Raw genomic sequence first — 144179 nt, 5'->3', positions numbered from 1 at the left:
ACTGAAGGTAAACCACTTACCTTGGTCTAACTGTAAACATCCTGCAGAAAGGTAAGTGATCAGCTCTGCAGCCAAAGATATGCATTTCAGGAACACTGACATATTCCTAGCTGTACGCAGGACATTTTTAAGACTTCACTTGGAATTCTGCGCATAATTCTGAAGTCTACCCATATACAACGACCATAACTCTCAGTCGTCCTGAATTTTGAGGAATGTCCCTGGTTTTGCCTTATATTTTGGCCCTGTCCCACTTAACATTTTTGATTTTCTGATAAATCACCAAGGATTACAGCCAGTTAATTATGCCAGACAGAGTTTCATACTTCTTAGTGTTCAAAGAAAGCATATTGATGCAAATCTGTTGTTCTTTTACCTTTTTAAGTAATTAGAGAAGTATTTAAAAATGTCCCCTGATTTTGAGCCATTGTCCCTCCCGTTATTTTAAGTCTCATATGTACTTACTAGGCTATTTATCTGCAAGGATTTTAAAAATTCTAACCCTTACATTCCCATGGTAGTTTTTAGCCTTTATATTTTGCATACAAATAACCCAGAGGCAGGCAAAAAGGAAATCTTGGGACATTTATTTGGTTCTTCTATCCATGATGGTCAAGGGTGCTAAACCAGGAATGAATTTTGACTTTTCCCTCTGTTCAACCAAATTACGTTTGAATAGAGTAAGAGAAGTATGTTGCTTTATGTGGTTTGGAAGCCAGTACTACATACCTATCCCTCCAACATTTTCTATTTATTTTGCAAAAGAAATTGAGATCCCCTGATAGTTCATGCCATCATTAGACTTTCAAATCTGTAACAGGGCTGATAGGGACAGGGTCTACAGAGGTTCTATATGTGAGGCAGATTAGTAGCCTGTATGATAGCAAGAAGAGGGATAAGACTGAGATGGTCTGCTTAGTTTTTGTGATTCATGCTCTTGATTTTTTTAAGTGAGGAAGTCTTGTGCTCACTCCGGTTGTGACAAGTGTTTGGAAACAAACATATTGAATGGTGTATTTTCAGTGATCAGTCTGATGAGAGACATGTACAGAAGAATGATTTCATCCCTGATCCAGAACACCAAACCTTTAGATAAGCTGTGCCATGAAGGAGGAATTTCTTACAAAAGTGGACATTTTGACTTTGACTTCATGCAGAAATCATGAGGAAAGAAGATGAGAGGTATGACCAGTCTATTTGGCCACCTAAGGTTTTTCAAAAGGAAGGTAATATGGTAAATAACTGACTGATAACATTACAAAGGTAGTAAAGCTTTTCTCGGGAATTAAATTATGAAGGAGAAAGGGAGATTCAGGAAGGATGTGGCTTGAGCACTGTAATGGAAGTGGGAACAATACATGCAGGGGAAGAATGAGACTTAAAAGAAGACAGGACTTGAATGAACTACATGATGCTCGACTGACAACGCTCGGTTAGATTATAAGCGATATATAATGTCTGTAACTAGGAGTGTGTTAGTATGGTTTCTGATGGAATATGCTTGTAACTAGGACTGAGTTGGTGTGGTTTGTTTTCATTTATATAAATGTATGATTGTCTGTCTTAAGTGATGGTTTAATAATGATGTTTCTTGGTTAAAAAAAATTAGTGCAATGGAAATGATTTTAAGAATAGCAAGAAAAAATGTACAAAACAGACTACATGGGAATTCTTATACCCTGTACATTAAGCATAAAATTACATATAAAAAGCTTTACAGCCCTTGAAAAACATTTTTTTTGCAGTTATCAGCAGATGCTAATAACTAAGACGAAGTACTTCATTTTATATTAAAAATCAAGGGCTACTAACATAGGCTGCTCAATTGTTTCAGCTCGTTAGTTCTGCCATGCTACAAATTCAGTTTTGCAGGACAACATAAATGCCCATTGTCAGTGTCCTTGCATACTCTGTATACTCTCCATTTATACCCACAAAAAATATCTGTACTAGTGTCACAGCGGTTGCACTGAACAGTATATGAAATAACTTCTGTTATGTTACCTTAAAAGGCAGTACAAGATGTGCTGTACACCATACACTTTTGTAGTCATTAATTTATGTATGATAGTTACAAAATGTATTTATTTAGTGGGAAAGATAAACAGGAGATGGCTTGGTTTATTCTGCAAGCTGGATATCAAACAGAGAAACTAAATCTTAAAAGAAGACATGAGAAGCTGACACCATTTCGACAAGTGTCAGAAATACAGCTGATTCTGTAAAACACTGCAGTTAATGGCTTTGAAGTCTATTTTTTTATCTGTTTTGGCAGTCAGAACTCAATGTGTTACTGCAAAGAAAACAAATGGAGGTTGGCTTCTTGAATTTTAGTAATATCAAAACAGTAGAACTTAAGTGGCTGATGATATCTTTTAGTTAAAGTAACAAGAACAGCACACTGACATGATGGAATGAGATCGGTCTGTCATCACCAGTGTTAAGGGCTCAAATCTGAATTCTAGCAACTGGCTGTCCAGACTTTTCTGGGTATACCAGTTTCTTCCTCAGCTTCCAAAAGTTGCCGGTAACGATTATACTAAGCTGTCTATATATATCACATTTATCTTTGCCCTTGTAACCTGGGTCATAGCTGAAAAAGTTCTCTGAACTAGACCAATTACCAACAAATACTAAATAACCCTTGATAATTAAGTTACTTGTCTCAGAACAGTGTTTGTTTTTGCAGACTCTGTTAAGTAAACCACATCAAAACTTCAAGGTCATTCTTAAAAGTAGACAAATGTGCCTTATGGAACATGTCTAGTTAAACAGGACTATAAAAATTTAAATACTTGAAGATTAATTATAGGAGAGCTTCTTTCTTTCTTTATGCTGTTATTTTCAAATATAGGAACACAGGAACAATACAAGGCAAGGGTTGACAGGGAACCACAAGAGGCCTAGCCACATACACCTTCAAGTAGATACGTTTAAAAGTTCTTGCCATTCAATCATCAATACTAGCCTTAAGGCAGACAAAGTAGAAATTTGCTTGACCTCTGCTGGCAACTTATTCCACAGAAACCTATCCCTCCATTGAGTTTCATCTGTTTGTATAAATAGAAGGCCAAATAGGACTGGATATTTTATGGCTAGAAAAGCAAGATGCTGGTCAAGTCCGAGCTGCCAGTAATCTAGGAAGTATAGAGAGAGTTATGCCAATCTAGTTGAAGGATTTAAGGTCTTTCATTTTTTTGTTGAAAACTTTCTGGGCCTTTCCACTTGTGTGATATGCTTGGATTTACTCATACGAAAGGAGGCATTTTATTCAAGTGATGAGTCTGATAAGGGAAGAGTATAGTGAAGACTCGAACTCCACTGTCAGCAATGAATATCCACAGATAAAAGATTCATTTAAGCGCTTTCATTCTTTAATTTCATTAGAACATTAGAAGAGAGAATGGTGCCAATATGTCTTCTTTGGATCTTGAAGCTACTCCGTTGGAAATTAACCAGGACAGATACATTTCCTAACTATGTTGAAAACATGACAATCAACTGAGAGACAGTCATCAACATAAGTAGCCAGGTAAATTATGACAATATCTGTTTGAAGAATAGTACCACTTATAAGAAGTGGGAATAGCTTTTCACCAAATGCTGTTTTGCTGTACTTTTTTGCATTTTGCTCAAAACCGATATCAATATACCAGGTATGTGCATATTCCAGCCCTTTTTGCAGCAGCTTAGGATCAATGGTTGGGAGGATGAGTGTCCAGCTTGCAGACATCAGAAAATGTAATCACCCACACTTCTGTGGTATTTGGTTGAATGTCTGTAAAATAAATACCAAAGTGGGCCCAGAACGTTTCCCTGCATTATCCCACTAGGTTCAAGTTCAGCGAGAGTACCAGCATCTCTCTCAAGATTCAGAGAGGGTACTAGCAACTGTCACAACATGGCATTTGTTGGACAGGTAGTTTGAAGTCTAATATACTTCTTATGACCTGACATTTGGTCAGGCTGCAAGGAAACTCTGCTGCTCTTCTTTTGGGAAACGCCATGGGATTTTTTTTAACAGCCACATAAGCTACCAAACACCAAGTTTCCCAAAACCTTAGTTTGCCATGTTGATCTTTTGTGATGTTGCCCAACTTTAGAAGCCTTCCATCGATAAACATGACAGAAACATGCAACATTGCAATGCTAGTGAGTATTCTGCTGTTGTGTACTATGCATAGACCTTATTCATGTAATTACTTCACACCATGTTGTCCTGGGCCAGTTGTATATAAAATGTTATTGTCTACAGCTTGCAGCTTTCACCTAAAATGCAACAGCAGCAGTGCCCCTCTACTTACAATGGTACATCTTCCAGTACTTTCCTAGTAAGTAAACACTAGATAAGGAAAGACCCAAGTACCTATGGATACTTTTATTGCCTGAATCTAATCTGTCTGGCTGTCCTGCTATTAACAATTCTGATCATAAATATGTAGAACTTAAACCATACACATTTGCAGAGCCTGCTCATCTAGATGAAGGGATAGTGCAATAAACATGCATCTCATGGGAGAAATGGGGAAGGACTACATAGACCCAAGCAATCTTTTGATGTTTTAGCTGGGGATTGGGGGTTCTACTCTACGCATGCATATCATCTGATCATAAAAACTGGGGAGGTAGGGGTTCTTCTGTCCAAAATATAGGAGTGTCCGAAGTAATTCTGTTGCCTAGCCCCTGCCTAATGATCACCCAGTAAACAAGGTGCTGCTCTTTAGACAATAGTTTGACATGTTTGTCTGATTAAAACTACCTTATCTGGTAAGCTTGTGTGTAGAATGACTTGTAGGAAGAAAGCAAATGTAGAGAACAATTAAGCCCAGCCCATAATATACGCAACTAAATCTGGGAATGTGAGTGATTCTTCTGCTAGTGTACCTGCTGGCTCAAAGGTGACAAACACTGAGATGGCAACAGTAAAATTGGAAACTACTGGTGCCAAGTTCAAAATGATTATGGTGAGCTACAAAACTTAAGTTGAACTTTTGTACAACACATAATGAAAACTGAGCAGTAACTTCATGATGGTTAGGATGTCTTTAGCATACAAATAAAAATGGAAAGATGGTTCTCTTAACAAGCTTATATGCAGAGAAAGCCTTTAGCAGGGTGAATTGGTGTTATTTATTTTAGTGACATCTTACTTTGGTTTCCATGAGGAGTTAATTATATTAAACGGTTATAGAAGGGACCAAAGAAAATTTTTAAATATAACCTTTGCTTCCTATGGCAGTTCTGATAAACAGAGGAAGGTGGCAAAGGTGCCCCTCTTTCTCTCTTGTGTTTGTCTTCTATCTGGAACCTTAGCATCTTATTAGGAACCACCCCAGTATCAAATATCTACTGGGAAATTAGGTCATTATACTCTATATGTGTATGATTTGTTATCATTATACTTTATATGCTAATGATTTATCATTATACTTTATATGTGCATGATTTGTTATCATTATACTTTATATGTGTATGATTTATCATCATACTTTATATGTGCATGATTTATCATTATACTTTATATGTGTATGATTTATCATCATTATACTTTATATGTGTATGATTTGTTATCATTATACTTTATATGTGTATGATTTATCATCATTATACTTTATATGTGCATGATTTGTTATTATACTTTATATGTGTATGATTTATCATCATTATACTTTATATGTGTATGATTTGTTATCATTATACTTTATATGTGTATGATTTATCATCATTATACTTTATATGTGTATGATTTACCTTATATTAGCAATCATGAGGATATTTGAGTGGTTGACTCAGTTTAGAGAAATTGTTGGACAGAGACTGAACAATTAATACTGAATTATACTCCTTCTCAATGTAATATGTAAGACTGTTCATTTGTGGACTCCTAGAACCGATTATTCTTTTGGGGATTGTTTTATCTCCACCCCCTGAGGACTCTCTTGCTCTTACATGTAGTCATATTCTACCCAAGATTAAACATTTATACAGATCTGGAGGGGAACATCTTTGATTTCCATTAGATAATCTAATCCATTAAATGGTTTACTCTGCCTGTTATTCTCATTGCTGCATAAAGAGTTCCTTTACACCCTAGTAAATAGGTTCTCACTTCTATTAAAAGGCTTGTGTTGACATTTTTCTGGAATGGGCAAAACAGATTTTCAGGCAAACTAATTTCTTTACGAGAAGAACTGGGCAGGCTTGCGTTCCCAGGCTACGACTTTTATGCAAGTGTAAATGTTTTTTACCTTGGGATCATTCCCCTTAATATTCACCAGTTTGGAAGTCTGTGAGATGCAAGGGCTTTCCTCATTGTTCAAAGTTTTATAATCTAAAAACTCCACTTAAAGCTGAATATAGAATGGAATATTGCCTGATTTAATAACAATAAATTGGAGTTTCAAATTCATCAAGACTAAAAATCGGAAAGACATTTTAATCCCAGTAAGTGTTTATAGGGTTCTTTGTCTAACAGGTATATGGCAGTACATATGTTACAAAAATGTCCCTTGGTTACCTATTGGGTACTCCTCTTAAATAGAGATAATATATTAGACTGGGTTTAACTAAGGGATCATTATGATTTCCCCATGTCAAATTAAGCCATTGCACAGAAATTACAAAGCCTGGTATGGTGAATTAAGATTGGCACAATTCCTAAATTAGATTGGGCCTTGTAGATCACATGGTGGGTAAAAGGTTGGTAAGGAAAACTACCACTTAAAGGTGCAGTATCTGGAATATATACCATTGTTCAGATGGCTAAGTATAAATAGGTGTGGGAAAATAACTTGGAACAGGTTTTCCCATCAGAGATCTGTGCTAGAATAATGGAAATTCCTAGGTACACAACTAATTTCCACTGACTGAGGTTACTTGGTAGCAATGCATCTTGAAATATTTTTACACACCAGTTAGGCTCACACATCTGTTTCCAAAGGTTTCCTCATCCTGCTGGAGATGTGACCTAGGGACCCAGGGTGGGTGTTTTCACATCTTTGTGAAGTGTCTTGAATTGAATTCTTATAAAAACAATCATACAGGAGGTTTGCAATAACATATTGCAAGGAACATATGAGGTTACCCTGACCTTCTTGCTGGGATTATACTCGCACCAGGTGGCTAAAAGGATAATAGCTTATTAAATTTGATAATGAATGTTAGAAGGAAGGTTATAATGAGAGTGTGAAAGAAAAAATGTACACAAGATGCCTGGCTATTATTGAATGATATCAGGGAAATGGAATTGCATACCATCACAAATATTACCTCCAAAATGCTTCAAACATGGGCTTCTGGAACCGATTATACTCTGGACTGATTTGCATCCTCATTTAATACAATTAAACTATTAATATTGTTTCATTCTTGTGTTCTTTAAATGCTACACACACACAATATAATTTTCAAGTGACAAATCTTAGTTTTAGGGAGAATTCTGACAGGTTATAAATTTTCAAGGTACCAAAGAAAAATTACTCAAAATTTGTTTCATTCATTACATAATCCCTAAAGAATTGTATGTTTTGCATTGTCTTACCATTCCTGTGTGTTTCACAATGCTGTTGGCAATGTTTTACAGAATTTTCATTTTTGCACATGGGTTTTGACTTTTTTGAATACATTTCATTGAAAAGGTGAAGTAGGTAGGGTTTACACTCCACATACAATAACTCTATGCCCATTATAACTAGGTAGAGATGGGACCTGATTCCACACAACATACAGGCATTACTGGCACATTTCAGATAAGAATTGTGGGGTGGGGGGGTTCGACTCCAGATATGAACGTTTTTGAAACATGTTCATCCTTTGAATTTGAAGGCCCTTTCTTGACTTTCTTCTCTCACTCACCAGCTCTGTGCTTCCATATACAGGTAGCATGAAACAGCTTTCAAAGCCACTAGGCTTCCTATCCCAGAATTTACAGTTTTCAATAGGAAAGTATGTCTTTCTTCTTCTTTGTGTAGGTTTGCCTCTAATTCCCGATGTTTTCAGGTTTCTTTAAATATCTGTCATTTTTCTTGCTATGAAATGTGAATATCACTGTGTCCGTCTCCAAGGTTATATATATTCCTTTTATAAAGTGACACACCTTTATTCTTAAGCTCCTTTATTGTTGTTTCTATCTTACTAAGGTATTTCCTCCTGTGACTTTAAAGCAAGGGAAAAGATGATATAATGTCATGGGGCTTCTCTTTATTCTAATTTTTGGCTTCTTTTTCCCAACACAATGACCAACAAGCCCAGTTTCCCTAGAGACCCATTTATTCTCCTCATCCCTTAATTTGCTGGGGCATCAGAAGAGGGAGTCAGGCGCTGATAATTAAAGGCATCATTCAGTAGTTGTACAATGCCAGGTACGCTCCTGCCAGTACAGGTGCATGTTTCTATACAGCCATAATCCTTATCTAGAGTGCAGTACCATTCTCTTGCAGGTGCACACTCCCCGATTTCCAAGTGAAGAAGCTGCACTTCCAGGCCTCTTCCCAGATAGTGGTGGTCTTGCCGTCCTCCCTCAGCAATGGTTGAGTTGGTATTTGTCAATCTCTTTCACTCCATCTTGGATAGCTCCTATAACACCTACACCACTAATCAAACATGGGTTCTCTCTGGTGCAGTTAGGGCTGAACCTTCTGCTCATGGGGCTGCCAATCTATATTCATTCACAGATAAAAGCATTCTCTATCATGGCACTCACAGTGTAGAACTCATTTCCCAGCAAAGGAAAGGAACCAACATACCATCTTCTGAATGCATCTGTATCATATCCAGGATTCACAACAGCATCCTTACCTTAGGGATATAAATTAACTTTTCTAATGTAATATGTTTTCTGTACAATATTTAACATCAGAACTACAGCTTTCTGTTTACTGCTTTCTCAGTATGTTCAAAATATATTATGTGCCTCCTAGAAGAAAGACACTAAACAAATAATGCAATTTGGCTTTCCAAAAAGAGTAGACTGCTAATGCAGGATAGAAAAAAAGCATGGAATGAATGGCAAGAATATAAAACATCAATGTCTTGAAAACCTCAGAATGCTTCATAATCTTACTAAGACAAATTATAATATAACAACTTACAGAATAATACTAAACATACCCCTAAAATGTTTTGTATATCCATTAAAGAAATCTTATATGCTGGCCAGAAATTCATCCCAAACCCTTCTCTCGGTAACTCACCACTCAATACAGCAGTACAGTTCAACTCTTATTTTATAGATAGTATAGCATCTCTAACCAAGGATTCTTCAACATCTAATCACAACCCTGTCCAACAGCCACCTAAAACCACACCCTCTTTCACTTTCGAACCACTGCCCACATCCTATTTAAATAAACTTAAACCATGCTTTTCTTCTGCTGATGACCTTCCAAGTGAGTACCTAAAAATTGCAGCCAATAGCATTGCCTATCCTGTTTCAATCCTTATAAATAGGTCAAATTCAGGAATTCCACATTTGCTCTCTTTAGAAAAAGTCAAACATTATCCCTCTGTACAAAGGAGAAAATTCAACAAACATTAATAACTTTAGACCTATGGCAATCTTATTTTCCCCTCACCAAAATATTTGAAAAATGTATTCATAATGCCTGTCCAGCACTAAAAAACATTCTGCACAACTATGTTCCCAGTCAGTCATGGCAATCCAGTGACCAGAAACTTCTGTCTACCAATCTAGCAAATCTGTTGGACAGTGTCTGTACTTGTACAAGGTTGCTAAGGCCTAGAACTCCTTATCTGTATCCATCAGGTCAATACCATCCCTTTCATTTTTCAAAACCACTCTGAAAGACTTCCTATCTAAAATCTGGCTCTGTTCTTCCTCAAAACCAGGATAAACTACATCCCCAAATTTGAACAAGTACCTTTCCATTCCTTACACCTCTTTATTCTCCCTTCTTCACTTAATTCCTTATTTCTATCAATTTTTTCCCAGACTTTCTCTCTAAATATACCATAACCCTGTTTTCCCCTCATTTCATATTGCAGTTCTGCTTGTATTAGACTGCTTTATCTTTAATTTTTCTACAAACCGTTTAAAATTTCTCTAAGTATTAAATGATTGTCATAGAAAGTGTAGTGATTCTTAATCAATGTTTTACATTATTTCTAACTGGTATAATTATTTAAACTGCAAATGTTTTTGCTTTATTTTTGAAGATTGTAAAACCATTGTTATAAAAATGTTTTGCAATAATTTAGATCTTTTCTCCATGGACCTCTGCTGAAAATGGACTTCTACCCAGTGGGACTTTCCCAGTAATCAAATGTAAATAAATATATAAATATTTCACCCTTTCCTTTGTGCTCCGCCTTCTTAGTCCCATCACCTACATGTCCCATTCTAATTACCCTTGTGCTTCCTTTATTAGTTAAGCTCCTTGCACTATATTTTATGGTGAGGACTGTAAGGATTTACAGATTAGGAACACTCCCTCATTAACTATTGATTTGAAGGACAGATACTATCAGTGGGAACTTGTGTCGCAATGTACTAACAAAACCTCAATGTGCACCCTCAGCAAGTTGCTCTGACTTGATTGCTACGTAGAAGAAAGATTCTTCTTGAATCGATAACCAATGTCGTCATTATTCTAATGATTCTGAAACATTTTATGCATGTGTATATGTGTATATGTGGATCTACTTCTAAAGCTCGAAGTTCCAAAACTTCAAATGGCCAAAACCAGAAGATCAAAGTTTTTGAAACTTCGAAAACAAAATAAAAAAAAATAAAAATGAAAATTTGTACATGTTTCCATGCTGTGCCCCCACACCACCTTCTAAATAAATCCCCACACCACCTTCTAAATAAATATACAGACTCCAACATCACACTGCAGTGAGGAAAAATGGTAAATTTTAAAATGTTCGAAGTTTCAAAACTTCAACATTCTGGTCTTGGCCATTTGAAGTTCAACGTTTTGAAACATTGAGCTTCTGAAGGGGGTGCACAAATGTGAAGAATATTTATAAATGGTACCGCAGATGTCAGGTAAAATATTGTTCCACTCATACAAGCAATCAACATGAGGTAAGTAAGCCTGGACATAACAGACAACAAATACTTCAGATGTAAAGAATATCAGATTAGGGACAATTTTCCAAAGAAGTTATATCTGTGTGCCAGAAATGTGTCACTAAAACAAAAGGTTTGTGCATACTCTCAACCTTCCAGCATTAAAATTCATTGTACTGATGCCTAAAATTCTTAGCAGAAGGTTAGCAAGAGGAACACAGTATATTTTTTACAACAGAAATTATTTCTGTACTGGGCACTATATAGTAAGTGATTAGGATTCTTTGTAAAGGCTTAATGTGTTTATTTAATAAGGTATGCCCAAGATAACCAGGTATGACTTTATGAGGAAATAATCAAAATAGATAGAACAAGGCTAAATGTGAAGGGAAAAATCATAGTCCTGTGCATAATCATAGCAAAAGCAGTATGATTTGCAGTAGCTGAAATGGTGTGAATGTATATATGAGGTCTAATAAATAGCTGAAACAAACTGCAATGACACGAACTACTGCAAAATGAAATACCTAAACTGTACATCATGTTGATGAATATTGATATGAAGGTGATTTTTCCACGGGCAAGCCTCCTCCATCCCTACATCCCCCCTTACGTATGTACTAATTCCATGCTCGGACAACAGTTTGGGAAAGAGACAACTCATGTGCTGTGGTTTCTCCAAAAACCTGTTATACAGGATGACATGTAAAATGCTGGCAATTGGTATTTACTACACAGAATTACAGAATTACACATTTAAGTAGTTGTAATTCTGATTAGAATATGTATGTGTCTGTGGGTGTGTGCATTTATAAAATGTGTGCACCCTTCTGCACAGCTAACTGCACATGTAGATAAATGAGTGTGTATAAAGTATGTGCCCCTCTACACTACCTGCTATCTGTATACATCTATAAATATCTACATAGTAGAGAAAGAGTGTGGCAAGGGAGTCAATTAATCCATTGACTGGTACTAAATTATCACTTATTACACAGAAAAATTATACTGATCTTTCCTTTCATCTGAATGATGTATGGCATTACTGCAAGAACACTGGGAACAAGAACATTTCCTCATATTCCTGCTATGTGAAATCAGAGATGATGGAGCACAGGATTGCAGAGGAAAACACGTTTTGTGTTTTATCTTAAGCTTGATTGGGAGGAATATGATGGGTAGGATTCTCTGTCCTGACTCATGATGTAATAATACATCAAAGATTCAATGCAGACCCATCCGTATGTGTATACTAAGTTTCATTTCCTAGGTATTCATTGTTGCTTTTAAGTGACAAATTCCAATGCTAACATTTCACAACGTTTCCAATTCATACCCAGCTGTAGTAAAAACACCTCACAGAAAAAAACAAGCATGCAGACCTCTTGATTCACTTTTGCCATTAGACACTAGCTGCAAATGGTGAACATGTCTGGTGATGATTTCCATGTACACACATTCAGGCACCTAATATAATGAAGCTTACTGAATTTCCCCCTCCAGCAATGCTAAAACTAGCTTAAAATTCTGCTTTGACTTATAGTTATGTTTACAAAAATAATTGAGAAATTCTCATTTTGTTTCCACTACATAGTGTTTGAGTTGGTATCTATTACACTGTGAAGTATCATGCCTGCAACCATATTAATAAAGCTAAAACAGTAATGATTAATGAAGGCCTGCAATATTTCATTTACTTTTCTACAGTTAGGTGCTCTCTCTACTTTAAATTTGCTTTCGGCATCTTGACTTACACTTTAATAATTTCTTTATACTCAAGGAAATATGTTTGTCTGCAATGTACTGATTTACTTTTTTTATTCTTTTTTCAGACCAGTGATCAAAAACACACACATTAGGTTGTATGGTGTACGTTATATGGCTTCAATGCTTTTCTGTTTTACACCTGTAAGCATATTTTTTAGAATAAAATATTAACCGATCAATTATGACTCAATGGGATCAGTGCTCTACCCGGTTAATAAATTCAAAATAAAATAAATCAAATATGGCATGAATGAACAACTCTAATAAAGCTTTTGCTCATAATTTTAGCTGCTGCTCACTCATAAAATTTGCCACTTGTAAGGTCAGCAGACCAAGTAATCAATTGCTTTTTCCTGTAGCTTTATTTATGCAGCTTGAAAAGAAACTACCATTGATTAAAATACTGTCCCACTGCTTAATCTACAGAAATGTAAGGTTATTTTCAGCATGCACATTTTGGTGAAACAAGAAAACATTACACTTGTAGAGCAGCAACTACACCTGATTTGTTTTAAAGTTCTGTATAAATAGATGACAAAGGGAGTCCTGCTATATATCAAAATGTTAACATTCATAAACTAATACTTCCCATTTCCAGGGATGTAAGGGCCCTTAATATATTATTTTAATTAGTAAAGTGTGTAGGAGATGCAGTCCCTCTCTCTCTCATAGCAATCAAGCAAATTCATATTGGAAAAGAAAATAAACATTAGTCAAAGTGACTGTTTTGATTTAGCATGGTATATATTTTGCATTTCTCTCTTTATAAATAAAAGCATTACTATGTTATGGGCATGTAAGCATGCATAGAAATAGAACCAACTAAGTAAATTAGGCTGTGTTCAAGGATGGGGGTCGAGTTCACCGAATAACCCAATTTGCATTTTTTCTCTTATATGGCAAAGACAGTCATGTCATTTTTCTATTCTTTTTTCAGACCATTGATAAAAAACACACACATTAACATATTCACAAATGCAAAACAACTTAATGTGATTGAAAATGGGTATTCTGCCCTTTTGTTTACCTACATTAAAAAAAAGCACTCAATATGACACACAAGAAAGTCCACTAGCAGCAGCAGTATTGGCAGTTGCTGAAGTATAATAGCTCATATGTACTTACTAGGCTGTTGCTCCATGCCTAACCATGCATTCCCATGAAGTTTCTAGCCTTTATATTGCAAGTGCAAATGACCCAGAAATGAGCACTGCATTTACATGTTATCTCTAGCCATGATGAGCAAGGATGCTAAACCAGAGGTGAATTTGCAGTTACCTATCCATTCATACAGATTACATTTGAATAGTGTAAGAGAACTATTTTGCATTACCTGGACAGGAAGATGAATCCAAAGAAGTGGTGCACTGTGATACATACATATCCGTCCAATATGTTCTACTTATCTTGCAAAAGAATAGTTTCTTTGAGATCTCGAGAATGCCTGTCTTATCAAGCATACAAGTGGATGGACACCTCAGTCTGAAAATGTACTATTAGTATGAGTGAGGTTTAAGATAACACACTTTTCTATTAGTTTAATTCATCTACACTGCTCAAGAAAAAAAAAATAATTCAGACCTTTCTGTTTACTCTGCAAGTAAAGAGCAAACATAATTGGTTCAGGTCAAAATTCAGCAAACACTCCCTCCGTTCAGTGATGGGCTTTAACTGCTATGCCTAGGTATACAGAAGCAAATTTGTTTGCATGACAAAAAATGTTGGGCATTTTCATAGCCTTTCTACTCTTCATCCATGTGCCCCCCTATTATAGCCAATCAGCATAGTGCTACAACCATCCAATCAAAACCTAGGGTCAGAACCTGCCTTGTCCAGTTTGTGTTCTCACTGCACCTCTATCACTGTGCTTTTACTCCTCCCTTCCAGCAATCGTCTGCCCCCCTGTGGCATCACATACTCACATGCATCTGTAATAGTTCCTCGTCCTAGTTTTCTTGTCTTTTACAGTATTTCTTGCTTTCTCTTGCTTACCTGTTTCCAAGCAGCCAATGAGAAAAAGAATTAGAGCGAAGCTTGTCATGTTTTCTGCACTAACACTCTGTTACTTAACCACAGAGCTCCCAAAACATGTGCAATTTTGAACTGGCCACTTACTAGCATCCCTCAAACTGTTGCATCCTAAATTATACCATTAGGGGGTCTATGGGAAATACTTTCAGGCATATCTTGATAAACTTTTTTTTCTGCTCTGATTGTTGTGCTGATGCTTAACTGTGCACAAAGATGCAAATGCAACATTTCATTTGAGTTTGTTTTGCAGTATGTGCTGCAGTGTCTACTATTTTACTATAAAAAATTACCTAACTTACACAATTGTGACTCAAAAACTTTCTAAATATCCTTGTGTACTTTAACTGTATTATAAAGCTAGGATAGGTATTATCTGAGAAAGTCTTGCATGTGGGGCACATCTATTGCTTCAGGTCTGCAATGAACTCAAGAGCCAGGCTAGAGAATATTTCCAAAAATGTCTTCAGCCCAGATTCTAATGACTGGTACTGCACTACTTTATGGGTTTGCAAAATTTCTTTAACTATAGGCAGCAGAAGTACTTTTACATTTCAGTAAATTACTTGTTTTGATGTCTGTCTCATCATCAGCAATCCTTCTTCTTCTTTCAGCTTTTCCCGGTTAGGGGTCACCACAGCAGATCACCTTGTCCGCTCATGATTGGCAGTGGAGTTTTATGGTGTCGAGTTGCCAGCCTGGCGCCCAACCTTCCACAGAAGGCACACACATGCACACACTCACACCTAGGGCCAATTTAGAGTGTTCAATCCACCTGCAACATGTCTTTGGGATGTGGGAGGAAACCAGAGAACCCAGAGGAAACCCACGCAACCACAGGGAGGACATGTAGACTCCGCACAGAAGGCACCCCAGCCGAGGATCGAACCGGAGAACCTCTTGCTGTGAGGCAGCAATGCTAACCAATGCACCACCAATGTATTCTGAAAATAACCAGTAGAAAACATACATTGTGCTGAAAACAGAAGGACTCATCCCTACTGTGGCAAAGAAACTCCACCTACAACTCCCATATCCAGTAGCAACTACCACAGTTTCCAACGCTGTGTGGGTGGGATCTTAACTCCATTCCTCACTTCATCTGTGTACTGATTATACTTGGAATTGATCTGAACAGTCATCTTTTCTAGATCCGATCCTATTATCAGATTAGAACCACTCGGTCTCCCATTAACTAACAGGCTGGAAGTGTGATCCATGTCTTTATTCCAGCCTGTCCAGCCATTCTACGAAGAATATCAAAATGACATGTTGGTGGCTAGCCTCTATAACCTACTCCTAACTGCAAGACAGACAGCAGCTAACCCTACTTTTAATAGACATAACCATACCTCCCAAATGTACAGATTTTCACAGAATGTCCATATTTTTTGCTCATATTTTTGGTCCTTTTTATAAAGTTGTGGTTTTCTAGAAAACCACTGGCAAATTATTGAAGAAAATGACAAAGTGACATACATTTGAGTTTCAGACTGTATACCCTTAAGAAAATTCACAATACTGCATATCCTTAAGAAAATTCATAATATTTGCAAAACCTGTTGTTCTATCTACTTTCTAAGATTATAAAAACAATATGTAAAAAATGTCCCAATTTTTGAGCCTTTGCCCTCCCACTTTATTTACTGCTTTGTCCAGACTTTCTGGTCTAAGAGGTTGAGAGATATGGACATACTGGGTCCACTTTTCTACGATCCATGTATTTCTTAGTCTATGCCCTTGTCTTTCATGTGAAGTAAGATTTACACAGTGAACCAGCTACTCATTTCTGTCAAGTGGAAATGCCTAGAAGTTGCATAATGACACTTTAAAAGGGTCTCAACCTCAGCATTACTACAGCATCTGTTCAGGCCAGCAGATCACTCCAAGCATGTGCCACAATGCTGCACCATGGTAGACCTTGCCCCCGCCCACCCACCCCAGGTGGCTCACCATGACAACTGTGGTAACACCAAGCAGATGGTATTGAAGCAGTCATGCTGCAGGCTCTTACACAGTAGCATGTTCTAAATATCAGACAAGCTCTCTAAATTAGTATGAATGGGGTAGTGAAAAGGGCACAAAATAAACAAATAGATCGCATTAATGCCCCACCTGTTATTAACTATTCACACATAGAATATTCAAGAAAGCATAATAAAAACATTAAAGTTATGAAGCATTAAAGCAATATATTTTGACTGCAACAAGTTAAACTATGCATTTTAGATTAGACTAAACTAGACATTTCCCATTCTGAAAATCTGACAATATGCCAGGCTTAATCTTGCTAAAGACAACATTTAGCGTTAAATTAAGAGCCCATGTCAGGGGTACATTACAACACTTGGCATCTGTGCATTAGAGGCTTTTTTAGCAAAACCAAGAGGACAAGCTGCACAGCCTGTTGCCTTGTGCTTTGATTAGTTCTTTCTGCATCTTTTTGCTGACTTATTAATCAGTAGCCAATTACATAATGGCATTGTAAGCTCTGTTTGAGGATATGGTGAGTGTAACAGGTCATATAGAATATGCAAAACTTGTGTGGGTAATGCATTAGGTGTATAGTGTTGAGTATACTAACAACATTAAAAAGGAGGACCATATAATCAGTCATACAAACCAGATATAAATACACTCCAGAATTTTTCTTAATTAGAATTTTAAGAAACCTCTCCTCAACATAAAAGATCAGAACTTTAACATCTGACTCACCATCCATGCTTTCTGTATACAATCTACCCACACAGAGCACCAGCCCAAAATGATGTAAGTATATAAAGTATGCCATTATTATTTTCTCAGGTTTCTGGAGTTGGCAGCCTTTTTTTATTTATGTTTTTTTTTATATCCACAAGGGAAGAAGCTGAAGGTAGTGAAAGCTATATGAAAATATTGATGTGGGAACAAATGTAGAGGAGAAAGAAAGGATGTCAGTACATTCTTAAGACAGATTAAAGCACTGAGGCAGTGGAATGTGTCAGTTGTAGTCATGCTGAAGTGAGATGAAAATTAAACACTGCCAGTCTAATTTGAAAGGACAAGGGGCACAAAGTCTATCGAGCTGTGCCCCATGAGGAAGATGCAATACAGAAAGGTCCTAAACCAGTTTTTAGATATGAGTCACAGTTATCTGGGATTATGTTATAATAAAATAAAAGGTAGAGATCTGAAAGTTTAGGGTAGTTACAAAAGGACACTGAAAATGGTAGGCATTCTGGTTGGAGATGGAGATGTACCATGCATATTCGGCAATCAAATTTCTACAATATTAATTTTATTCATTGTCTGGGATTAACAGATTGCACTCAACTGTCCAGAATGTTGCAGAATGTCAAGATTTCTTGTTCATATTTTTCATCAATCCCTCATAAAATTTGTGGTTTTATGGCAAATCATTGAGGACTGCAGTTACTAAATAATGACACGTGATGCCAACCACTGCCACCAATATGTGTTGTCCTGATGCTGGGCCAGTAATCAAGGAGCTTGAATCCTTACTACTGACACTGGAGAGGGACATGCACTTGGAAAACAAATGGATACATATTTCCAGATGTAGACCTCTCTGCATCAAGTACTATTTCCCTTAATAGCACACTGGGAGCACATTGAGCTCAGGGTCTGGATAGCTCTTTAACTGTCTCCCTCCAGGTCCACAGTAAGGCTTCCACTAGTACAGCTGTAGGGTTAGGCCCTCAGCTGAGTGTCCAAGCCAAGTCTTCCAACACCCTCTCTGTAAACCCAGTGCTTTGTGTCCCTGCCTCAAGTAGCTAACACACACACACACACACACACCTGTGAAAGGCTGGCACAGATTACCTTCTCTACCAACTTTTCCCAGACTATAAGTTAGATTCATCGCCACCAGTCTGAACTACAAGTCTCTTACATAGAGTTTCCAATTATACAGTGCAATATTAATACTAATACAAATAGTAGTAGTAGTTGACCAAGACAGCCAGGCCTTCTGGAGTGGCACACACAGTGTCACCAAATAAAAGTACTTTCAAAGATTACTTTCTACAAGGACCTACCACAATAAAAGTTTTAAATATATTTAATAATAAATAAATAAAAGAACATGAAAATATTGAATATATATTTACAGTAAACCATAGAGTTTAAATAACAGAAAATACTGAAAAGAAACTGATGGACAGACTCATACAAATAAAGAAAAACATTCTCTAAATGGTTTACTATTAAAAGGGCAATCGGACTTCATTTGAATTCCATATATCCAATCGCCCAATTTAACAATCTGAAATGATGAAAAAACAAAATGTTGAAATGCACAACAGCGAACAGTGTGCATTCGCTGTTGTGCATTTCAACATTTTGAATGTAGATCTCACTACAGTGGGAATCAGAAATGCACCCTTTCCCTCACTGTATTGCGATCTCTGAGTTTGTGCACATTATATGCAAAAGCATTTTGTTATTGTTGACTAGAATTGTAGTATTTTTGGTAAAATCAACATTTCTGAGATGTTGACTTTACCAAAATGCTAGATTCTACATTTAGTGTGCTCGTTCTTGTGATTTCCGATATTTTGATTCATAAATGTAAAAACTCGCACAATGTCAATGCTACAATATGATAGTAAACCCTCTAAACTAAGCTTCACTATATTCCTGACTGACTCAAAGAATTTACTGCTCCATAGTTATGTTACTTACTACCGCAAGGCAAGATGCTGTGGGTGAGGGTATTTCTAGTCAGGCTTACCAAACAGAATACTAAAAACTCTGAGATTTCTCTGAAATATCTAAAATATAATTTCCAAGATGGCTGGCAGAATGACCTCATCTGGTCACCTGACTCTAGGTTCCTGCAGGATTCCCCTTTGAAGATGAAGCAGGAATTTAGCACAGACAACCACAATATACACCCAAATGTTTATGGCAGTACCTGGAGCCTCCCCCCCTCTTTTCACTGAGCTAATGAACAAAGCCTTCTCCCAGATGTAATGTCTCCAGTCCTATTCAGCACTGTGGGGTAATGTTTTAACAGTTCATTTACATTTCCCTCATTTTTCTTAAAATAAGTTAGCTGGTTAACCTTTTGCTGTCCCATTATCCTGTATTAAAACATATATTTAATTCAGTTACACTTATACCTACACATTTCTTTTCATTTCAGCAGGGTGCACAGTTGATGCATTTTAACACAAGCAAACCTCACAAATACATTTTCAGTACAAGCTTCTGTACAAATCAGTTTGATATACAAACAGCATACAGTTCTAATGCATTTATAACACAAGCATCGTGTATAACTCAGTTTGATATTTACAGGACATATTCTTTACAAAACTCCAGCTGGTTATGGTGGAACTTGCCCATATCATCACAATACACCTTTGAGTTTCAGACTTTATATCCTTCAGAAAATGCATTCTAGCAACATGTTAAGCTGAATAAGAGGAATTTAAAAAATTGATACCTAGTTTAGGGCCTTTGTTCCTCCTTTACTTTCGGCTTTTACCCATTTTTTGTGCTAAAAGGTTGAAAGGTATTGCTTTGCTGGCTGTTCACAGTTTAGTATTTTATTTTTTTTATTAATGTTATAATATGTTGATCTTGAAAAATAAACTGCCTACCTGGTCACTTAAGCTACATAAACAAGCAAAGAAATGCAATCAGTTTATGCAGGGACCTCTAAATGTCAATAAAAGGCAGTTACCTGTTTTTCTTGGACAGAATCCCACATTTATTTAAAAAGAAGTATTATTGGTATCAGGAGAAAGGCGTATTCTGATGAGTGTCTGTTAATCAAACTGCCTGACTGCAAATGTGTTGATTGTGAGTCGGCATTTTATCGAAGATACGATCTTTGCTCAGGAGATATATGAAAGGAGAGGAACAGAGATGGTGTTTACTTCCTTAACAGAAAAATCCCTTTTCTCTTACATTGTATTACCTCGAAGTTAATATATCTAAATTTGGTGCTAGGACCGTTATCCTTCTTTTCCTTATTCAAGTTTATTTTCAGTACATACACTTGGTAGAATTTAATTTTATACACAGAGTTTTTAGAATTATACTAAACTTTTAAATAACCAAGATAATCTAAAATGTGTTTGTACTGCAATAAAATTATCTTTATTTTGCCTGGACAGCAACCATTATTCTATGTGTATTCTGATTAGTTTAAGGAAGTAGGAACTTTATTCAGACTGTGTAATAAAATGATGCAATGTTTTCTTCATCGTTACAATTAATGCTGACGAAGCAAAAATAGTTTTGAAATCTGAAGGTACAAGAGGTTTGATTGCAGTGTCAAAGTTCACATCTGTATCATGCAAGGGTTAAGTATACTCAAAGACACAAGGGGATATGCAAGGCACAGACAGTACTTCAATCCCTGAGGTGGAATGAAGCATGAGCATAAACACAGAGTACTTTACAATCACTGGGTGTGCAGTAATATCTATACCATGCATGATATCAAGTGCCTTATTTCAATTATAAAATGGGCATCTGGAGTTGCTGAGTTTGAATTGTACTTTTAGTAGTTTATGCATAATAATTATGTATTATAGCTATTTAAAACTAAAATGGCTCCTTCACCCATTTTATCTCATTGATTGTTGTATTTGATTATTACTTTTTAACTATGCTTGATTTTGGTATGATATTTTCAGGATAGCCATTTAAGGGACCTTATAAAAATGTCCTAACACAATACTATACATCATCTGAGGTCTGGCAGTTGAAAAAGTGCAGATGAGGAGACTTGTATACCAGTAGTATAATGCTTTATAAACATGTACTGTTTTGCAGGTAACATTCTCACAAGTATTGACTAGACTAATCATTCTGGTGGCAATTTCCAAAAATTGAGTGCAATTATTTCATTTTCAAAGTTTGCCAATACTATGGTTGTTGCATCCTGAGAATATTCACAAAGCTAAATGATTTATTTGAAAATGCATATATGTAAGTAGTAATGTGTCCCACACACTGTTGTTTTCTTAAGTTGGTTTATAGTATGCTTGCTGCCGATTGCTGCCTTTATTTAATTCAGTTTCTACTGTAATTTTTGTGTGTGTTGTATTTCTACTTTAATATTTATTTGTATTAATGCAGTGTTTGTTTAATTTGTTTACTGTGTCTTTAGATTTGCCTCTTAGTTCAGACAATGCACGACAGAGTCTTTTTAATCTGTGTGTATAATCTAATTCTTAGGCTTTTTTTTTAAATATTTAACGGTTAGTTGCCTATTAAATGGAAACTATCCCAGACATTTAACCAATAGACAATCCCATGGCTGTAACTACAGCTCATTTGATTCCAGTTACCAGCAGTATTTTCCTATCTTGGAAGACTACTTATAGTCATCAAACAGTTGCAGTCTAATACTTCGCACCTGTTTTTGTATATTCCCCCTCTAGTTTATGTTTTTACAGCGAATACCTTAAAAATCTCAGCAGCATAGTTTATGAAGTAATTTAAGTTACAGCATTTTCTCTTAGCTTAGTACCTTACTGATTTTTTTTTGCAGATTGCTGAAAACAGGGTCCAAGTCCAACCAACTCACTTTGCTCTTGCTCACCCCACTCCCCTCCCTTACCCCATTCTCTCCCACCCACCCCACTTCAATTACATTTATACATTCAAAAGTTTCTCCCCTAATTAGTCCCTGACCAATCCCAATCTATCTCCTGTTTTCTATTAACAATCCTCCAGCTAACCATCTTAACTCTTACAGGACACATTTCGATAAAAGCCACATATCTCTAGTCCCACACTTCTCAGTCTTTCTTTATACACCTATTTAATTTTCTTTATTATTTTTTTATCTTAAACATCACAAAATGTCACAACTAAAAATGTTTACTAGCCTCGCCATATTCACATCTGCAGCACTAATATACCTGGCTGACATTTTATTTACTGACCCTCAAAGTGATATAAGGATTGCTGTCTTGCCAAGGATGGGGGGAACCAACAAAAATAGAAAAACACCATCACAAGCTGTATTATATCTCCCAATTGCTTCTTCCTCCACTGGTGTTAAAAGCTTTTGTTTTTGTTCATATTAAATCTAGGCCGTGGTGTGCACATATATTTCTTGGCTCACTAACTCCCCATCACCACCACCTTTCTTCCACCCCCACTGAGTAGGCATCTCTCTCCCAAGTCTCTGTATTACTTTGGCACCTAACTCATAAGGAAAGTGTGATAAAGGCCAAGCTGCCTCTGTCCTCTCTTTTCTAAACCAAGGGATTACTTCATACATTATCAACATCTGGCTTTACTCACCTAGTTTCTCCACTCTAGTCCCAAGTAGGTAACAAACTCCCATTTCAGCTTTTAGAGTTTTGTTCACCGGACAATATACAGATTCCATTCTACCAAAACTATCTCATGCAGCACTGTTGGCTTTTAACATATATTATTTCCTGCAAATTTAACAATACCTGTGGAGATATTTTTTTCTCAGCTTTGTGTCTGAGATTCATGGCTGCTTGCAGGCTGGTGCATCCAGCTCGAGGCTCACTCCGCTCCCTTATCCCCATTTCCATCCACCCCCTCTTTTCCTAGATTTACAGCTAAAGAAACCGCCCCTTCTACCTCCAGCCAATACAACACCTGCCATAATCCCCTCCCCTTCCACACCTTTTTAACCATCCACTATGCCCCACCTTAAATCATTGCTAGCCAATACTCCACCTACCTCCACTCATGCACCATCATTCACCTTTAATCACCTACTCTCCCTCTATCCTCCAACAGCCACACTCACACAAATGCAGCCATTAGCTCACAGCTCTACAACACAACTATCATTCTCCTCCTACATTTCGAACATTTACTCACACATAGGACTTACCCTTCACCTCACAGATATGTAAAACTTACCAATAAATTCAGACAACTCACTCTATACAATATAATAAAATTAAACTCCAGACTGACATCCACCACAACCCAGGCCCTCTCACCCACACCCCTCATTACCAAACCATTTCTCCACCCAGCCCTCCACCAATCTCTCCACAACATAATAACCACCACCCCCTTCCCTCACTTCCAAAGACCAACAACATGGACCTAGTCTTTATAAATTTTAACCTCCGTAGTATCATTAAAAAAATTACTGAATTCCATGCAACCCTTAACTCCTACTTACCTGACATTGCAGTAGTAACTGAAACCTAGCTAAAACCCACATCAAAGACAAGGAAATTATTACAAATAGATATAACATAATTAGATTAGACAGACCAAACAAAAGGGGCGGTGGTGTCGCTATTATAAAGACACACTCAAAACTGAAACTATTAAACTGTGCCCCTCCTGATCTAATGCCAAAAACCTAACTGCATGCCTAGTAATAAACCCTAACAAATCTATTATTGTCATAAACACCTACCCCCCCCCCCCACCCGGCAACAACCTACCCATAATTGAGAATCTTCTCGCCTGTTCATCAAATAATTTCAGCCAGGAAACCATTATCCTGGGTGATTTTAACCTGGACTGGCATTCCTTCAACACTGACAGCCCCTCCAATTTCCTAAATCTCTTCAATTTCACCCAAACCATATTCTGCCTGACCTGGCTAGATAAACACTCTAAAAAGCAGTCCACACTAGATTGGATACTAACAAACCCAATCTAGGTTATTCAGCAGGCTGCCTTCCCAACTCCCACAGTGACCACTCACCTACCTTCCTGTACAGAAAATGAGCTCCGACACAAACCAACACAATATATATAAATTTATCAAGAACAAAAAAACCTTTTTCCCCTCCACTTTCAACCATCTTCTTCAGCAAAATAGCTGGTCACCTCTTAGAAACCTCCCACTTGATTAGGCAGTACTTCACTTCAACAATACCTTTCGTAAAATACTCAATCTAGTACCCACAAGAAAAATAAGAGCAAACACTAGGCACATACCTTTGCTATCTAAAGATGCCCTAGCACTGCTGTAGCATAGAGACAGGGGATGGTCCACTTACCACACTACAAAGATAGAAACCTTTGCAAGCACGGCAGGTTTAAACAGCCAAGAGTGTCTTAAGTGCAAAGAAAAAAAGGCCAGCACCAAAGTGTTGTAACATAAATAGTTTAATAGTTACATGTTATGTAACTATTAAACTATTGATGCTGCAACACTTTGGTGTTGGCCTTTTTTTGTTTCCACATACCACACTACCAAAATTAACATAGACCACATAACATATCAGCAGCTATGTAACCAGATAAGCGACAGATAAAAATAGACAAGCAAAACTATTTCCTTTCAGATGAGCAAACCTACCAATTTAACCCCAAAAAATGTTGGCAAAGCATTAATAATCTTCTCAATCCAGGCAATACCCCCCCCCACACACACACCTACCAACTCCAAGGTTTCAGACCCAATAGCTACACGATTTAATACCCACTTCATTAACTCAATCACATCTCTTCTTGGAAATCTGACTAATCAACCTCTCACTGTACCCGATTTCCCTCTAACTCCCCCATCCCCTCCTCTTTCACCCCAATCCAAACAAACTACAAAAATTCTCTCCTTTCCAAACTCAAACCTTGTCTAGCAGCTGATAAATAACGTAATGAATTCCTTAAAATTGCTGCCCAGTCAATCACCTATCCCATATCAGTCCTAATTGACTGTTCTATTTCTGAACAATATGTACCCCATCTATGGAAAATATCCCACATCATTTCCCTACACAAAGGCAGCCCCTCTAAGGATCTAATTACTGTCCCATAGCCATGCTCTCCCCTCTAGCCTAGCCAAAATCTTAGAAAATATTTACTCCCAACTCCTTGCCCACCTCCTTAATCACAAACTCCTCTTCCCCACACAACATGGCTTTAGGTCAAAACATAGCACCAGTACTGCCCTGCTATATTTCACAAACATCATTCAAGATCTTATAAACAGATGCCAAATGGTCTTCTCCATATTCCTTAACATGTCAAAAACCTTTGACACAGTCTCCCACCAAATCCTACTAAATCACATCTAGTTGGAATTTGGACTAGCTGCTGGTAGCCATGGAGATTTATTAGATTACTTGGTGGTTCTGATATACAGGTGAACCAATCTCGGTTGAAGTCTCCCAGAATAAGGGTTTCTTGTGAGAATGTGGAAGAACACCAGGATAAGAAGTCTTCAAGACTAGCAGGTGTATTACCAGGTGGAATACAGATCACAATTGTGGTGATGATCTTTTTAGGGTGAAGTTGAAGTTGTGAGATAAGTATGTCCCAATTATTGTGGGAGGGGTAGGAGTTTGGTAATTGATGGACAGTTAAGTTGGACTTGTACAGTAAGGCAGTTCCACCCCCTTTACGAAGTGGTCTATCTTGTCTAATGATATTGTAGCCGGTAGGGAGAACTTCTGAGTTAGCTATGTTTTTATTTAGCCAGGTTTCTGTTAAAGCAACTATGTCTGGGGAGTAGTGTGCTATTGTGGCCTGGAGTTCAGGTATTTTATTTTTGATACTTCTAATATTAATATTTAGCATTAAAAGATGGTTGGTTTTGCTGCTGCTGTTGATTTGCCCAGGGATGAAGATAGTGGGGGTGTTATGTTCTGACATTTGTTTTGGAGCAGTTTGTGTTGGACAGGATAGATTTGGGCCTGGGTTGGGGTGGATATCCCCACTTATGGTGAGACTGGTGATACAGATGTTGGTGTTTGGTGAGGAGTGTGAGAAAGTATTGTGTATTTTTGGAGTAGGAATGAGAGCATATGTGTTTAGTTCTGAATTGGTCCGTTATGTAGTTCTTGAATAATTGTGGGCAGATATTATTATAATGTGTGGTGTCTGTATACGAGAGTGCATAATGTAGTGTTGTGCTACTAAGTTTAGGGATGTTGCTAGAGTGATAACTTGTGTTGTAAAGAATTATGAGAAGACAGATGACTTGGTTGTGTGATGGTCATGGTTATAAAGTTTAAGTTGTTTCTAGGTGGGGGGTCTGAACAGGAACTATAGGGTTGCACTATATGTGGATGGGGAAAGTGTGGGTGATGTAAAAATGCCTAGTGGAAATGAAAGTGATTGGGAGTATTTTGTGTGGAGCAAGTTGGTGTGGTATAATGTGATATGACTTGTGGAGCTGTGATTGGCGGAGGTGATGTGAGGGTGAGCTGTGGGTGTGGTTGTGATTACTATAAATGTAGAGGTGGTGGGGGCGGGAGGGTATAGGGGGCAAGGCAGGGGAGCGGAGAGAGCCCGAGCATTAGCGAGGGCAAACAGAGTGGGGCAGAGCCAACCAAGACAAAAGAAAACAGTAAGTATTACTTTACAAATCTGAACACTTTAAACAAATTCCTGAGGTCTAATGGCTTGCCGGCAAGCAGAATGTAATTGCACTTGTGTCCTGGTGGGAGACTAGAAATTTAAAGAGGGCTCCATACTCAGCAGGATTCTAATATAGACTTTGTATTGGTGGGGGGAGATAGCACAAGGGGTGTAAACCAGGTGGAATGCAAAGAAACCAGAGAGGCAATCAGTGAAGGCCTCAGATCTAAAAGATCTCAAATCTCAAATCTAAAAGGGAATCCATCCTTGACTGGGTCCTAACTAACAACCCCACATTGTACCCTCACACAGGCAGTCTCCCAGACACCTTAAGTGACCACAACATAATATACGTTATATGTAGCAGAACAAGCATATGCAAAACCACTAACTATATATCCACTAGAAACACAAATGAATTCTCTCCTGAGGTCCTCAACACTTTACTCTGTAACTGTGACTGGACCCCCCCCCCTAAAAACCCTCCCACTTGACCAGGCTATAGCATATTTCAACAAAACATTTCTACAACACCTAGACACTGTCGCTCCATTGTGCAAAATCAAGGTTAGAACCTCTACAAATCCCTGGCTCAGTAAAGAAACCAAACAAATCCTCAAGTCCAGATACACTGCCTAGCTTTACTAATCAAAAAAACAAACACAAAGCATAAGTACCAAGAACTGTGCAACCGTGCAAAAAAATACATTAGGCTGGACAAAAAATCCTACTACACAACATTACAAACTAAATACCAACACAGCCTGCAAAAATGTTGTAAAAATGTAAACCAGCTACTAAAATCCACCCAAAAGGCTACCCCCCAAACCAACCACCCCTGATACTAAAGTTCCCATCGAAACACAATTCAACCCCACTTTGTGAACTCAGTTCTATCCTTAGTATCACAGGGCAGTTCCTTCCTCACTATCCCCCCCAGCACAAATAACACTAATACAAGCTTTACCCTCAAAACAGTTTCCACCACTTCAATCAAAAGCATGCTCTCCAAACTAAAAACCTCATCAACAGCAGCCGACCTACTCCCCAGCTATTTCTTGAAACTCACAGAAGATGCTATTGCTATCCCAGTCTCCACTCTCATAAACAGATCAGTTGTTGAAAACAATGTGCACAAACTCTGGAAAATATCCTATGTTACACCCATACATAAAGGCGGGACCTCCACTGAACTTAATAACTACAGATCCATTGCTTTACTTATCCTCAAACCAAAGAAAACTCAGATTATGATTATAACCAGGTCTAACAAAAACACTAACAGTCAATTCACTATCTACTCCACAAATGCTACTCCAATTGCTCCAGTGGCACAGGCTAAGCTATTGGGAATAACCATAGACTCCCACCTAAAATTTGATAGTCATCTCAACTTAACTATTAAAAAAGTACATGCTAAACTGGGGTCACTCTACTGTATCAAACCATTTCTTACCAATAACACAAGATCAGCCATTGCTCACTTCCAACTTCTATCCACCCTACTCTATGCATCTCTCATTCTGACTAATCTCAACAAAACTGCAAATTGCTCATATAGAAGTCATCACTGTACTGCTTTGAGACAGCTCCACTGGCTTGAACTGCCCAACCTCAACCTACAATCAGCTCTGCCATTCTATCTATTACCTCCCCAATAAGTGTCCTGCCCTCAAAAACCTAGTACATCACTCAGCCAAAAGGCCTCTTAGATCATCAAGCAAACTACTACTAGAAGTCACCAACAACTACAATAGCTTTGGAGATGCACTATATAGTAGTTCAGTTGCTAAAAAATGGAACTCTGTCCCCATTAGCATTCGAAACATCATCCAAAGCCTCCTTTAAAAACCTCATCAGGCAACACCTCAAGCAAAGTTGGCAGTGCCATGATTGCTCCCCAAGCCAGTGAAAGCGGATAATATATACATACTAAATCTAGAGCACTTGATAATAGTTTTCAATCTTACAAACACTGGCTAATTTACAATGTATGTACTGTACCTGTATACTACATATGTATTCTACCTATGTTCTAAATTTCAGTTGTACACCACAGATCTATTAATTACCTTTATTTTTAAAATTAACATTTTTTGTTTGTTCTCTCCACTGTAACTCTTTATGTGCCACATACCACTGTAAAAACATGTCTCTTGTAATTTGTGTGTATACTGATCATGTCTAAATAACTAAATGTGTCTGTAATTTTTCTTTGTGGAGCTTTTCTTCCCGGGCCTCTGCTGAAAAAGGGCCTTTTTGGCTCAGTCAGACACCCCCGGTTAACAAATGTAAAATAAAATAAATAAATAAACCATCATCCCATGGCCTCAACACAACAGCCCTGTCCTGGTTCCATAGTTCTCTCTCTAACCATCAGTAAGCCACCAAATGGGAGAACACCCTGTCCCCTCTTCTACCCATCACTGCTAGTGTGCCCCAAGGATCCATACTTGGCCACCTTCTCTTTACAATTTTTACTAACAACCTCAGCTCTTCAACCCAACTAGTCTCCATAGTCCAATAAGCCTGCACAGCCCCCACCCCAGGACCTACAAATAAAAATGCAAAAATCTTTCCAGGACATAGAAAACTACCTCACTAGCCATCAACTTATACCTAACCCCAACAAAACCACGTTCATTCAAATTACAATAAACCCAAAACATGTCAGACTCCATTTTCCATCCTTTCTACAAATGGAAGCAAAATAGATCCCGCCAGCCAAGCCAAACTTCTAGGTGTCACAATCAATGATAACCTAAGCTTTAACACCCACATCTCTCTCACCATCAAAAAAGTCCACTCCAAACTTGCCCTTTACAGAATTAAGCCTTACCTTACAGACAATGCCAGACTACTCACTGCCCACACACATCTACTCTCCACCCTCCTCTATGGCTCCCTAGTATTGACAAGCATTCATAAATTTGACCTAAATAATCTGGAATCACGCTACTGCCAAGTTTGCCACAGAGTACCCTTACAGAACCCACCACTGCTCCGTACTCTCCCAATTCAAATGGTTAAAACTACCAAACCTTCTAACTTTTAACCAACTGTCCATAGCCCACAATATAATTCACAAACCTAACTGCCCAGCTCTCATCAATCTACTCCAACCCAACAGTAATCCTAGAGCTCTGAGATCCTCAAATTATTGTTAAAGATTACCCAAGCCCACAACACACAGGCAGTGCCCTTTTTTCCCCATCAAATTGCCAAATTGTGAAACACTCTTCCTCAACCTATGGCTAAAAACCCCAGCATTCATGAGTTTAAAAACCTCCTTAAGGAACATCTAGCAAAACACTGGCTCTGCACCTGTCAGTCCTGGTTAAGCTACCTAATGCTCCCTTACATTACCCTAAATTAGATCATTTTCACAGCAACAACCTTTAACTGCTGAAGGCTATCTTGATTCTACATTCAGTTTCATTTGGCAATGTATACACATAAATTGCTTTGTCTTTAATTGTTATATAGACTGCATTTCTCTATCTTGCAATTACTGTATCACACTGTTCTCACTATTAACTCATGCGGCCAGTTTTTATCACTAACTGTGTCATTTTTTGTTAAATTTATTTGTTAATTATTTGCTAATTATTGCTATATAACTAATTTCTATCACTGACTTGCTTTGTACATTGGCCAATACATGTTCAATTTGATTGTTTAATACTGTCTATTTGCATGTATGGAGCTTTTCTCCCCGAGCCTCCACTGAAATGGACCTCATGCCCAGTTGGACATTACCTGGTAAACAAACAAAATAAATAAATAAATACTAGTAACACATACCATTTCCCTTGAACACTCACAAATCAACTTAGCCTCACAGTCACCCATTCTTCTGGCTCACTATGAAAAACATGCCAATAGCTTTTCAAAAATATAACCTAACCTAATTGAGCCAAACATTCTACACTTTTCTAAGTAAAAAATTCTATCTTCCTCCATAGAACCTATTTCAAAATATTCATACCTTACTTTTTTGTAAAACACTCACCTACAACAACTAGTACTCCCCTCATCTCCTCAGCCTAATTCAATGTGGTGACATCCACCCCAATCTTGGACCCCCTCAGTACTTCTATGCTCAATCTCCTTTCTGAAAAAATCTGTTACTAGTTAACTTAAACATACATAGCATTAGCAACAAAATCAAATTTCATTCCTGGCTAACAAAATACTGCTCAGATATATTAGCTGTTACTGAAACCTTGTTAAAACTGGACATCAAAGATAGCGAAATTCTGCCACCAGGATTTAACATCTTAAGGACTGATAGAATCAATAAAAGGCTAGAGGGGTAGCCTTAATTTGTCCTAGTACATATACAATTCTACATCTCTCCAAACCAATTCCCACATTTAGTAATGCTGAAATTCTCATTGCATCATTAAAGATAAACACCAAACAACGTTGTATTGAAGTAGTTAAAACAATCCCAGGACAAAATATTCCTATACTTGAAGATTATTCCTGAATGTCTGGTAACATTTCCAATGAAACAGTAATTATGACAGATCTCAATATCAATTGGCAAAATGTATCCACTGACTAAACAGCAAACAGTCTCAACCTCTACGGACTTACACAACTCATCACCACCCCCATTAGAATACAAAACAATAGTAACCCTGGTTCTGCCCTACATTGGATCCTTGTCTCTGACCTCACATGTACTCAATTCCAATACACTTCCTAATTTCTTAAGTGACCACTTACCTGCATATACTTATAAAGCCACCTTCCAAAAGCCAAAAACCTACACCTACAAAACACCCAGAAAGCTAACAAACTTTGGTCAGGACCTCTTTAACAGTATATTAAAATCATTTGGCTGGTCCATACTAAAAACGTTACCCCCAGTCAATGTTATCATCTATTTCAATAAACTATTTTTACATACTCCTAACAACTTAGCCCCTCAGAACAAAAGTAAACCATGCACCCTGGTTAACCAAATCCACTAAATAAATATGTCAAATCTCAGCTAAAGCTTGGAAAGATTGGCAGAGGAATAAAAACAATGCACATTTTCAGATCTATAGGCAGCTACAAAACAAAGCAAAAAAATCAATAAATGCTGAAAAAAATTTATTTTACATAACTAGCCAAAAACAAAACCAATCCAAAAACCTTTTGGAATACCATCGCTTCGCTGCATACCCCTGGGTCCACTCAAAATTCATTACAAACCACAGATAAAACACCAACTAAAGTCACTAATATGTTTAATACCCATTTATGGACAGCATAGGAAAATTAGTTACAGAATAACTATCACAAATGCTAACTCCGTAGATATCTTTAGTGGATGTTTGTGTGAGGGGCAGAATGATAACATAACCCCCCCCCTTGCCAAAATACATCAACACCCAACACTCAATCTCCTTTCTCTCTACAACCTATATCAATTACAGTAATACATAAACTTCTCAGACTAAAACCTCTTTGTTCCTTGGATAATCTCCCATTAGAATACTTAAAACTTGCTGCTAAATCTATTGCTAATTCTTTCAGCATACTTATCAATCCAGTAGTGAATCCCAGGTCTCAAACATCTAGAAACAATCTAGGATAACCCTGCTTCACAAAGGAGCTATCAGTGCAACCCTTAAAGTTCATAATTTTTTCTTTTGGTTTTCTCTTTATTATTAATTTCGTATTTCCATTATTTTTAATAGTTTTTGTCCTGTATGTTTATCTTTACTTGTGTTTGCTGGAGCTCTTTCCACTTGGGTCTTCACTGAACATGGGCTGCTTACTATCAGTGCAATGCAAATAGTTAATAACCTTTTTTCACAATTATTTTGTATTGCAATTATTTAATATTTGTATATTGTCACTATCTTTACGTATGTTTGATGGGGTTTTCCCCTCGGGTATCCACTGAAAATGGGTTTGTCTGCAAACTCAGACTAACCCAGTTAACAAATGTGAAATATTTAAATAATTAAATAAAACAAATAAAATCAAATGAACTAAAACAGACTCATCTCTAAATTATCCCCTCTATCAAAATTACTTAAAAGTGTGTACACTTGCAATTAAACTAACTTATCCATAACAACCTTCTTAAATCCACTCAACACAGATTTAGCACACAACATAACCACCCTCATCTCCTTTACTGATATAGTAAACAAAGCTAAGGACTCTGGACAGTTAACCTCCATAATACTACCAGATCTGTCAAAGGTCTTTGACACGGTATCACATGACAAACTTCTACAGCAACTCTCTTTACCAGAATGCTCACAACCCTCCTAACAATGGTTTAACAGCTATCTAACCAAGAGACAACAATGTGTTAAACAACAAGGTAACCTATCACAATACCAAACTAAGAAAAGAGGAGTCCCACAAGGGTCCATACTTGGACCCCTCCTGTTCAATATCTTCCTCAATAACCTACACACTGACTTCCAGCATAGCACATTAATCCAACACACAGATTCTACCATCTCCTCATTTAACAACATACCAGACCTTCTGCAAATAATATAAAATGCCTTTACCTCAATAGAAAAATTGGATAAATGAAGCACAATTGCTGCTTAAACCCAACAAAACAAAACTACTTTTTACTCACAAAACATTATCTGAATTTAAAATTTACTCCCAAAACAAGAGAAATTGAAGTTGTAATACATTGTCTATGGTGATACCTGGTAGCTTAAACTCACATTTGAACACCACATACACAACGCTATTAAAAAAAAAAAAACACTTCAAACTGGGGACACTCTATAGACACAAAAACATCATGAATACTTCTACCAAAAGAATGCCAGCCAATACCTACTTGACCTCTACTATACGGAGCTCCTATTTTAACCAACCTGCACTTGTCCCTAAAAAACAAACTTCAGTCCTTACAAGATCACCAAATTTGCCACAGGCTTATCATACCGCTCCCACCACTGCAAAGCTTTTACAGAGCTAAACTGACTGACTTGAATTCCCACATCATCTTGACTATCTGCAACTATCACATATACAATAATACATAAACTAGATTCCTGTCCCAACTTAAAATCTATCATGCACAGCTACATTCCTATCAGAGCTCTTCATTCATTAGACAAACTAATAAGTGTACACAAACCTAATAGAAGAGCTGGCCAATGTCTTTCTTCCTATGCTACAGCTAAACTATGGAATGCTTTACCAGAACAAATTACTAGTACTGATCATCTTCTTTCGGCTTTTCCTGGTTAGGGGTCACCACAGTGGATCAGCTTGTCTGCTCATGATTGGCAGTGGAGTTTTATGGTGTAGAGTTGCCAGCCCGGCGCCCAACCTTCCACAGAAGGCACACACACATGCACTCTAGGGCCAATTTAGAGTGTCCAGTCCACCTACAGCATGTCTTTGTGATGAGAGAAAAAACTGGAGCACCTGGAGGAAACCCACACAACCACAGGGAGGACATGCAGACTCCGCACAGAAAGCACCCCAGCCAAGGATCAAACCGGGGAACCTCTTGCTGTGAGGCGGCAATGCTAACCGCTGCACCACCGCAGCCACCCTTACTAGTACTGATAAGTCTAAGAAATTCAAGATTACACACAAAAAAAAAAAAAAACACCTTAACTCACACAACTGCCTATGCTCTAAAACCAACATGCAACCCACACATTTCCCTTTTAAGCTCTCAGTCATCTTCTTTTTACTCTCACCTCCAACTACCTCCTACATACTCCTTATCCCTCACAACCCCCCTACTACCTCTTATCTTAAAACTCCCTGTTGCCCCCCATTCCTCCTACTTTCCTACAGACTTATTCCTTACCTCATCTCTCAAACATCCAACATATTATCCTTACTTTCTCCTCTAACCCGCCACCTCATTATCACTATTAATGACATTCAATATAAACCACATTCACCTTCTCCGATTACTTTCAAACATTTATTAAATTACTTACTCTTGAATTTACTGAATCTACCAGTGAATGTATTTTTACATGCGTCTTTCAGTTATATTTTCTTAAACAGATCACAATCCTTACTGTAAGTGCTATTTCAGCACTTCCATTTGTAACTCATGTACAAATTATTGTAACAGTTTTTGCAATTCTACATACGCTTTTATTATATATATATATATATATATATATATATATATATATAATTTTTACTATGTTAAATGTTATTATTACTTTTTGACCCAGTCGGACTTTCCCGGTCACCAAATGTCAATAAATAAAATAGAGTGGTTGCTTTCTTTTGCTATGAAAACTGATCATTTTGCTTCATGTTATTCATTTCCTGTCCCTTCATTTTGATGGGGTGTATACTTTTGTCATGATGTTTCTCTCTCTCTTTTTTTTATCTTTTTGGTTATCTTTTAATATTACTGATCAGGCACTGCTTTTAAATGGATTTTTAGAGCTTTAACTACTGTAAAGTATGTTTAAATTTTGTTGCAATTCTAATTCATTTTGTTCTTTCTTTCTTGTAAAGATTTAGTAATGCAACTGAATTGGGGACATTTCTGACTTGTTTTTTTTAACTGTTTATATTTATATTTATATGATACTTTTCCCTGTTAAATGACCTTTCAAACTGCTGGCAGTTCATTGGTGCCGCATTATAGGGGAGCAGCTTTCTCCCATGAGAACAGATTTTATGCACAGATAGCTAGCAATGCAATTAGCCAGTTTTCTTTGTCCATTTTGTATGTGGGTATAACCCAAGTGAATCTAATGAACATTCAGAGGTACTACCTGTAACATTCATGGAAAACAATGACAGGAAGTAATTTCTGGAAAGGGAATGTAATGATCTGCAGTACATGAATAAATGTTACACCAGCTGGAGTTGGCAGAACCTATATCTACTACTAGAAAAGGAACTGTGTATAATGGAAGGGTCATGAAGCCGGAAATGAAGAACGGTGAGAGAGACAAGCTGAAAGGAACTGTCAGAGAGGCTGAACCTGGATAACATGAAAAAGGATATTATGAAATGTACAAGTCATTAGATCAGTGTTAATGACATGCAAGTAGAATGTGGACAAAAGTACTGCTGTCATTTATAAGCACCGGTGAATATTATGACGTGGTGCACTTAGCTTTGGATTCCCTGACATCTGCTTAAAAAAACTTACCAAAACAACAGAATGGAGCCCTTTCTATATCAGAAATTAATTTTGCCTGCACACAGTCTGATCAAAAACATGTGCTACATTAACAATTCACAAAATTATCCACATTATTCCTTGCAGAACTCAACTCCCACATGGTCATACAGGACAGGACAACCACGCTCTGCATAACACTAATATGTAGCTAATATCAAATGAAAGTAAAATTCCAGTCCTAGCCTGTCTCCATGTTTGTCTCCATGTTGCAGAGGAATGCAGTCATTACTGCACCCCTGGCAACCAGGGTTTTATTGGTAGCCCTGGCACTGAAGGAGCCATGCAGTGAGTGGAGAGGAGAGAAGAGCCACAGCCCCTCCCCTCTCTCAGGGGGTGGGGAAGGTAGCTGGCACTTTGGGAGATCACAGGGAAGTGTTATTTCTCTAGACGAAACTGGGGAAGATAATTAACGGGCTTGAAGGAATGGGATTGGGCAGCTTCTTGGCAGTATCCCTTGAGGAAGCGAGGGATGTCCATTTTGGACAGTGCATTGCACCCCTTCCCTTGTAAGCCAAGCATTTGTGCAGAACAGAGTTAAATATTAAAAAAAAAAAAAACTGAACTATCCCTAATGGCTGTCTAAACCATGGAGAATTAATAGGCTGATTGGCCTTGAGGAATCTGATGCTCGACTGGCAATGGGGTCAGACACTGAAATAAATTCAGGCCAAACCTGCTTAGTCATCGACATCTAAAAATACTAGCAATGACATTCAACCAAGCATTTCATACACTATACCATTCAGCAAAACAGAGCTCCATTTTAATGCTATATGTGCACAGACGACATTCAACCAAAATAACTTAAACTGCTGTTAAGCAAATCAATTGCAAAGGAGAAACGGATTACCTTAAAATGTGTTAAGGATTAAGCAAACAGTAAGCAGTGCTGTTTTGGTATTTGTAAGTTTATAACGTCACATGAACAGTCTCTTTCTACATACACAGTATTTAGTATGTTAATTTGGAAATTAAATGAGGAAACACCCATACATGCAATTTGTGTCATATAGGCTCACGCGGGACAAATCATGTTAAAAGTTCTGATTTCACCTCATTCTTTTATTGTCAAGGCAGTTGCACTTTTTTGATCAGATGATTGTTGGACATTACAGAATGCTCATTTTCTGAATTCAAACATGTTACCACTGTCGCAGTTTGTATTTGTACTGAGCCCCATCACAGTAAACAATACTGAGTCACATGAAAAACCAAATCTTTGTTCTTAGTCTTCTTTGTCCCCAAATGCATGAAAATGTTTAGTAAGTCTCATCACTTAAAAAGTATTGACTTTAAAGGTGAGAAATCACCCCAACTATATTATAGCACAGAAGTATATTGTACTTCATAATCAGAATACTTATACCCTCTGCATTGGCTAGAGAAATTAGATACTGCCTTAGATCTGTGTTATATGCACAAGCAAGTAAGACAATCACACATACATTCCCATACACCACACCTAAAACACTGATGTGTTGACATTACTTTATATTATGAAGCTTTCTTTTTTGGGGGTGAGGGTGGAACACATGCACTGTGTGCATAAAACTGCACAGAATGTATGCATGTGTCACATCAGAGACAATCATGACAGTTTTCTTGACATTAATTGCTCCAAGAGGTCACGCCTCTGAAACAGGATCCCAGCCACTGCTAGGAGTTAACTACAAAAAGTAAGTTTCATAGACCCTCTCTTTGTAGAACACAAGAAGCCATCAACCCAATCATTCCTCTGCCCCTAGCTGTCTCTCCACTTCTTGAAGCTTTTAACTGATCTCAGGTCACCAGTTCGGTAGATAAAATCCTTGACTCTGAGCCAGTGAGCCGACCCATTTGGACTACAGTTTTGAAACAAGCAAAATGTGCATTTGCTTTGCATTCCTATTGAGAACTCAAGCTGTCCTCTGTAGAGAAAAAAATTATCTACTGGCATGAAATTCTCTATGGGTGGCAGGTGCAGTTTCAAAAGTTGTAGCACCTTGCCCAGAGAGGTATAACATTCTAGCAGGCATATTCAGTTAATGGGTGCAGCCTACCACACACTAGATAATTGATCACACAGCGACTTCATGATTAGCAAGTATAGTGCAAATTAAAATAGTATTTGGAAATATTTTCAGTAATCTTATTTGTTGCTGATTTACTTGTTGCTGTTTTATATTTCAGTACTTCTGCTGAAGGCTGCTAACCAATTGGATAAGATGAAAAAGAAGCGCACCTTCCCAGGACTATTAATTCCATCAGTTATCTAATTTATTTTAGCAAGAAAGACTACCATAAGCATCTTTAGATGTTTCAAACTATATTAGCTTTTTATCAGAAGGAATTAGGTTTACTGCACTAATCTGAATTGCTGAATGCTCCCCAGAACTGTTTGCACCGCTACTAAATGTGCCAGATCCATTATCAGAGAGAAATAGTAGTTGTAATAAAAAAAAAAAATCTCTTGTCTTTGCAAAAGTATTGCAGAGCCTTTCTTGGGTAATGTACAAATGTAAGGCATATTTGAATCAATTGCAACTTAAAGTTCAGGGTTTTCTGATACACAGCAGGAAATAAAACTGTAATAAATGAAGGCAGTCAAGCAGAGGTTATAATCAGTAGCTAATGCAAATATAACTCTTGTAAAATGATTATGAGTTCAAACTGTTACATGAAAATAAAGTCTTTGTATGAATATGAAGACTGTCTTAGCTTAAAGGATAATGCATCTGTATTTGTCGAAGGTTTTGACATTTTCCTTAAATAAGGAGAGGACTGTATTTCTTTTGTTTTCCTTCGGCTTCCTCCTCCATAACATCCAGGGTCTTTGATAGGTCCTTTATGACTGACCACAGCATCATGTCACTTTTCCTAGTTGCCTGTTTTGTTAGAGTTCTTAAAACACCTTGATAAAACCAACCAATTGAATATCCACTTGTGCCTAAAAAGGGAAGTATATAATTTATTTCCAAATGGCTAAAAAAGTCAACTTGAAAAATGCTAGTGTGGACAAAACTACAACTTGGACTACACCTCAGGGACAGAGAGTTGGCATAATGGTCAAGGTGTTTACCTGACAGACACATACAGGGTTTAATTCTTACATTTGAAGAAAATTGTCTAGGCTTAGAAATCACCCACAAGAGCAGCTAACTTAGTACAAACCTATAAAAGGTTGAGGGGGTGTCATAATGGTTAAGGTATTTACCTCACAGACACAAGGTAGAGGGTTTGATTTTCACTTTGAGGGAAATTAGCTAGTCTTACCACTTTAATGGAAAAGCTCACCCAGACTCTGCCACAGCTTCTGTCAGGTAAAGGTTACTTTATTCTTGCTTTCTTGCATTTGTATTGCTTTTTTGCCTTCTACATTGGCTATTGTCAGTATGCACAGATTTTATGAAGCGACTCCCTTTCAGCTATTTACCTTTATTAGTCATCGCCCTGTATTCATCAGAATACAAAGTGCCCACCCTCTTCCAACATATCCTGCTCTTTTAAAATTAGTTGCTCTTCATATAGATAACTAAAGCTCAAGTTATCCCCTCATTCATATCTTACTGCTTAGTGCACACTGCAGCCCTTAGAATATTAATCCATTTTCCATCTTACCTTTAAGACCTGTAGCATCTACTCCAAGACCACAAATTATTACAGAGTCCACATTCAGCTTCTTAGTGGTCATCTTGGGATAAGTGCATCTCTGTCTTGCTTCTGATGAGAGAAGAAGCAAAGGAACATTGTATCCCACCCAGCAGAGTGAAGCTGTGGTGAGACCAACACTAGCAGTAGTCAGGCAGTAGCCATTCAAGTGACCCTCCCCATCTTTTCATCATTTTTGGCAAGCTAATTCTTTATTTTCAGTAAGTACTGCTTAATTTGTTTCTAACTTTAAAATATCTGCCAAAATACTTCATCCATAAATCATCAGGCTCTACTTAATAGTTTCCCCTCAAGTGTTTGGCAGTGCCCTGTATAGCTGCAGACACCATAAGTTGACATTTGTCCTGTAGAAGCACCATTGAGTTTTCACCAATACCTAGTTGCACACAGGACAACTAGTTTGCAGTGACAAGCACTGCCCCCCAGAGCTGCAAACGAGATACTCCTGACATTACTTTATATTCTAACTGCAATTGCTAATCAATAAAAAAGGGGTCTGTTGCCATGGATATGAACTTTTCCACTATCTCCATTACCAGCTTGTTAGATATGGGCATCCTGAGGCAATGTAGAAATTGCCTCAAGTTTACGGACAACCTTTTCTTTCTCAAATGAATGCAGTATGTGAGGGATGTATTTATACAATGTCGCTGGAAGCAAAGCCCTCGCATAAAAGCACTCACAATACCAACAAGGTTGTCAGTAGAACACACGCTGTACTCATCACACAATTGAAAGCAGACACATAGGCCCACATATGCTGAGGTACTTACCTTCCTGAGCTCCAAAGACCTCCTAGATGAAGTACACATGAACACCCTCAGCAGCCCCAAATGCATTATTTCAAAATACCCACATCAGTATATATTGCCACACTCATGCAGCCTCTACTTTTAAGCCAATAAGGCAAGATGCCATACAATCTAAAATTCTGGTCATTGGAGACTTCATTGTGAGACACACTGATGACCCTTCTCACCTGGCTAAGAAGAGAGTCTCTGTCAATTATCAGGGGACAGGATCAGCCACATTAGGTACACACTCAAGTCATTTGACCACAAGTACCAGTATGACTAAGTCATAGTCCATGTAAGTGTAAACGACCCGAGAAGTACCTCCCTAGACTATATGAAGAAATACATCATGAAGCTCTTAGAATGTGTGTTACAGCCTGGTATGAGCCCAGCATTAGTTTCTGGTGTCATTCTAAGGGGGTGCAATATTTGTCAACAAGGAAGAAGATGGTCAGCAGATGACACTGCTTTGCCAGGGATGGTCTGTACCTCTCCCCTGTAGGCTTTTGAATATCAACTAAAACATTGCCCCCCCCATAGTGCCTTTTTTTAGGCAATGGCACACAAAGTACTTCTAATATAGCAAATCAAAACCAAGAAAATTTAAAGATGTTACTGCTCAATGCTAGGAGTCTAAGCAAAAAAACTGCTCGATGCTAGGAGTCCAAGCAAAAAACCTCCATTCCCTTGAAACTCTCATTACCATAGAGAATGCTGACATCTGTGCAGTCACTGAGAAATGATTTAGAGCCACAGAGAACACACCAACAGTAAAAGGTTTTACTGGGTTCCATACATGTAGACCATGTGCTGCAAAGCATGGACCAAAATCTGAGGTGTTATCGATTTACATCAAACAAATATACCTAAAGACTGGTCAAGCAGGACAATGCACTTGAGCTTCTCCACTTTCAAATCACCATAGGCAATATTCAGTATAATTTCTTTGCAAACTACAGGTCCCTATCTATGAATGTACTTAAGCATATTGAAAACGGTCACCATTCAATCCAATATCATATACATGGGGGACTTTACCCGACTTTTAACTGGGAATCGTATGGGACACCAAACATACAGGCATAGAGATTTCTGGATTTTGTAAACACAAACTCCCTAGACCAGATTGTTAACACACCAACCAGAAGTGCAACCATACTGGATCTGTTCCTCACTAATATGGGAGAGTGTTGCACACCCCCTAGTGTAATGTCTTCTTTGAAGTAAAAAAAAAAAAAAAAACCTGGAACCCCAGCTCACCCTGAAATATTCAAAAATTACTCTAAGGCTAACATCCTACTATTAAGTGATAACCTGGCAAAATTTCAAGCCCCCATAAACCCTGAGAACACTGCTGCCTATGCAGAACTATTCACATAAACCCTATACAAGCATGTTAATAGCTGCAGAGAGGCAGGTGTACTCACCAGATAATACAGAACCAAGTCAAACAGCAAGCTACCCTGGTGGAATCACATCAGTAGGCTTTAAAACAGAAGGAAGAAAATATGGCAAAATTCGGAGGCACATCACCCAGCAGGATAAAAGCACTCTCAAACAAACAATTCAGAGAACAAATAAAGTCTACAAAAGGAAAATTTCAGGTAAACTAGTCCTCCAAGGCCAAGAACAAACACAAGGCATTCTTTAATTATGTCAGCAACCTCAAAGGCAATACACAATTGTGAGCAGAGCTCACTGTAATTGCAACCACCTATACTGAGCCAGAAGATATAGTAAACCTATTGGCCAAGAAATTCACTTCCAGCTTTATCCCTCTCTTCCCCACAACCTTACCTCATGAAATATCAAATATAACTTCTCCTGCTATCAGTATGGAACAGGTCCTTAGTGCTTTCTCTCTAAGGCCAAGAACACTGCAAGAGACCCAGACAATATACCAAGGTGCCTTCTAAATAGCATGAGGTATGATCTATCAAGACTACCGGAATTGCTGTTTAACTGTATTCTCCAAACATGGTTCATGACTCATGAAGGAAGAATAGCAACAGTCATCCTTCTGCACAGAGGTGGTCCATCTACAGACCCTGGGAACTACAGAACCATACGTTTCATTTGTCTCATATGCAAAGCCATGGAAATAATTATAATGGAAATAATCAGCAAAGACACAGGAAACCTACAGACACTGGACCCAACCCAGTTTGGTTTCATCAATGGCAGGTCATGCCTGCGCAACATGGTGGACTTCTTTGAGAAGGTCACCAAAGCAATGGATGAGGGCAAAATGGTTCACACTGCCTACCTTGACCTGACCAAGGCATTTGACACCATATCCAATTTGGGCATTGTTGACAAACTTAAGAGGTTAGGTACAAACCCTTATGTCACCCAGTAAATAGCCAACTGACTTACAGACAGGACCCAGGAAGTTAGAACTGGGGAGTCCACCTCTACAAAGAGGCCAGTCACAAACAGGGTCCCTCAAGGATTGGTCCTGAGACCTCTCATTTTTGGCATTTACTTCTCTGAATTTAAGGCCAATGTCAATGGCCTTTGGCTGACTAATTTGCAGATTATTGCAAATTAGGGGCTATCATTGAATCACCCACTAACACAAATGTTCTCCAGGAAAGGCTGACAAACTGCTGGTGTCAGAACTATTTATTTATTTACTTATTTATTTATATTTGTTGACCGGGAGTGTCCGACTGGATGTAGGTCCATTTTCAGCGGAGGCCCGGGGAGAAAACCTCCACAGTTAAAATAAACAGACTGTAGTTACATTGGATTACATAGCGATTAACAATTTACATAGCAATTGCTTACAACATATTTACAGATGAAGAACATAGTACATCAGTAGACAACTATGAACTAAAACTACATTCTAAATAAGTGCATAACCCATTTTAATCAATACTATCGAAAACTACTCTTATTAAAACCCATATTTCTTCTATTCCATTCTCTTAGACTTTCCCCTTACTCTACTAACAAAAAACACTTGTATTCAACTACTCAGCTTATTTAAAATGATGTGATATCTGCCTATTCTCTATCACAGGATTTTGGGAACGACAATTCTTTACTGTGGAACTGTAATGTAATTTGGCAAACTGATGTGATATCAACTTATTTTGCTTCACAAATTTGAAATACCTAATCTTTTTTTTACTGTGAACTATAATGTATGTGTCCTACATTTCTATTTTATATGTCTGTATTAGAGCTTTTCTTCCTAGGCTTCTCTAAAAATGGGTTCTGCTGACCCAGTTGGACTATCCCAGTAAACAAATATCAAAAAATTAAATAGCATCCTTCAGGAAGTCATCCACTCCTGGTAACTATTATACAACACACCCCTAAGAGTTGACCCAATAGTTAGAGACTTGGGGACACAGAGAGCAATCTTGCCTTTGACCGTCACATGTCTATAGTAGTGAGGAAATCATTCTATGTTGTGCAACTTATAAACAAAGGTATGCCATCCAAGTCCAAGGAAGTCATTGTTCCACTGTATTCAGCATTCATCAGACATGTCATTGAGTACAACTGGAATGTCCACAAAGGTTCCTCACTAAAAGAATACAGGGTGTAACATGTCCTGTGCAGACCACCTCAAGGCCATATATACCTGTATTCTTGTCTCCTAAAGGCTGTTGAGGGGAGAGCTATGTCTGGCATACAGGGCATTGTCAGACCCCACTATGACCTCCTGCATATTCACAAAACAAACAGCACCAGAATTATCTGTTCTAAATGCCGGAACCTTACCTGTAATATAGATAGGACCTGCTGGAAAGATAGGTAGGTATTCCAGATACTACCCTTTCTCTGAAACAGGCAACCCCATCCATGTGTAGCAGAGTTCCCCCCTAACCCAATTCAAGTGCAACTTAGACAACTGGATGGGAAACGGATAATTCATCCCTGGTTTGCCACCTCTCTCTCTAATGGACATGGGCAGTCTGTAAATGGTTCATCTATCAGGCCCCTGCATGCAAATGTTTCACCCTCTCAAGACCCTGCTTACACTTATCAAGGGTACTAGAACTTGTCGTAGATTAGGGATGCATAGCTAGGCTTAAAAAGGCCCTTATGGTCATTAGCCTAGTAAACACTTTAGAAACTATGAACAGTGTGCATGTGTAAGAAATAGAAAGACTGGAACTTCAGAAGTCAAGGTCATGCCATGCTATAAAAATCAAAGTTTGGCATGTTGTATTACACTTTATGCTCATTTGCAAGAGAAAGTAAAACTAAGACAGACTGCGCTTACACTTAATTTGGCAATAAATCTCTAAACGAGATGTGTAGGGAAATTGGTCAATTCCAGAGAAGGAAAACAAGCATGTATACATTTTTAGTCTATCTAAACGAGCAGTTGTTGTGAGATAAATGTTTTGGTTAACAGGAAATATGAATTAGCAATGATGTCCAGTTAAAAATGACAAAGGCAGAGACTACCAAGATAAGATACAGGGTTAGAATCTGTGAATGTCCTACGCTGTGATTTAGCCAAATGAGAGAAAAAAGGGGGAGAAGAAAATGGTGTGCTGGCATCAGCCTAATGTTCAGGAAACAGCAGAAGTGGACATAGTTTTGTTATATGATTATACCTGTCTTACCATTAAGGTCTTGCTGACTGAGTTTATGGTTCCCACTGTTGTGACCAGAATGTTGCCGTATGTGAAATTAACAACTCTCATGTCATGAATATAGCAATAACCCACGCCTGGGTGTGGGTAATGCTGGATTTACCCAACTGTGGGTAAATACAGCATTACCCACACCCAGAAGTGGGTTATTGCTATTATACCATGACATTATTTAATAAAAGAAACTATTACTTTTCTTAAATAATGGCATAGTATAATGCCTGTTTACTGCCCTTCCGCAGATGTCCGGCATCCGCGGCAGTTCTGATGTACTGCACGCGCGTACATCAGAGTTGTAAAAGCAACGGAGAAAGCAAGATCTCCGTTGTTTATTTTTCACTATTTAAATGGGTTTAACATAGCGACAGTTTAAAATAAGCAACGGAGATGTCCGTTGTTTATTTTAAAACTGTCCATGTTAAACCCATTTAACACGGCAACAGAAAAGCAACGGAGATCTTGCTTTCTCCGTTGCTTTTTTAGCCTGTCTCGCTATGTTAAATGGGTTTAGCATATGGAGACAGTTTAAAATAAGCAACGGAGATGTCCGCTGGCATCAGCCTAATGTTAAACCCATTTAACATAAGTGGACATAGTTTTGTTATATGATTATACTAATGGAAAAAGTCCGGGTGACCGGACCTTTTTCCATTAGTATAACTCGATTTACAATGTGCACGCTGGCCAATCAGCGTGCACGTTTTGGGGGGGGGGTCATGGTATAATAAAACATATTTCCTAGTATTCTTGACAGCTACTGTTAATATTCAAAATAGTACACAGTTAGGATTTGGAGAAAATTCAACATAAATCATACATTACCAGAAAAAGAAAATTAACATTTTTTGTGTGCTACAGTATACCTTTTTTATGTTCATTGTTAGTTGCTTAAAATGAAAAGTCAGGTATGATAGTATCACATACAACTAATACTCAGGTTCAAACCACTGACTGTTAGATTGAATAATTCAATTAACTTAATCTCCATTGTTCTTCTTTCTAAAAGTGTATAGAAATGTCCTTTAAGAAACAGTTTCATATCTGATACAGAATGATTGGACTGGGAAAAGTGTGCTGCCATTTTATTTGTAACTGTGAGGCTATGAGCATTCATCCTTGTTCCGAGTAAATAGCCTACACAAAAGGTATTACATCATGACTGTGCTCCAGGTTTCTCTGAGTTTTCTGTCTGTGGACAAACATGGAATTTCTTTTGTTATTTTGATCATATAGATACAGATTAAGATCTGGAGGCCTTTTCCATCATCCATCTACTAGGCACTTTCAATATTTCTGTTCCACTTTGAGCAACATGTTAAATGTCTCCTATTATGAACATATCCTATTTTCTGATGCGCACAGACATCTGTTGTACCCCCAACTTACTAGTCTTTATTGCCTTTGCATCAGTAAAAGGAGCTCACAGGCATTAACCTACTGAAAAATATGACTTCCCAAAGAATGACAGCAGTCTTTCAATGCACATCAATGCCCCCAGCACTGAAAAACTAGCTACTAGAAAACAATATGGTAGCCAGACGTGCTCACTGCACTCATGTGAGTATATTTTTTACCTGAGAAGATCCATACGAAGAATAGATTATGGAGGCAAACATATCTGCATGTGTCTAATGAAGTTGTAACATCTTGGTTATTTTTGCCTAATCTTTAAAAAATATTTTTCATGCTGTCTTAGGTTGACCGTTCAAAAGATCAATCATTTATTCAGTACACAAGTGTCGCTATTTGAAAATGTACATGTTTTGATCATTGAGGTAGGGTGTGAAAAGCTGTACAAGTGAATGTGTCTTTCGGCTTAGGTTAGGGTCGCCACAGTGGAACTCCGGTCCGCTAATGTTTGGTAGTGGATTTTTACGTGCCGAGTTACCAACCCTGACACAACCTTCAATGAAGGCACGCCCATTCATGCATGCCTCCACACAGAAGACGCTCTAGCTGAGAATCGAACGGGACAACATCTTGCTGTGAGGCGACAACACTACCGCAGCACCACTAGTACAAAATGAAAATTCCTCACTATAGCCCTGCCAGAAATTCCACTGGTATGCTCCCTGAGGTGAACTGACAAAAATATTCAAGGAACAATGTTTGCCTGGTATCAACAGGTGACAAAAGCTATAATTGAGTTACTTGTTATTGAATTTTCATTTGCCTTTTTCAGATGGGGCTACAATAAATACAAGAGAAATCTAAAAACCAGACAGCTTACTTTCATAAAGCTTAATCATCTACTTCTGCCAACAGCAAAACGTAGATGAAAGGACTTTAGTTGCTGCATGGTTCTTTTCAAAAATCGTTGGTGTTAATTTTTTTCTCATGAATGTTCCCTTCTTATAGTCAAGGTTGTACACCAAACAAATACAGCCATTTTATATGCTTCTGTGTTCTCTTATTAGCTCACCATTCATGCTATAAAAACTCATTAACATTAGTCTTATTTCATCACCCTGCTGGCTTGACCTTTTATTTCCATGTCAACTATGTTTACACAATAAAAATTTAAATTGGATTTATTTTTCTACTGTGGATTGCTTGCCACCTAGACTTATGCACTTAGATGTACAGGCAATGGTAGCAACTCTTACATGAATTTCTAATTGCTCAATGACAAAAGATGTTGCATTTTCAAAATATTTCAAGGCAGCTCTGTCCACAAGGACACAAATTCCCACCTGGCAGGCTGCAATACTGCTTAGTTATTTAGTTTCAGCACTTATCAGGTTGCCCCTTCTCAACTTTTTATTCTTGTGATGTCTAGTTGGTTTGGTATACAGGTTGGTTTCAGGTACCAATCTCAAATTCTGTAAGAGTCAAGGTGCTAATGCCTCTCCTATAAAACCTATTGATGCTATACTCTGTGCCAAGGGCACTACGTCTCCTACAGGAACAATTAACTCAGATCTTGGCACTGAGTTCTGAAGACAATGAATGTCTACTCTTTTACTTGTGGGCCTTCACTGCGACTTCTTTGGTGCCATGTTATTCTACAGTCATATGACTGACTGTTGACAAAATGTTAAAGGGTTTGAAATCTTTTGAGCTCCAAAACTGCCTCAGTTTTATAAAGCTTACAAGTTGCTTCAGTTCTGTCTTCTGTATTTCTTAACTCCATATAGCAAAATGAGATAAAACAAAACCAACCATTATGAGGATTAAGCAGTTTCATTTTATGCCTTTTACTGTAAAACATTACTGTCATTTGCCTACAACAGGATTTCTTCGTCGCTGAAAACAGAATAATTAGTTGTGATTCACATGATGAGAAAGTGGCTCTTGATGGTCCAAGGCCCAAGGTAACACAGGGTAGCGTATAAAAGGCTGAATGTAGAGCATTCCAAATTTATGAACCTGCAAACAGTTTTAGTGATACATAATGCAACATTAACTGCACTAAAGGCACAAGGCTGAACTAGCCTGATATTTTACTGCACTGCATTTCATCTAGACCGCTTACTGTGTGTCCTTTGCAATAGGCTATATAAAGTCCTTGGTACTGCGGTGCTGCACTAGAGAAGACAAGACTAGATAAGACAGAAATTAATATTTTTGTCTTTAAGCTAGAGCATGACTCACAGAGCTCTCTCTAGTTTATCACAGCCAACTTTTCTTTTAAAAAGAGGTTTGCACATTTCCATCTGGATATATGGTTATGCCTAGCTTTCAGGTTATACTGGTACTGAATCATTATTCCATCTTATGGGCACTAAGAACATTTCTAGTGAATCTGGGAAATTTTATCCCACTAGTCACATTAGGCATTTAACTTGGAAGGAGAGGTCTGCATGCTTTACAGTAGCAACCAAGCTGAACAAAGAGGCAGTCAGTTAAATACTTTGTTGGACACCATGGATTAGGAGGTGGAGGCAATTTACCATTCCTTTTCAGAGGACTCAGACTGTTACATATGATTCCTAATTAGTAAGCTGAATGCACATCTTTTGCCAAAAATAATTGTTATACATGAAAGGTAAAAGTGCATATGTTGAAACTTTTATAAGCAACTGTTTAAGCTGACTGAAAGTTGTGTTTAATGAATGAAAGGATGAACAAATCAAGAGAAAACATTGTTATTTATGTAGCTTATGACAAGTGTCTCAAAAAGGTACAGACTGAAGTGAATCTAACCTTAGAAAAGGCAATGTGAATTGCCTGAGAGACAGAATTAGTAAACGTGAAATCCATCCACAGCCCATTTTTGCAAATGGGGTCGCGGTGTCACTTCACCACTTACAATAATCTAGAACCAAGATTTACACCACCGGGTGGCTAGCCCTACCACAGTAGTTCTTCCACACCACACAGTTGCACGCAAATGGAAAATAATTTATGTGAGGTAAACCACAGGAAAATAGCAGGTTTAAAAAGAAATATGATCCTGGTCAAAGTGAGCCTGTGCACAAGGAACAGAATAAGTGAAAGCTTGGCAAATGCAGGAGATGTAACCATTAATCATGTCAAGTCAAAGCAGTAAGCAACAGGAAGCTGAAGGTGTAAGAGAGACAAAAGGATAGTGTATTCTGCTGTCATTGGTAACACAAAGTTGAAGTTCCTTCTGAATTAAAACCAAAAATGTCCAGTAGATTTTTCTCCTAAGTTCAGTAACTGCAGTGCCCAACACAGAATTTGACTGGCTAGTAAACTGAAATCACTTTAAAGATTAATACCAGGACCAAAGTTACTGTGATAGCATGCGCTACATATGGAAATATCTGGAAGCATCTGCAGCTACAGGAATCACATGAGTCTGAGGCAAGGATATATAGCCCTGCAAGTAAACTAAAGTACATTAGTAGATCTCTAGCCATATCTGAAGGAAAAGAACAAATGTTTGAGGTCAGGTGTATGTGTTGAATGATTCATTCATAGATAACTACATGCAAAATTGGGAATGATTGCCAGAATAAATTAGATCAGAGTGATGTGTTTGGTGCAGCTAGTCTGCTTAATTGTGAACTGGTAAAGATTAAAGTCAAATGCTGAGCCATATATCTAGATTACACCCAGAAGAGTGCCATTCTCTATGCTGTCTAAAGGAGAAGCAGAACAACAAGTGACTACAATAAATTAGCATAATAGAAAGCGTAACTGAGCAAATGAATAGTGTGTGCCAGTGGTTCGAATAATAAAAAAATGGCAGCATGTGAACATGTATTAACTTTGAAAAATATGAATGATGCAGTTATGCAAGAAAGGTTTATTCTCCCTACACTACAAGACGTAGCACTTAAGCTTGGCCAGCCTTGACCTGCTTTCCCCATTAGATGCTTCTACTCAGGCTACAGTAAGTACCCAAGGAAGAAAACAGTCATTCTTTCAATGGCAAGGTTCCAGTTCAAGGTTGCAATTTGGTATACCTTTACAACCTGAAAAATGGGTATGAAGGTATTGCTGTTGTCATGGATATATTGCTGTTTGGCCCAGATAAAGATACACATGACTGGAGGGTGGAGGTACTGCTCTAAGCCTATAAAGACTGACGACTACATTTTCCAAGCCAAATGCTGCTTTGTCCAGACTGAGATTCAGTATTTTGGAATAGCATATGTGCTAGTGGAATCAGACCAAATCCAAGCAGGGTCAGAGCTGAAGAGTCCATCTTATGAGTGACTTATGACAAGCCCTAGCAAGATTATTTTTATGGAAAAAGTGCGTGGCAGTTCTGTTAGCTGTGCTTCTTGTTGCTGAGAGACCTGCAATCTACTCTTGGGGAGATGGTCAAGCCCAAATTTTCAGCAGAGAAAAAGAAATGCTAAAATCTGTCCCAGTGCAAGATACTATGATGCCACTAAATAGACAAAATTGAGTGCTGATGCTGGTAGTTATGGCCTCAGTGTGGCCTTACTTCAAAGGGATGGCAGTGTATCCGGTTTCCTTTTGCTCCAGAAAGCTAAATAATATTGAATATAGATATTCACAGATCAAGAAAAAGTGTGATTAGGGTGTGTTGGCATGTAAGAAATTCTCCAGCTACCTTTTAGGATTAGAAAGTTTTCAACTCCACACTGACCAAAATCTACTGGATCAGTTCGTATGATCTAGACAAATCAACACCCAGACATCAAAGACTGTTTATAAGACTGAGACAGTTCAATGCTGGACCAATCCATGTGCCTGAAAGCAGTTAATCTTAGCACTTATGTTATCCAGAAATCCTATACCTGATCAGCTATTGTAAGATACTGAAGGTGATGTCGCAGCCTAAGTAGAGAGCATAATGAAAAGACCCGTGACAACCAAGGTACTAGAAATGGTGAAATGAGCCACCTAAAGTGATGATAAATTATAGACAGTTATTTAATATGTCTGTGATGGATGGCCTGTTCATTTTTATGTCCAATATAAGTACTTCGTAGTCACAGCATGACTGTCACAACATGATAGTTTACCATGTACTGGTGAGGATAGTAGTATTCAGTCTTGGTACAGTGGTAAAGTGCTAAGACAAATAAATAATAGTAGTGAAAGTGGTAAAATGTCAGTGTAGTGGCCAAATAAGGAGCAGCGTGCCAAAGCTAAAATCCAAACTAGCGCCAAAAACTATTCCACCTTATTCAGTAATGAAAAATGACCAAAGAGCTAAAATGCTTAGAGTTCTATGACATACACTGTGCTATGCAACCAGTAGTTCTTCAACTTCATCCTGTCCAACCAGCGTGCCTGAAGTTAGAGGGTGGGACACCATAGGCACTGCAGTGTGGGAAACTGATGAACTATGATATATGTTACAAACAGAAGATGGATCCCAGTGGTGGTTAGTGGCTTCAAACCAACGGGGTGGGCTGCAGAAAGTAGATGAATGGATTAGGGATAAATGAAATAGGAAAGGGCTATGTATCAGTACAGTCAGCATTGGCCATGCTTACCATTTTACATAAATAACTGGTCAGACACTACTGTAAATGCTAAATAGCCTGACAGCACAGTCTGTGTCACATATAATTTCATTGATGTATTTTTATTGCACAAAACAGTCATACCTTGTATTCTGTCTTGTTTCACTCAAATGCATGTTTGTCTTCCAAAGCCAGAATTATAATAATAAACAGCAGGGGCAGTTATTTCATTCGCATACAGCCAGCATCCCTACTGCCCACCCACATTATCTACTTTGATCCTGCCAGGTTAAAAAGAAAAGAATGGCTGCTTTAATGTAGTTTTCACACGAACAGTAGTCCGATCTCAGTACTTGCAATCACTCTTATTTCACCCAAATACACCTTTGTCATGCTAAGCCAGGGTTACACTAAGAAAATAGCAGGGCTGATCATTTTATCCACAAACAGCCACCATTTAAACCACCTGCCTAAAGTATCTGCATTTACCCAGGCAGGATTCAAATAACAATAATAATAATAATAATAATAATACTAATGATGGCATCATTAATTTATATTTATTGATCTCAATGCATAGAAACAGTAGTCAAAGCTTGCATTCCAGATTGACCCATCCATATACACATCATTCTAGCAAAGCCAAAAATTAAATCAGCAAACAGGGCCAGCCATTTCATTCACACACAGCCCCCATCTCCACTGCTGACCCACTATCTATTTTGACCATGCCAGAACAACAAAGAAAAAGAAACCAATGGTTACATTAATGTATTTTTTACATAAAGAGGAGTCAGTGTTTGTAGTCAATTTTACTTCACCCATATACACCTTAGTTCTTCAAAGTTAAAGTTACAACAAAACAACAGGGTCAGGCATTGCATCTACAAACAGCCCTAATGCTCAAGGCCTTTTTTAAGTATTTTGTCTGTCCTTACCAGGATAATATTTATATTAGTCATTTTTTCATGGATCCAAACAGTCACAGTTTGCAGTCCATCTTGCTTCACCCAAATGCGCATTAGTCCTGCAAAGTAAGCAGAATTACAATAGCAAACAGCAAAACCAGTCCTCTCATCCACAAACATCTGCCATACCCAATTCATTTCATCCACAATCAGCCCTTTGTACCAACTTCATAACGTCCTAAAATATCTGGTTTGACTCTCATGATAAACAATAGTGCAAGTCCTGTTAGATAAAAATATCTACAAACAATCCCCATACTCAAATCATTTCATCCACGAACAGCCCCCCCATACCATTGCCTAACTTCCTAAAGTATCTGGTTTGGCTCTATTAGCATAAAAAGATATGAATCCTGTCAAACTAAAACAATAGTAATTTCATGCATAAACAGCCCCCTCACCAAAATATTGTCATCTACAAACAGCTGCTGTACCCACTGCTTAACTTCCTAAAGCACATGGTTTGACCCTGCCAGGATAAAAACAAATAGTGAAAAGCCCAATTCATACATACACAGCCCAATACCCAAACAGTCATTTCATCCCTAAACAGCCCCAAGACCAACTAACTGATTTCTTAAAGTATCTAGCGTGAATCTGCCAGGATAAACAAAAACAGTGCAAGACCTATAAATCAGTGCATTGATCACCGTTACCATCCAAGCATTTTTTTTCTTTTTATTCAGCTGAGGGTGTCCACATGAAAAAAGTAGCTGCAGCAAAAAGAAACAGGAGGTGGTTTCCTTAGTCCTATGCGCTTCCTCTCATAAAACTCTAGAAAACAGCAGAAGCAAGACATTGAACCCAGACAGTCAAAACTAGTAACCAAATAAAAAGTGAGCAGGAAAGTAACTCCTGCATGTTTCCTATCTCACATACGTATGTAGTCATGTCATGTATGCACAAAAACTATCATGTGACAGGCTGCTGTCCCTTACGGCCAGCTCTTCCAGTAAATCTGTGCAGTTAAAACTGCAATGAATCCTGGGCATTTTTATTTGATGTATGTCCAGACTCTGATTTTAAAACAGCCCTGAAGATCATTTTTTTAATAATCTATTTTAAAATGGAACTCTGATCTGAAACACATGTACAGCTCAAGTTCCAAGCTCTGTGGGCAGGAGAATGAAGTTGCTTCTTTTAAATTTTAAATAAAATAGCAATTATTTATTTATTTCATTTTACACCACTATTGGATCAATAGTTAGAGGCAATTAGAGATGTATTCAAGTACTTTTTGATCATCTTCAAGATGAATGCCATTTTCTTGAGTGTAAACCTGCTGTTTTTGAGCTGAGAATATTCAGCTCCACATATAGTTAGTGTTCCAGTTTCTGAAAAAGGATTGTCATAACCCAGTATCGAACACAAAGATGGAAGTTGGAAGTCCACAACATGTGATGACCAAATTTCTACTGTACGGTAAAGCATGATGTTCCTGTTGAGACTGTTTTCTTTAGAGTTTCACTGCAAAACATTCTTTCATTTATATGACTAACCATGTTCTATCAGGTAGGTCCTTGTCTAGTTTTAGAGCTATTCAAATGACTGTAGTCAAAGGTAGAGAAATATTAAAATGCCAGCCCCTTATAAAGAATAACATGGACAGATAAATGAATATCTCAGATTTTTTCTAGTAAAATATTTCTGTTAAACTAATGTCTACCTCAATTGCTGTTGTTTCCAAAATTAAAAAATAGCATGCATGCAAATATTTAAAGCATCTGTACTGAAATGATTACAGAATGTTAAATATGTACATTGGTTGTGCATGTGCACTTTGTAGTTTCAGAGACAGGGGTCTCTTTCTCTCCTTGGGGATGATGTGATAAGTGCTGCAGAGCTTCTTTATGTCTGTATGTACTGTGAAAACATACTACAGCATTTGCACTTCAAAACTTTAATGTAAAGGATTGCCATTTGAAGAAGCACTATATTTCATAATACTTTGGATCTTGGGACAGTTCCAGGTGCATTTGTGATGAGTGAACTGTTAGGGTCCCTCTTAACGTGCTTAATGCGTTTATTGAAAATTGTGGGATAAAACCCTAACTACAGTCCACGTGACCCAAGTTCAATTAGCAGGTTGTGTGTCTGAGGAATGGCAGAGGAAAGATGGATACTCTTATCAGGGGAAAGGCCATGCACCAGTGTGTCTTCGCATTAGAACCCTGATGGAAGCTGGGGATGCACAAGGGTGCATGCCCTTAAATAGGAATAAGCAGTGGACACAGGCCGAGTCTCCTCAGAGGTGGGATGATATGCTGTAAGTGCCCACTACAGTCCATTCAGACATACAGGAACTTGCAGAGGGAATCAGAAACCTAGCGCTTCAACAGACACCCAACCCTGACAGTAATACAACACTGCACTGGAATGCCTTGATCTTTCCTCTGGTCAGAGTCAAACTAAGACTGGGCAATACCAAAGTACCTGGTAGACCCAGTGGAAGAAAAAATAAAAACACAGGTGGCAGTCAATGGTCAGTTGGAGAAGAAAAAACATTTCCCAAAGGAAATAAAAAAAAGAAAAATGACAAACTTCCCATCTTCTGTGCAGTGTTGTGGACACTGAGTCCCCATTACATGAGCGTGGACATCACTTCAGTAAATATAACTAAATATCAACATATAACTTCAGAGGGGTCCTATGTATTCTGCGAACACCACGAAAGAAGCAATAAAGCATTTAACAACCTGTTTGGTTTTACCATTATATTCTTTCGTGAATCCCTGCCAAGTTCCCTTCTGAAACTCAGACTGACTTGAAGTGCAGACTTTTCTGAGCTTTCTGTGAAATGTCAAGAGATTAGCATAACACGATTTTCTGCAGCTTATTTCATGCCTACTTTCTTCTGTTAATCCTGTTTACTTAATAAATGCATTCCTGACATACTTCATAATCCTCTAATATTTTATGAAAAAATTAAGATTAGATCAGCATTAAGCATAACACAGATGCCGGCATACTCTGATGCCAAATAGAGTTTTTAAGGTCTCTTTTGGGAATACTTCATTTAAAGTATCTGTTGGCATACATCTCAGCAGGTGAATATTCACTAAGGACTGGTGGTTGGCACTAAAGAATAAATCCATTTTAATGTCAGTCGACATCGATTAAACAGTCATCTTGACTGACTGATTGACTGCATATTAATTTATTATTAATACTTTGTTTTAAGCATCACAGATTAAGATGGAGAGACCTTGCTAATGTTCTGGGAGTGATTCAGTAAGTACTTAATATGTTGAAATAAGGCAGGTCCTAAAAAAAGAGATGAAAACTGTATGTCAACTGCTGCTGTGTCTGTCGTACTGCATTGAAAAACAAGTGAACCAGTGCTGCAAACCAGTGTGATGCTTGTTTGACTGCATAGTTTGTTACTTTCCAGACACTCCATTTTTGTTACCAGAAGGACTGTGTATGCAGATTATAGTTAAATGAATTCCTGTGTGCTGTCAGAGACGTTATAGTACACTGAGTGTTCTACAGAGATACAGTGGTAGACCACACTGTGGACTGCTCCACTAATCAACAGCAAATGTGGATGTAGCACTAGGAAAAGAACAGGAAAACACATACACAGAAGAACAGCAGGCCAAAAACAGAACTAGGAAAAAACTAATACTAAGGGTATTCAGCATTTGGGGATAAGAATTAGTAAAGAATGCAGCCTGTGCGAGAGGTATTTCTGGCAGACTTACAGCTGTAGCAAATTCATATGATCCAATTTGCAGAAGTTATCCAGATCCAGGTTTGGGTTATGCTAAAATCTGGTCACATGGACAGTTTACTCCTCAGAATTAACAGGGAAGTAAATCCAGATCAGACTTGGACCTGGTTATATAGGCTTCTTCTGTTATAGAATGGCCTTTTTAAACTGTATTTGTTTAAATTTCATAACTTTAGCTGTTGCAACTGATGACGAAACAATTTTGAGAAACCCATGCATTATTTGTTTTTGTAGCACAGAATCATAAGGATTTAAAGGTGCTACAAGACTGTACATCTGAAAAATATGCAGTGACATGGCATTTATAAAATTGTTTTACACCATGGTTATCTTAATTTTTTCTGTAGAGCCTGGGAATGACAATTCACTGCAAAGTATTCAAACTAACGTGCACCAAGCCAAGCTATTATTTTTATTATAACTGTAATAGGGTGTTGTGTTTTTTTTTTAAGTATGGCTGGTACATTTTCTATTTTAAGTTCATCAAAGAGCATTTTCACTTAGCAATTGTCTATATGTCAAGTGTTTCTTTACATTTTCTTATTAAAGATAAAGATACCTGGATATACAGTTACAATCAAAGTATGAAAACAAAATATTAGCCTTCATTCGGGATTCAAAACCACGACTTCCAGCATTGTGTGTTAGTGCCACTGGCACTGGACATTATCCCCCATTTGCAGGCTCTCAGCTGGACTGCTTTTCTTCTTACTGCCCCCAGAACTATACCCTCGGGCTGGGACCACACCAATGTCAGGTTGGGCAGGGGAAGTATAGCAGAGCAGCTTGTAGCATCACAAACAGGCCCTGCATACATGGGAGGCTATTCTCCAGCTGGGTAGAGCTAGTGATGTAACATGCATCACCACATACAACTTCTGCTTGCTGGAGTTCAACTCAAATGTCATAGTTTTATTTGTGATCTGTTCTGTGATTATGGCACATCCCCATCTCTGAGTATGTGTTTTCAACATGCACAGAAACCCCATCCTGGAGTGGATGATCTGGCTAAGCCAAACTTTCTTACCCCTACATAGCTGCATGGACTCAGCAATACTGGAAAGGACCACATCATCTTCCTCATGGAAGAGTAAACCTGTCTGATGGACAGCAGCAATAAACAGACTCTATAATAAAAGGAAAACATTGCTGTCCAGGACCAAGAAGGAGCAGGTGCCAAGTTAGAATCAATCTTTCCTTTGTCTGAACAAGCAAATAAGATCACTGGTGAAATCCTCTTAAGGCTAACTTCAAGTCCAATTTGGCAACATCAACTAAGGATAATTACAAGGCCTTCTTCACATATGTCCACAGTCTCAAAGATAACCCCCAAATCTGCTCTGAAATGGTAGTCAAGAATACCACATACACAAATGCCATAGATAGAACCAGCCTGCTAGCAGACAACTTGTGTGAAACTTCACACCCCCGTCCCCCATCAGTAAACCAGGACATCTCCGGCACCTGCCCCTCTCCCCCTTATCACCAGGAAGCAGATCATTAATGCCCTCTCAAAGGCAAAAAATACAGTCTCCATGGGAACAGACAACATCCCTGGCTGTGTCCTATATGAACTTAAGCAAGAGCTCTCAGCACCACTTGACATTCTATTCAACCCAGCCTGTGCACCAGCTTTGCCACGGCAGAATGGAGGACAGCCACTGTCATCCCTCTACATACAGGTTGAGTGTCCGCCGACCCAGGCAGTTATAGGCCCATCAACCTAACTAGTCTGATCTGCAAGTCCATGGAATGCATTATCATGGACCTTATAATCAAGGACATTGGCAACTTCCAAACGCTTGATCCCACACAGTTCGGTTTTGTCAGAGGAAGATCATGCCTGTTAAACTTAGTTGCTTTCTTCAAAACAGTCAACAAAGCCATGGATGAGGGGAAGACAGTGCACTCCGCCTACCTTGACCTAGCCAAAGCCTTCAACACTATTCTCCACTCGGGTATAATAGATAAACTTTCTCAACTAGGCATCAACCCATGTGTTACCAGATGGTTAGCTAACTGGCTCACTGATAGAACCCACTCGGTCAAAATAGGGGAAGCCACCTCCAGTAGTAGACCAGTAACAAGCGGCGTGCCCCAAGGATCACTCTTGGGGCCTCTATTGTTTGGGATATACTTTTCTGAGGTCTGTGGCTGACCAAGTTTGGAGATGACTGCAAGCTGGGCACGGTCATAAATTCCCCTAGTGATGTGAACATCCTTCAAGAAGGCCTTACCCAAACTAATGACTGGTGCCAGAAGCATGCCCTCATGCTGAATGCCAAGAAATGCATCATTACCCCCTTTGGGGAAAATGGCATCCCGACTAATTATCATAATAATAACAATGTACTAAGCATGCAATCAGTAGTGAGGGACTTGGACACCCAGGTTGATAACAACCTGACTTTTGACCACAGTGTTGCCTCCATTGTATGGAAGGCTTTATACATGGCCCACCTCATAAGGGTATTTCATCCAGAATGAGGAGGTCATAACATACCCGTACTCCTCCCTTTTCAAGCCCATTATAGAGTATAATGCCCCCGTCTGCATGTACCTTGCCAAGCACATGCATAAGTTGCAGAGATTACAGAGGTTCCTGACCAGTTAAATCCAGGGTCACAAACACCTATGCTATTCAGACAGGCTAAAAGCCCTGTCCCTCTACTCAGTCTCTCAGAGACTGCCCAGAGGTGACCTGTGTCTATCATACAAGGCAGTCTCAGACTCAGCCTTGATGGAGTTGCTGCATATCCTTAAGTCAAACTCTATTCATGCAACCCGTACGGAAGGCCTCAACCTGGTCTGTGACATTAACAGAACTTGTTAGTGGGCTAGATTTGTGTCCTGATGACTCCCCCATCTGTGGAACAGACTCCATTTCCATGTCAAGCAGAGTACCTCTCTAGCCCTCTAACAGGAACCTGGACTGGATGGGAAATAAAAAATATACTCATGGGATCCCATCTATGTCCCTGCTGGACAAGGAAAACAGGTGCTGACTTTGTGGGAACATAGGTGAAATTCTTGGCTAGGCTTATAAGAGCCTTCAGGCTAATAGCCTAGTATTGTTCTATGAACCCTACCCCCAGCTCCTCCTGTTCCCAAGCTACTACTGTATCTTGAGAAAGGTAGATCATAGTAAGGGGCTCCCTTGCTCTACTTCATAGAGCTGGATGAACATTATTCTCTTACTGAATAATGCTATGATTTAAACATGGACAAAGGTTGCTTTAACCAAATGGAGGTCTACAAAAGACTTGCATAGTCATGCAGATGCATATCTCTTGTATTTCAGTCATGCCATTGTATAGCGTGTAATAACTCATATTGAGGTATTGGACATGCTGAGATTTGATGTTGGCTTATTTGATTTAATTAGTAGGCAGGGTTGGAAGAGTTATTTTTTCTTAACTTCTTCCAGTGTGGATAACAAGGATACTTTATCCTTGACCTGTTTCATAATATATACACAGGTGAAGGACACTTTTGACCTGACAATGAGCAAGATTTGTCATTTGTCTCAGTAGAATCATAATGGAGCATGCGTAAAGGCCTGTTGTGAATCTTAAAGATGGACACAAACACGATTTGCTTACACCCTTATTCATATAGTACGTTTCTTCTCTGAAACGGTTTCATATACAATCTTACTGACTGGCAGAGAAGTGACTGCATATTATGCTACATGTTTACAGTACTATGTTAAAAACATTTTTAAGAAAACATGAGTGAACAAGTGGGTGAATCTATGTTTCAGAATACATTCTTTGATCATTTGAGAAGGGAAAAGCATTTGATTTGTACAACTGAAAAATCCATAATGTATAAGGCACACGACAAAATAAAGCTATTTATTTTAATCAAAAGTTGTTTTTAAAGGCTTGTATTGTCTTCACATTTTCTTATACATACAGGAGATCATCAGTCCAACCTGTATAATTCAAACTTGCACTTAATTGCAAGCTACCATTTTAAAACTATGCGAGACACTTTTATCAAATTCACACCTTGGCAGTAAGACACAAAACTTATGCCAACAAGAAAAACACATCAAGCAATAAAGCAAATAATACTGCAAAGCAGTGACCTGTTAGCATAGGGACATCTCGCTACAGTACCTGCCATCCACTACCATCCATGCTGGACAGTTACTGGTGGATTAACTGAGCAGCTCACAACCAGCTCTCTGTTTACAGGGTGAGGGGATACTGTGGATCATGCAAGTGCAGCAGAGACCCCGAGTGCAGTTCCAAGGATCTTATTAGGCTGGTACATCAGTGATAGTTCTCCATATAGACATTTACCCAAAGGGAATCGCCCTAAAACAGAAACATGGAGTTCTCAGGACTGTTATTAGGCTGGTACATCAGTGATAGTTCTCCATATAGACATTTACCCAAAGGGAATCGCCCTAAAACAGAAACATGGAGTTCTCAGGACTGTTATTAGGCTGGTACATCAGTGATAGTTCTCCATATAGACATTTACCCAAAGGGAATCGCCCTAAAACAGAAACATGGAGTTCTCAGGACTGTTATTAGGCTGGTACATCAGTGATAGCTCTCCATATAGACATTTACCCAAAGGGAATCGCCCTAAAACAGAAACATGGAGTTCTCAGGACTGTTATTAGGCTGGTACATCAGTGACAGTTCTCCATATATACATTTCTACAAAGGGCATCACCCTATGCAGAAACACCTAGACTCACCATTTGATGTCTCGGAGTCTCCCTACCTGCACGACTGCAGGCACCTGCAACTGAGACTTCAACATCAGCAAAGAAGGGCCTGTCTCACGATGGGGTATCAACTCAGTTGGCAGCAAATGAGGATGGGAACTACATGGGGTAGAAAGGGAACACATAGCCAGAAGTCAGGGAGATAAGTGCAGAAATGTAAAATAAATAAAATGTTATAATGCAATTCTAAATGGCACTTACAAGTAGTACATATTAATGCGTTAAACATAATTCCTATTTAAAACAGGATTCTAAAGTATGATCAATAAATTTAGGGAAGTGCTATAGATTACTACTCAATGGTCAAGCCTGGTGTATATTGGGCACCAGAATACAAGAAGACTTGCTACAGTACTAAGTACCAAGCTCACATTCTCCGCAACTTGTCTGTATGTTCCCTTTCCAACCCATGTTATCCCCATCTGAGATTCCTTGATTATCCCCTGGTATGCACAGGGAGCATTATCTCTGGCCTACATGCTGGAGAGGAGTACATTATAAGTGCATATTCTCCAGATAGCAGGGAGCCACTCTGCTTCACAGCCATTGCGACATCATTTAAACATTATCCAAAATGCAGAGAAGATGCAACCCAGGTAGAGTGCCTCAAGGTTCATGGGAAAATGACTGTCATAATTTTACTACATTGAAGCATCTGAGCAGCTCATCAGAGGAGGCTTGCTGTTCGGAAAGATAAAGAAAATCTTTGGGTTAAAGGTGATATTTATAGCCACGAGCAGTTTGAATGCAAAAATAACAGCACTATCAGCAGGACAAACTGTCAATAAAACAGAGATGCACTTTACTTAAGACTTGGAGAGATGAGTTTTCATTGTGCAAATACAGTATGGTTTTGTAAGTGAACTTACAGTGCAGTAAATGTTTGAATAGATCACTGTTGCAGTAGGGTTTGAACACTGGCCCGTTGTCATATCCTTGGAAGGATGTGACCCATACAGCTTAGGGTATTCCAACATTAATCTAATGATGAACATTATTAGTTATTTGGGAAGTCTTGAGCAAGTCGCTTATTACTTTAACTTTGATGCTGTATAATCCGTTTAATCTTTGTATCGGGCAGTGCAGTGGTTAGCGTTGACACCTCACAGCAAAAGGTTCTCCTGGTCGATTCTCGGATGAGGTTGGTTCTGTGTGGAGTCTGCATGCACTCCCTTTGTTCACATGGGTTTCCTTTGGTACTCCAGTTTCCTCCCACATTCTAAAGAAATGCTTCTGGAGCATTTCTCCCCAGGCCTCTGCAGAAAATAGGCTCTGTCCCAGTTGGACTTTCCCGGCAAACAATTGTTAAATAAAATAAAAAAAAAAATCTATAAACTCTTTTCCTAGAACTTATTTCATCTCTAGTCATCCTGATGACAGATGGTGAGAGCTCACATCTGGACTGCTGGCAGTCCAGATTCTACAGTGACCAGGTATGAGATGGCTGAAAGAGGAATGGGGAAAGGTAAGAACAGCATGGGGGTGGAGGGCAGGTTAGCTCTTTTCATATGATGAGGGTAAGGGTTTTATGCTACTTGGCAAGTAACACCATTGGAGTTAGGGATGGTGTGCAGCAGGCAATCAAAACTTAAAAGGGCTCCATCATACATTTACAGTAAGCATCTGTGAGAAACATTTTCTTAGTACTCTGGTATTACTGTACACCAGTGGCCAAGAAAACTAAACAAAAGTATCCAATACTTTTTGTGGCCAGTTGATCACATAAAACTAAGATAGAACAGAAAGAGCAAATTGATTTATAGCTTATACTTAGATGTCAAAGCAATATCAAATTTTAATCTCCTAAAGTATTCCTTACTGAGCTTTATTTATTTATTGGGAAAGTCTAACTTGGAATGAGCCAATTTTCAGTGGAGGCCCGGGAAGAAACACTCCAGATGTCTTTGTAATGTGGGAGGAAACTGGAGCACCTGGAGGAAACCCACACGAACGCAGGGAGGACATGCAGACTCTGCATAGAAGGCACCCCAGCTACAAATCAAATCGGAGAACCTCTTGCTGTGAGGTGACAAAGCAAACAACTGTACTTTCTACAGCGTCCTTTATTCACATTTGCTCATTTTTTTGTTGATCCTTCATCTATGTCCAAATATGTATCCACTCCCTCCTACTCACTTTACTTTATACCACATTCTTATCACAGGTTGATATATTACTGGTGCTGCTGCTTTCCTGTAACAAATGTTGCTTTTGCACATTTATCAAGGTCAAATGTCATTCTTATGCCATCTGAGAAAGTTTTATCTATTTGTAGTTGTGCTTTCAACTCCTAATCTGATGAGCCATACAGTTTTTAGTCACTGACAAAAAATAGATGAGAAATCATTAAAAGTTGTTTTCTGGAAGCCAAATTATAACCGTGGCCTAATCTGTTAAGTAAACAGCTTAATGTTTTAAGCACAAGACAAACAAGCAGTGGTGACAAAGAATCACTCAAACATCTTCCTAGAAATTTATATCCCTGGGATCATAGTTGCAAAATGGTTTGTCACCATAAATCTTTAATGTCCAGATTTTCACAGACTGTCCTGATTTTTGCACTACAGTTTTGGCCTGTTCTCATAAAATTTGTAGTTTTCTGGCAAATCATTGAAGAATTAAGTCATCAAATAATGATACACATTTGAATTTCCAGTTTTATATCCTTAAGAAAATGCATGTGAATGCCATTCTAGCAACCTTCGAACTTTGAGTAATATTAAAAATCGCTCCCTAGTATTTTCATCTTTGTCCAAATTTCTTGAGCTAGGAGGTTGAGATGTACGTTTATCTCAGTTTCATGGTCACTGTAATGTAAAGGGTGTATTTTGTACATCTGTAAACATTCCTTTATGTATGAATGCGGGATGCTGTCAAATGTGTTTTGTAATCTATCCATGCCATACTTAAATTCTTCCCTTTTTTTTTTTTTTAACAATTCTCTATTATGGTTTTATTTAGAAACAAATGAGCCCTTGTTCCATATGACTTTCTTTTGTTACTCTTTCATTCTACTGCTATAATTAAGTTTAATTCTAAATGACTATAAACTCTACATAATTTTCAGTATATAGCTTGTATATTGTTGTAAGGCAAGTTACTGGTCTATAGTTTTTTGGATGGCAATCCACTCCAAAGGAGAAGCATTGTTTTACCCGTTGTTAAACAAGTTGGTTGGGGTTTTCAAGTAAGAAATTCTTACCTGGGGCTAAATCATTGAGTAAAAATGTTAGTTTTTAGCCAGAAGTTACATACTGTAAAACTGGGCCTGGGGTTTTCCAGTTAGGAGCTCTATATCAGTTACTTCATCCCATTTCAAATCCTCTACATTACAGTTCCTTACCGTTTCTGTTATTTTTTCTTCATAAATAGTTCTCCAAAATGTGCCTCTGTTTTTTTTATTTTGTGGTGGTGCTGTTGAGGACAAGTAACCATGCTCTTGGTTTAATTTCTCCAGGTCTCCTGGATAAATACTTATCCAAAATGTGCCTCTGTTTTTTTTTTTATTTTGTGGTGGTGGTGCTGGTGAGGACAAGTAACCTTGCTCTTGGTTTAATTTCTCTGTGGTGGTGCTGGTGAGGACAAGTAACCTTGCTCTTGGTTTAATTTCTCCAGGTCTCCTGGGTTTCTAATACCATGAAAGGAATGGGCCACATTCCAAAGTCAGGGTATGATCAGAGTTCATGAAGTTACCATCGTTTCAGTATTTGATGTTAGCCAAGGGTGCACTTCTCATCCTTGCTTTCCTTCATGCTTACAGTGATGTAATTAGGGAATCCTGTGTATATTTCAAACATGTGCATGAGATGGCTGTCTTTGCCCTACTGCCAGTTATTACTTTCTGTTGCTAAACATAAGAGTCCAATAGGAAGTAGATAAGAGTTCGAGAAATCCTGCTTCCCCAAAAAGGACAGCACATGTTTGACTATTCTAATCCTCATTCCTTTCCTTCACAGATGGTTCTTCAGGAACCGAGCTGCTAACTGAATCTGCATCGCCAGCAGCAGTTAGAGATAGCGTAGTCCTTTATCAACACATCAGCTCAAGCAAAGTAATTTAGATCTTCTTAAATTATCCCATAATTTGGTTGATCTAAATAGAAAAGGGCAGCTGACTTCTTGAAGCTCCCATCTATCTTAGATGTTCCAGCCAGCCAAACACTGACAGCAGAAACCTCCGGTGAGATGTGTGACCAGAAGTCTTTTCTTGCTAGCATGGTGGGATAATAAATGTCAAACATGTGCCCTTCACCTTATCCTATCATTTAAATTAATTTTGTTCAGTTTTTAACTGGGTAAGCTCACTGTATACAAGTGTCCCTTTTTCAGGAATGACCCAGGAGCACTGTCTGGTTAATGGACCTCTTCAGTCACACAGGAAACATTTGGAGGTGAAAGATACCCAACGATATAATCCTCACTAAAGAAAGCAGCTTTAATCTTGAATGAACGCCCAATCACAAGACCTTTAACACATGGCAGGTGGAAACATCCTTCTTAGCTGTCTCCTACATGTAGAGTTTCACCATGACTCTGCCAAACTCGACTTACAATTAATCTTGCTCATAAGTGCTGGAAGAGCTGGCCAGGGAGGGATAAGAGTATTTAGTCAATGTTAGCTCTCCCATTCTGGAGGGGTGGCAGTAGTAAGATAGCATGAGCCTTGTCATAGAAGCAGCACCCAATGGATCACTGGTTGTAACAGCTCAAGAGCATTTGGACTTAAAGGGGCCTGCACTTTCCCAAAAGTGTTTTGGAGCTTTAACTGGGGAGGAAAGGCTGAAAAGCAGCATGCAAGTAGCCCTGGCCTGGCATGACAGGCACTGTACTGATCATTTTTGTCAACAGTAAAATAAGGGAATAAGTGCGTATTGTGAACTCCTAGCACTGTGGGCTCCTTCGTTCTCATGTATCACTCCATCTTCACTAGATTACGGCTGGGAGGACAGATGAGTCAGTAGTAGGTTCAAGACTAAATGGTTGATGAGAGTTACAGAAAGCTAACCTCACTGACTACAGGACAAAAGCATCTTATGAGTTGCATTATCCTTTTCAACACTGATCAGGTTGCTGCAGAGCTAAGATCAGATAATAGAACATCTACATTCTCGGTAGAGCCAAGCATTTGGTCACATGCTTTCCCAATATACTTTATTTGTAAAATGCTGTTAGTAGTCCTTGAATTTATTCTTGGGTTATATAACACTGTTGAACTTGTTAATATGAAATCCAGTGAGACTCTGCTGATTCTTTTTCGCTAATAGGTGGATAGAGAAATACGTTCATAATGTTAACCTACAGAAAACTGAGTTGCTTAGAAGGATAAAGCCCTGAATATGACCCTGGTGACCCGGGTTCGATTAGCCATTTAGGTGACTGGCAGAGCAGCAGGAATGGATTTGTATAGCCATCCCAGGGTGTGTGGGTGGTTGCATGAGCATACATGGCGATGATTTCCAATGGCAGCTATGAATGTCACAGAGTAGAGGCATGTTTAAAATGTGGATTGGGCCATAGACTTGGCTGAGCTGCTGCAGAGGCAGGATGATATACTGCATATCTCCACTGTATACTTGACCCTCAGGCATAACACTAAGTCCATGGGAAGGGAAAAAAGGTAAGCCACAAATAAAAGACCCCCACCTGGATGGAGTTTCAGGCATGCCAAGCATTTGGTGTCCTCATTCCATGACTATCCTCAGCATAGCGGATTAAGTCAGGGGGGCAAGGAAGACAGCTGGACCCTGAGTGGACAGGTCCTGGGGAGCAAGGCCAGTAAACTTACCCCTCCCGTAATCAGATAATGGCTGGAGGAGGGGGTGGGCAAATGAGTCAAAAAGCAGAAAAAGATTTCATGAATGTAGAGACATGGTAACAGGTACTGACCTTCATAGCCAGGCATCTTCAGATTAACTTCATTCATTCCAACACTGACCACCATTCACATCCAAATCAGGCTGGTCAGCATTGCTTGAATTTAATAGGGTAGTTAGAGTGAGTGCTACAGCATACCAGGGGAAGATGGCTACACTGATCATAGTGATGGTATTTACCAAAAAACTCCTACCAGGAATTAAATGGCTCAAGTAGGATACCAACACCATCGAAGATTTAAGACTGTTTATTGTAATTGTAAAACTATCAAAAAAATGTAAGCACTTTCATCCTAGATTAAACAGGACTTAATCAGAAATAGAAAGTCTTTAAAATCAACGGTACATCTAAACACATAGAATTACAATAAAAATGTTCATCAAATTCAACTAAGCTTTTTTTAAAAGGCATGTTCAAAATTATAATTTAGCAGTTCAAAGTTTTAAAACACTGCTGATATAAATGTGTTCATTCAGTCCAGGGGTTTGTCAGCCAACAATCTGAGTTGCCACTGCAATTCTTTATATTCTAAAAGATACTCTCCACATGGATTCTTATATACAGCAAATATAAAAGAATTATGGCCCAGGCACACCTTGGAATGCTTATAGAAGGCATTATCCAAATTTTTTTTTATGTTGATTGTCATAAAAAATATTCATATATATGCTTAGCAAGTAGTTTTTCAGTCTTGCCAAAATCAATACACATTACAAGCAGAACAAACTCCAATATAAAGTACCCCCTTTGTATTACAGTTACACCCTTCAGGTAAGGTAACCATTTTACCATCAATAATCTTTGCGTCCCCTAAAAAAAAGTGGCTACATTAGTTACAGTGCCCATATTTATTCAGATTCGACATGGTCATCAAAACAAATTCTCAAATTGTAATTCTTCCTAGAACCCTCTAAATAGTTTTTAAAATTCTGGTCACCTTATACACAAATTCTGGGGAAGTACCTAAAATATCAGCAATATCTTGATCATGTTCAAAAATATTCAACAATTATTGGAAATAATATTTTTTGACATTATTGGAGGCATGACAAAATTTAAAAATAACTGAATTAAAACATTTTCTTCCATTCTCAGTGGGGACAGGCATGGACAAATGTGCTCCACCAGAAACAACAAGTCCTCCACCCAATGGGGTTTACATTTTCCATTCCTTTCATTCACTACCTCACTTCTTATATCCATAACCATTGTGTGAGGGTATCTTCTCTCAAGAAACATTTTAGTTAAAATGTTTTAATTCAGCTCTTGTTTTAAAATATTGTCATGGCTCTAATGTCACAAAGTAGCATCTAGGTAAATATACAAAAAACATCACAGCTTCAAGTATCTTGTTCTGTCACCATGAAATTCAAGACTAGCATCTTATGCCTAGCTTTTTAGATCTCTATGTTTAAAGATTTTGATCTTCTCCTTTGCTTTACATTTTTTGTCTAAGTTTGACATCGAAGTAAACTGCTGTTATGAGTATTTCATAACTGAGAGCCGAGCATTGTGTAACTTGCATCTACCTCTGATTATGGGGAGACTAAGCTGGATGAACTGCAAAGTATATTCAAGCTTGACACATTCAGAAGTAACCACTATAAATTTTCACAACAATATGTTTATGCTAATTATGGGTGATTCAATGCACTAATGTTTTCTTTAAGGGAAAACACAACAAATAAAGCACTAATAAAATAAGTAACAAAGGGCCACAGCTCCAAAGGCATACCAAAACAATATGTGAGTGCTTTCTCTCACTCAAATCAAATGAACTTCAGATAAATTCAAACAATAAAATCCCTCCTTATATAACAATGAAGTCACATGACCAATAAAATGCACTGCATCACAAGTTTAAAACTGGTTGTTAAAAGGCATATACATATTTACAAAGATATCTACATATACTTTAAAAGAATTTTTAAGCACAAGTGGAGCAGTATTAATATACAAAAACAATCAAAAGTGCATCCATACAAACCTGTAAGTACATAAAATATTTTGTTATAAGAACATTCTATATTGAATTCCATAAATTCATTCAGCATAATAAACTTTTAAGTTTGAGTAAACACATAACAGAACACTGCTCATTAAGGCCTGGATAACTATGTGCATTCAACGTAAGTTGCCACCATAACTTTTGCCTTTCGAGTAAAAGGGATGTATGCCCACCTCTAGGGCTCTCCATCACCTTGTCAATTATCTTAAATTTAAAGTGGTGTCCAGGGTAGTCCCTAATGTGGTTGGCCAAAGAGTTGTGTATAGAAAAGGAGCTAACTTAAAAAATATATTGGAGAAAGAGCATAAATTGTACAACAGGAATCCAGGAATGGTTAAATGTGAAGCATGTGCCTATTGCAGGCACATAGATATAGGTAGGGACTATACAACTGTTAATAGGCAGTTTTTGCTCACTGCTTGATATGACTGTAACTCTAAAAGCGTGGTATATTCGGCAAGATGTCAACTCTGCCCGGCATTTTATATCGGCAAAACCGATCGTAGGTTCAAAGAAAGGATCTATGAAAACATTTATAGTATAAATAGAAACAGAAAATAATGCTTTGGCCAACCACATTAGGGATAACCCTGGACACCACTATAAATTTAAGGTGATTGACCAGGTGATGGACAGCCCTAGAGGTGGGCATACATCCCTATTACTGAAAAGACAAAAGTTATGGTGGCAACTTACTTTAAATGCGTATAGTTAACCATGCCTTAATGAGCAGTGTTCTTTTATGTGTTTACTCAAGCTTAAAAGTTTATTACACTGAATGAATTTATGCAATTCAGTATAGAATTGTTCTTATAACACAATATTTTATGTACTTATAGGTTTGATGGATGCACCTATTTGATTGTTTTTATATATTAATAATGCTCCACTTGTGCTTAAAAATTCTTTTAAAGTATATGTAAATATCTCTGTAACTACATATATGCCTTTTAGCAACCAGTTTTAAACTTGTGATGCAATGCATTTTATTGGTCATGTGACTTCATGGTTATATAAGGAGGGGGTTTTCTGTTTGAATTTGTCTGAAGTTCATTTGATTTGAGTGAACAAAAGCACTCATATTAAAGTTTTGGTTTGCCTTTGGAGCTGTGGCCCTTTGTTACTTATTTTTTTTTAAGTGAAGCAGAAGTACAAAACCCTAGAAACTGACTTCTGGTTTAGAATAATTTTGCATAAACCACAGATGGATTATGCAATAAGAATGGCGAAGTGGTGGAGCGGTAGAGTTGTTGCTTCACAGCAAGAGGTTCTCCGGTTTGATTCTCGGCTGGAGTGCCTTGTGTGTGGAGTCTGCATGTCCTCCCTGCATTCAAGTGGGTTTCCTGTGGGTGCCCCGGTTTCCTCCCACTTTCAAAGACATGCATCCAGAGCGTTTCTCCCCAGGCCTCCACTAAAAAATTGGCTACATTCCAAGTCGGACTTTCCAGGTTAACAAATGTTAAATAAATAAATAAATATAAAATGCTGTACAATGCATAGGTGAAATGTAGTCCTTAAGTGGTATCAATCTTCAAAGCTGTAACCATGTTAATTTCACCAACAGTTATTGGCATAATAGTGTGGAAGGAACACAATTGTACAAAAATGCAAAGAAATATCTAAAAAGAACAGTGGTTTTGTAAGCCCTACTGCAAGCTATTTAAAATGGCATGGAAGGAGGCTCATGCCATAACATTATACCATAAGAATCAATAAGAACTATGTGGGTGGCAGGGCATTCCTGGTACATTTTAAAATGTCAGATCTTGGCAAATTACATTTGAAAAATTAATGAATGCTGGTCTGAACTGGTAATAGACTGCTGCAGTGTAATTAGGTAAAGGGTGAAAGAGCCAATGAAAGAAGCATGAGGCAGCAGAAAACTGAAGTGACGTGACCCGCACTGGATCCCTGCCATCTTCATTTTGCTTCTTCACCATTTTACTTACCTCTCTCTCATAGTCTGAACTCCTTTTTCTTTCTATCATGGTTCATTGAAACCACATGTGCTTTAACTGCAAAAGTCAGTAGTGCATTGTAATAGTATTTCCTTTCGACACTACTGTTTCACTTTGAAGTTGATTATATATATATATATGTTAGGGGTGTGTGTACAAGGGGGGCTTCCTCCATGAAAAAAGCTTTTCTTTTTTTGTATGTTTTGAGTTACTTTTCTCAGTCTAAAGAAATCAGTGATATGTAACTCATACTATGATGATACAAGCTAACAAAAATCGACCATATTTCTCTCTCATTTTCTGTTTCTCCCTGACATGTAGTATGAATTTGAAGTCGCAAAGTCATCGAGATGCTGGATTTTATGCTACAAGTAGCAGCTAAGAGAAGCTCCAAAACCATTCATGAATTACAAAAGGAAGCAATCAGCCTCTAACTGGACAAACGTGCAGTGCTCTAGAGGCAACACTGATGAAGGAAACCTGGAATGATGGAAAGAGGACAAATGAAAAGCTACTAAATGTACAAAGGTATCACTGAACCAAAACATGTGGTCCATATTAGAAAACTGCACCTGTATTTATTAGAAAGGAAAAGTCAAAAGACGATAGGTCTCCCATCTACATGTGATACTGAAGAGGGACACCGTGAAAAGTAAAGGAGATATGTAGTGAGATTAGTGGTGCAATAGTTATTAATTGAAATAACTGAGAATATACTATCATGGATGGTGCAGAAGAAATGAACATCTAAAAAGCAAGCCAATTATGCAGAAGTAGTAGGTATTGAAGCAGACTTTGCAAAGTCAAGCAAATGGTAAAATAAACAGCCAATTAATATTAATTGCAATAAAGTACAAGATAATGAACCTGGTTAACAAAAACATGAGACATCTTTATAGGTGTGTGTGTCTGAGGAAAGAGATGTTGGCATTTTATATAAGTTCATTGCAGACAAATAGTGAAAGTGAAAAGGCAGTCTAAAAGTTTGTGGAATTGATGTTTTTGCCATAGATATCAAAAGGAATACTTGATAAAAAAATCATGCTCTGTGAATTCAGAGAGCTCATCAGATATCTAGAGAGCTATATACATTTTGGAGGCTTCATAGGTGTGTACTAGGCTAAGGCCATGGGGCCTTTACAAGCCTAGCCCATAGGATTACCCTGGCATTGTGTCACCCGACCTTAGTTGTCACTGCCTCTGTCTAGTAAAGCCACTGGAGTAATCCCTGGGGTGAATTTTCTATTTCCCATCTACTCATCAAGGTTTCTCTTGAAGATGGCCAGTGAGGTGCTCTGCTTGACATGTATAGGAAATATATTCCATAGCATGGACAGTCTTTGGGTTATGAACCTATCTCTCCAGCATGTTCTGTTGATTGTGGTAATGAGGTTGAGGTCTCTGGAGTGTGTGGTGTGGAGAGATTGGGATTTCTTTAGATGTAGCATTTCAAAAAGAGCTGAGTTAGACATGTCTTTCTAAGTTAAGCAGAGATCGCCTCTAACTAGGCGATATGAGACAGAGAATAGCTGGAGTTTTTTTAGTCTGTCAATATAGGACAAATGTTTAAGGCCTAGGATCCACTTTGTGAGGTACTTTTATGGCCTCGCCAGTTGTTGCAGGTATAAAGTGAGGTGCATGCCAAATGGGGTACAGTATTCAATGATTGGCCTAATGAGGAAAGAGTAGAGTAAGGCAATGACCTCTTTCTTCCTGGATGCAAAACCCTTAGTAATGAGATGTGCCACATACAAGGGACTTTCTGACCACAGTCGCAATGTAGTGGTCAAAAGAGAGGTTGCTGTCACCCTGTGTTCCCAGATCTCTTATAGCACCTCCTGTGTTCAGTGGACTACCATTGATGTGGTAATTCATAGGAACTGGGCTTTTCCCAAAGGGGATGACCACACATTTTTTGGCATTGAGCTTAAGGCCATGGTTCTGACACCAGTCATTGGTCTCAGTGAGGCCTTTCTGTAGGATGTCAATATCATTTGGGGGAGTTAATAAAAGCTCCCAATTTGCAATCATCTGTGAACTTTGTCAGAGTCCCTTTGTGCTGGCCTAGACTTCAGAGAAGGAGATGCCAAACAGGAGATCACCCAGGACCGAACCCTGTGGGACTCCACTGGTGACTGGTCGGCAGTCTGACTTGGAGTCAGCTACTTTAACACTGTGGGTTCTACCTGTGAGCCAGTTTGCAACCCACCTAGTGATATAGGGGTTTATGCCTAGCTTAGTGAGTTTTTCTAGGATTCCTGAGTGGGGAATGGTATCAAAGGCCTTGGCCAGATCAAGGTAGGCTGTATGAACCACCTTGCCTTCATCCACAGCTCTGGTGACTGACTCAAAGTAGTTGACCAAGCTGAGCAGGCATTATCTATCCTTCACAAAAACAAACTGTGTGGGATCCAGAGTTTGGAGATTCCCTATATCCTTGTTTATTATGTCCATGATGATGCAATCCATAGCTTTGCATATCAGACTTATCAGGCTAATGGGACGCTAGGTCCCAGAGTCCGTAGTCGCTCCTTTGTTGTGGAGAGGGATGACATTTGGTAGGGACAAAGCCGGAGGTGAGGCTGTGATTGAATAGGGCATACAGGTGAGGTGTCAGTTCACTCTGTAGTTCATGTAGAACACAGACAGGGATATTGTCAGGTCCCATAGAAGCTGTATTCTTGGCCTTGGACAGTGCTGTTTTAACCTGTACAGCAGTAATACTGGGTGCCTGGCAATCTACTGGTATTGTGACTGGTCCTGGGGGGGGTAAAGTTGGCACCGAATCTGTGGGCCAATATATTGGCAATATCTGTTGGCTTGGTATAGGAGGTACCATTGTGCAGTAGCTCAGAGCAAATCTGGGTATTGCTGTGGAGATTCTTTATATTATAGAAGGCCTTGTGGTTGTCTTTACTATCTGCTGCAATTCTGTTTTCATAGCTAGCTTTAGACGATTTGATGAAGGATCTCAACTTTTTGTTGAGACTGATAAGGAAGTTTTTCCAGTCTTGAGACTTCACCTTATTCTGTATCAATTTCCTTCTCCTGTTGTAGAACTTGTTTATGGCAGGGGATCACCAGATTGGCTTCGTTTTTCTGGTGGAGTGTGCCTTGGTTCTGTTCGGTATGGCGAGATCCATGCATTTGTGTACGTGTTCATACAGTGCATTGGTGTATGATTTGGAAGTCATGCAACTGATCTCCATTTGCATGGGTGCCGTTAAGTGTTTTTAGGAGCCCAAAGTTAGCTTTGGAGAAGTTTTTGATGGCGGTTACCTTTGCCGGGGGGGGGGGGGTTCCAAGGTGATTAGTTTGTGCTCTGATCTAACCAGGGAGGATTTCTATTGGTGTAGAGCAATGGTTGCCCTTGTTAGTAGACCAGGTCAAGGATGTTGCTACCTCTAGTGGGGGTAAGAATGTGCTGGTCCAGGACACTGGAATTAATGAATTCCAGGAAACGTTGGGCAAGTGTATTGGTACATGAGTAATTTTCCCAGTTAATGGAGGGATAGTTGAAGTTGCCCGATATGAGAGTCTTAGGCTGGACCCTAATATTCTCCAGGGTGCTCAGGAACATGGACTGAGAGTCTTGGGACATAGTTGGGGACCTAAAACAGGCTATGACCTGAATTGCTGTCTTACCCAATGTTAGCTGCACCTGAAGTATCTCAGATGCATTTTGTTGGGCTACTAGTCTGGAGGTGTGAGCAGCCTTTATGAATATGGAAACACCACCACCTCTGGAGCTTCGGTCCAAGTTCTGGGGCCGAAAGTTGTGGAATGAGTTATAGCCTGGTAGTGCAGGGGTGCTTTCTGCTGCCTTGAACCAGGTCAAGGTCATCAACAATGCAAGACACTGGAAGAATGAAGTATGTGCACACAGCAGCTGCAAAATTGGTGAATAATCAACACTAAAATATATATGTAGGTATGTAAGTATGTTTTTTGGAAAACTTTGATTTTAGCCTCTACTGAAGAAAAAATGACTGCAGTTACAGAGAGTGAAGATGGGAGTACAGGTTAATCGAAAAAAATCACTATTCCCTTTTAGGCACAAAAATAATTTATTGGCATGTTAACAGATTAGTATCAATAATAAACAATCAATAATATTACAAACAACAGAATTACAAGGCTCTATACATATAAATGATATGGTCTTGCAATAATCCATAGGCTAAAATGAAAACTTACTTTGCGGCTATATCATCCGAGTATCCATGTCTCCTAACTGCTTCCCCCTAAATCTTCACACTATCAAATAAGCTTATAAAGCTTTGACTGTTTTTTTTGAAGGGGGTATTAATCTTTTGATGGATTAAAAAACATGTAAAGGTGGTACAATTACTGATTTTTTTTTTTTTTTTTTTTAAGTACACTAATTTTGTATCTTCTCAAGCATGATATCAGTGAATATATTCCATTCACTTGGTCTCCATTTGCTAATTAAGTACAGGTGTTTTTAAAGCACTATAATTGTATGCCTAAAACTGTTCATTCAGAAGGGCTGATGGTCCTGAAAACCACATTTCCTGATGTCTGTTTATCCAGTTTAATAGGTTGCCCTCTTTTTAATAAGTTGCGAATAGTAAAATGTATCACTGTCTTTTAAGGCTAAATATTCACACATTATTTGGATATACATCAGTGTTGAAAAAAAGGCACATCTTTGAAAACTACATTTGATATTTTTATTTTATTTTACATTTGTTTACCGGGAAAGTCCAACTTTGAACAAAGCCAATTTTCAGCAGAGGCATGGGGAGAAATGCTCCAGATGCATGTCTTTGAAATTGTGGGAGGAAACCGGACCGGCACCCGGAGGAAACCCACACGAACAGAGTGAGGACATGCAGACTCTGCACAGAAGGGACCCCAGCCAAGAATCGAACCGGAGAACCTCTTGCTGTGAGGTGACAACGCTACCGCTGCACCATCCAGTCATCTGTTTTATGTATCCTCACACACGCAATTTAAATAAAAAAAGACATTGGACAAAAATCCACAGCAGCTATCATTATGCGAACCATTCATTTAATACAATGAGGGATATTAGCAAGTAACAATTTTTTTGGGAAGAGGTACAGTTTTATAATCAAGTCATGTGCCTGTGGAAGAGGACAGCTAACAATCAGACATAAAAAGCTGAAATGGAAAACCACTACAGCAAAAAAACAGAAACCAGAAAGTACAGAGTTTAAGAAGAAAACAATTCTAAATTTAAAGTTGTTAAAACTTTCTAATTTGCCTTCTTTCACACACCAGCATAAGAAAAAAAACAGTAGTCTGGTAAATGCAGCAATGATCATACCCTCCTGATCTCTTGGCACAAGAAATCTGGAAAAAGCCAAAATAATAGGGGAGAATGGTCCAAAAGTATGGACAAATTTTAAATAATGTTTTTATAAACTTAGAAAGTTATAATAGAAGGTGTTGTGTTAAGTATATGAAGTCTGAAAATCAAATTTCTATTATTATTCCACGAGTTCAAACCTAAGTGATTTGACATTAAATCACATTTTATCAGAAACACAGCAAACTATGTGGCAAAAATCTGGACAGCTGAGAAGTATAAAAATCATTGCTGTGAAATCCAAATAATCATTGCAATTTTCTATTTATAATGAAGATAATACATTTATGCACACAAAAAATAGTCAAAATAAGATTTTAACTAATTCTACACGCCATGTGATGCATTTAATATCATTAAGTGAGAACTAGCATTTCCATTCACAGCACATTTGAGCCTTAAAATCTTCACACCTTACGGTCTTTATACTGGTCATCTATAGTGACCCCAGAACCTGGGCTGCTGGTTATAAAGTGATTAAAATGAAAAAAAAAATGGAATTCAACAAGAGTGCCACACCAACAAAAGTTATGTTAAGCAGAATAATTAAACCAGAAATGTGTTCCCATTTCAGCAAATCACTTCAAATTCTAAGGCATTGTGTAAACAAAAGCAAAAACAGGACCACAGAAAAAGGAACATCATTATGACAGTTAATAAATATGTCAAATGTTCATGCTGCTAATATGAGAAACCAACAAGTTAAGTGAAGATATAGGTACCAAAGAACAAATTGCATCTCTATTTTATCTCTAGGGCCCCAGATAAGGAGTAAGTGGTGTGTGTTTGTGTTAATTTCATTTTAAAGAGAGTTGGGCACCTGCTACAACCCCCCATTGTCTTTCTTACAACAAAAAAGTTCAACATGCAGGTGTACCTTACTAAAGAAATAAAAAGATGATCTGTTTATACGTCTGTCTGTCTAGCTGTATCTTTTTCTCTCCCTCTCTCTCTGTCAAGCTATCCAGTTTTCTGTCTATCTATTGACTTATCTACATAAAAATAACAGATTATATGGGGGGAAAAAAGGCAATCTACAATATTCATCAGTCTACCTATTTACCATTCTGCCTAACTAATAATTCACCACTATTTGTCTATTTTAAAAAAATAATGTCATGCAGTGTGCAGAGAAAAAATGCCATGGCAGTTACTGACACCATGTCATGGCTACTACTGGACCTGCACTTGTACAAGTTATATTGTCCTTTATTTCAATGGGAATTTCCCAAATACATGCTTCAAAAAAAGTAATAGATACCAGTCATTTAATCACAATGCATAAAAAATATATCATTGTTGCTGTATGGCTGTCTGACGTATAAATAAAAACAAACTACAACTTCAAATCATATATGAAATTCAGAAGCTTCAAGTAACTAGATAAATCATTTACATGTGTCAGCCTTCATGATGATACTTCTGAAATGCAGAAATGAGCAAATACATTCTCCTCAGATTAAATAACATGAATCCATGTGCATCTCTGCATGAAGCCTTCCATAACTGGAAAACAACTTTTGAAAAGGAGTATACTCATGACTGTGTGCTTCCAGTATGAAGATAAATTTCAAGCCTCATAAACTTTAGACTACAAAAAATCTATTTTACAGTTGTAGGAGTACCACACAATAAATGCAGGCTTTTCATACCCTGAAGGTAAGAACCAACAGTGGCAGGTTTAAAAAATATACATTAGACTTTATTAAACTAGCCACTCAGCTAATTAAGTAGCTGTACTAAGTGAAAAGATAGTTTCAAATAATCTTTTGGTTCAAAGACCGTGCTAAATTCCATCACAGAGCACAGAGAACACCATAAATAATGGCTGTCTATGATATCTCTCAACTTCTTAGTGCAAGAAATCTGGACAAAGCCTGGCATAATGGAGAAACAAAGGCCCAAAAATAGGGACACATTTTAAATACTGCTCTTATAAGTTGATAGAATAAACTTGCCTTTTTTTTCTGAAGAATATGAAGTCTGAAAGCTTCATTATTTAGTGACTGCAATCCTCAGATCATCCCAGTGACTTGCTAGAAAACCACAAATTTTTATGCAAAACAAACCAAAAAATCAAGACAGTTGAGAGGCATGCTGCCTATTGTATACAAGGACAAAGACCATTCATTTACATTTCTCTAATCCATCTTCCTGTGTTCACAGTTTGACCAATCAGCAGCTCACACCTAGTGCTATCAACCAATAAAAGAAATGCAATGCAAGTAAATCCTACAGGCAAGATAAGATTTCCTCATGCAGTAGCAAGCTGCCCACCTAGCTGCAAATGCAACAAGGTGCCTGAAAATGGAATGTCAGGCACAGATGCAACATCATGCTGCAGTGCTAGATCGGGTATTACAACAGTTTTCAAGGTATGCCTACATCCTTGTTACCCTGAATTCTTGCAGGTCCACTCTAAAACAGTTCTAAAACATTGCAATAATGACATGGTATTTTACACAATAAAGGACACTTGTAGCACCGCATACTGAAAACTGTCATTAGCCATCACTTTGCAAGCATAGCAAACACTTCAGACTTTTCATAAAGTAGTGCAGATAATTTTTTTTTTAATTAGCAACTGCAGCTCAGAGCAGGTGTATGTACCTTTAAGAAGCATTTCCAGTTGTAACACGTGCATATAAATACTGAGCACCTGCAGGCAGCAGTGCCATTTTGAGCGAACAGCTAGGGTGTTAACATGTACGAGTGCAGTAATCAGTCAGTCTATAAATTTAAGTTACAAAGCCTCATTTTTGATGTGTTTGCATGTAATAAAGCTGTCTGAACAAAACTCACAAATGTTTGTCTGTTTTATCCTGACCAGATGAGCAACATGATGTCAGAACCAGGATTAGAATAGCTTCTTCAAGCCATGAGGTGCAGAGTTGAAGGTGAAGGCAGACTAAGCAGGTTCAGTGAAACGGAGCACAGACAAACAAAGGGCCAGAAATTAGCTAAAGGTAAAGAAAACTGCACAAATTATTTGGCAAAGAAAATGAAACATTATTATTAATCAAATGAGTTGCACAAACATATTAAGCAAACAAAAGGCACAAACTGCATTATTAATTAAACAAAATGTTTGAAACCACAATATTTGATAAAACTAGCAGAATTATTCATATGGGGCTCAAAATTATCTTTGGTTTGCATAAACAGCATGTTTAAAGTAAAATGGGCAAAAGAAAAGTAAAATGGGCAAAAGTAAAATGAGCAAAAGAGATTGAAAGGGCATAACAAGTACAATAAAAGGGCAAATTAAGCTTAAAGAGCAGGGTGACTGAACTTTTTTTTTAGTGAAGACTGTATTTGGGCACAATCTGCTCTCTCGCACTGACCAAGGCCATTCAAAACATAACTAGAGTTGTTTGAAGTATCCCAGAGTGCAATGTGTTTGCAGTATGTGTGCTTTACTACTGTGCAATTATTTCAAAGAATTTTCTGTGTGCAAAGTACAGTTATATTGCAAAGTAAAGCCATTTCAAAAAAGGTTTCTTGTGCTGTGTGCATTTATTCGCAGAAAGCCACCATGTTTCTTAGACTGTGAAGAGTTATTTCACAAAGCACAGCCATTTTGAAAGGTTCTTGTGCCATGTACAGTTTTATTCAGAAAGTACAGTCATTTCGAAGTATTTCTTACACTAAGTAGTGGTTTCATAAAGTACAGTGATTTCAGTGTGTTCTTGTGCTACAGAGACTTATTTGGCAAAGTGCTATTTCAAAGAGTTTGTTGTGCTACTGGGCATAATTACAAGTTCTTGCATATATATTTGTGTGTGTATGTTTGTACATAATTTCAAGCACCTTCACTACTGTCTGTTGATATGGCAGAGGCATTTCACAGACCAGGTCCACATGATCATAATATAGCAGAGAATTGGAGAGTATTCCCTAGGAATACAATATTTTCATACAAACAGCTTTTTTCTGACAAAGATGCACATATGGGGGCATTCACTTTGCGTAACTTAGCTGGGTCAGAAGCCATTGAAAGAGTGTTCATTTATGTATACACCAGAAATATTTTCAGGAGAGGGGGAAACCATCATATTATGGTACCAGCTGAATCAAGGGAAGACCCAGAGTGCTTAAAAAGTAAATTTAGAGAAATGTTCAACCCACAGGCAAATGTAACATTAGAGAGGCACTTATTTTATACAAGAGACCAAAAGCCAGGTGAAACTTTTCCAGCTTATATCACTGACTTGAGAAATAAAGCTAAAATGTGCAGATTTGGCGAGTTGAAAGATGATTTAATAAAGGACAGGCTTGTGTGTGGTGTTTAGTGCTGCAGTGAGAAAGATTTTGCTTCATGACAGTGATTTAATGTTAAATAAAGCCATAGAGATTTGTCAAATCCAAGAGTTCACAGAAAGGCACACAAATATGCTTAGAAGTGATAAGAGCATTGTTTCAGCAGCCTCTAGTGCAAATTCAGACAGCATGCAACACATAGCAAGTAAAAATAGGCCTAAGCACATGGCAGCAGTAACCCCTGTGGGTTTGGCAGGGAGAATCTATAGCTTTCTATCAAGTTCTAAGACTAGCTCAGTAAACAGGGCGTGCTCAATACAGTATAAGAATGAGTTGGCAAAACCCAAGTCAACTCTTATTGCTAACTGTCGTAATTGTGGAGCCAACCATGAGCCTGAGAGAGAAGTGCTTAGCATTTGGTCAGCAATGCCACACGTGTAAAAAAAATAGAAGCATTTTCAAAAGTTTTGTAAATCAAGAAAGCTTCATTCAGTTATTAAGAAAGGTCACTCGAAAAAGCAAGTTGATCATATGGAGAGCTGCAACCCTACTTTCTATGTAGATGGTATGTCAGGGGTTGGTGAAAAGGTTAATGCAGTAGATTTACTGGCAAAGAATGAAGCATTTTCTACAGCTCTGATCAATGGTAAACCCATGGAGCTCAAAGTAGACACTGGTTTGAAGTGTAATGTCAGCAGAAACATTTGCTAAAGTGAGAGCTGGTGAGCATCTTAATTTGGTCAATTGTATGAAGCTTGTTGCTTTTGGAGGTGAAGACATTCATACTAAAGGTTCAGTAGTGCTTTCATGCGATTTGGCAGGAAACAGTTACAGCGTGCAATGTTATGTAGTCCGAAGACCTGTGCAGTCATTATTTGGTCTCAGACACAGTTTGAGAATGAAACTGCTTTCTTTTGCCAAAGTAGTACATCATGTAAGCACATGTCCCAGTTCCAGCTTTACTGATGCTATTTTCTAAGAGTATGCTGATATGCTTGATGACAAGCTAGGTAAACTTCCAGCTGTGTACTCCATGAAAGTAGACCCAGAGGTCAGTCCAGTGATAGACCAGTGAGGAGAGTTCCAATAGCTATGCAGGACAAGGTCAAGGTCCAGTTTGACAAAATGGTGCAAGCTGTGATTTGTCCAGTCACAGAACCAACTGATTGGGTATCTTCCATGGTAGCTGCTTATAAGAAAAATTCAGATGAAATCAGAATATGCTTTGACCGAAGAGATTTGACCAAGGCATAAAAAAAGACCATCATCCTATATGTACAGTCAAGGAGATTGCAATCCTCCTGCCAAATTTTTCCTGTCTTAGATACAAAAAGCTCATTTTGACAAGTAATGCATCATCACATTTCTTCACTACTGACTATATTCAGTACCCCAGTTGGTAGATACAGATTCCTCAGGATGCCTTTTAGAATAAATTTTGCCAGTGAAGTCTTTTAGCATGCAATGGAGCAAATTTGTTCAGGCTAATCGTGTGCAATAATAGTCGATGATATACTGGTTGGAGGTAATGGTGAAGCAGAGCATAACAGAAACCTCAGGAAAGTTCTGGACAGAGTGCATTTAGTGAATTTAAAGCTCAATCATCTGAAATGCAAATACAGACTACTAGAAGTTACTTATGTAGGTCATTTATTTACCAGTACAGGCTTATGACCAGATCCTTCTAAGCAAGCATTCATACTTGAGATGCCAGCTCCAAACAATGTCAAAGCCAAACAATGTTTTCTTGGTATGGTTAACTATTTGGGAAAATTTATCCCTGACTTTAGTGAGTTATCGGCACCTTTGAGAGAGGTGACATGCAAAAATGTTGCATGGTCATAGTAAGACCACCACCAGAGAGCATTTGATAACCTCAAACAGCAAATTGCTAAGCCGTCTACATTAAGATACTATGATGTCCACAAACCAGTAATTCTTTCATGTGATGCTTCAAAGTTCGGTCTTGGTGCAGTTATTTTTCAAGAGGGCAGACCTGTTGCCTACGCATCTAGAACTCTTACCCAAATTGAAATATAGTATGCTCAAATTGAGAAGGAACTTTTGGAAATTGTATTTGCATGTTCGAAGTTCCATGATTATATTCATGGCCGAGCTATCCATATAGAAACTGACCATCAACCTCTAGTCACCAATTTTAAAGAAGCCTATGCATTCCACTCCAGCAAGACTACAAAAAATGATGCTCAAATTGCAAAGGTATAATTTTAAAATGGTCTATACAAAGGGTAAACTTCTTTATCTGGCTGATACCTTATCCAGATTTCCCAGAATACCAAGAAATAGCTTGGCGCAGAGAATATCGACTTTGATGTCATGGAAGTGCGTCATTTTTCTACCATGAGATTTGATGAGCTGAGAGATCATAGAAAGACTGATCTAATTTTGCAAAAGCTCATCAAAGCAATCCTGTGCATTTCCAGAAGTACAACCTTACTTTCCATATAAAGAGGAGATGCTGATGGAAGATGGTATAATTTTCAGTGGTCCAAAAGTTGTTGTTCCAACTTCCTTACAATGTGAATACATTCAGATTTTACATCATGGCCACCCAGGTTCCAATTCTACCAAAAGAAAGGCGGGAGGACTAGTGTTTTGGCCTTCTCTAGCAAAAGACATTGATAAAGTGCTTTCTTCTTGTTCAGTGTGCAACAGTACTACGCTGAATTTGCAAAAAGAGCCTCTTCAGCTAAGCCAAATTCCTGAACTACCTTGGCCAACAATAGCAAGTGACGTATTTGAGTGGAAGAGTCAACATTAGTGTTGGTAGACTCTTATTCAAAGTATTTTGAGATTGATTTGCTACCTAACCTAATGTCCAGTGCTGCTGTTACTGAGATGAAATGCCATTTCTCAATCCATGGTAGTCCACAGACAGTGATTTCTGACAATAGTTCTCATTTTACCAGTCAATTGTTTCAGAGATTTGCTAAAGATTGGGACTTTATCCATGTTAGCGGTGGTGCAGCGGTAGCATTGTTGCCTCACATCAAGAGGTTCTCCCATTCAATTCTCGGCTGGAGTGTGGGGAGTGCCTTCTGTGTGGAGTCTGCATGTCCTCCCTGCGGTTGGGTGGCATTCAAAAGACATGCATATGGGCGTGCCTTCGTTGAAGTTTTGATGTTGAGCTGGCACCTCGGCATTTGTGAAAATCTACTGCCAATAATTAGCGGACCGGAGTTCCGCTGTGGTGACCCCTAACCGGGAAAAGCCAAAAGACAAACAACAACTAGCAGTGATAAATATCCTCTAACGTCCTTGCTGAACATGCAGTACAGAGTGCAATGCAATTACTGGAGAGGTCAAAGAATGACATTACAGATATCTTCTTGAATTTACTCATTCTCATAAATATACCCCATGGCAATCTACTTGGCTCACCTGCTCAGAAACTTCTATCTAGGCAAACCAGAACAACCTTGACCATCAGTTCTAGTTTGTTGACGCCTGATGCTAAAAAACAGCAGAGCAATCAAAGTCCAACTATTTAAGAAGCATTCTCAAAAGACCAGCTATGATAAAACAAGCAGATTTCTTCATCTGTTTAAAGAAGGAGAGTCAGTGAGGATGCAAACAGCGAAAGGCTTTGATCTAATTGGTCAAGTTAGAGGTATATGTACTGAGCCAAGTTCCTACTTAGTAGAATCTAAGGTTATAGAGTACAGGAGAAATAGTAGACATCATCTTCCTGTATCAGAAATGATTTTGCAGCATCAGCTATGTTATATGGGTTGGAGACAGTGGCATTGACAAAAAGGCAGGAGTCAGAGCTTGACATAGCAGAGTTAAAGATGTTAAGATTTGCACTGGGTGTGACAAGGATGGACAGGATTAGGAATAAGTATATTAGAGGGTCAGCCCAGGTTGAAAGGTTTCGAGACAAAGCCAGAGAGGCAAGATTATGTTGGTTTGGACGTGCTGAGAAGGGATGCAGAGTATATTGGGGAAAAGATGCTAAGGATGAAGCTGCCAGGTAACAGAAAAAGAGGAAGGCCTAAGATAAGGTTCATGGATGTGGTGAGAGAGGACATGCAGGTGGTTGGTGTGACAGAGCAAGATGCAGAGGACAGGAAGAAATGGAAAGAGATGATCCACTGTGGCAACCCCTAACGGAAGCAGCCAAAAGAAGATACCTGTGATACAGACTCTAGATCTCAGAGCAACCCAGACAATGTTCATACCAAAGAACATGTCACAGTATCCATTTCCATTCCTGATGATGTCCCAAATATCCCCAAAGTTGAACATTCCTTGAAGACCGCCCCCATTGCTAGATCCAATTCTGACTTTTACATCACACAGTTCCAATTTCTAAACTTAGTGTAAAATACATAGCAACTTGGACATAATTGTTTTCTGTGTGATTGCATGTCAAATAATTAGTTATGTATAACTGCATGTCAAAAGATCATTTCTGTAAATTGCATGTCATTGAATACTGTAATTTCATATATGAATCATTTCTCAAAGATGGGGGATGTAGATCAGAGTGTGTGTACGTACCTTTAAGAAGTATTTCCAGATGTAGCATGTGCCATTTTGAGAACACAGCCAGAGTGTTAACATGTATGAATGCAGTAGTCAGTCTGTTTATAAGTTTAAGTTAGTAAGCCTCATTTCTGATGCTTTTGCATTTAATAAAGCTGCCTGAACCCACGAAGGTTTGCCTGTTTTAACCTGACCAGACGAGCGACAGCAATTTGCTGCATGTCTGCAAAATTTGTTTGGGCATTTGCATTTCTGGAATTAAAACCACCATTTCATTTGAAAGACTAAGAAACCTTTTAAAAGAAGTCTACGCTGAAACTATGCAATTTAAGTCTGAATAATGTGACTGCACTTTGAGCACTTGATTTCAAACATTGTAGTAGTCTGACTAAATTTCAAAACTGAATCTCTTTAGTTTCATATATATTCACTACATTCAAAATAACTTACCTGAAAATGTATCAGTTTATTTTTTTTAAAGTTGTAGTATTTTAAATAAACAAGGTTATTGCCTTTTCTTTCATACCTCCTAGGCAGAGCCCTGTTATACTCAGAATAGCCTCTACTGCACAAAGTATCACTAATTCTATTGTTACATTCTGCAAATCATCAGAAAAATGTTTTAGACGTGGCATATGTCTACTCCAAACACCCAAATGAACACTAGGTGGAATGCCACAAAGACACTGCCCACAGCTGCTGGTGGACTTTGTAGTATGTTTAATCCAGCAATTTCATTACGGAGTCATCATGGATCTTGATGCCATTGAAAAAAATCAGGTTTCAGGCTAAACAAAAGTTAATGTTTGTCCTGACAGTCTATGGTCTTTAAGAAAAAAAATCTGTTTTTCTCCTCATTTTAGATTATTGCCATTTTATTTTAAGTAAACATCTGATATAATTTTAGTTGTATCACTGATAAAAATGTACTTCTGAATTTACATTTAAAAATCAAGCTGGTCTGATCACTGTTGAATAACATATGAATCTCCAATAACCTTTCAGCGTGCTGTTTTATCTGCTATCTCCAATGAATACAATTTACACTGGAAAAGAATAAACCCTTTTCTATGTTGGCTATAAAAGTAAGTTTTATAAATGACAAAAAACACTCAGTTTACCTTTCTGTGCATTCTCTTGTATTTCACAGAAATATCTGAATTAGGAAAAAAAGCAAGGGATGCCCATCATCAATTATAACTTTCATGTATCCCGACTACAGCAAGTATTTCTTTCTAGAAGAGACACTGATTCATATGATGATACAGGTATAACAAAAGTTGCATGTCTGGAATTGTTGGTTGCTTCTTGTTAGCACAGGTAAATAGTCTTTCCCCGCCTACAGATGCATAAAAGGCTATATTGGCATTAGTCCAGGCTGTATTTGGTAGTTCAGTCATCTAGTCACAAATAGTTTTGCAGTGTTGTATGCTACCTTCCCTTAACAAGCATTCTCAGTATATTTTCAATCAGTTTACCCATGTAAAGGGACTAAATCTTCTCTTTTGCCACTGTTTTATCAGCACCTATGCTTCCCTTAAGCTATAGCTTTCAACAAGCATTTCTATCTTGCAGAAAATGTTACCTTATCTTCACACCTTCTATATTGCTTTGTCACATTTTCTGCTTCTAACACACTTACTGTCAGGGCTCTTGGAATACTATGGACCATAGTGCTTTGTTTTTTTCTGGGGTCATTTTCTCACTTTTATTGATATAATAGGCTCTATTGAGACATAGTCTCCACTGATTTCTATTCTTTTATGTCATAACCTAAACTGGTAAAGTCATGGCCTTAGAAACCACCTGTCTAGTCTAAATGAAATTTTAGATGTTGGCTAATTAAATATATATTTAATAGTTTACAATGTGATAAAAGTCTGAATTCTTTTCCATGCATATGGAAATGCTCGTGCCTATATTACATCGAAGTTTTAGTTAACTGAACTAAAGCTCGATCTTGCAATATCGACATCTAAAAATGTTGAACAGCCGATTCAACCAAGGGAAACCGTTCCCTTGGCCGAATCAAAAAAAAAACTTTACATCCGAAATGAAGTGAGAGGCTTTGCCCCCTACCTAAATATACCAACTCTGAGATCACTCCAAATTGGAGAAACGGGCATACTCCACAACGGCCAAGGGAATTGTTTCCCTGGGTTAAATCGGCCGTTCAACATTTTATGGTTTCGATATTACAAGATCGAGCTTTACTTATTCAATTAAGTAAAGCTTCAATCTTGTAATATAGACTCACATGCCCAAACTATACCTAATACTTTTCTTTCAGTCTGGAAGTAAGTCCTTTCTTCACACTTGACTGTGATCTTTGCCATAAGCAATCACCTTTTGATAACCATCTTTCATCTCGTTTTGAACTGCATCTATGCCTACATAATTAGCAATAGTTTCTAGTGTTATTCTGCATTATATGATATTGCAGTCTTCAAGCTACGGTCCTTTTTAATTCCGTCCATCTGTAACCTCTCTTTTCCCATTTTTGCACATAAGGTTGGGGTGTTGCATCAAGAGTTGCCATCACCTAGAGTCAATTTTTCACACCTCCAGGTGACTAGCTCTGCTACAAATCTTTAATACTACAAGTGCACATACCTACAGCCAATTTAGTTTCCAGTCCACCTACTGTACATGTTTTTAGAATACGGGAGGAAACCTTAGCACCCAGAGACACCCACATGAACAAGAGGAGGGTATGTACCTCTTGCTATTAAATAATGCTACCTGCTGTGCCACTGCACATTATTTCCTGCTTCTGCTTTTGTTTAAAGGATAATTTGTTCTTTATTATCCATCTCACTGATTAGTGATTGTACCATAGTCTTTTAAGACTCTTCACAGGTTACCTCATACCTAGCAACAGCATTATTACTATATTGCCTTTAACTTTTACTGGGTCAAATGAATTCTCTTGCCTGTGAGTATAAATCTATAGAATTCAGAAGCAGTTATTAAATTTGCATTTCCACAATTGATGTCTAGCCCATTTTTTATCAGACTGTTTATCACCCTTCATGTTTCATCATTCTCTTTTTCAGTTTCTACAGATATTATATCATAATCCTAGTTTGTTTTTTTCTTATGACACATGCCTGAACACACTGCTGCAGAAACAGTGGCAAACCAAATATTAGTCTGTTTTGTTCACACATATTATAAGCCAGAATAAGTCCAAAGTCTTTCATTTAACTCTCTCACTCTCTGTCTCTCTTCTGGCTACCCTTGTATCAATATGTATTTTCACATTACCAGGCTTCTTATGTTCAGAGAGTAACTGAATGAAACCCATGGTAAAAGATCAGATGGAGTCAGAATTAGCTCCATATTTTTTTAAATTCCCTAGTTCCGATTTTATTTCTTTATGATATGATTGGATATTATCCAATGCCTTGGTCACTGGTATTAATTTGGTATCTGGCTACAAGTAACTTTACATGATAATTTTCTTGAGATGGATTATAAAAAAAAAAAAAAAAAAAAAAAAAAAAAGAGGTGCCTGCGACTGAGACCAGAAGCAAAAGTAATTACTAAATAATAAAGTGAGACTTTTTAGGCCAAACACTGTAATCGTATTTTGACGAATAATGCAGAACAGCACTGGAAACTGATGCTAGTTCTGTCGGCATAAATTGCCTTCAAACAACCAGCTATTTTCTTCTAACAAATATATCTTTTCTTAGCGTTTTGGATTATGTCGTCTAATAGTGGCATTACCCCTAGTTTCTCAGTTCTGGGGTAATGCAAATCATTTATCCCATACCCTTCAAGTACACTAATACAAACACTGTATTCTGCCTGAGAACAACTGTTTATGGAAGAAAAGGTTTTTGGGCTATAAGCACATATTTTGTATTCAATGTTATAGGTTAGACTATGACCTTAATATTTGATAAATGTCAGTTGCCAGTCTGCTAACAGCTGCACATGGCTGTATAACATCCTTCACTCTGATTAAAATTCTTACCAATATTTCCAGCCTTGCATTGCTCTCATTTGTATTTATTGTGTAAACAATAGGTCTGGTCAGCCTTTTCACCATCTCCATGTGACTTACTTTAGTGCTTTCTTCTGATCAGCATGACAATTCTTTTCTTCAATTTAGCACGTTTTATCCTTTGCTGGATATATACCCAATATGAAAACCATCTCACACAATATCTGAACTTCAGCTTCATGCTCCTTTCTATCTTCGGCAGGCAAATGCATACTTTTCTGTTTCCTTTCTTCTTCCCACCACTACACTACTGTTTCATTCAAGCTAGTTTGTTATCTCTCTCATTTCCTTCCCCCAGTCTTTGTGGCCTGTACTTCTGTCATCCCTCTAGATGCTGCACGACCGTTTTTTTTTTTCTAATGTCACATCAGGCAGTGACAGTGCTTTTCTTGCTATCCTAAGCTGAACACATGTAATACTTTTGTTTTTAACTTGTATATTGCCACTGAATAGGAAAGCTATTGGCCATCAACCTAGTACAATGCATTTGTTTGGTGGACCTTTTCTCTTTCTGCCCAACACTTCTTAATTTATATAAAATATGCAATGGATCTGCCATGGTGTCACATTAAGTACAATCGCATGACTTAAAATCAGGCTATCTGTAACATTTATTGTGACTTATGTGCATCACAGTCACTAACAAGCCTTCACAAATTATGTATATACCATGGAATCTTTCTTCTATGCGATTCTGTATTTTAACAATGATAGGTAGCTTCCTTAGTTCTATGTATATTAATTACCTTTGTTTTCTCACTGTTTCTTTTCATCATTATAGATTAACATGTTGCTTAACTGAAGTTTATGTCCTTTATTACCATTTATAGCACTTTTGTCTTAAAGAAAAATATTAATGGCCTTTAAAATAATAAATGTACCATTTTTCAATTACTTGAGCATTTTAAGTTACTAAAACACTTCCCTTCATGAGTGGTTTTACAGTGGTCAGGTATGGGGTTACCTATGAATAGAAGAGCTCAAATGTGATGAGCTAAACAGCTCTCAAAGCAAAACACAAACAAGCTCAGTTCTGCATTTAATAAGGTCAGCTTATAAAAAGCTAGGATTTTTCTAAATACAAGATAAAGCAGAAACAATGGTTGTCTTAAAGGTATATATTACACCTCCTCAGTACAGCCACTCAGATGCATGACTGGCAGTTTTTCTTTCGGCTTTTCCCAGTTAGGGGTCACCACAGTGGAACTCCGGTCCGCTAATGATTGGCAGTCAATTTTATGGTGCCGAGGTGCCAGCCCGACGCCCAACCTTCAATGAAGGCACGTCCATTCACACATGTCTTTTGAAAGCCACTCAACCATGGGGAGGACATGCAGACTTCAAACAGAAGGCGCTCCAGCAGAGAATCGAATGGGAGAATGAAAAAGACAAACTGTCAAATGCAATCTTTTTTTTTTAAATTGATTTTTAGTATGATTGCAGATTATTACTGAATAGCTGTCAGCAATGTAGTGAGGTTTACACATGTTCCTTATACAGCTTCAGGATTTACAGCTTGACCTACCAATAGTATATACCTTAATGTTTCCATCAGCAGGAGCACTAAATGGCAGGGTACTTGCGTATTATCGCAACCACATTCTGAAGAGAAACGGCTCATATACAAGCCATTCCTCCTGCTGGAATGTGATATATAGGTCGCCAAGGTTTGGAAAACAACTTGACACATACATGCCAGAAATTAGTTGGTCTCTGCAGTTTTAAAACAAAAGTAGGCACCACCTGTCATACATTTCAAGTCTCCGACCAATAACACAGACATTGTCAAATACAAACCTCGCTATGATGACCTTTTTCTCTTTATTTCAAAGCATAATGAAGTAGTTCCATAAATTATATAAATCGATGCACTTCAGGAGCAAGACAAGACATGGACGTTACTGCGACAGTCATTCTTATAACTATATGTAAATAACCTGTTTAAAGAGTCAGCATGATTCACATGCCAAATCTTGATGACTTAACTTTCTGCTCATGCAAACTACTGGCAATATTATCATGCAGAATTTTACTTCCATGACACAGCATCATGAAGTTCAAATGTGGTACAATGTTTTAATTCCTCAGCAATTTACATGCCAAAGATACAAAGTCAAAGAAATACTAGAAAAAAGGGACCTTTAATGCATACACCATGACCCTTAGGCCTGTGTGCCCCCAAGGAAATGCCGACAGACATCCATTAAAGAAGCATTTAAAAATATACTTTTTAAATGTACTGCTTTTAATATTTGTATTGAAATGTTTTATTATAGCAAAAACCCATGCCTGGGTGTGGGTAATGCTGGATTTACTCACGGTTGTTGTGGTTTGGTCACGAGGGCGAAGCCCTCGTGACCAAACAAAGCCAACCGTGGGTAAATCCAGGATTACCCACACCCAGAAGTGGGTTATTGCCATTATACAATGACATTATTTAAGAAAAAAAATAATTACTTTTCTTAAATAATGGCATTGTATAATGCATCCTTGCTGCCCTTCTGCAGCTGTCCGGTATTCTGTGGCAGTTCTGATGTACTGCGCATGCGTATGCCTACGCAGTACATCAGAGCTGTGGGCAAAAGCAATGGAGAAAGTAAGATCTCCGTTGCTTTTTAAAAACTGTTTCCCTATGTTAAATGGGTTTAACATAGCGAGACAATTTTGAAAAAAGCAACGGAATCTCAGTTGCTTTTTTTAAAGCTGTCTCGCTATGTTAAACCCATTTAACATAGCGAGACAATTTTGAAAAAAGCAACGGAAAATCTCTGTTGCTTTTTTTAAAGCTGTCTCACTATGTTAAACTCGTTTAACATAGCGAGACAGTGTAAAGCAACGGAGATCTTGCGTACTCCATTGCTGTAAAAAAAGAGTTATAGTAATGGAAAAAGGCCGGGTCATTGTATAATATACAGTTTTCAATGTGTGGGCATGATAAAATGTTCTGGTCATGCAGAAAGTGGCCCGTGAAGACAGACTTCAAATGTGGTTGCGATAATACGTAAGTGCCAATGTCAGCTCTATAGCCAAAATTCGCATTCCAAAGCAGTAGCAAGGAATCCAAAAAAGTGCCTAGTCCTGACAGAAGTTAAAGCTCAATCTCATCTTCAAGCTGCTGAATCATGGAATGTAACATTTAGCAGTTCTTAAAGTGTGGCTACATCCCTTTAGGACAGATCTGAAATATTACCCGTGTGCTCTCACATGTGCATGCAAAAGTGATTGCTAATCCCACAGTAATAACTGCCATACTGATTAAGTACATACTTTTCCCAGAACAAAATGCATTTGAGTGCATCTCACAGGTAGGTCTGTCTCCTGTTGGAAATATACAGACTGGCAACATACTATATCCAAAATGACTAAATAAATTCAGCAAGTTACATAACTTCTGGGTAGGCAAGTTATAGAAAGCAAATAAAATAGTTGAGCTTCAAAACTAGCATAGAGATGCAATAAAGTTATATTTGGTTTTTCATTCATAACTTTTAGAAATGACCTAGAAAACTGCAATCGCATTCAGAAAGCACATACAAATAGCATTTTTCATTTTTTCTGCAAATATAACTTATCATTCAAAACAAATACAGATTGCAAACACCAAACTAGCAAAACAGTGTGTGTAGAACAACTAGTAACCTCAGTCTACACAGACACTACATTCACAGCGCATGCTGGCTACAAGAAATTAAATGAAAAGCAAATTGCTTACAAGAAAACACTCCTTTTATTTTTGTTAGTTTGGTGCCTTTGTCCTAACCACGGGACCTCATCACAACTAATAAGTAAGCAAATCACAAAAACAAAACCCACTGCGCCTCTTGTCACAGGATACAAAACCACCATTAAGGGAATCTCAGTGAAATACAAAATTAAACATCTAAAACACAAATATTAATATCAAATACACCTTCATAGTGACATTGTAGTTGTATATTACATTAAATGCATATGTTTTGTCAATAGCAAATACCATATGTTGAAAGTACCCCCCATTCTTAAAGTTGCTATAACATCACAACCTTTATAGATGTGCATGTGCGTCTATATATTACTCTATATCAATTAAGAGGATAAATACAGATTGAAACTTATGCTAATTAATAAAAAAAAAAGATGAAGTGGGAGGGATGAGGTGCCCAAAGTGATAAGGTTGCAAAGCACAAAAAAAAAAGTTTAACAACTATCCCACCTTAAGTGAGATGCTACCATCATCATGCAACACATTAGCTTTTGAAAGTAGCAAAGCAGAAACTAGTGGAAACAAATACGAGAAAGAATGCCAGTGTAACTATATAAGCAAAATAACATTTTTGCCATTGGTCCTTGTATTTCTATATACAAACCAAACAAATGCAAACAAGTTTTTTTTTTTACCAATTGCCACATCACAAGTTCAGCTTTCCAATGGTCTTTTTGGATTTCAGAATAAGCACCTATTATGCATCTTAAAACACCAATTCAGCTTCACAACATAGTCTTTCTGTATTGCAAAATAATTTCAACATATTTCTCTATATTTGCCATGTCAAAGCAGAGATATATTAATGTGAGTCACATGAAATTATTATCCCTGGAAATGCAATGGCACAGTGGTAGTGTTGTCGGCTCACAGCAAGGGGTTCTCCGGTTTGATTCTCAGCTGGAGTGCCTTCTGTGTGGAGTCTACATGTCCTCTCTGCATTTGTGGGTTTTTCCCCCTGGGTACTCCGGTTTCCTCCAACATTACAAAGGCATATATCTAGAGTGATTCTTTCTGGGCCTCCAATGAAAATTAGCTTAGTTCCAAGTCGGACTTTCCCAGTAAACAAATGCCTGGCTTTGCACCTCATTTTAATGACAAATTGATTGACTGATTTAAACAGATGGTTGAACAAGCATCAGATTATTAATGCACCCCCTCTTTAACTTTGACGTTAGCCTTTACTCATCTTTAGATTCTATGCTCAATGATTTTGATAAGAAACTACACAAATACAGAGTTTTGCAACTTGACAATGGTTATTTGCTTGAGTGCATTAAACATAGAATTGTGCCTTTGAGGCTGCATACATTCAAGTTTCCTAATGATATCTCACTAAGACTTCCCCTTTCTTTGAGGATTTTGTTCGCTTGTATGATCAACATGGCTTTGAAACCATGGAATTGTTGATTAAGAGGAACAATTTCCTTATGCACCAGATGAAAGAAGAAATCTCTAGGCTTGATAAAATGATAAAGGAGGATTTGTTATTTTCTTCCTAAAAACATATATATGACGGACTTTTTGATAAAGTTGCTAAGCATACTTAACTTCTACAAATTAAGAAAAATAAATAAATACTGATGGATCTTAAACAGTTTGAAAATAATATTGCTTATTTTTCCAAGGGAGGGGGGTTCAACTGAGCCGCATAGATTCCCCCGATGAAAATGGATTAGAAACAAATGAAGTGGTTTCAGATGACACAGTACAAGGCCCTGATGGCAATTTCAGCTTGACTGACCTTTGGAATGTCTTCCCCTACAGAGGTCCAAAAGGATTGCGAACAGGCAACAGCAGCAGGGTTGGTTGTCACACCAGCACCAACACCAAACACATTATTGGAGGGATGTTCCCACCAACAGGAACCACACAGACAGCTCCAAGGGCCGTAGAAGGCATTCAATATTCATAGGGGCATTTACACTAGCACAGATGGTATCCTTAATATTTATAAGGGGTATAACATTTTTAATTATAGTAATATTGAAAGCACCTTGGATCATTTTTCTCTACTGGTGAAAGGGTTTACTTTTGTCCCTAGACAAAGATTTGACCTGGTTGATTCCCTTATGGAACTTAAGATGTTTACACAGAAACTAAACCTTGCAGTTTTACATCATAATAAATATTTTTATACTCCCAATAATAACTATTTTAAAAGGAAAAGTGCCTATATTCTGGCCCCCATCTGCTAATACAGGCATCTGAAAAGGCTTGTGAAAACAATATCTAAAAGCTTCAACAATGCAAGTGGAGAAAACATTTTGTGAACTTAAACAAAAAGGACATTCTTAGCACCTTAAAACATGACAAATCTATTAGAATTATGAAGCCCAATAAAGGAGGAGGAACAGTTATTTTTGATTTCATGAGTTATAGTAGCATAATGTTCAACATGTTACAAAACACCATGTGCACTCATGTTTCTAAAAATGAGGTAAACATTGCATATATGAAAGTGGATTTATTTCTATAGGATGTATTTCCACAAGGGAATATACTAGTTGACATTAACTTTTTGAAAAATACCAGACCTATGACCCCCACCCTTTTGTCATTCCAAAGGTACACAAAAACATCTTGGAGACACCTTTTAGATGCAAAGTAGCAGCTCACAACTCTAAAACATATCCACTGGCAACATGTGTTGACAGAGTACTAAAGCTTATTTTTCTTCATAGCCCACATCTACTGAGGGACTCTTGGGATTTTCTTGGTATGTTAAAGAATGAAGCATGCAGTATTAACATTAGTTTTCTTTCTATTGATTTGGTGGGGATCTTTTCATGTGCATTCCTAGACACAGTGGTTTGGATTTTTTTTAATAAGACTTTGGTGGATTACAGCTTTCTGAACAATAGTAATATACATCTGTTATGTGACTTTTTGGATGTTATACTAGACAATTTTTTGTACTTTGAGAGAGAATTTTACCAACAGATTTGTGGTGTATTCATGGATGCTTCATGTGCCCCTACTTTCAAAAATGTGGTATTATATGGTTGGGAAAAGAGATTTGTTTTTAAGGTTTTTTTTTTTTTTTTTTTTAAAGTATTGTAAAGTTTGCAGTTACCTTGATGACATTTTTGTCCTATGGGATGGCCCCAGTGAAATTGTGGCAACATTCATTGGGTATTTAAATGCTTCTACCAATTTTCCCAAGTTAACTCATACACAGTAAGGATTATATTAAGTATTTGGATACCACTATGTCCATTATGGGTAGGTGTTTTGTATGCAACATTTATAGGAAACCTACCTTCAGTAACTCAAACTTTGATAGTCATCATCCCTATCATCATAAAGTAGTGTAGGTAAGACAGCAATTCATTAGATTATCATGGTCTCTGACAATAGCCTGTTCATATGTGACAGCCTGAGGGAAATGTTTCTGGACAGAGGGTACCCAAGGCATTTTTGGGCAACACTGTGAATGAGATTTCAAATGACAGAGAGGCTAAATTTAACCTCCTTTTGGGCATAGGTCTTAGTAATAATTTTCATTTCCATTTAACTAATTAGAATGTGGGTGAGAATAGTGGCAAGTCTAAGAAAACTATGAATATTGTTAAAAATAACAAATTAAGACCAACAAACTCATCTTTAACAAGGTAAGCAACTTGTGTGTGTATAAGTAGGGGGCAACTTAAAAAAATAATTTTGAAAAGAATACATCACCCCACATAGGACTGGCAATTCTAAGGTGGCAACGAAATGTGGAGCTTGTGGACAGTGTAATTTTATCTTAGAACAGGAGGGAATGCAATGAATGCATTGGCAAGTGAAATTGTTTTTAAATCAGTCAGTTGTCATTTTTGTTGGGTTGTTTATTTGTCCAAATGCCACAGCTGTCCTACATTTTATGTAGGTAAAACTGAACATTCTCTTACAATCTTTACAAAATTCGTACTAAAAATAACAGAAACACTTTGTTCAGGCACTCCTTAGTCCTCCCCAGTTTTAACAAATTTGTTTTTGCCCTGCTAGACAAAGTCAACACTAACCCCAGGCAGGGATCAAGGGAGACTCGTCTTAAATACATAGAGCTCTACTGGCAGATCAGACTAGATGCCACTCGTAAACCAGGCATCAGTGGGGATATTTCTATTTTTCCCATCTTAAGGTTGAGGGCTGCAAAATTATAGAGTTGTCCAATTCATTCTGAAAGTGCTTTGACCTCTAAAATCTTTTTTTTTTTTTTTTAACAGAAATGTAATTTTTATATTTTAAGGGAGTATATTAATTATTTAGGTATAGGTCATGAAATAGGAGTATATACAAAATATAAATTATAAAATATAATTTTTTTTATTGGTTGCCTTATATTGTATTTTTTTTTTTACATACTTTTATATTTTTTGTGATTATTTTGTGGATCATGGCTATTTAAGACTTAACCACCAGAGTTAATTGCTGTGATGTAACAGTCTTCATGTGTTTAAATTCAAGCTGTTACATGTTACGTTTTACTATGAAGAAGTCCCATCTACTTTAGAGGGACGAAAGTGGTTTGACTTTTTATAATAAATCATTTTGCATGACTAGCCAACAGTGATTTGTGGTTCTTTTTTAGTCATTGGTTTTTGTATGTCTTGTTTGTGCATTTCCCCTGAAAAGAGGCCAATAGCCTAGGGGAACTAACTCAGTCAACAAAGGGTATAATTAAAAAAACGTTAGAGATGACATTTTCTTTTAAGTATTAATAAAGATTCTTGATTAAGAAAACAAAGCAGCAAAGCACACTAAAACAATCAAATTTAAAGTATAGAGATGAATTTCTGTGCTGACTATGAATGATGGTGTTTTCTGGAGACTATGATGTATCATTACTTTCTTGGTTAAAATAATTATTGCATAATAGTTCAGAAACAGATTAAAATAAAACAGATGTATTGCATGATGACATGTTCATTTAACTACTGTAGAACTAACCTGAGTATATGGTTAAAGATTTTAAAAAAATTAGAAATGCCAGCAAGTAAAAAAATGTGCACACAGTCAAAAGAAAGCAATACATTATCTACAGAACTTGCAAAAGATATGCTTTGACTGTAAAATATAAAGAATTCAAAATTGCGTTGGGCCATTATATTCTATTGGTTACTCATTACTTTGAACTGATTTTGACAAGATTAATTGCACGATGTCTGATAAACAACTATTTGAAAGCCTGTGTGTGGAACGCATCACTGCAGAAGCTAGTATCCCACCTGGAATCTAATAAGCATACATTTACATGCGAAGGGCTTCATACTCCACAATCCCATACTCACTCACTCTATTTTTATATCTATCTATCTATATTATATATATATATTATAGATATATATATATATATATATATATATATATATATATATACACACACACACACACACATATATATACCTACACACACGCAAAATCAACTCCATAGTCACTGAACTGCCATCATAGTAGTATCTCTATAGACAGTTGCAATCAATGAAAAAAGTCAACTACAGTGCAAATTGTCAAAAGAAACATTTGACAGAATCCACACTTTAAAAATCTGTCCATCAAAGTAAAGTTCAGTAAACTATACAAGTTCCAATAAGTTAAAGAGGACTAGTGAAGAGTGGGGAAAAACAGTTAAACTATTTATTAAAACTGAGCAGAAAAATATAAACATGACTCAGATGAGACTTTAAATGTAATAAAAGAGGAGAACACTACAAGAAGTTAGCAATGATTAAACCAGCAAGAATTTCAAGAGGGAAATAAGAAGACATGGTTTCACAGAGAAAGTGGTATCAACATGCAGCATCTTACTAGAGATGTGATACTGTTCATTACTTTTGGTAACATTAAAATAGAATAGATTCTAATAAAGAAAAGTTCGGAGAGGCTATGGATGGATTGTTAAAAAGTAGGGAGACAGCTAAAGCTTGGAGGTGGAAGGGTAGAATCTAGCTACATCTACAGTCAAACTATTATACCACGCATTCTCTTTCTTTAGTGTCATTTGCACATATATATGTTCACATTTAACCCTTTCTACAAAGCTGACATTTATTATATGTAAATCTCACACAACTTCATGTGTTTATTCTTCCATCAACTCATTTCACAAAAAAATATGCTTATTTACAGGGACATCATAAATAAACAGCATATGCAGACAATAAAAGCAATGCTGCCAGATAAAATTTGTGTTAAAAAAAAACATGCAACATTTATGAAGCGACCAATACTAAAGAAAGAAATAAAACAAAGCAGCAATGAATAAATCTGCAGCACTTAACACCACTCAGTGCTACACACAGCAGAAGCATTATCACATCCCTGAGAAGTGCAGGAGTAAATTAAGCACAGGAGACTTCACTGCCAAATGGTTCAGAGTGTGACTTGATCACCTCCATATACAAGAAATACACCGCTGTTGCACTGTGTGACTTACACACGCAAGCTGTCACCCACCCCAGTGATATTTTATTTGGACAACACTACAGATTGGAATCTGCCTTTTGGATTAAAGACATTTTTTTACAAGCTGGAAGTGGAGAACCTCTTTTTCACAAACCACAGTATTCAGCAAAAGAAAGCATAGGTTATAATAAGAAACTCCAATTTGGCTTGCTCAAGTTATGTACAAGTTCAAATCACAATAAAACTAAAGTTGATTCACTGAGTTTTGGGGTCTCTGCTAACTTTGTGAATATGTAGTTTATCCATTTTTCATTTTTGCTGCTTATGTTTTACTTCTCTAGTCTTTCAGAATGGGAGGAATATGACTCAAATCACATTTCATTTGAGTGGATCAAAATCTCATAACAGAGAACCTTAATATAATCTGAAAACAAGGTACATATTTTGAGTATATTCTATACATAAAAGTCTTTTATAAACTTTTCATGTATTGCATGTTTTACTAGTTTTATGTAATTGTGAATGTAAAAGGATGAAGAGAAAGGCAATGCTTGGGTTTTGAAGGAAACTATTTTAACTGACTTTGGTATAATGATTCCGGAAACAGATTTCATGGTGGTTTAGCTTAAGGTACTGCGAGTGCAAAATTGTTAATATATGTTATTCATATGCTCTGACACTGTCTTTACATTTTCTAAGCAGGGGAAGGTACAGAACATCTGAATGTCTGCTGTAATGAAATCTTGATTCTACTTGTGAAGCGCCTCCATGATCAAGCACCTTTTACCTCGGGCTGGTCTCCTGGTACTTATACACATCTTGGAATCACCTTACCTGCACTAGTGAGATGCGCATTTCATGAGACTGCTCTGTACTCAGCATGACTATTTACAACTGGTACAGAACTCCATGGCCATATTAACTGGTTGGGAGTTGACATAATGGCCAAGTTGTTTATCTCACAGGCACAAGGTTTGATTTCCACCTTTCAGAGATATTAACTAGGCTTCAAATGGCTTGAAAGGGGCAGCTAGCCTTGTTCTTACCTATGAACTACACATTATGCCAGCTGCACATAGTCTACACAGGCACCCAATTTGTTAAATAACGTTCAAGGTTCTGCTGTTAACTTACTTGTCCATTCATAACTTGAGGCACTCTTACCTAAACGAGTTGGTGTTTTCTCAAGCTTTGTGTTTGGGTTGCCAGTAGCTGATGGCTGTTCACAGATGTGTTTAGAAACACCCATATATTTTCCTTTGCATTTTGGCCCACAGACTCAGTAGTTCCACAAATGCCCTACCTTGGCTGGCTTTGAAAAGTCAGATAAAACCACTGCCTCAGGTCCACTGACAGTACCACCAAGCATAAACACCAATTATGAAGTACCAATTACGAAAAGCCAGTGAGCGTATACAATTTACTGAACAGCTGAGTGCTTTTGTTCATATAAATGGATTTCTTCAGAACTGATATAACATCTCCTAAACTTAGGAAATATTTATATTAACACCAATTAGTAACAACCTGTAAAAGTAGCCAGCTAATTAAATGATCAATCACCACATGACTAAATACAAACTTTTATAGAAAACAGTTCCATTACAAACCCATTACAAAACCTTATTTTAAAACAATAACACAAGTGTGATGAATAGTAAGTAAGTTTTGTTAACAAACCAATTTGTCCAGGGACATCATCAGAGGGGGGTTATATAAATATAGTAGTGGGAATTAAGAGGGTTGGGGTGATGGAATGGTTAAATGAGAATGATGGATAATTGGGAGGAAATGAGATAAGGAGGGGATTAAGGGGTTTATGCAAGGGTATCTGAGTAAAGAATCACATTTTGATGTGAACTTGCTAAGGCAAGTACTACTTCCGAGATGACCAGTAGGTACTACTGGTGCAGGTAGGCCGCAGGTTAACAATGTGAGTATGGAGCAGTAAATGAAGTGAGTGTATTAAAATAAATGAAGTGAGAGTATTAAAATAAATTCTGCTGATATTGTGCTCTGGGTTATGCAGGTATGATCCAATGGGAATAGGTTTAGAGGGTCTGTGGTTGCATGGCTGGGCAGTAGGTACAGTTTTGGAGATGAAGGGAGCCATTAGGTAGATGGCCGCTGAGTTGAGGTGTTGGAGAGTGGTTACTGTAAGGCATTGGTGAGGTAGCAGTTCAAGGCTTTTGAGTTGGGGCAGTTCTGTTTACTTCTTACCTTTTGTTAAAGTGTCCAGAGTTGTGTGTGGACTAGTGGCCGATGTGGTTACTTGGTAATGTGGCAGGTTCCCTGCTTTGGGTTTTCGTCAAGTTCAGGGTCCTTTATTACAGCTTTTGGTCTGGTGTAATGGTGAACGGTTGCTTCACAGACCATGTGCTACAGGGTTTGATGTAGGTATAATTTTTGGGAAAATAAACTTCACAGAAGACCCTGTGATCATTCATGGCAATATTAAATATGTACGTTATAATTCCTTATTAGTGTTATAGATCTAGCATGCTTGGTTATGGAAAGGAGAAGTAGGTGCTTAGATGTTGTTATTGTTTCTGCTTTCTCGGTGTAGTCCAAAATACATGTTTACCTGTGATTGATTGGTCTGGCTATAACAAAATGTTGTGGTAGAGAAATAAGGGGTACTAAGCTACAGAGTTTTATAAGGAAGAAGCACGTTTAACCATATAATGAAGTTAAAATTTTGGTGCAAGAGTTCTCAGTGCGTAGCAACTGTTGATGGTGGTGGAATATCAATGGCTGCTCATTGCCATAGGGTTGCTTTCCTAAGGCGAAGTGCCCCCCCCCTGGCTGTGGTGTGAAGTGATGTTTTTTTTTTTCATGTTTTGGGGCATGAGACAAGTAACTGGCAGGCGCTACACTTGAGCATTAAGCAGTAATGCTCATGAAGGGGGGGGGGGTTGAGAGCTCGTGGGGTCAGCCAGCTTTTGAAACTCAACTCTTCTCACTAAGGTGTTAGCAGAAACAGTGTTAAAAGTTTTAAAGGATATATTTGTACAGGGTGATTGAACCCTTTCAGCCCTCTATACTTAACTTTTAAAAATACATTTATAAGGCTTCTGTCCCTTTCACGATAGGAACATTTTCCCACAGAGACATCTCACTGATATGTTCTCCTCTGTCAAGAAGCATTGTAAAAGACATGTAAATACTCTTCTGGACATATACTGGGCATTGTTACAGATTGAAGGAAGCCAAAATTAACTACTTTTCTAAGCCATATATAGGCAATGGACTTTGACATGACTAGCAAAATGTCAGTAATTAGCAAGTATCCAGAATGAATATGAAAGAAGGCTTCTCTTGATAATCCCTGAATATTTATACTAACTGACATACACATAACCTCACATGCCTCTCAACCTAAAGATATTAAAAATAGGTACAAGGACCCTTGAAAAGTAAGTCAGTCCAACCAAAAGTTAGGGCATCTAATCAGCATAAATTTGAATATCAAATTGAACGTTACATAACTCTTCCAACTTACAGGAGAAATGTGGGATGTTACTCAGCAACACCTGCTTAAAAAGGTGACAAAATACTGAAATACTATAAACACACTTATCAAAGATGGTGTAAAATCTGTAGACTTTAATGAACTGTTTTACAAACCTTTACCACACAAGCTCATTTCATTTGGGAAAAGGGAAATGTCTGTGCCCTTTGTTTAAAGTATTGATGCTAATAGTATGTCGATCATATATGGCTGTCTTCTGTATGCCAGACAATTGCCAACATGTATGATGACTGAGATTTGGAAATTGTGTGAAGGAATAAATGCAAGCCTGAAAATAGGGACACACCTCTAAAGGCAGGTACAGCATATCCAGGGGTAAATCAGGCTTGGAAATTAGGATATTACTCCAAAAGAGAGACATTTGGGAAGTGTCAATGACAGTCACTTCATTCACTGCACTGGAATCATAGCTCTAGTATTTGAAATCTTCCATGATACATTTCACAGAGTAAAAATCTGCCTCACTGACGTATCCAGAATATGTATAGCCTCTAATTTCTTATGTCACTAACTTACAAGTCTCACATTTATCCAAACTTGAGCAGTAACCTACAGCAATAGAATACACCATTGCTCAGAACTCGGATATAATCAATTGGTTAGAACTACCACATCACCTAGCTCTATCAACTTTCTACAATACACCAACTTCTCTATGAACCAGAAAATTGTCCAGTCATTAACAATTTAATGCAATACCACTACTGACAGTAGTATCCAAGACATAACAGGTAGCACACCCTTGCAGTGGAAGGTTGTGGGCTCTTTTCTTGCACCAGGTAGATTGCTTACTGACACTGCAGTACAGCAGTAAGTGTAGTGCTGCACTCCGGAATGTGCCATCCTTTGGTTTAGATGTCAAGTCAAAGCCCTGTCTGCTTGAATTGGTGGTAGCTCAACTGGATATACATGATCCTATGGCACCTATTAGAAAGGCTAAGGGAAATTCCTCACTTCCCAGGATAAATTTTCCATAGTAGTATAGGTTCATAGGTTTATACTAGGCTATCTGCCCTAAGGCATTTATAAGCCTAGCCCAAATTTTTGTGGCTTCCACCTTATATGAAAAAATACTGTGCCCATTAGTTTGTTGTGCCTCTGTCCAGCAGTGACACAGAGATGATTCGGGTAAACCTCGATCTCCCATCCACAGGTCTAGATTTCTCTTGAACAGAGTCAGCGAGGTGCTCTGCCTCACATGGACCGGGATTTTATTCCACAGCATAGGGAGCCTCTGCGTGATCAATCTATCCCTCCAGCACGTCCTATTTATATCCGTGTTAAGGTTTAAGTCGCATGCTCTAGTGGTTTTGGTGGATTTGGATTTTTTGAGGTGGAGCATGTCCATTAATTCCGCGTTGGACATGGCCTTGTATGTCAGGCACATGTCACCTCTGAGCAGACGGTATGCGACTGAATAGAGCTGGAGTTTCTTCAATCTGGCAGCATATGACAGATTTTGGAGTCCCTTTATCCTTTTGGTGAGGAACTTTTGGGGTCTCTCCAATTGCTGCAGATGTCGGGTGAGATACATCCTGAATGGGGCATTGTACTCGATCATTGGTCTGATAAGTGAAGAGTACAGGGGAACAATGACCTCACTAGATCTGGATGTGAATCCCTTCTTGAAGTTCCCACCATAGTTAGCACCTGTCTCTCTCATGAAAAGAGGTTGTTAGCCTCGTGGGAATAACCCAGCCAACATGTTGGGTAAAGCCTTTCCTGTAACACAAATGCCATTGCAGGCTCTGTAATCTACAGTACTGGCAGGGAGTAGAGAAGGGTGCATTTTTCAGTGCCTTGTTTAGTTTTCACCATAGTAGCAGAACATGGGAAATTATAAAGCACTGCTCATAAGTAGTGCTTCAGCATTTGTCACAGCTTGAGTGGTCAGATGCTGTAGGGGCTGTTCATAGGTCTTACCTTCCAACTCCAGAATGAACGCTGGCTCTCATAATGTGAAACAAATGAGTAAAAGGTGGTTCACTAATGACATTAATTAGTAAGTTCTTAGGAGAATAAAATGTTGGCCTTTTAATGAAATATACAATTCTGTTCTATTTAACATGGGAATGTGTGTCAATTTTGGCATGGAGCTTCAAGAAATATGAATCTTTTACAACTACTAATGAGGAATGTTCATCGAAATGAGGTACAGTTATGTATGGAAGTATTTTACAACTACTAATGAGGAATGTTCATCGAAATGAGGTACAGTTATGTATGGAAGTATTTTACTCTTTTGTTAAGCATATAAAGTTTCACTGTGGTGTACAGGTTCTTGTTAGTCACTTGTAGAGAAAAACAGCACATGGGAGAAGCTGATAAGATTGCCATTTTTAACACATGAATATGTAGTAGTTTGGATTTAAGCTTTTAAAATGGGCAAGACTGATTTTGCAGTGCACCCAATTTTTTGAAAAAGTTAACTTGACCCATTTAGTACTTCATTTGCTTTGTACAAAAATTGCAAGGTAACCCAGGTATTTTGATACATTAAGTTATCCCTCATCACAATGCTATGGGTAGTACACTGGAGATGGTAGCTCACTTTATGTTCTGCATTTAATAGGGTAATTTAAATGCATAGGTTCACTTACTGTGCTTATGTCATAAGACCATTTCTGCTGCAGTATGCTCTCTCGCTGGCTGCTGAAGAACTTGCTTAGGGATAGGGCAGTGAAAAGGTATTAAGAATAGAGGATGTGGGGCATTGTAGTGGCTGAGCAGTTGATGAGCAAGGTAGGCCTCTGGCAATGTTTAATGTTGTCATTAATACATTTAGGTTTATGGGTGTGCAGAGGACTTGTATTTTTCTTTTCTTTTCCTGATGAGGAAACACAGATTTTAGATTACTTGGGAGCCTGAAGAAAGTGGACTTAAAAGGAAATGGATACTGTTGCAGCCGACATTCCGGCCAGTGGAGTGGTAGGTCATGAGGTCACAGATGGGGAAGTGCAGAGTGGGCATCAATTGGTGGCCTGAAGAAGAGGACTTGGAAGGTGATGTATTCTGCTGGGGTGGATATTCCAGCCGCAGAAGTTGTATACAATGAAGTTACAGGTAATTCTACTTGGTTGGGCAGGCAGTTAGAAGGATGTACATTATCTGAATGATTTCACTAGATGAAGAGTTTTTAACAGACCCTTACAAGGTATGCTGTGCGTTAAGGATGTGTGCAAGATAAGGGTTGGTTATGGATGTCAGGGACCTCTTTGGTCTCCTGAATGTTGCCCATCTTAAGGGGGAATGGTTTTGGTTGTTGGCTGGCAGGATCAGATGATGTTTTGGAGGAGGGAAGGATGTTTGGAGTGGGAGGTTACTATTTGGAATTAGTTTCAGTTTGATTTGCCATTGAAGATTTAGTAGGGAGAACTTGTGAAGAAAATGGCTAAGTTTCATTTGGACAATAGGACTGTGATATGAGACCTGAGGCTGTCAGCTGAGGTGGGTCAGGTTGACTTGGAATGCTCAGATGTAGTACAGGGTTCTGGGGCAGCTTGTGATAGGACAGTGTATGGTAGGGCTCTGCAAGATATTGCTGAACGGAGTTTAGGCTTGGGAACAAAATGGGGTGGTTCAATTGGTCATGGTGGATTTAGCTCCGATTTATATAGTTGCGCAGGTGACAGGGTTATGTGACTTTACTAAGAGGGTTGGCATTGGTAGATGGAGGGTCACTGGGTTCCAGGTTGCGGGGTATTGTCTTTACAGATATTTTGAGTTTATTATGAGGGTGATGTGTTGGTCAGTAAATGCTATGTTGGTTATTGGATGTTTTGTTTTATAATAGACAGTGGGTACAGTGGTTCAATTATTACGTTCATCTGTTTGAAAAAAAATATCTCATGTTGATCATTATTATACAAAAGGATGCAGCATTTAGACAGGATGGCAAGCAGTTGGCTTGCTTTGTTCTTAGATGGTGTTGGGCTTTGTAGTGCTTTTGGTGGTACATTTGGAAGACATTGACTTGGAAATAATTACAGAGCTATCGTTGATAGTTAGGGGCAGTAAAACAGGGCTGTAGTTAGGCATGATGGTGTGCAATTGTTCTTGTGTGGCATGGGTTTAGTGTTTTTGTGGTGCATTTGGTAGGTAATGACCTGGAAGTTGGTGTGAAGCTACAATTGGTAGTTACGTGAGAATTTAGCTAATATACAGAGGTTAGGAGGTTATGGTTTGTTACTTTAGCATTGGAGAGTGATCAGTTATTTAATTTCAGCCATTTAGGCAATTGGCTACTTTGGCTGTTTATGATAGGGCTTTGGGAGGTGATGACACAGATCCAGTTTGGTTAGAGAGGATGAAGTAAACAGAATGATGTTTGGCTTAATGCCTTTTAATGAGTGGTTAGGTTGTCGTACGTTTGGTAGGAGAGGGGGGACAGCCTGGTCAAGCTGGTGGGTGGAGAATAGGGGAAGGCTTGACCTCTTCTGTTCCCCCTCTGGTGTTGGATATTCATTTCAATGAGTTGAGAAATTAAAGTGAGTGGTTGAATGCTGCTTGATAAATAAAGTAAGCGAGCAGAGGTAAGGAGGTTGCTTATTTGTTTGGATGTGTAATTCAATAAATGGCAAATGAAGTGAGTGATGGGACCCTGCTTCATAAGTAAAGTAAGGAAGTGGAGGTCTGGACACTGCTTACTGGGTTAGGATGAGCGAGGCCCATGCTGCATGCTGTCCTGGTTAACATTACATGGATGTTTATGCTGTGAATAATATCAACTCTACTATGTTAGCCAATATTTGTTAATTACAACTGAAACAAAGTTATGTTTATGGAAGTTTAATAAAGGTCATCAAACATCATTCGGTGTGATGTGTTTATTGAAGGGGACAGAGATAAATGAGGTTTGGTAATAAAACCAGTTTGAACAGGGACATCTTCAGAGGGGGGGGTTATATAAATATAGTAGCAAGAATTAAGAGGGTAGGGGTGATGGAAAGGTTAAATGGAAATGAGGGATGATTGGGAGGAAATGAGGTAAGGGGCTTTATGCAAGGGTAACTGGGTAAGGTATCCCATTTTGGTGTGAACTTCCTATCTGCCCTCTCTTCCTTTTTTGAAAGAATAGTGGGGACGGTGGTTATTTTATCAGTCTCAGTAGGCTGGAGAAGACAGGAAGCCTTGCCATCGTCTGTTCCCCCTCTGGTGTTGGATGTTCATTTCAATGAGTTGGGAAAGGAAAGTGAGCAGTTGGGATGCTGCTTGATAAGTAAATAAGCAAGTGGAGGTAAGGACGCTGCTTATTTCGTTGGATCTTTAATTCAATGAATAGCAAATGGAGTGAGTGATGGGATGTTGCTTCATAAGTAAAGTAAGCGAGTGGAGGTAAGAACACTATTTACTGGGTCAGGAATGAGCAAGGCCACACACAGCTTAAGAATAAGGGCTTTCAGCAAAAGCGTTCATCAAATCTTTGCTATTGCCAAAGGCACTTATCCTTGAGCTCTACGACACTGATTTTAACTTTATTTTACATTTATTAAAGTTACATCGGCTTTATCTGCCTTTTATCTGCCTTTTCCATGTTGGCTATGCTTGATTTTAATGTTTCATAACTGGTATTTCATAACTGGGGCTTATGCTTGCTGGTATTGTCAGTGGACCTGAGGCAGTGGTTTTACCTGCTTAAAGTGTTTTGACTCTGCCTTGGCTGCTTTTTTCCATTTTAGCTTTGAATAGTCAGCTAAAATCTATGCTAAGAAATTATTTTGAAAGGGTGGGATAATTCTTAGCTATTCTAGCTATACCTGCAGTTCTAAAATTACTCTTGAGTTTTTCTAACCTGATTTAGCATTTTGCTTTTAATTTTTTAAATTGTTTCCTGGTTGTATATGTTTTTATTTGATGTTATTAATTTCATTTTATTTTATGGCAATTGAATTAAATAATGGTTATTGTAACCAGCGTTTTGTTAAAAACACCATAATAAAAATTGAAGCTACAGGTTGTGTAAAAGTAAAAATTAACACTTAATATTTGTATTTTAATTTGATGACATAACTCATGTAGCAATGATGTACATCTTTGCCAGCTGAAAAACAGAAATTAAATGTGTCTGATCTAAAGTTGTCAGCAAATTGTTTTAATAAGCTTATGATTAACTCAGTCATTATCTCATGGAATTCCTATCACAAACTGGCATCACCAGGGACAGAATCGGGCTGGCCTTCCTTCAGTGTGGACAAGTTGCTATTCACAACTCTTATTGATAACTACAGATGAAAGGCTTTGCCACATACATTAATGTGGCATAAAAGTGTTAATGCTTTGGTGAACAGCACAAGTCCATACCTGATGGCATATACACTGAGGACTCCGCCTGGAGCATTTTCGTGTAGTACTTTTCGGTTAGAAGTCAGGCATGAGATGAATTGCAATATATTCCCAATATAGGCCATTTTCTTTGCTTACTTTGAGCCATAACCTCTTATTTATCGTCTCATAGCAGAGAACTAATTTCCTTCCATCTCTCACCATTTGCCGATATTTGAGAAGTACGACTGTTACAACTCAAGCTTTTCCTCCATGGCTATACCTTTAGTACCTAAATCAGTACTCAGCAGCTCATGCTTCTAGTGCTAGAAAATCAGTAACCTTCTTATGTCATTATTACTCAACTCTTTCATTTACATTTATGTATGGCGACTGGCTTCTCACGAGATATGCTGCTCTTCTTTAATATTTCCTGTACTGATGGAAAACCAGTTGTAAACTATCACAGTCCTCATTTGTTTTTTCCCTGAACAACATATCTTTTTACTAATTTGAATGGACCAAATTAAGTATTGGTAGCTTTAGTTTTCTTTGGAATGTAAAGGCTACAATATACATCATTTTAGCACAATACAAAAACAAATGTAAAACCCCAAATCAGATGAAGACCAACAAGTGTGCTTAGTGCTGATGTGTTTTCCCTTCTATAGAACTTTTAGAAATTCTCCCTGGCCTCCATATATCAATTGGGAAATTTTCTTTTCTTCCTTGTACACTTAAAGTTTACCATACTTCCTAAATACAGTGATCAACATCTATAGCATATTTTATGCATGAAAATTCTACTTCAATTCATTTATTTTTCTTCAGTTTGTATAATGTTCATTTATTTTAATTTTCACAGTTTTCAAACATCTTCTAGTGTTATCTTTACTCTCCATAACATGTATACATTTAAATATTTCTATTTTGCCATCATAACAGTGCATATTAATGTCCTTTTGTTTTTTTCTACAGGTTTGCTGATGGAAATGTTGCACTTTATGGCTACAGCTCTGTACAGCCCTTGGCAGAGATGTGGTTGTGCAAGGAACCTACTGGTAGACAAAGAGTGAATACTTGAGTTTCAATTGCCTGAGGTTCATACCATCGACAAACAAGAAATCCTTGTTGGCAATTTGTGCTGGCAGTGATGCCTTTTTTGGGGGACGTTCCTCCATCTCTGAGTTGGTGCGAATGTGGAGCTGATATATACGTTTAGGGGTATGGGAGCTTGCTAACCATCTAAGGAGTGCAGAGGGGTTTCCCCCTCGAATAATCACTTAAAGTGCAGTTTTTTTGGCATTTTTTATTTTTTTGCCAAATGCAGTTTGAGGATTCTCATCCTCGATAAATTTGCTGTCATCCACTTGTAGTGGAAGCTTGTAGATTGCACAGATCGGAAGTATATACATTAGTTAAGCATTCTTATTAGCAGTTTCTTCACAGGTTAAATACTGATTCCCTCCTTCAAACTAAAAAAAAGGCACAACTGAGTAACAAATTCCATTAGGCATTCCATACTGCAAGGTGTGGTTTTCCTGTCATGGGCTAACAAGGCTTGTCATTGCAATTTTTTACCTGAAAATATATCTAAAGTGAAAGTTCATAATACAGAAATAAATATTTCTCAATATCTGAGCATTAAAACTCATAGCACTGACCTTTAAAAATTATAGCAGGTTCCCAAAAGAGGAGCCCTTTTCTTATGTTTCAGAATGTAAGGTCTTCAGATATTAAACCCCTTTATTGCTATGGGCTCCTGTCAGCTTATTTTGGTTATTTAACAATGTATATGCCTTTAAACAAATTTTTTTTACGAAAAAAATCAGAGGAATCTTGGAGGAACAAAGCTAAATCTATGAACAAAAGTCACATTTCTATGACTAAATCATAGCAGCTGAGAGTATGGCATACATTTACGTCATACAGGTAATCACATTTCTTAAAACACTGTACCTATGTATCAAGTGCATATTATACATGGACTAATGGACCTTCCTTAAGGTTTTCTTTGTTTTACCACTGTGTTGCCTTCAATAGGTTCATAGATAGATTAGCACGAGGCTAACTGCCCTTCTGGGTCATTTTAAGCCTAGACAATTGCCCCATGTGAATCAAACCCTGCTCCTTTTTGTCTGTAAGGTAAATACCTTAGCCACTATGCCAACCTCCCAAGACCATCATTTTGTTACAGTCGTGAATTCACCTAGTCTGCGACTTAAAGTTTGCTATGAAGGGTTCACTGGTCATGCAATAGAGATATTTTTTTCATGGGGTTCAGGTAATTTCAGTTTTTTATGTAATTATTTGTGTTTTTATGTAATTATTTGTGTTTATTTATACACGTATTTATTATAATTTGTTGACAGGGTTAGCTTATATAGAGGCCCATTGCACTGGAGGCAAGGTGCGGGGCAAGTCTGGAGTGACATTAAAGAATAAGTGACAACATTTTACCATGGCAAGAACTGTTTATAATACAGGGTATGTAAATATTAATTGGTTTGAAGCCTGGCTGAATAAGAAGCATGGAGAGACAGACAGACAGAAAGAGAGCGAGAGAGAAAGTAAACTAGAATTACAACATACTTGTCATTGTGTGGCAATACAATTAAGGATACACAGCTTGCACCATGGAGAAAGAACAGAGCAAAGCAGTAGGTATGATGATATGCATGTATACACTTGCAGAAATTGTTGGATTTGTGTTAGTTTTCTTATAGACCATTTCATAAGCTTACATGATTTTTTACATTAACATGCACTCCACATTTTTGTTTCAAACAGGCAAACATTTTAAAAAATTAAAGGCAGTGACCTAGATTCATAGGCACATTTAAAACTTGTTTCAGCATTCAGTCAGAATGTTGCAGGGTTGATTTCATTATTCTTTGATAGTTTGTTTATATATTTGTTAGAGCAAATATGTAATTTTAAGTGTTGTAACTGTAATGTGATTGTAATCAAGGAATATATCACAGAAATGCAAGTTTTCTGAGTAACAGAGCCAATTGCAAAACATATCAAAGGATTCAAAGCACAATCTAGGCTGTCTGAAAATCAGAGATTCTTGGCAGCAATCTCCACCACCTTTCTTTCTTCTTGGAAATAGCATCATTTTATTTTGACTGTACACTTTTCTGTATTTCTGTTCTCTATTTGAATGATTATAAATTTCCATGTATCAAAACTAATTTGCAATATTTCTGAGCATTGCTTTATTTAGCTGACATTTCTAGGCTCCTAGGTCACTTCCTGCAGTGTCGAACCCTCCTGAAAACATCAATAACATCTATTAACAAACGTACATCTTACTCAAGTTTCCTGCAGCACTGGTTTGTTAATGACTGAATAGGCTTGCAGAGTTCTTATCTGAAAGGTATTCTAATGTTTTCAATTATGTTTGTAAAGAAATTGAAATTATCACCTTCTGCTGAGGTTTATTTAGGTAAATTGTTTCCCCTCTGAAATTGTCACCTTTCACAATAGCCTTTATTCCTTTTTTTTTATTTTTGAGACAAACATCTCAGAGGAATCCCCTATGAAACCTTAAACTACAAGATGCCAAGGAAGTAAAATGTCAGTAAGCAGATGCCCAACCTATCTTAAGGGTGAAATCGTCAATTGTAAGCATTTCTTTCTGAGGAGAAACCCTCTCACACCCCACAACTTATCTTCATGGATGCAGAAACATGAAGGGAGAAATAACCCAAACAAAGCATTCACTGCCAATGTACACAATCACATTGGAAATAATATTCATGAAGTCTTACGGTTCAAGCTCAGTGATGCTCGAGCAATTTGATCCCGGTCATCTATAAATATATAGTCTCGCAGACCCACCTACAAAATGCAGTAAACAAGCTACCAGTCATTGGAAAAAAATGTCCTAATGGTAATTCCCTAAAGAAAAAACACTACCCTCAAATGGAATCAGTCATCGGTGCCACGGATAAGTTTGTTGTGTTATGTATGCAATGTGCATGTGTGCTGTAATTAGTTACTATAACTTTATTTTTATATACCACTACTACTGCTGTGTTGATTATTGATTATATGGCTTGGGGTTGTTGCTGAAAAGAGTTCTTGGTACAGCCAGTCTATTTAGTCAACAGACTAGAAATCAGTCAATCAATTAGTTAAGTGACTGGAAAACAGCTACAGTCTTTGCCCTGGATGAGGGAGGGCCTTCCACAGAACCAGGAAATTACACACCCATAAGTCTGACCAACCTCATATACAAAGCCATCATGGATCTAATCATTAAGTACATGGGTAACCTCCAAACACTGGCTACTGGCCCCATCTCAGTTTGGATTTATTCATGCTCACTCAGTCTGTTGGACTTCTTTAAAAAGCAACGGATGAAGGAAAAATGGAGCATACTACATACTTTGACCTCACCAAAGCTTTTGGCAGTTCCCCACTCAGGTATAGTAGAAATGCTAAACCTCTGCAATTACCCACTGAATTGCCAAATGGCTCATAGGTAGGATGCAGTAGATCAAAATAGAGGAAGCTTCCTCCACAAAGAGGTCAGTCACCAGTGGCCTCTCCCGTTTGTCATCTACTCCTCTGAAGTAAAAAAAAATACCAAAGGGCTATGAATGACTAAGTTTGCAGATGACGACAAACTAAGAGCGGTCAAAGAATCCTGGAATTACTTGGTCATACTGCAAGGTTCGTCTCAAACAAATAACTGATGCCAAAATCATGGTCTAAAACTAAATGCCAGAAATTGCATTAGCACATCCTTTGGAAAGTCATCTACCAAACGGAGCTATCACATTGACAATACAACCCTAAGAGTTGACCCAATTGTTCAGGATTTGAGGACTTATGTGGATAGTAACCTAACTTTTAACCAACTTGTCCACTGTCCTATACTGGGTAGCTGATAAATAATGGGATTGCATCTAGATCTGGAGATGTCATTTTCCCCTTTTACTTGGTCTTACTAGGCCAGTCATTCAGTATAATGTACCCTTTGGCATGTATCTGCCCAAACACATACAACTGCAACACCCACAGAGATACCTTATTAAAAGGACACAGCCTAAATAATACATTCTATATGGACCAACTCAAAGCCCCAACTCAAAACCCAATCACTATACTAGATATCCTACAGATTGCAAATATGTAATTATGTGTTTGGCACAGAAGCATACCTCTCAACTGTCCAGATTTTTGCAGAATGTCCAGACTTTTGAGCCATAGTTTTAGTGAGTTCCACATAAACTTTTTGGCTTTCTGTCAAATCATTGAGAATTGAAATCAATACACAATTACAGACTTTTGTGTTTAAGACATCATAGCCTTCAGAAAATGAATTGTAACACCAATACTGTTACTCTAGCAAGTTTCTAAGAGCAAAAAGTACAGTTTTGTACCTACCATAAATGTAGATGTTCGAGGATTCCATTGCTGCAGTCCTGACTATTGGGTATAGTCCGCGTCCCAGTCGGCCCGAATACCAGAGTATAAGGCTGACGTCGGTCAGGGCGCATTAGACTGACGTCAGTACGTCAGGGTACTAATGCGCATGACCGACGTCATATCCTCAGTCTTTTCTTGCCCCAGATGTCAGAAGACCCAAAAGACAAGTCCCAAAACAACCTGCACCAAAAACATGTATAATATATACAACAATATATGTATATAAAAATATAAGCATGTAAACTCACCTACACAACCACCCCTAAACACAGAGGGGAAGGAGGGAGGTAAATTGGACTGCAGCAATGGAATCCTCGAACATCTACATTTATGGTAGGTACAAAACTGTACTATGTTCTTCGCCTTCCATTGCTGCAGTCCTGACTATTGGGTAGAATCCCAAAGCAGAGGTAAGGGAGGCTGGCAAATTATAAAGTAGTAGGAGCTGACAACATGCCTTGTAAAACAGCTGTGGCAAAACCAGCCCTAGTCTTAGAGTATATAGGAAGGTGATAATGCCTAGAGAAAGTATGCACTGAACTCCAAGTAGCTGCTTCCAGAATATCCTTAGTTGCCACCCCTTAGAAATGCTGTTGAAGTGGCAGTAGCCCTAGTGGAATGAGGCCTAATCCCAGCTGGTATCTCCTTGCCATGATGGGAATAACAAAATGCAATGCAAAAGCCAATCCACCTAGAAATAGTTTGTTTTGACACAGGCTTGCCCTGTGAACTCAAAGCAAAAGAAACAAGTAACTGCTGAGACTGCCTAAAATCCTTAGTCCTGCTCAAATAATAACGCAATTGCCTGTGTACATCTAAAGTGTGCAATATCTTTTCCCTTTATTTTGAGGATCTGCAAAAACGTAGGCAAATGAATAGTTTGGTTTAAAGCCACACTAGAAACCACCTTAGGCATAAAGGAAGGATTAGTACGTAATGATACCCTGTCCTTATGGAAAATCAAAAAGGCTCTACTGCCATAAGGGCCTGCAACTCAGACACCCTTCTTGCAGAAGTAATAGCCAACAGAAAAGCAGTCTTCCATGACAAATATTTCAATTCAGCAGTAGCTGCAGGCTCAAAAGGTTGTAGAGTAAGTTTTTCCAACACAAAATTGAGATCCCAAGCAGGAGTAGGAGCTCTACGTGGGGTCTTATATTCTTTGCCCCTCTAAGAAACTGCTTGAACAAAGGATGCGAAAACAAAGGTGGGTCACAATCATAGTGAGCTGAAATTGCTGCAGCATGAATCTTTATGGAAGAGAAGGACAATCCTTTGTCCAATAATTCAGTAAGATATTGAAGAGCCACACTCAAATTAGGCTCTGAAATCTCCAAATTCTTTGCTGTACTCCAAAATAAAAATCTCTTCCATTTTTCTGCGTACACTCTCCTTGTACTAGGCCTTCTAGCTTCCATAATCACATTTAAAACTTGTTGAGGAAGTTGAGACCTGCTGTGTTTCAACACAGAATATGCCAGGCTGTTAGATGAAGAGAGTGAAGCTTGACATTGAGCAGATGACCGTCCTTCTGAGATAACAGATGAGGAATCAGAGGTAAAGGCCATGGAGGCTTCTTTACCAGACTCTGTAGTGGGTACCAGTGTTGCCGAGGCCAATCTGGAGCTATCAAAATCATCCTTGGCCTGTCTTGTCTGACCTTTAATAGTACCTTTGGAAGAAGCGGTAGAGGTGGAAAGGCATACACATGAAGGTTTTTCCAACTGAAAGACAGAGCATCCACTTTCCAAGCTGTGTGATGAAACCCCTTTGTGCAATACTTTGGCAGCTGGTGGTTTAGTGGAGAAGCGAACAGATCTATGTCTGGAGTTCCCCATGACACTGTCAGTTTCTGAAATACATGAAGATCCAGTTTCCACTCGTGGGGATCCATGATTTGTCTGCTTAACACATCTGCTAAGGAGTTCTGTGCTCCTGGCAGAAACCTTGCCTGAAGAGTTAGTTGCAAGCTTAGCGCAGTCTCCCATAAAATCATTGCTTGCCTGCATAGAGGATAAGAATGTGTTCCCCCTTGCTTGTTGATGTACCACATGACAGTTGTGTTGTCTGTTAGAATCAACACCTGCCCTGGAAGAAGTAACTCCTTGAAAGCCATTAATGCAAACTGGACTGCTAACATCTCCTTCATGTTGATATGTAGATGCTGTAGTCTGGCAGGCCACTTGTCTTGTATCCACTTTCCATTTAGATGAGCTCCCCAAGCAATGTCCGAGGCATCTGTCGTTAGAATCTGACTTGCCTCTGGCCGGGTCACAGAGAGTCCCTTGTTTAGGTGACATTCCTGAGCCCACCACAAAAATTCCTTTTGAATGCAAGGTATTATTTGAATGACAGTGTCCAAATCCTGGCAGTGCTGTGTCCATACATTTTGAGATACCATTGTAGCTTCCTCATATGCAGTTTGGCATTGGGAAGCACCAGAATACAAGATGCCATGAACCCTAATGCTTGAAGGACTGTCCTTGCAGTCAGCACGGACTGATGAGATAGTTGATGGAAGTAAAGTGACAGACTCTTTTGTTTGTCCGGGGTTAAAAAGGCCATCTGGGCTGCTGTATTCAGTCTTACACCCAGAAAGCACATGTCTTGAGAGGGTACTAGACTGGACTTTATTTCGGTCACAGAATACCCTAGGCATCTTAGCACTGCTATAACATATTCCAGATGCTGTAGTAGGTCTTCCTTTTCTTGAGCCAGAATCAGGCAGTCGCCCAGGTAAGGATAGATTTGAATTCCTTGAAGCCTGAAGTAAGCTATCACTGAGCCAGAACCTTTGTGAATACTCTGGGCAGTAGATAAGCCAAAGGGCAATGCAGAGAACTGATAATGAGAATTTCCAGCTCGAAACCGCAGATACTTTCTGCAACTTAGCCTTATAGGCACATGAAGGTAAGCTTCCTTGAGATCTAAAGTTACCATCCAGTGATCTTTGCCCAGCAGAGGTAAAAGCTGTTGTAACGCCAACATCTTGAACTTGGGAATGTCCAAAACGTGTTGAGGAGAGATAAATCCAAAATTGGTCTCCACGTGTTCCCCTTCTTTGGTACAAGGAACAGGCGAGAATAAAATCCTAGGCCCCTCTCTGACACAGGGACTGGCTGAATGGCCCCTATGTGAAGTAACTGTAAAACTTGCTTGTGAGCCTCTTTTCTTTGTAGAGGAGGAACATCTGGCATGCCTTTGAAAGGGGCATTGTATGGAAATAAAATCTGTAACCGTGGTGAATGATATCCAACACCCATTTGTCTTGAGTAATTAAATCCCAATTTTCTTTGAAAAGAGACAGTCTTCCCCAAAGGAGCTGCCAGACGGAATCTGCTGGCAGCTGAAAAACAGGTCATTGGGTCTGTTTACGAAAGGACTGACCCCTGCCCTCACCAGAAGTCTGAGCAGGTGAACTCCCTGTTCTAGGCCTAAAAGAACTTTGAGCCCTGCCCCTACCACGCCTGGACCTACCCCTAGACTGAGAATCATAAGCAGGATATGTCCACCCCTTAGCAGGCCAATTTCTACTAAACTTCGGGTGGCTGCACCTGCAAAAATCTTTAACAGTTTGCATAGACTTAGCTTTGTCCTCCATTTTCTTTAAAACAGCTTCCACAGGCGAACCAAACAACACATCAGACTGTAAAGGAGCATCCAAAATCCTTGTCTTAACATGCTCAGCTAAATTCTGATCCTTCAACCAGGCATGCCTGCGAAGAACAGAGCTGGTAGCAGCCACCCTCGAGGAGGCCTGTACAGCATCAAAACCACATTGCAAAGAATGCTTACCCACTTGTTCAGACACATGAACCAAATCCAGCAACTCTTTACACTCAATACCTTCCGCCAAAGCATCCACCTTAGATTTCAATTGTGAAAGAAGGTAATTCTGATATTTTAACATGTGAAACTGACAATTCAAAGCTCTCATGGCTAAAGTGGAAGAAGTATACACTTTCTTTCCCCACCTATCCAAAGCCCTCGCCTCTTTATCAGTGGGGACAGGATTTTTAACCACAGAAGCTTTTACACCCTTAGGCCCCTGAGAAATAGTTTCTGGGTCCGCCCTAGGACTCTTAAACAAATATTTATGAGCTTCGGGCACCCTATAATACCTATCAGGCTTAACAGGAGCAGGAGGCAAAGAGTCAGGGTTCAGGGAAGCCTCTGCAAAAACATCTTCCACCACATTCAACACAGGAGGAATAGCTAAAGGCCTATGCTGGGGTAAAACAAGAACTCCCAAGCCTTTTCCTAGAGTCAGAGTAATCCTGGCCTTCCCATTTAAAGTGCTCCCTCATGGAATGCAAAGTCTCTGAAAATGAGAAATCCTCAGGTGGAGACGCTGTAGGAGTGGAATCATCCACATCAGAATCAGAATAGGTAGGATACTCCTGCAAATCTTCCACAGAAGATTCTGAAGCCTCAGAACACTGTTCAAAACAATCAAACTCGGTTCCACCCTAGGCCTCTTATCAGGCGGGGCATAGAACCCCTAATCATAGTAATCAAATCTTCTGCCATCTTAAGCATATGTTTCTTAGGTACAGAACCTGAAATGGTAGGAGAAGCCCCCACTGAAGCTGAAGTAGGCCTACCTCTCATAGAAGTTTTGGCAACAGAAGGAGAGGCCCTAACTACCTTGGGAAGAGAGGGAAGAACAGTCACCTGAGAAGCCCCTCAGCCTGGCCTACCTCCTGAGAAGGCACATCCTGTAAGAGTATAGTTTCTGCCTGGGACTCCATGGAAACTCCTGGCAAAACCTCCGGCTCCACTGAGCCTTCTAAAGAACCGACGTCCGACTGCCGGTTCCTCAACCCTAGGCTTCACTGTTTTATCCTTGCGCTTCTTGAGGAAGCGCGCCGGAGCATCCGACGGCATTTTATAATTGCAACGCTTCCCAAACACTAACCTGGCACAGTCTAACCTCCTCTTAATAGTGCGTTTGTTAAACCTAGCACAAGAGCGGCAACCAACAACGCCGGGCGCAGGCCCTGAACAAGGTATACACAAGGTATGATAACCCCTATGAGGTAGCTGTTTCCCACAAGAAATACAGTTATTCACTTTTTCTGACATCCGTAAAATACTGAGGCAAGAAAAACCAAAATGTTCCTAACGGGTACTTAGCCAACTCTGTTTCGGTCTGAAACTCCGGTTTCGGAAGTATTTCAGAACGCCAACCTGCACTCGCAAAACTGCTTCTGCATCGGACCATGCGGCAAAAAGACTGAGGATATGACGCCGGTCATGCGCATTAGTACCCTGACGTACTGACGTCAGTCTAATGCGCCCTGACCGACGTCAGCCTTATACTCTGGTATTCGGGCCGACTGGGACGCGGACTATACCCAATAGTCAGGACTGCAGCAATGGAAGACGAAGAACATCTTAAAATATGCCCCTATTTATTAGCTTTTGTCTCCCCACTGTTTTAGTCTTTGTCCATATTTCTTGCTAAAAGAAGTTGAGAGGTATGCACACACAGCACCCACAGACTCAGTACTGATGGATCTGCTACACATCAGCAAGTCAAATGGCATCACAAATACTCAGTCGAGGGATCTAAACCTCTTAGGTAACTTCAACACAATGGTTTGGAGGGATAGGTGTATCTGAAGGATACTGCTACTATGGAACAGACTCACCATCCATGCAAAAGAAAGCTCATCCCTGTCCATATTCAATCACATGTTGGATTTATGGATGGATAATAGAAATATTTACTCCAGGACTGCTCTCTGTGCTATTAATGGACAGAAGTAGCTCCTAAATGCATTATCCCATATGGGGTCCCTTTAAATTATAAATGGTATGATCCCAGTCATTCTCACAAGGGGTGATGTATAATTAATTATAGACCATGGGATTAGTAGGGCCATACCAAACAGTGTAGGTTAATTCAAGCACCAAAAGGGAAATTGGCTAGGCTTATAACTGGCCACAAAGGCAGCTAACCTAGTATTTATTTACCTGTGAACCTAATAGGCATGGGGGATGTAGGGTTTTGCCTAATGAACACGTTTTGACTAACACGAAAACAAAAATCTTATTTTTATTAAAACATGTTTCATAGTTGAAAAGGTGTTAGAAGTATTTCCTGTAGTGCTTTGTCAGGTATATCAGGTGGGACAGGAATCTATGAGGAATCTGTGTGTGAAAAATGCAACTATGTTGCCATAAATAAAGTTTTATTTGGCTAAAAATTAACAATTGAGCTGCTTTTTTCCAGATTTGCTTTTTATTTCTTTTCTTGTGCAATCAAAGAAATTCTAGAGTCATAGGCAAACACCACAAGGTTATTATTATTTTTTTTTTTACAAAATTAATATACGTTTGTTTTTGAGTCATCTAAAAAGTCCCTAAACCCCAATCTGCAGTTTGCAGTTCAGCTTTAGATAAACAGAAAAGAAGTATAATTATACAGTCCATGCCTAAATGTCGGTCTGGTTTCGTCTTTTGTGTGTTGCATATTTCCTGTCATTGTATTTACAAATTTTGTTTGCTTTTCTGTTTACTTCTCTTTGCTTGTACTTTGGACTAGCTTGAAAATGGTCCATATGTGTCAGAGCTAAATTTTAATTGCCAAAATTAAATCCATAGATAGCCAACTACCTGTTCTCCATGTGCATCCACAAACCAATTCCTGTAGGGGTATGTCCCTCTTCTGATTTTCAAATTCATTAGTCCCATTAAGGCTTCCCCCCTTAAAAAGGGTGAACTTGTGTTTTTAGTGACACTTTCATCTTGAGATTTAACATTCCACCACTCTTGAATTTTAAACTTTTTTCATGATATCCATGTGATTTTCTACTGAAGCATGGCATCTAGCTTATTAATCTGTTCTTGGGTATTCTTTCATCATTTTGTAATCATAACTGCTTTCTTTCTGCATTTCTACGAGTATATCAATATCCCCAGCACTCTATCCTTCTACAGAGCCTGAGTATGATCCTTTGAGTTCTGACACATTTGCTGGTTTTACCATTCCAATATGTCAACCTATTTCATTTTATTCTGAAGCGCAGTCTTGTTCTTTCTCTTCTGCTTTCCTGCATTTCAGATTGCATGGTTTGAAGTGCCTTCTGAATGGCTTTGCAATGATCAGCAATCCCCCGTCTCCATCTTTGCTATCCATAATATTGTCCTGTTACTAGGAATCACATCTACCATTGCTGTGGTGTTAAAGTCAGGTTCCCAGGCCTAAAAACGCGAGATACTGTCTCCGAATCATCAACAGAACCCTTTTTTCCCATTTTCTACACGGGGTCAGGGTTTTGTGTTAACTGTGGCCATCTCACTCGATTCAATGCCACACACCTGCCTTCAACACTCATGCCTGACTGTCGCAGCTCTTTCACACAATCCATCCAGCTCTTTGCTGGACATCCTTGTTTCCGCTCACCTTCTTCCTGTCTGTCCCAAATCTTCTTCAGATTGTCTTCTGCTTTTCTGCACTTGTGTCCGAACCACCGTAATCTGTTCTCTGATTTTTTTCTGAAATTGAAACTACTTTGGCTTCTGCTCTTATGTCCTCATTTCTTTGTCTGTCCCACACTGTGCATCCTACCACCCTTCTCAGGCACTTCATTTCCATCACCTCTAGCTTCTTCATCTGCTCTACCTTTACTGCCCAGGTTTCTGTAGCATACAATAGTACTGGTCACACCACTGTCTTGTACACCTTACTTTTCAGCTTCTTTGGCATTCTTGTCATATACTACAACCAAGACTCTATGCCAGTTGGATGCAGCCCCTCTGATTCTAACTTTGACCTCTCTTCATTCAGATTTCCCCTCTCCTCAACCACCCCAAACCAGATACTTGAAGCTATTTACCTGTTCCACTGTCTTCACTTCAATCTCAATTCTCAGCTTCTTCTGATTTCCCCAGTTTGCTGCCATTACCACTGTCTTATCTGTGCTTAGTTTCATCCCATGTGCCTTCAGTTTTGCATTCCATTCCACTATCCTTTACTGAAGTTCTTGATCAGGGTCTGCCTGTAATGCCACATTCTCTGCATACAGCAACTTTGTTGATCTGTTTCCTCCAACCTGTTTGCTAATGTAGTCCATCACCAGTATGAACAGCAGTGGGCTCAGAGCTGAAACCTGGTGTACACCCTCTCCCACTGGAAACCCCTCTTTGAGGCCAAACACTGTTCATACTTGAGTTGTTGAGTCCTTGTACAAAACCTTTACTAATTATACCAATGTTTCTAGGACATCAGATCACCACAGTACTGCCCAGGTCACCTTTCTTGGGACCTTTTCATATGCTTTCTCCAATTCTAGGAATACCCAGTTGGACTCATTCCTCATCTCTAGCTTTATCTCAACTATCTGTCTCACTGCAATCATCACGTCAGTTGTGCTGCATCCTAATCTGAAATGCTCATCTCCCATCTTACATTCTACTAGTCTGTGTATCCATTTATCAATCACCCTCTGCAGAACTTTCATGCAATGTGATAGAAGTTTGATGCGTCTCTCTCTCTCTCTCTCTCTCCACATTGTTAGGAGTACCCTCAGGAGCCATTTCTCCCCTATCTCACCCAGCATCATTATCATATCTGCTGATACCTCATCTGAGCCTGCTGCTTTCCCTAACTTCATTTTCCCTAGTGCTAGTCTTACTACTTCTAGGAGGGCTCCTCCTCCTCCTCTCTCATCATAGGCCGTTTCTGGGGAAGTATAGCTTCTGCAGAGTTTTCTTCATTCAGAATCTGCTGAAATACTCCTTCCATCCGCATTTGATGTCCTGTGGACTAGTGAGCAGGTTGTTGCTGGCATGCCTGATGAAGGGTGTCCATCTTCTTCATCTTTTAACCTGATGTAGTTTCTTTGTGCCACCTACTGAGTCACTTTCCAGAAGTGGATAGAGGGCCTCTGATGCCCTTTTCTTTGCTATTGCAACTGCTTTCTTAGCTTATTAGCTAACCAGTATTCCATCCTAGCCTGATCAGTCCCTGAATATCCTGCTACTAAACAGAGCAGCATCTGAAATGTTCTCGTCTATAACAGAGAGACTAAGTAATACCCCACCCGCAGGTATCCCCACCACCGATCCATAAGCACATGTTCTCTTGTACTGTTTATTCACTAGTGACCAACAGTTCTCTTACTGAAGTTAATTACATCCTCCTACTACAGCTTCTTAGGCAAGGATCCCATCAATTCATTTTTACTATACTTCCTGCTACATGTATGTATGCAAGTTTCTACTGCAAGGTGGGGTGACCTAAGCATTTCTATATAAATTAATTTGGCATAACCCATCTCTGCATACAAACTGATTTTAAATTTAATTTGCATTTTTGTTGCATTTCTGAGATTGGTATATTGCTGGATTGCAACCTCTAGTTTATTTGTATAGAAACTGTTCCAGTTCTCTCTCTCTCCTTCTGTCATACATCTATATTTTTAAAGCTTATGATCACTGTCTCTTTTACTCTCATGTATATGGCTTTCCTCCTGTTGTTGTACTTAGATGCGAGCTTCTCATGAATATCCCTGCTCTTTTTATCTGCCCGTGGGCTGAAACATATGTTTCAGTGACTAGTCAGCTACTTCAGACAATTTAAGACGTCATAGCACCATTGAACCCTGCCCACCTCACTGTCTCAGATGCATAAAACCATGACTCTTGGTCCATTAGATAAGGTTTACTTACAGCTTGGCGATTGGAGGAAATGGCAGGGGAAGGTAGGATTTAAGTGGTATCAACTTTCCCACCTCGGAGGAAGGGCACTGACTGGTCCCATCTGGAGAGCTGTAATGGCTGTACTTGTCTATGTGGTGCATATCACTATGAAAGTTTAAAGATACATGAATGAAAGCATCCTTAGATAATACTGTGTAAGCAGCAGCTGAAGTCACCACCATGGTAAGGAGAGAGTTGCTAGATACATACACAAAAAGAAAAAAATCCTGAACTTCACAATATATGAGGTGCCAGTCTCAGTGTTTGACTCTTACCCGTTAGGGGAATAAAATAGGTTTGTTCGCCATCACCTCTTGAGGAAAGAATAGGCTCCATGGGCAGATAAGGTGGCTTTCAGAATTTCCTATCAGGTACAGAAGTCGTTTATACCTAATGATTCCCATACGATCAGGGTTCAACTACTGCATCCAGTTGTTGGGAGAACTGGATGAGCAGATGTGACAAGTGAGTGGCATACGTCTCACCCATTCCATGTACTGCTAATTTGCAGAAGGCAACGTGTACCTACTGCAATCTCAGCGACTCATGAGCACTTAACTCAAGTGTTATGGAAGGGAATTTTTCCAAGGAGTATTCATGTGATCTAACTGAGAATTTGGTGAAATGTTGGAACATGTGTTCATGCTGACTGACCCTGATACTGAAGCTAGAAGAATGCAACAGATAATGAACTAAAATTCCCAGTCCTGCAGTATGAAAAAACATAAATTGCTCAGCTTCTGCATCCTGTGCGGAACTGAATGAATCTATACAGATAGATAAATGTCAGTGGTCATTTAGAGAAAGTGATCCAGAAGTGCAGACATCTGCTTCCAAAGTAAGGTTTCCTTCTGCTAGTTTACTCAACTATTTGTTAGGAATCCTTACTATGGAGAATTCCTTGGATGCTGCCTTTTTCCAGCAATCCAGTCCCAACACCATGATAAATGGCTTCTTGAGCTGAAAACATCTTTCCAGACATTGATCTACACTGCTAGATCTTCCAGACTGCACACTGAGATAAACTGTGGCTCATGGCAAATGCACAGGGTCTCTACCATCTGCAGCAATATCACAAGTGCAGCAACCTTCTTCTAGATAACTTAGATCACACGTGGGTAATAAGAATCCCACTGTAGAAAAGCACTTTAGAAATTCTTCCTGACAGCCCCTACATTCTAATACTGGAGTGTGTTTTCTGTTTTCAGTTCTATTTACAATAAGAAGTGTTTTTATATTGGCAAAAATGAGAGAATGTAAGTAGAATTCCAAAATGTCCGCAGAACTAGTATGAGTGTAGTCTTGTAAAGCACACAAAAGTAATTTATGCAAATTGTTTCATCTGCTGCATCCTATGTGGACAGTAGTGTCTGATCCCTTCCCAGACATTTGATACACATCCAGAATTTAATACCATTGTTTTCCTTCACCCCTCTGACGTTCTTGTTACAGGTGAATTACTGCACTTTGCCTTCAGTTCTCTTACTCTGTAATGCCCAGGTATTCATAATCATAACATAACAATGCACTTCAATCAAAATCAGTCTAGCCTCCGTGCCTTTGGAAGTTGGGAATCTCTTCCTTTTGGTTTTACGAATGAGAAAAGACAAATGATTTTAGTTGTCATAAAACAGACCTCTAAACAAAACAGTTTTCCTTTTAACTTGATAGCTAGAAACTGAGCCAACACTTTTCAGGTATCCATTAAAATGTGTTGCTTGCCACTTTTTCAGCTTTTTTGCTATTCTTTTAGGAGACGGTGATTATTAGCAGTTGGGTAAACCACTAAGGATCTTATGGTAAGTCGGCCAATTCCATATAATTTCTTTAACTGGAATTCCCACTGTTAAGCACATTTGTCTATAGAAGCCAGATGAAAGTGACTGCAGACTTACTGAAGCATTTTTTTTAGAAGACTGTAGATATTTACCTACTAATATAACAATGTACAGCTCTCAAGAGATGAACAGTCATGATTGTTAATATACTTAACTATTGTGACATGGATGTGCTACAGAGAACTAGAATGACACTGAGATTGACTAGAGAACTTAAATAGAATAATGAAGGTGGGGGTGGGGCATGATAACCATGTGTGGCTTATCACAGGATCTTGCAGTATGATGAACCATGAAATGGAAAACAAAGAGAAAGTACAAAAAGATATAATGGGCTACAACCTCCGGTAAGTTTGCTGCCCCCACATAAGTTTTTTAAAGGACATTACTGTTTATAATAGCTAGGCAGGTCCCAGCTACATGAGTGAGCATATATTAGTTAAAACAGTCATATGCAATGTTTTTTTTTTTTTTTGTTTTAACTTGGGAGATTTTCCCCATGTGTTCATTAGAAGATATTCTAACTGGTAATGGTACCATAAAGTATAATATAAAAGGCTAAAGGTTATCTTTGGCACATGGACTTCCACACTCTTCCATAGTTCATTTGCATAATGACATCATAAACTATGACATCATAACTAAGAAATCTTAGCAATTACAAGATTTATGATGCATAATGAGAAGCAGCATAACCAACACATCAGCCTGCTAACAATACAGGTCCACATGATACACAAAATAGTCAGCTTAGCAACTTCTGTAATTAAAATGATGTCATAAAGTGGCCTCAAACTGACATGAGGAACAGAGTGTTGGGAATGTTAATACTAATTTCAGGCAATGTGCTTGCCCTTTAAGTACTGAACTTTTTATTAGTTGCCATGATGTAGTGAACATGCAAGTGTTGTAGGGAAGCTAATATTTGCTGGCCCTCTGGTTTACTAGTCTGTGGTACCAGAATAGCTTTCTTTACCAGAATGAGTTTTTGAATGCAGTACAAAAGTGGCTGCCCTTCTATTTATTAAATATGCAAATCCCGGTAGTACCAGAAACAAACACTATCAGCAGCCATGCTAACCTAATAGTTCATTATGTCTGCCAGCCTTCTCAGAGAAGATGGGATGCAAATACTTAAGTAAAATTAGCCACATTTGGCAGTAAATGTTTCTCCAAATACATACTGGTTGTGAAAAGTGTCAAGTGTTTTCATTTCTGCCACACAGTACATGTAGTACCTCATGCGTTCTGCTTGTAACACATTCATGTTTTTTTTTTTTACATCTGGGTATTTTTATATTCATGCTCCCATTAATTGATGTGGTCTTTTACTAAGCATGCATAGGGCATGTGTAAGTTACGTACCTGTTGTTGAGCAGTGACAGAAACTCCCCTGCATGATACAAGTCATTCCTCGTCACCTTGCTGAATCTGAACTCATTAAGATTACAGAACGTAACAGCAGGGAATCTCATAAGGTGGGCATTCACCTCATCCAGTTTAGTGACATGTGGGTACTCAAAGTAGTACTGAATCCTCTCTGTACACACGAGGATTAAAAAAGCTAGAGAACCCATAAACAGGATACACCAGCATACACGTCTGAAAGTGAACCCCTCATGAGTGAAGATGTGGGAAATGCCATGCAGGGTAGAGTTGTTAGCAAAAGCTTGGACGCTGACAGGTTTTGTACTCTCCTCTTCTTCAGTTTCCACTTTAAGATCCATCATTTTTATAACAAAAATAAATCCTTCACGACTAGAATTTGCCCTTGTATGTGAATCTCTCTCTTGTTAAAGTCAAAGCCAAGAAGACGACCAGTTTGTGTCAAATTAAAACTTCCTGGCAGAGTTCTGATGATCACATCTCCAACAAGACCTGAAAGAGGTAAAACAGATCAGTTGGGAACAGCTTTAAATGAAAGCCTCTTAGCTGCAAGCAAGTTGTATTTTTATATCTTTAAAGCATTTCACAGAGCTTCAAAGACTTGAGATTCTTTCCCTTGAGCAAAGCTAATTTCAGAAATTTTACACACTCCGGTTTTCTATAATTTCCTTAGCAGAAAAGACGAGACAACACAGTGATGTCAGATTAGAATATTGAAACAGAAGTGCTCCAGATAGGTGCAGTACATTAAACAAAAATGTTTAAATAAACAAGGAATCGTTACTGCAAGATTACTTGTCTGACTGAATCTTGCGTGCATTCAGGACTTGATATAAATCCTTAAAGAAACATGAGATAAATTAATTTATTATACACAGCAAAGAAACAAGAAATAGTAACATGTTCTCAGCAAATTAAATTCTAAGATACCTGTGAGAAAACACTGCAGTTTTTTTCCCCTAATTCCTCATTGTTTCAAGAGTCAGTCTGAAGTCTCTTTCTGCAGTAAAATGCAATCCAACAGATATATATCCAAACAGAATAACTCAGTCAAATGACAGAAAACAGAGAACGAAATTTGGAATGAAACAGCCAAGCTACTCTGCAAGGCATGAACATCTGATTTCTTAATGTTCCTCAAAAATCCAATAATTAGCCACAGCTGTGGGCAGATCCCTGTGGAGAAAGCAAGATCCAGTTACTCTATACTGAGCTCAGCCATGGTAGAATAAAAAGAGCTGCTGTGCTTGTTAAGGCAAGGAGATGTCGTAAGTCTGCTGTGCTTGCTGTCTCACTGAGTGTATATGCATGTGCGAGTGTGTGTGTAAGCGTGCATGTATGCGCCTGTATTAGGTGCTGATTCTCTCTGCATGCGGATGATGGTTTTCTCTGTCTCTTTCTCTCTCATAGTTCACTGGACTGGTCCTCACTGCATATTTCTAACAATCATTGCTGTGAACGGCAGTTCTAAAGGCACAACAGAGGACCTGTCTCTGACAAATGATTAGCACACCAGGGCTGGACTGAGAAGGAGCACAGCCACTCAGAAAATGCCTTCCATCAGGCAAATTGTGCAGAGCCCTGCTGTAAGGTTTGATCCTAGATTTGACTCTACTGCTTAGATTGCCTCAACAATCAAATGTGTGTGTATATATATATATATATATATATATATATATATATATATATATATATATATATATATATATATATACACACACACACACACATATACATATATGTATGTTTTGCATTTAGCAACTAATGCTAAGGAGGGCAGCTCAGAATATCAGCATTTTACACCACTGTATTTCTGATTTTGTTTTCCTTTTTCTTGCATAAAGTCATCCTGAACAGATGATGACCTGGAAATTTCTAGATTGGCTGTATTATTTCAGATGGGATTTGAAACCCATAACAAGCACAATCTGTCAAGTTGCTCAGTGAAACCATGTCTTCTTGCCTGCACTCCAAAGTTGTAACAGGGACTCCAGACTTCGTGGAAAATTGTGAACAACATACCTAAATTAGCTAATAATGCTTTCAAACCAGAACAATGTACTTCACAATTTTCTGTGTAGTTATGTTTCTGAAAAGTGTCTGCATTCTTTTAAATAATGGACTGCAGAGATGATGCGATACCTTTAATTGGACCAGTGCAGATATGATAATACAACTATATGAGCTTTCTAACATTAACCTTTGTCGGGAGGTAGATTCTCCTTGAGAAAGAGCTGTGCTATCCCAAATGTACAAGTTCCTGTAATTTAAAATATGTTTTGCTCTATTTTCCGGTATTTTCTGTCAGTGTGCTAATAAATATGTTGTCGTCCACTTTATTAAAAATGCTCCACAAAAATTTTATGTATTTAATGTTTTTCATCTAAAAAAATGTTTTTATTATACAACAAAAATGTTTTGATACAATGTTGTCTATGTTACTTATGCCAAAAAAGCAGTTCACTGCCTGGACAGATAAAAAAACTAATTATTGACTTAAAACATCTATCCAATGAAATCACAGTTCAGCTGTCATTTCCATATTCTGTTTGTTCTGGTTCTAACACTCTTCTATATGTAGTGTGCCAGGATAACTAACCAAAGATATACATTTTTTTTAAATTCTGAAAAGTCGTACGCTCTTTGCTTACACGTCACCAAAGCTGTTGTTTCATGAATGGGAAAAAGGTTTCTGAAGCGTCTACAATGTGTTGTCACACTTATTAGTTTAACAGTTATGCAAATAGGTTGCACCCCCCGGCATTCTCTCCTGACTTCTTACTACCTGTTTAAGTTCCATCTGAACCAGAATGCTGCATGTGCATTTCATTTGTACACGGCATGGTCAAGTAGGGTGACTGTGCTGAAGTAGTTAACACTGCTACATAACAAAATACTCGTTTTTATTTTCTTTTTTTGATTCCTGGCTGTGGAGCCTCCTATCTAGACTCTGCATGATCTTATTGTGTTTGTATAAGATTTATCAGTTTTTTTTTTCAGTTTCTCCCAAACATGGAACATGCCAAAAAGTGAAATGTCAGTTCTCTAAATTGCCTGTAAGTGTGAGAATGCATGGCCTGTGCTGGACCAGATCACGCTCAGGACTGTTTCCTGCCTTATACCCACTGCTTGGTCAGATGCACTCCTGCTTACTGTGATCCTGAATAACGTAATGTAAGCATTGAAAAATAAATGAACAATGCATGCAATATTCATGTTACTCCTTACCATATGAAAGTAAAAGTCCAATGACCTTTTATTGTATTCATGGTTTGTTAACCAGGGTAATGGGATGATCACACAGTTATCTATTTCAGTCATTACCTCAATGGTGTATTAGAAAGACAATACGCATCAAACAAAAATAGTATGCATATAGCAGGCAGCTTACAATTTGATTGCCACATACAATATGCTGACAACACAACAACAGTCTAACAAAAAGGTTAGCAAATGGTTGTAGTGTTGTGAGTACTCAACGTAATATCAAATATGGAAAATTTAGAACATTATATAACAGCACCAAGTATATTGCAAAGTGATTCACATATCCTGCCTCCCTAATTCTTCAACACTAAACAAGGTCACTAAGAGTATAATCGTATTATGTAAATTATCTGTCCAAGATACAGTATTTATATAGCCCATGACATACAAGAACAGGGGCAGAAACAATTACATATGGGCACTCTTCTTTACATAGATCATTAAGCTGTGTTACCTATGGCTTGAAACATTAGGTGACATGATGCTTGGTGATGGCACAGAGGACCTAGAATACCTGTAAAAATATTATAAGAACATTATTCTTACAGATCAGTTCACCCATTTATTTATTCTGCACTGCCACTAAGAAACAATCTCCTAAAAAAAGGTACAACACAGAGTTAATTTATCCTGCTCACTAGGTGTGATTATCTCCTTTTTTACATACATACAATGTAACTTACATACAACATAACTTTGAGAAAGTCACTTAACCAGATCAAGGGTCTCTAGTCATGCTTAAAAGTAAGCAGCTAGCTTAGTGAATGACTCCATTAATAAGTGAATAAAACAGTTCAGTGCTGTGCATGCTTCCCTCCTAGATGCAAATTGCATATTTTGCTTGCAAATTAATAACAGAAACAGTACACGTATATACAAACAAGCCATCAAGTCAAAAAATTAATTTGATTAATTCATTTTCTGACTACCTATTTAATGATATTTAGAATATTTGGACTCAGGAACAAGGCACAAACTATTCTCGGTGCAAGATACATAGACACACCAACACATCTGTGGCCATTTCGAAGGCTGTAAGCTCAGATACAACACATAGGTTCATAGGTTCATACTACGTTATCTGCCCTAGGGCATTTATAAGCCTAGCCAGAATGTGTTTGGCTTTCGTCACCCATTTTAAATTTATTTTTCTATGCCCTTTTTCGAGGTTAGTATACTGTTCCTCTGTCTAACAGTGACACAGAAGTGAACCTATGATCTCCCATCCACTCATCAAGATTCCTCTTGAAGAGAGTCAATGAGGGACTCTGCCTAACCTGGACTGGGATTTTATTCCAGAGTGAAGGGAGCCTCTGGGTTATGAATCTGTCCCTCCAGCATGTCCTATTTATTTCAGTGCTGAGGTTCAAGTCTCTTGAGCGTGTAGCTCGATGGGATTTGGATTTTCTGAGGTGCAGCATGTCCATTAATTCCGGGTTGGACATGGCTTTATACGTCAGGCACAGATTGCCTCTGAACAGGCGGTATGCCACTGAGTAGAGCTGGAGTTTCTTTAACAGGGCAGCATATGGCATCTGTTTGAGCCCTTTGATCCTCTTGGTGAGGTACTTTTGGGGTCTTTCCAGTTGCTGCAGGTGTCTGGTAAGGTACATCCCAAAAGGGTCATTGTACTCAATTATGGGCCTGATGAGGGATGAGTAAAGAGGCACGATGACCTCCCCTGATCTAGATGTGAATCCCTTCATGATTAGGTGGGCTATATAAAATGTTTTTCTAACCACTTTGGCCACGTGATTGTCAAATGAGAGATTGCTATCAACTTGGGTCCCCAGGTCCCCAATTACTTCTTCTGTACTTAATGGATTCCTGGATGGATACCTATGTGGTAATTTGTGGGCACTGTTTTTGCCAAAGGGGATGACTATGCACTCTTTGGCATTTAGCTTGAGGCCATGGCTCTGGCACCAGTTGTCTGTTTCTATGAGGCCCTTTTGAAGGATGCTTGTGTCAGCTGGAGAGTCGATTATGGCGTCCAGTTTGCAGTCATCTGCGAACTTGGTCAGCCACAGTCCTTCCGTGTTAGCCTATACCTCCTAGAAATATATACCAAACAAGAGAGGTCCCAGGACTGAGCCTTGTGGGACACCACTTGTAACTGGTTTGGAATCTGACATGGCTCCAGCAATTCTAACCATGTGGGTTCTGTCCTTGAGCCAGTTTGCAATCCATCTAGTGACATCTTTGAAATGTAGAAGAAAGCAAGAAACCCCTTTGATTTGGATAGGACATGTAGATTTCTCACAAAAGGCATTCTGCCCAAGAATCAAACCAGAGACCCAAACTCTGTAAAGCAGCAACATTAGTGCCTTGCTACAAGCATTGTTATTTATGTGTATTAGTCCTCAACAAGGGCTATAGTAACTTATTTTTTATCATTTAAGATCAAAAAGGGGATAAAAATGTATATACACAATAAAAGGAAATAGACTAGCTCTAAAAGATAAATGGTCCTATTCCAGATTATTTCCTGCCTTACTGCTTGGAGAGAGAGACTGCTGCTTACCTCATTTAGAAGACAGTAAAAGAAAATACTGACATTTTTTCTGACCCCAAAATAATACTCTGCTGGCCTATCGCTGTCCTTTTGGCTTAAACTAGATCTTAAATCAAATATCACACATCACATATTGAAGCTAGAGTATATATTTTTTTCAAATACATTCCTGAAAGTAACCGTGTATGACTTCTATAAGAAAAAAAATCCTTACTCAGGTTCATTTTCCCTGGCATTAATATGGTAATGATCTGAACTGAATGTATTTTTTCTATTTGGATGAAACAGTAACAATTCTTTTTTGAAAAAGCTATTTATTGTCCACTTGATGGTACTGCCAGTTTCCATTGATCTTTCTGATCAAGTGCTAAGGCAAAACTAGGAGCATGATAGTGGCTGGTGATTAGCTAGTCAGACACTGGCCTTCTGCTGTTAACTCAGTCTTGGAATAAGCAGTTTTAATACAAATGCTGCTGGCATGCATTGCATATAGGTCTGCATGAAGAGATACAAGCCATGCATATAACATTCAATGCACATGAAGGGGTGCTGTCCAGAAGCATTCTGGATGGGTTCTTGAAAAGAGCTGGCATAGATGCACACAGAACGGTACTCACACAAGCACTTGTATGGACATATGCGTAAACACTGGGTTCCTGAGTATGTAGGTGTATGTCCACATGCTAATGGACTGTAGTCTTAACTGTGCAATGTTATACTTAAAAAATACAATAGAGGATTTCAGTCTAGTTAGCATTCTGTAGAGCCTTTTACATTCAGGAATCTATACACAAGCTTATAGGATAGACCTCAAAGACATTAAGTAATACTCGTATGTCTGTGTGTAGATCTGTACACATTCTAGAAAACTGTAGTATGCATCAAGATGGAGGTGTGTGTGTGTGTGTGTGTGTGTATACACATATATATATATATATATATATATATATATATATATATATATATATATATATATGCGTGTGTGTGTTTGTGCATGTATGTATATATACATCTATATTACATAATCAAACTTTTAAAAGTTTGATCATATGGTTGACACCATATGGTCAAACCTTTAAACGTTCGAAAATGTATTTAAAAAAAAAAAAACAAAGAAAAAACCTACCAGAACGGTTCAAGCAGGGCGGCAAGCACCCCTGCACCCCCCACACACCCCGCTCTTTAAATATACCAACTCTGAGATCGCATTACAGTGCAGAAAAGGGAAATCTTCCCATTCCGCACTGTACTGAGATCTTCATTGAAACGTTCAAACTTTTAAAAATTTAATCATTTGGTGTCGACCATATGACGTTTGAACCTTTAAGTTTGAAAATGTGATATACATATTTTGCATGCAAGGGAGGGGGAGTTATGCTCATCTATATACATTGTGTGCAAGGGTGGGGGGAGTTATGCTCATCTGTTTTCAAAAGTATCTTTGAATGTATAGATTCATAGGTAGGTACTAGGCTATCTGCCCGAGGGCATTTATAAGCCTAGCCAGAGTGTGTCAGCTTTCGCCGCCCCATTGATTAATTAACTGAGCCTCTGTCAAGAAGAGCCAATGAAGTGATCCCAGGGGTGTATTTGTTCTATACAAATATGCATAGTGGATGAATGTGCATGCATGCCAGAGTATATTACCAGCATGGTTCAGGTAAGACTGAGCATATGCACATGCACACACACACACACACACACACACACACACACACACACACACACACACACACACACACACACACACACACACACACACACACACACACACACACACACACACACACACACACAAAATCATATACCTTACATACATGTACACCAATTTAGGCACAAGTGCACTTCTCTGCTATGCACACATCAGTGCAGAAGATAAAGTTAATATACAAACAATTGAGAGTAGACTTGTATTTTGCAGTAAGGTGTGAATGCTATGCTCAGTCACTGGCATTCAGATTCAAACAGGAGTTATTTTCATATAACCACTGCTTCTTCCACACCTTTGTTACTACTGAGTACCCCCAACTCTGACTTTCATCTTCTGCTGCTTAGTCCAGACCTGTGCTAGAGTTAATGCGTCTTACATAGTATTTGTACTGTCCTTCATGTTCTGCATGATATCTATTGTCTCAGTGGCTAACTTTAGAAAGAGACGCTTAACTTGTTTACCCACCTGGCCACATTGATTGGTTGACTGAGTAATTAAATAATAAAAGGTATGTGTACCTGTTCAAACAAGTTTTTACAGGATGATATGGACATACAATCATATAAAATACCAAAAAAAGATGCGGAAGCTCTCCAGCAAAACCAAATAAACCAAAAAGAGAGCAAAGTGCCAGGAGAGAGAGAAAAACAAAAGATTTCATTGTAGATCGCCACAAGAACAAAATACCATACATATATATTATTTGCACAAATATATGAAGGTATGTGCACATGGGTATATGCACATTTAAGTTAAACTACATGTGCACATATGCTGGTCGTGGACACCCTGTATGTTTGTCATTGACAACAAAATATATGCACATTGTTTTACTTACACATGCATGCAATCCGATGCATACACGTTCAAAGGATGAGTATATGTGGGCATCAATGTACAATAAGCACACAAGGTTTACTATCAAAAGTGTGATGAGCAATTTACTGTTTTTCAGATGGTCGAGGTTAAAGGTGCAAAATTTGAAAATCCTAACATGATCGCATAGCCTCTGGAACATTGAGACACAGCTTGCATTCATCGTTGAGAGTTGCTATTTACAATGGATCACATTACAGTTGGGATTGGAAAAATTACCCATTTCCTCACTGTAATGCAATCTTGGAATTGGAATATAAAATTATCAGGGTGTGTGTGGGGGGGTGTGAGGAGTGCCCCCCCAGCAAAACATGTGCAGGACATCTCTGAATGTCAAGGTAAATTGGGTAATGTCAATAATGTCAAAGTCGACATTATCAACATTACCACGTTTGATGGTATGAGGACTCACCGGATGTCATTTTCACTCATTTTGTTCGAGTAAGTAATAACTGAACACAGTGATTTGCAGAACTTTAGTAAACCAGTACACAATCACTGTGTTTATGTATCAGTTCCCAAGTGTTTGCTGTTATACAGTTTTATAGTCTTCATTAAGTCACTTCCAAGTAATGGAATGCATTGATGCTTGACATATAAATACCAATAAAGTGGTGCAGGCAAACTGTTCCTCCAAAATTAGAAATAACGTAGAAGCAACAAAAGAGGCTCCAGATCATGGCTACTAAAAATATATAAATGTTGTTATCCAAAGTGAGCGCTTTCGTAGCTCGTGACTACTTCTTCAAACAAAACTTGCATCAAAATGTGCAGTTTATATACCTTCAAGCTAAGTAATCAATTAAACTAATTAGCTTAAAGGCACATAGCCAAATTCATTGACCCTAAGGAAACCCAAAATGTAAAACTGCATGGAAAGCATCTTGCACCTAATACATTATCTAGTAGTACATATAGGCTACAAAAATAATAAATACATATCAAAGAAGATATCAAAAACATATACCTAGTACCTAGAGTCAGTCTAAAATGCATATACATATTATAAAAATATTATAAAAACATGTATTGTATCTAAAAAATTCATACACAATACATAAGATACATGATAAAGTACATAATTATCTAGCCACTGTTATCTAATGCCTCTATTCATTAGTACTGGTTTAATGCAAATTTTATCATTAATGCCCTTACCAACACTGGCTTGCAGCCTAATTGTCCATTCAAGTTTCTTGACTTCAACTTTATTCTTAATGCCACACCCTCTAATACTGGACTTGACCATATCTATCACTAAAAACTTAAAGTGATGCTCATTGCCAGAATTCATGGTGCGATTCACCAGGGCATTGGTATCCATTTGTCTAGAGATGTCATAGAGGTGTTCTCTCATACGATAACGTAATCTACGTGTCATCCCTACATAGAAGCAGCCACATAATACACAGGTGGCCAAGTACACTAAATTAATAGTGTTACAATGTGCTGTCAATCTGAACTTATATACCCTCCCTGTACTGTCAAGAAAGTCACAGAACCTACAGTGCCCACACGGGTGTGTACCAAACTCCACTCCCTCTTCTGAGCTCGTTGGTTCACGACTAAGTCGTGGTCTACATAATATTCTTTTCAAAAACTTCTTATTCTTATAGACATTACTGGGTTTTTCCCCCACAATTCCTTTCACCTTATCATATGCACATAAAATATTCCAGTTCTTATCAAAAATCCTTTGTAGCAACTATGTATTACTAGAATACGTGATGGGCATTCTCAAAGTGTTGATTCTATACTTGGGTGCCGTGGAAGAGGGTTCCTGTTTAGAGAAGTGTGGGGTGATATCTACTTCTCTTCTGTTATTAATATCCATTGTCACTTGAGATATTTCAGTCTCACTATAGCCTCTCTCCATAAATCTATCTTTCATATCCATAAACTATCAAATTTCATATCATTAGTTATTAACCTAGAGGTTCTCACTCCTTGCCCTCTGATCACATCACATTTCTAAAAATGTGCTTGGGGTGCAAACTTTGTCTGTGCAAATAAGAATTCCTGTAACATTCCTTTCTATACATCTCAGTATCAAATTGATTGTTAGTTTTCTGTATAATTCTGACATCCAAGAAGTCAATCATGGAAAAGTAACTCTTCATAGTAAATTTCAAGAATTGTTTGCTGTTACCTAATTTAGCAAAAAAGGGGTTGAAAGAATTACTGTCACCATCCCACAGCATAAAGAGGTCGTCCACAAACCTTTTATAAAAGCCAAGTCGGCCCTGCATCTCAGTAACCACAAAGTGTTCTTCCCAAGCTGCCATAACAATGTTGGCATAGTTATTGGCACATGGTGTGCCCATAGCTATGCCATCCATTTGTCTATAGACAGCATCACCAAACACACACAGATTTTCCAGAATGAGTTCCATTAACATGGCTAAGAAGTCAATACATTGGATTATCATATGTCCTATCTTTCAACAAGTATTGTCTAAATAATTCAATCCCGGCTCTATTGGAGATCATAGTGAAAAGGGATTGTACATCTAGAGTACTCATTAACCATTGTCTGTTAAGGTTAGCATTGCCAACAAACTCATGCACGTCTCCTAGGAATTGTTTGGTGCCCCTCAATATAAACCTATTCTTTGATAAAACAGCCTTTAAATGTTGTTCCACAAAAACAGACAATGACTCAGTGCACCACCCTCTCCCTGCCACAATGTGCCTCATAGGGGGTTGTGTGGCATGTTTGTGAACCTTAGGCAGTCCTTGTATAACAGGTACTGTCAGTTTTTCTACAATAAAGTACTTGAATAATTCCATACTAATTGATCTACTCTGCAGGCATTCAAATAGAGTTATTTATTTCAGTTATGATTTTGATATCTTCTTTGATATGTATTTATTATTTTTGTAGCCTATATGTACTACTAGATAATGTATTAGGTGCAAGATGCTTTCCATGCAGTTTTTCATTTTGGGTTTACTTAGTGCCAATGAATTTGGCTATGTGTCTTTAAGCTAATTAGTTTGTTAATTGATTGATTACTTAGCTTGAAGGTAAACTGCACATTTTGATGTAAGTTTTGTCGGATGAAGTAGCCTTGAGCTACGAAAGCACTCACCTTGGATTAAAACTTTTATATGGTTTAAGTAGCCGTGGTCTGGAGCCTCCTTTGTTGCTTCTACTATGATGCTTGACAAATGCTATTCATGGGGCACCTGGTTTCCCCTTATAGGTTCATAATAGTTACTAGACATGTAGTTTAGGTGACCATTAAGGAAGCTATGTCCCAATTGTCCAGAGCTCTATTTAACTGGGTCAGAGTCACATTAGGAAAATGAAGCCTGAGGTAATGAAATCTTGTGCTAGAAGAAACAGCATATTAACAACTCGTATCCTTAATCCTCTGCACTAAATGTCAGACAAAAAAGATGTCACATCAGAGTACAACTGCTGTGGATGCAGGCTGTCCTTCCATACTGCTTCTATGGATGTAGGCTGATCCTTCTGTACTGCTGCTGTGGATGCAGGCTGCTCCTTCCATACCAGCTGCTGTGGACGCAGGCTGCTCCTTCCGTACTGCTGCTGTGGACGCAGGCTGCTCCTTCTGTACTGCTGCTGTGGACGCAGGCTGCTCCTTCCGTACTGCTGCTGTGGACGCAGGCTGCTCCTTCCGTACTGCTGCTGTGGACGCAGGCTGCTCCTTCCGTACTGCTGCTGTGGACGCAGGCTGCTCCTTCCGTACTGCTGCTGTGGACGCAGGCTGCTCCTTCCGTACTGCTGCTGTGGACGCAGGCTGCTCCTTCCATACTGCTGCTGTGGACGCAGGCTGCTCCTTCCATACTGCTGCTGTGGACGCAGGCTGCTCCTTCTGTACTACTGCTGTGGACGCAGGCTGCTCCTTCTGTACTGCTGCTGTGGACGCAGGCTGCTCCTTCTGTACTGCTGCTGTGGACGCAGGCTGCTCCTTCTGTACTGCTGCTGTGGACACAGGCTCCTCCTTCTGTACTGCTGCTGTGGATGTAGATTGTTCCTTTTGGACATTTATTCTTGTACCCTTAATTTATAGTGCAAGAATAAGTGAAGACAGCATTAATATGTTACAGTGAATGTGATGATTACTTGACACTGCAATCCTTTTTGGATAGTGTGTGAAAAGCAAAACATTTTGATCTTCTGTTCTGTGCACTCGAGGCATTTTCTAACCTGTCAAAACTATTTTTGTTAAAGTAAGGCTGCTTAACTCGCACAAAGGGGAGAGGCTGGCATAATGGTCAAGGTGTTTACCTCACAGACAAGTAGTACAGGGTTGTATTCTCACCAAGGGAACTTGGGTAGGCTTAAAATGGTCCACAAGGGCAGTTAGCCTTGTGCTTACGTATGAGCATATATAGCTATGAACAAAAAGGCAGCAGAACTCTACAATGTCATTATCAAGGTTCATACACCATTTAATGGAGGTATTTATTTAGATGGGAAAACGTTTAAATTCTGGTACCATCCTACTGACTATATATGCAAAGACATGATGACGGATCACTGTCAATTTAATATATGAAGGCAAGGCATCTGCAAACCCCACACGCGCAAGTCTCCTGCCTATTAAATCAAATAGCACCAGAAATACAGGGTTTAGTGACCGGAACTTTGTGACTTAAACAGAACTATCTGGAGAGACAGATGTGTCCCAAAGACTACGCCTCCTATGAAACAGACTTCTCATCCATGTGAAGTGACTTTATTAACCAGTTTAAGAGCAACCTAGACCAGTAGATGGGTAACAAGAAATTTACACTGGGTCTGACATCCATGTCCTTTATGGGCAGAGGTACCTTATAAATTCCTGGTCCTTAATGTCCTATTTGGATATAGGACATCATTATTATTTTTGGAAAATTTGGCTAGGCTTAGAAAGGCCCTGCAGTCTTTAGCCTAGTAATCTATGAATCAATGAGAATGCTGCATAAAAAATAGACAGCACCATTCAGCAGACAGCTCAGAGGGTGGCCACTGTAGCTATAAGCACACAGTTGCTGCTAAATAGGAAGTTAACTTGGACAAACTTAGGAACATGGCATGATGCCAACATTCTTGTTCAAAAACAGGATTGGTCATACCTCCATAAATAGATGACAAAATATATGAAAGGAAAGGGGGCCTTAACAAAGGCTAGCATACTGTTACACAACTTGACAAAAATAAGAAAACTCCATGGGAGAATCACTGACATTGTAAGAGGACAGGCCACATTAACAGTGTGCCATGTTTGCTGATGCATGTACTCAACAAGTGCAGATCATCTTAATGCTAGAGGAGGCAAGTCATATGTCGCAGCACAACAGAAATGGTGGCAGTGAACCATTCCAACGTAGTGCAGTAGATAAACATTGACATGAGTCAGACCCGTTTTGTCACTTACCTTGCATTTTACATGATAAAGGCCTTAAAAGAAGCTCTAAGAAGCATAATTGTAACCACATTTTCCACTCGAGGTGCAGCACACATGTGATGCCCTGTTAGTGACATACAGATTGACCATTCCAAGTCAGTGAACAAGTTCATTGTGTAGGAAAATATGTTTATCATCAGTCCTCAAAATGCAAGCATAGTGCTGAAGTTTTCTTCAAGAAAAGGAAACCAAAAATCTCCTGTACCCATCCTAGCAGTATGGCTCACTTGGCTTGTGACTATGAAATATCATGCAACACATCTGCAATATCCATGAGATTTCTTTTGCACAGATCTCAAGCAATGCCAACTCCACACCAACTCTGTGGTTTCTGCTGCAAGACTAGGTCAGTGAACTTGTTACACACATTTATTGCCAAGAACTTTGCAGAGTCTATTACAGTAATATATTATAAAGACAAAACTTTAACAGTTTCGGTCTAAAACTGACTGCAAACATTCCACACCAGACCTGAGGCAGGATCACACCAACAGAATTACTTTAGAGCCAAGATGACAGAGTATCTGAATGGTCTTAAATCATGAGTTAAACAGAGTCGCACAACCTTCCTTCAAATGGCTTTTAGAATAGCACTTGTCAAATTAGCAAAGCACTTTGAGAGTAATCCTTTAACTACATTCATTGCTCAAGATTTGTCAGTCCCTGAAAATCTGAAAAAAACTCAACACATCCTTTAAGGAGGTATTACTCGATTTTGATCTACACAATCCAAGTTCACTATTAAGGTACTGAGAACTGTAAATTAAAAAGCCTTAAAGAATCCCTCTCAAAGGTCCACTTCTGGTGTTGGTCAATACTGGGTAGCAAAGGAAAGTGCAACTCCAGTACTGGCGAAATCAGCCAAGTAATTCAACTGAATAAAAGACAGAATCATAAAAAATACAAGGCATCTGGGGCCATGCTTTGCCAGTGCCCACATTTAGACCATACTTCCCTTTTCAAGGAGCGATAAGTCAGTCATGCTGCAGGAATGAATTTGTGAATAACCCTTTCAGTTGTTGAATTCAAGTCTTAAAAGAAGATAACGGGTCACATGATGAATGTCTGACCATGATTTGCTTATTTGCCGACAAAGGTTCAGATTTCTGCTCCTAATATTCAACTGGACTTTTTCATTTGTGAATATATTAGTATTGGATTACTAGATCCCCTAATGGCCTGAAAAGCAAGGCATACATTGATGCCAAGGACCCTATAGGACACTAAATACAGGGACAGAGCTTCTAGCTCCTGGTAGCTCAGGTATTTTAAGCCCATGATCTTTTAGGAATGTCTGAGATCTCCATCTGTTTGATATGTCTATTTAGACACATCCCAAAGGGAGCACTGTATTCAGTGATGGGCCTGATCAGCGTGGAACACAGAGGAGTATGGACATCTTTAGATATTGATGAGATACTGTTTGCAATCAGCTGCATCAAACGGAAGGATTTCCTAAACACTGTTGCAACAGGATGATAAATGGAAAGAATTAGCAACTCATGTTTCAAGTTCCCTCACAACATCTTCATTTTAGAGTGGGGTGTTGTCTATACTATAAAGCTAGGGTGAGAGAATATTTGCAAAATACGGCAATATTGCCATTTTTACCAATTCATTTTAGCCCATTTTCTGTGCACCAGCTATTGATATGTTTAAGTTCAAGCTGGAGATTATGCATGCCAGAAGGGAATTTGAGGATGATACCCAGTTTATAATCTACAAACATGGTTAAGCAGAGACCCCTGATTTTTACTTGATTTGTTGATAAAGAAGTGCATGCTGAATAGCAGAGGTCCTAGTACTGATTCCCAGTGGAATCCATTGGTTAGCTTCATGCCCCCTAAGGACACATGGGCTCTACTGGTTACCTTTCTACCCTCTAAAGACACACCTACCACCTTAACTGTGAAGGTTCTCTCTCTCAGACAATTATATTTATTATTTTCTTATTTTATATTTGTTTATCGGGTTGGTCTAACTAGGCAATCAGGTGACTGTTTTCAGCAGAGAACCGGGGAGAAAAGCTCCACATACGTGACAATCATAAAAAAATACAAAAGCTCCACATGTGATAAAAATACAAAAGTCAGAGATGAGTACAAATTAATGGAGCAAACAATAGTATATGATAGCATAATACGATGAGAAGTTACAGAAGTGTACAATATAGAATTTACAGTAGTAAAACAGAAAATATAATGTATTTGAGTAAGTGCAATAATATATATACAGTTACATACATACATTTAAAAATACAATTAGCTATGGTAGTTTTTTTTTCCCCTACGTGTTTGACCTTTGAGTAGTGCCAGAGGAAGATTTATCTGAATGGTGGTAGTAGGGCTAGCCATGGTCAGTACAGGTACATTGCCAGATGAGATTGAGGTGGGCTTTTTATTGGGTTTTAAAGATGGGACTGCTGTTTTCAAATTTGATATCTGGTGGAAGAGAATTCCAGATTTTAGCAACTGTGTAGG

The 144179-nt window shown here is 38.4% G+C and overlaps 1 long non-coding RNA gene across 1 annotated transcript; it reads right to left on the bottom strand.

Annotated features, from left to right (window-relative positions):
• Positions 1-61630: 61630 nt before the first annotated feature.
• On the bottom strand, positions 61631-129395 carry LOC122811772. Its single transcript, XR_006366288.1, has 3 exons — positions 128841-129395; positions 127890-128402; positions 61631-61734 (listed from the first exon to the last, which is right to left on the bottom strand). It is a non-coding gene; the product is annotated as an uncharacterized LOC122811772 (long non-coding RNA).
• Between the last annotated feature and the right edge of the window lie 14784 nt (positions 129396-144179).

Source organism: Protopterus annectens, chromosome 9.part0 (assembly GCF_019279795.1).
Source record: "Protopterus annectens isolate FY-2018-M chromosome 9.part0, PAN1.0, whole genome shotgun sequence".
NCBI lineage: Eukaryota > Metazoa > Chordata > Ceratodontiformes > Protopteridae > Protopterus > Protopterus annectens.
This window is presented reverse-complemented; position numbering and strand designations above follow the sequence as displayed.